This window comes from Mytilus galloprovincialis, chromosome 2, assembly GCF_965363235.1.
Source record: "Mytilus galloprovincialis chromosome 2, xbMytGall1.hap1.1, whole genome shotgun sequence".
Taxonomy (NCBI): Eukaryota; Metazoa; Mollusca; class Bivalvia; order Mytilida; family Mytilidae; genus Mytilus; species Mytilus galloprovincialis.
This window is the reverse complement of record NC_134839.1, coordinates 82,754,281-82,881,295: the sequence shown is the minus strand read 5'-3', so window position 1 is coordinate 82,881,295 and position 127,015 is coordinate 82,754,281. Positions and strand designations below refer to the sequence as shown.

The 127,015-nt window shown below is 32.0% G+C and overlaps 1 protein-coding gene and 2 long non-coding RNA genes across 5 annotated transcripts; 1 reads left to right on the top strand and 2 right to left on the bottom strand.

Annotated features, from left to right (window-relative positions):
• Window positions 1–5,906: 5,906 nt before the first annotated feature.
• On the bottom strand, window positions 5,907–20,937 carry LOC143064609 (uncharacterized). The gene is made up of 5 exons (XR_012975285.1): window positions 18,910–20,937; window positions 12,884–13,055; window positions 10,209–10,307; window positions 8,244–8,816; window positions 5,907–6,043 (listed from the first exon to the last, which is right to left on the bottom strand). It is a non-coding gene; the product is annotated as an uncharacterized LOC143064609 (long non-coding RNA).
• A 90-nt stretch (window positions 20,938–21,027) lies between these two features.
• Window positions 21,028–35,716, bottom strand: LOC143064608 (uncharacterized). The gene is made up of 13 exons (XR_012975284.1): window positions 35,669–35,716; window positions 33,949–34,088; window positions 33,099–33,204; window positions 31,339–31,436; window positions 28,915–29,151; window positions 27,894–28,368; window positions 26,678–27,205; window positions 26,187–26,287; window positions 25,451–25,684; window positions 24,964–25,134; window positions 24,248–24,390; window positions 22,931–23,558; window positions 21,028–22,075 (listed from the first exon to the last, which is right to left on the bottom strand). It is a non-coding gene; the product is annotated as an uncharacterized LOC143064608 (long non-coding RNA).
• Window positions 35,717–49,014: 13,298 nt separating this feature from the next.
• Window positions 49,015–93,646, top strand: LOC143064607 (integrin beta-3-like). Of its 3 annotated transcripts, none has more exons than XM_076237542.1 (22): window positions 49,015–49,138; window positions 58,808–58,893; window positions 60,188–60,292; window positions 61,272–61,353; window positions 62,420–62,551; window positions 63,793–63,889; window positions 67,351–67,450; window positions 71,043–71,129; window positions 72,188–72,271; window positions 72,936–73,022; window positions 74,423–74,614; window positions 76,365–76,441; window positions 81,203–81,260; window positions 82,502–82,663; window positions 83,338–83,468; window positions 83,962–84,110; window positions 85,705–85,808; window positions 86,181–86,270; window positions 87,117–87,243; window positions 87,993–88,103; window positions 90,461–90,630; window positions 92,712–93,646. In XM_076237542.1, the coding sequence occupies exons 1-22, from the start codon at window positions 49,090–49,092 to the stop codon at window positions 92,832–92,834; spliced, it is 2,403 nt and encodes an 800-aa protein (XP_076093657.1). In that variant the 5' UTR covers window positions 49,015–49,089; the 3' UTR covers window positions 92,835–93,646. The 3 variants fall into 3 exon arrangements, with proteins under 3 accessions (XP_076093657.1, XP_076093655.1, XP_076093656.1); XM_076237540.1 differs by lacking the exon at window positions 49,015–49,138 and adding an exon at window positions 50,415–50,596; XM_076237541.1 differs by lacking the exon at window positions 49,015–49,138 and adding an exon at window positions 50,415–50,596 and having other exon boundaries at window positions 81,203–81,264; window positions 82,506–82,663.
• The last annotated feature ends 33,369 nt before the right edge of the window (window positions 93,647–127,015 follow it).

Here is a 127,015-nt window from a genome sequence, read left to right as displayed (position 1 = left end):
CAACAATATAGTGCAACAAATGCACATTCTAAAAATAGGAATTAATATTGCTAAGAGCAGTGTAATGGAAATAATGAGCGAGAAGATCGTGAACCCTATTCAGAAAAAAAGCGATATCTGGACATTACAAAATTTCGGGTGTTCAGACAGGACTTTTGAGTCATTCATATTTTGCAGATTTTTTTAAAAACTGTTATTATGCACATTTGGAATATCTAGTTTTTTTGAAATAAAAAAATAGCAATTACATATTTTTCGTATCGATTCTTCCATTTTCGCATATTAATCCCTCCAAATTACTACTTCTTACACAAAACTAACTACATTCAAAACTCATCCATCAAGGCCGTTTTTTTTTTTGCGATGAATTTTGTATATATAATCATAGCCAGAATCCGAAACATTGTAATTTACGAAAATGCAGGAAAATATGTTGAATTTATATATGATTTAGGTCAAAAACTCTATTTTATGCTTATTTGTTGTTACAAGTTTCACATGCCATGATGATCTTTTGCCTATTCCTTTAGGTTCGTTTAATACTTTTAGATTTAATTTTGATAACCTTACTAGTAATGCGACTACTGTATTGCTTCTATATTTAAAAAACAAAAAAAAACTAAAAACCTCTATGAAAAGTCTTGTTTTCAAATAAAACCAGCTACTATATTTGACAGTAAGTCAGGATACAAATTGTTTATCAAAAGCAACAAGAGATTAATAGTAAAAAAAGATATTTAATGCATCTAGTATTTCTATACATTAAAACAAATTTGCATTAAAAAAAATCGTCAATTTGATTTGTCATGCTTCACCTTCAGTAGAATGTTATTTACTTTACTAATCTCTTTTTCTAAATTTAATAACACTTGTGTTCTCTACAAAATGTTCATATAAAATAAAACATCTAAAATAGTATAAACAAGAATGTATCCTAAGTAAACGGATGATCATTTTTTTGTTCAGTGGACCATGAAAATGGGATAAAATCTCTAATTTGGCTTTAAAATTAGAAAGATCATATCATAGGGAACATCTTTACTAAGTTTCAAGTTGATTGGTCTTCAACTTCATCAAAAACTACCTCGAGCAAAAACCTTAACCTGAAGCAGGACAGACGAACGGACGAACGAATGGACTCACGGACACACGGACGGTACGACGGAACAGAAAACATAATGCCCATAAATGGGACATAAAAAATCACGTTGAACATAATACTTCAGATTTAGTTTGAATAGTTCAAAGGTACCAGGCTTATAATTAGATAGTTCGGACGCGCGGTTCGTCTACATAAGAATCATCAGAGTAAAAACAGTCATTGTCATTCTACAGATTATATATATATATATATATATATATATATATATATATATACTTCCAAACCAAGATATCGCTATGTCGACATTATAGAAGTGACTCGACTAGAAAGTCCAAATCACTAAACATCCCGTTGTGATAGTAGTAGAATGTCCACCAAAGCGGCTGTAAGTTTCATCTCATCAACGCCTACAAGACAAATCTTAAAGTATTCAATTCTACACATATTTCATAACTTGAATAAAATATCGTTTTCAAGGAAACTACGATTTTTTTTTATATCTATCATTTTTTAATTCGTCATTGAAATCAGGTAAATGAAGTATTTGTTAGGTTACGTATAAGTTTAGGTTTAGCGGAGAGAGAAAAAAGATCAAAAACAAAACAAAACTATGTGTAGAGCAAACCTTACTTTTGCCACTGATACCATAAGAAAAAAACTGTGTGTCAGTAAAAAAAGGAATATTTTCTTGTTGCACATAATTACGAATTTTATATACATGGCGGGCTGCTACCATAAAACGAATCTCTCTTTCATTTTGTTTCGATTAGTTCAGTAGTTTCAAGAATATTAGTTTCAACATAAAATTGAGAATGGAAATTGGCAATGTGTCAAATAGTAAACAACCAGACCTAATTCAAGAAAACAGCGCAAGGCTACCAATGGGTATTTAACACAACGATAAAAATCTCGTACCCGAAGGCTGGCTTCATTTGGCCCCTAAACAAACTAGTGTACTTGTGCAGTGTAAATGGACGTCACACTAAACTCCTAAACGTCACTTTCATAAAAGCGAATATCATACAAACCCACAAAAAAGAACTACACAATAAAGATATGAAGATCTTATATTTAAATATTGAAAATATCATCACAGATAAAGAATATGTACACCTCCCATTTGTCGGAATAGTTAAATGGAAAACTTATGATTAATTGATAGAGTTTGATTACGTAATTTTTTATGGACTCCTTATATAATTTGTCTTGGAGAGAATACGGTATATTTGTTATACATACATTTTTATGGAACAATAATACATAAGCACACTGTCACATTGTTTGTTTCATATCCACTCAGAATATGTTTTTATTTTTTTTAAAGTCATTTAATGACAATTAACACAATAAGGAGTAATTTGATGAGTTACATCACTTTATTTTCTGTATATAACTTATCTACAATGTAGTCATTCGTTTCTGTTTGTGTCTTTCCCTCTAATATAGTTTTCAAGAGTAAAGCCGATAAGAATACTCGTCCAGTGAACAACACGCCCACCTTGCACTATCATCTTGAACTTTTGGTCAAAAACCTAACTTTGCCTATGTATTAAAAAGTTCCTATTTTAATAAAATAAGGTTTTTCTCGTTTCTCGTCTTTTATAAAGATTATAACGTTGGTTTTCCTGTTTGAATTGTTTACACTAGTCATTTAGGGCCATTTATAGCTTGCTTTTCCGTGTGAGCTAAGGATCCTTGTCGAAGACCTTACTTTGATTTACAATTTTTTACTTTTTACACATTGGGAATTAGAAGGAGAGTTGTCTCATTAGCACTCATTCCACAACTTCTTATTGAAAGAAGCATAAAATAGAAAGACGGACAGACAGTGGCGGATGACAGACAGATATAAATATTGCGTCATTAATATTGTCGTAGTTGGAAGGTCAAATATTAATTTACTGACAATATCTTTTGTAAAGAATCGAACGAAAATATCAATTTTTTGACCTATTTGTAGATCTATTTTGCTGTTCAACTTTATCGCGAGAGTCACGTTTCTTAGTTTTCTTGTGGACTAGACATAAGTTTTACTTACACAACATCTAAGATAACTTTATGTAAACTTACAGATAAAGTGACTTTATCAAAATTTCTTTCTTCTTCTTGTGCTCGTATTACAGTTTCACATATTACATATGCCTAAAACATTAGAAATCAACATTGTAACAACGTTATAGTAATAATAATATAGTTGATAAAGAATTAAATGGGCCGAAATCTTAAAAATGCCACTTGTATTTTATGGATTTTTTTGTAGTTCTTTATGCATGTTGATAATAGTTTTTGCTCAACTTGTTTGTAACTGTTTGTACCTGGGACATGTAAAATTTTCGTGCATGATTTCAGTTGCCACATCATATGATTTGAATAGTCGGGGTGGTACAGTAAACCAATTTTATCAATTTTATCATATAGTTAGTACTGTCTTCATAAAAAAAAAGTTGTCTGTGACATTAACTACTCATTCCCGTTGAATTTGTTTTCCATTACTTTGAAAATATGAAATGTTTGGCAATGTGCTTGATATAAAAATAAATGCAGGATATTGACTCGAAATATCATCTTCTTCTGAGTATGCTAACTCTTCAGATACCTGAAGGGATGCTGAACTTGGATGGTTTTTAATCATGAATCAGATACCTCAAGTGCTGCTGAACCTGGATTGTTCTAATAATTCAACATAAACACTAAAATCAATGATGGTTCTAAAATTTCTAAGCTTCGAATCATTCCGTTATAGATGAAAAATGCTGGTCTTGTGACAGTGGGTACAAGTTTTAGGGGTATAGTAATGTATGTATGTCTATTTCCCTTTATTATATTACCTGATTGTCCAGCTTCATAGAATTTATTGTAACGTCATTTTCATCTATAATAAATAAAGACATTTGCATTTCTCTTGTATCTTCGAATTGCACCTGTTACAATTAACTTCTTTCAATAAACACAACATATTGTTTTGTCTTGAGTATCTATGAATATGAGTTAGAAAAAATTAAAGATATCAAGGAAGCAATCATATAGATCCCCAAGAAAGAATTGAGTGCACAATACTCTGACAAAAGAAAAAGCGCGAAACTGGACATAGTAAACCACAGACTAAATAACATGATTCCGATGGGATACACTCATTGTTCAAATATTGCTGTATTTGTTAAGATAAACAAACACTGTAAATAAAAGCGTTGTACTTTTAATTGTTAATTAATTAGATTGTTCGTATCAAACCGATTATAATACTTTTCAAAATATTTAGTATATCCTACTTCTGGTGTGGTTATAATTATGTTTATTTTTTGGGTAAAAATCAAGGAATATTACAGACGAGGAAACAAGCCTTATGTGATATATAAGTTTTGCCAAAGATGAAACGTTATATCGTATGATCTTAGGTAGTCATTTATGATTCAGCACAAAATGAAGTTTTTAGATTATTATTTTTTGTCACTGTCAGATGAAAAAAAAACATGTTAGTATGAAAAAGATTAGTTTTATACAATTATTCGTGTTATATAATTCATTTATTGGTTAGGATATAAATTACATTTTGGGACAATCAGCTATTGTCTTGAATCCGTTATTAAACAAATATAAGACAAGAACAATGCAGATAAACTTTCCGTATAGTTATTCCTGTTGAGTTTAAATAATAGTTTGTAAACGTGACGCTGTTTTGTCGACTGACAAAGATAGACGAAATAAATGGAGCAAATACAAAACTGCATTTATACAACCAAAATACATCCAATTTGACACAAAAGAAAAAGTAAATATAAACTTGTGGTTGAACATTTTGAGGTATAAAAGGATCAGTAGGGAAACCCTAAACACAAGTATTTTTTTTTATTTTGCCTTTGTTAAATTCGTGAAATTGTCGCAACTTTTTTCCTTCATTTTTAAAATACAGATTATTTTTTGCTATAAAAACAATACAAGTTGCTTATTGCAAAACATTTTTTTTAATTTGTTTAGGGGCATCGGTCGCCGAGTGTACGAAATATTGCAACTTCTGTATCACTAGCCTCCCAGGACTAATGTTGTGATTTCAATCCTGCATGTGGAAGTTCGACTCCAATCTTAATAGACTCGAGTCAGTTTTCTTGCCGTAGGTTGGAGGTTCTAACCAGTTATCCGGCTTCCTTCATCATTACACTTCGACAGATACTAAATAACAAATTATGCTAAAAATTGCATAAAACATTAATCAATAAATCTATTGATCAATCAATAAATCTATTGATCAATCAATAAATCTATTGATCAATCAATAAATCTATTGATCAATCAATCAAGACATTTGTTATCCTATATCTGTTGTCACCGATCTGAAATAACACTAAATTTATAACGTATCAACCTTACCTGTAATGTATTTTCTTTTCCTCTCTGTTTTAGTTTCATTCATGGAGCTGAAAATTTTCTGAAAATTCTCCATCTTCCACCAAAAGTGCTCATTAAGTTCTTTATCGAATTTTGTTACACCATTTGTGTGGTTGGAATGTTTAACTGTCTTAAATCCGTCATTTAGCATCGAGATGAACATGTTTATGATAAGGACCGACGAACAAAACAAGAAAAATGTAAACATACTTTCAAGGACCAAATCAGTTGTATGGAAAGCTTCTTTAAATCGGACCATAGACAGAAACGCCTGTAGTAATGTCAAGTAGGAAGCTAAAACGCTTCTGAATTTGTATAATGTCCAATCCCCGTAAAGGTACATAAAAGCAGCAAATGATGTCATGAGAATACAAACCATAATACCAAATGATAGTATTTCATTCTTATGCGAACTGATGGCGTTCTGCATTACAAACAGGTGGAAATTTAAATTAAGTGGCTGTAAAAGTCTTACTATTGCTATAAACATTTCCGTTGACATGATAATTCGGTACAATGTATCAAACTTATTGACATCCTCGAAGGAAACAAATACTTCTACAAAAGAAAAAAATGATGTACAAGTTATACATTTTTTTTGATAATGTTATATCGGAATGATATATGCACAGTAACAAAATACATTTCACTCAAACATTTTTAAAGGAAGTTATATCAAGAGAAATAAATAAAATTCTACAGAAAACTTTGAGGGCATAAGATACAGATACAGGGAAGGTTATGACGTTGCTAACGTAAATTGTCATTTTCCCGACGTCAAACAGTGACTTTCGAAAAAGATGCAGTTTTCGACTGACTTTTATCATTCAAACTGAATTAACTTTAAAACGAGTTCAAGGAATTCTCTTTTTAAAAATGGCATTTGGTTTGATTACGTATGAAGATTATGTGTACCAATTTTCATAAAAAGTCAAAAGTGCATTTTTTTTTAAAATTTGATAAATATACAGCAAAAAATGACGGTTTTTTTTTCTACATTTACGAACATTTGATAAATATGAGTTATTTGTAGAAATAAAATGTACAAATTTATAGGAAATTTCGTGTTGCTTTTTCTTTAGTTTTTCTATGTTGTGTCGTGTTGGGGTTCGTGTTGCGTATTTTTTAGTTTTTTATGTTGTGTCGTGTGTACTATTGTTTGTCTGTTTGTCTTTTTGATTTTTAGCCATAATGTTGTCAGTTTATTTTCGATTTTTGAGTTTGACTGTCCCTCTGGTATCTTTCGTCCCTCTTTTATATAAAACAAAAAATACAAATTATTTAATAAAATACAGCTTGTGTTTATCTTTTAAAACAAAAAAAAAAGTTATGTATTTCTGTCGAAAGAAAAATACGTCTAAAAATCCGAATTTTGAGGAAATGTTTGAAATTTGAACCTCACTTTACTCAAAAAGAAGTACATGATGGTATATTTTGCATTACATATTTGATTTAATCAGGTAAAAAATAACCTATATGCAAGTTTTGATCAACATTTTATTGCAGGATATAAACTGTATCGTATGCCCTTAATGTTTGTTACTACACCTATCAGGTTTTTTTTAAATATCTGACACACACAACAAATAGCTTTCGAAAAAAACAAAAAAGGAATTTGATGAATGTATGAAGTTTTGCCATTTCAAAATTGTTCTAAGGTATGGTTATTTAAACTGTATCAATATTACTAAAATTTTCCTTAAATAATTAAAAAAATACCATATCTTCTTATATATAATAGAATCAAGTCTGTTAAAAATTTTTTTTCATAATCAGAAAAAAATCATCTATTGAGACATAAAGCTTCAATTTAGTTTTATATTATAAAGATTTATTTTGGTAGGAGTGTCTTTTTCCCTAAGATGTATACTGTACATTCATGATTGTATGTTCTACAGTGTTTAAAATCTGAACTCGTGTAAAACATAAAAGCAGTATGTGCCAGTGAAGTGTAAAATGTAGGTCAAAATGTTATATGTTGTTGTTCAACTGTAGTTCACTTAGTATCTCAGATATGAATAATGATCAATATTTTATAAATTACATTTTAATGTAGTTGACAAGCTTAAAGAAAAACTTTTAAAAACGTAGAATATGGCCCATCCGAATTTCTAAGCATTTGGCTAGTCGATCTGAGTTGTAAATAAACTCATCATAGATACCAGGACTAAATTTAGTATATACGCTAGACGCGCGTTTCGTCTACAGAAGACTCATCAGTGACGCTCGAATCCAAAAAAGTTAAAAAGGCCAAATAAAGTACCAAGTTGAAGAGCATTGAGGACCAAAATTCCTAAAAGTTTTGCCAAATACAGCTAAGGTTATCTATGACTGAGGTAGAAAAGCCCTAGTATATCAAAAAATTCAAAAATTTGTAAACAGTATATTTATAAATATAACCATATCAATGAAAATTCATGTCAGCACAAAAAAGTGCTGACTACTGGGTTTGTGATACCCTCGGGGAAATAAATCTCCATCAAAAGTGGTTGTAAATAAACTCATCATAGATACCAGGACTAAATTTAGTATATACGCCAGACGCGCGTTTCGTCTACAAAAGACTCATTAGTGACGCGCGAATCCCAAAAAGTTAAAAAGGCCAAATAAAGTACGAGGTTGAAGAGCATTGAGGACCAAAATTCCTAAAAGTTTTTCCAAATACAGCTAAGGTAAACTATAGTGTTTATTGGCTGTATTTGTTTTGCTGTGGACATACAGACGGAAACTTCGATCGATGAGGTAAACTACAAATTACCTTTAGTGTTGTAAATCGCCTCGATAGATGATATCGTGTTGTCTATTCTTATTATATAGCACACTATTGCAGTTATACACAAACCAACACTCATTAGTTCTACCAAGTGTCCAGTCATGTGTCTTGAACGATTATTGTCTTTAAATATGGCAAATATCAGAAAAAGAATACGAAAAAATGTCATTAAAATAAATAAAATCTGCAAGCCTAAAACAAGAAAGTCAGATGTGCTTATGTATGGATATAACTGAGTTGTCTTAACTTCCAACGAAGCTTCTACATTTCCCCATGGAGGTAGTTCGAACATAATTCGAAAGCTTGTGAAAAGTTTGGTGTTGATGTTTAAAACCACTCCCTCAGCAACGACTAAACGGGTTTTCTCATTTATCCAATTGTTTGTTTTTAATTTCAGAATATCATTCTGTATTTCTGATTTGGTAGGATCTAGGACTTTTAAATAGCCACCGCCGTCATAGGTTGCAAATCGGCCAACAAAACAGGCTGATCCAGTAGCAAAATCATCATAAAATTTAAATCCATCCGAATAACATGCTTCTGTATATGGCTTCCATTCTTAAAGAAAAATTAGCACTATAAGATTTTACAACAGTTTGTATAATAAATTAAAATCTTTAAGTTATATCTTCAAAACAATATTTTGTATTACGCTGTTGTCATGAAAAATCACTATTACTACAGAGACTGTTCAATCTAATTACCATTAGTTCCCACGCGCGACATATAAACAACCAGGAGCAAGTGCGGAGAACTAATGTAAATTAGATTGGCGACTTTTTTTGTACTTAAAGCAAAATGTTTGAAACCATATACAAGACAAAAGGAGTAGGTCCGGTAAGGGCCGATTTTGGCCTCAAATTTCAGGTTCATCGAACGAAAGATTTTGGACATTTTTTAAACACTTAAGTGTCTATTTAAATTGTTTCAACTAGTTTATGTAAAAGATTTTAACTGATTTAGTCATTAAAAACGCCCCAATTCAAGCTTAAATATAAAAAATCTATCAAATATACCAAAAACGTCACTTTTCAGATGATTTTTGTCAAAAATAAAAGTGGCCGCATCCGTGTTCATCCTCAACCTTTACATATGTTATGTATTATCATCAAACACAACTTACATTTCAATATTATGAATATACACAAATGCGGCCACTTTCATTTTAGACAAAAACCATCTGAAAAGTGACGTTTTTTGGTATATTTAACTAAAATGCTCAAATTGTGAAGATTTCAGTAATTTAGCATGACTTAATGATGCTAGTACCCGATATATGTGCATTGTATTGTCAAAAACAGCCCATATTTATGTAGCAAAAGCATTCTGCTTTCCAGTAAATAGCTTAAAGATTACATTTTCATATTTTTGTAAAACTGCTATATTTTGGGGCCAAAAATGGGTCTTACTGAACCTACTCCTTAAAAAATATCATTTTTATTTTAAAAATACACCCATAAGGGTTAAAGCAATGCAAACAAACAATACAATTAAATACAATATCATGGAATACAATAGAACATATTTTAAGAAACAGTTCAATTAACAAATTTAGCATGTCTGAGATACTATTGTCCGTTGACCATCTGAAGGCTGTTATTTAGTTGTTTATTTTGGAATTGAAACAATGAAAATAATTGCCTATAACATACCATTTCCTGTACTGTTTAAACGGTTTTACATTTTTTTGAAACTCTTAACGTTTTCAACTAAAGACATGTATTGCATTAACCTTATTAAGCATATCTTTTCGGTGTTTTTTTAAATGTTCAACTTCCGATTTGATTTGACATTCCTACTGCTTATATTCGAGAGCCACTGATGCTTCTTATGCAGACAATTCTTGTGTCTGGCATATCAAAAAAAGATTTATTTAAATACTCTCGATATATCAAGATATAGATTGATAGCATATATAGTTACAACTGATTTTAAAGACACAATATTTACCTGGACAAAAATGCATTGTTTCCCGTGCATCTTTGGTATCATAGCTCATATAACAGAAGTCCACTGTTTTTGACATGATTTTTGGAACTGTACACTTTCCTTTTACAAATTGATATAGAACAGATAAAAAAAAATCGTTTGCTTTCATTACTTAATTCATGATAAACAAGACCGTATAACAACTTATACATTTATATGCTGCAATTTCAGAACCTATAATAACTGCTACAAAGATTTTCATAGAAACCGTGGTATGTCATTTATCATAATTGTTTATATTTCACTACGCGTTGATTATAGGTTGCAAAACACGCCTCTTTTGGGGAGATCTTGAATATTCATAGAAAATTAATTTTGTTTACATACTGGTTACCAGTTATGCTCTCTGTGTTCCATCTCACAGAGACATAAATTGGGAGTGTTACCAGTAAATATACATGTGCATATTGTTTACATTGACATCTGTGGTAACCTTTCATTCGAGGTAGGGGTAATTAAGAAAATTAGTGTTAGTTTAAACTATGAGAAGTTCAGGGTATATAAACGATGAAAATATGCCGCACAGCCCTATATTTTGACCTTTGAAAAAAATTGTAGTGCATACGAACTTTCAATTCTAGGATAAGATTTTTTTCAAAACTTCATAGCTCTACCCCTACCCTGGTTCATAAAACATATAATTTAACTTGTAAATGCTATGATTTTATTATTTTAAAGCTCTTGATATAGAAAACAATAACTATGCTTGGAAGTTATGCAAAAATCAGATGTAAGTAGTCATCTCTATAACATTTTAAGTGAATTTATATCTCCGACTGGTATCTGCATACATACAACTATTGCAAATATGGATTTGTTTGAACGCTTCTAGTACATATATTAGCTAAATTGTGTCAGATATATTGTTACAGATGATGCTGTTGTAACAAGAATTCTAAATTGACAATTTGAGGCAGAAAATGTGTACTTTCTTTTATTGACAAATAGGCATACAGTAAGATGTGGACTGCAGACAGAGGCTGGATCTTGAATGTTGTAATGATTGACTGCTAAACATTACATTTATGTATTCTGATATCCTTTCAATATGTTGTCAAAACAGTTTTAAACAGGTTCTAGGCATATTATATCAGAAAATATGCAAATAGGGTTAGCTGGCAATAATTCAAGTCTTGTTTTCAAATTCTTGAAAAAATTGAAACAGGGGAGGGGGTATAAAATATACAGTAAAGAAAAACTTAGAGTATTCGCAGTGATTTCTTTAAGGCTATAATTCTGATAAATGAGTATTAATGTGAGAAAAAGTGATTTTATAGAGTTTTCTATTTGAATAAATGTTTGTATAGTGCAAGAAAACGTTTTCATTTTGGACAAAGTGCAGAAACAACCAAGTTATCCTATACCAAAGTATAATAACTGCTCATGAAACACTTGTACACTTTTATTTAAATTCATTTGTATGGAATTTTATGCGAGTGTCATACAAGTGAGAGTTAGCTAGCTATAAAACCAGGTTTAACTCACCATTTTCTACATAAGAAAATGTCTGTACCAAGTCAGGAATATGACAGTTGTTATCCATTCTTTTGATGTGTTAGAGCTTTTGATTTTGCCATTTGATTAAGAACTTTCCTTTTTGAATTTTCCTCGGCTTGTTGTATTTTTGTGATTTTACTTTCTATTATGGCTGTTTGTTTTGTTCACACATCGTTGTCAATATAATAGAAATTTTATTCGACTGTTATACAAGGAAGTGGTTTATCTAGCTAATAAACCATGTAATATCCACATAAAAATTGTCCTTATCAAGTCAGGAGTATGACCGATGTTATCCATTCGTTTGACGTGATTAAGGTTTTGATTTTGCCATTTGATAAGGGACTTTCCGTTTTGAATTTTTTTAAATGTCCAGTCATCAATAAATTGTTGAAACATTTAAATTAAATGAAATGTTGCTTCCCCCTTTCCCCCTTTTAATCTATGAGCGTATCTTCGACCCATGAGTATATTCATACAGGGCATTTCTTGAATATGAATGTTAATTCATTTATAATATCTGAGTGGGCATAGTTAAAAATTAAAAAAAGTAAACAAAAAGTCGTCGGAGATTTCATTGAATCAGCAAAATATTTAAACTGCTAACCGTAGATGATTTCGCATATTCACTGGATCTGATGACAAACTTTTATTCGTGCTAAAAAGTCTAGTTTCTTTATGACTTTAATTTAATTTGTACGAAAAAGAAAAACACGATACTCTTGTATTTATAATTGTATGAATTTAAAGTGAGATTTTAGCAGACCTTCGAATTTTGAAAAGAAATCAAAAGGAATTGTGACAAACTTCCCAGGAATTCTGGGAATATAAACGAAATCGAAGTCGGTTTTTACTCAGTTCTACTCTTTGAATTGTTGACTCTTTAATATCTTCCCTATTTCCATTCTCTATTTTATTAGTTGACTTAATTTCAATATTTAAAACACTATAACATAGACGTTACATTAAGTACCATCGTTAATAGGTAAGCTTCCTTTACCGGAACACAATAAAATCATTGCCTTTTCAAGTTTCTTTACTGAGACCATAAACGATATCCAAATAAACTTATTAAGAGAAGAGTAACATAACTGCCATTATCGTACATTGTCCTTTCATTCGAATTGAATCTAGCTTACCATTTACTCTCATCTGACGTAGTTGAATAAGTCCTATCTTATAACTGCAGTCATCGTCCATAAATCCCCTGTCATACACCAATCGTACGTCAGCACCAGACAATCGTTTGGGGAATATCTTATGAATGAATTGGTGACTCAAATAATTCCATATATCAAGTGTGTTGTTGACCTGTTAACGATAGTGTAAACACGGTATATTTTGTTTATGTTCTTGAAAAAAAACGTAATTTTGAATTTAACAATCACAAGGGAAATTTTACTTTTTTTTAATATGAATTTAGTTTTTCTATTTGAATATACTTCCCAAATAAACATTTATATCTAAAATTATACTAGAACACATCCGTGATATCGCAGGTCCGTGACTGAATTAAAGTACATTGTATATAACTATGCGTAAGCCTTATTTTAGTATTGGTATTGTCATCTGATAAAGTCATGGTTTTCTCTGCTTTCAAAATCTTTCTGTTTGAACCCGTCGACCTGGAACTTATCAATTATTGGTAATGTAGCGTTGTCGTTTTTTGTATGGATTCGTGTTTGTCGATGTGTTATTTTGGTAGCGTAAATTACGTACAATCCATATTAAAATGGCACAAAGAAAACAAACCACAACACAAAGTTTCAATTCAAATCACTATGTAATCTGTTAAATGCCTATCAGTTTGACATAACAAAACAGTTGAACAATAATCCTAATTCACTAAAACAATATTACTCTCAACACTTCTTACTAACAATCTCAATTCTATCTCTTCCTATATTATCACACTCTCTGATCTCTCTCGCATCCCCTTATATACATAAATACAGGCGGTACCCCGACGGTTCCAAAGATAGGGTACTGGGCGGTTCTGTAAATACAGGGCGGTATCTCAACGGTTCTAAAGATTGGCTACCGGGCGGTACCTTGATAGTTTCAAAGATGGGGTTACCGGACGGTACCCCGGCGGTTCCAAAGATGGGGTACCCGGCAGTTCTTCAGATACCGGGCGGTGAATTTAAATAATATAGATACCGTTCAAATAGATAAAAATACCGGGCATTGCCCTATAGAAATGTTATTTAACCCTTATGTATTTAAAAGAAAGACATCTTACATAATAATAAATTATACAGTCAAACTAAAATCGCTACAATCCCCCCAACTAGCTATTGAAATTCCTATTTCAATGTAGTTAACAAAACTAGGCTTCTCACTGTACAGCTACATATATATCCAAAACACAATCAATATAGTTCAACTCAATGTTATATGTTTACTTCAACATGCATAATAACCTAGTTATGATAGCAGTTCCTAACTTCACTTTCAAATCACCAACATTAGCTGTGACGAACCTTGTATTCAATGTTTTATTAAAATTATTTCCAAGAGGTTCCAATGTTTTATTTTGAAGAATTGTCTGGTGGTTCCAATATTTTTTTCTCAGAATTGTCAGGCGGTTTCAATTTTTCATTCATGAAAAAAAATGTTCAGCGGTCCCAATGATTAATCCAAAGAATGGTCCTACAGTTCCTTGATTGGTATCTGTTTCTCCGGTATGATTTCATGCATTCCCAACAATATATGTCCAGTTTTTCCATCAGGGTCAACAAACACACAACAAATTTGCAGCAATACCCTTTTAAATTCATCGGCTTCTTAAATTGAAAGATTCTGTATACCGCTTTGGTACATCTTTTCCATATATCGAGGTAACAAACTATTAGACGAATTACGATGCTCAACAAAACCACAAACATCTTCATTTTCATCTTCTACCTCAACAGAATTGCCGATATTCAAAACTGGTACAAAAACAGCAATATGTGTTCCTTTGAACAACATAATATCTTTACTGGTTGGGTAAAACAAACTTGCATGTACCATACCTTGAGAAGAATTAAGATACTAGTAGTCCATATTTTGTCATGAAATGGAATATTTCTGCCTCATATTTCTAAAAATAAAGAATTCCAGTCCCTTTGACATCGAATGGATTGGATAATACTTTCACCAAGTAAATGATTTATTACTCCTGAAACAATAATTGAAAATTGAACACAAAATTCATCACATGATAACGTCATAACAGCAGTTCTTAATACTTTTAAATCATCACCAATAGTTGTGATGAACCTGGTATCTAATGGTCCTAGCATAGGTCTACTATCAGGCAAAATGTTTCGGTAGCTGTCTTTTGTAATGAAAGTATATCTTGCAACTGTATCGATCTTGCAAGTAATTGCTGGTCCTTCTATTTACTATCTACCATCATAACGACCTTTCTTTATATTTTCGTTAACACAGCTACGTACGTCATTTTGTCCAATATTATCTTATGTGTTCCTCTAGCAGATAAACAAACGCACCATCACTCAACCGCTTAGGTGTTATGTGATACTTTGGAGTTAAATCTTGGTCTAATAAGTGATCCAAGCCAATCTCCATATCACCCCTTTCAGTTTGAGTGGAACGTGTCGTCCTATGTTTATCCAAGGTACACTCCTTTAAACTTCTGCTAGGCCACCAGGTACCGTCGGTCGGAGCAGGGCCTATTGCTCCGACCGGTTGTTGTTTAACTGCTGGACGGTACCACCACTATTCTGGACGGTGTCTTCCTCTGGTACCGTCTGATTTGAAATATTCTGATTGTTTGAACGTGTCTTACTCAAACTGTAATCTCTTGTGTGTCCTCTTTTTCCACAATTCGTACACTTTCTACTTCTCTTATTTTGATATCCTCGGTTGTTCATAGGACTTTCTGAATAATTGTTCTTCTTTGAACTCGGTTCATGAACATCACTATCTTTTTCCACTGTATATACATTATTTCTCCTGTTAACCTTATTCACATTTCTTTTATTCATTCGTAAACATTCTTCTTGCATAGCACTTGAAACAGCTTCTTGGAGTGTCTTAGGCTTGGTTCGCCTTATTAACATGCGGAACTCTTCCGACTCACCGCAAGCGTCAAGAAACGATCTGATACTATTTTCTTGGAGAAGTTCTGGATGAGATGGGTATGAACGCCTGTACAAATCTTCAACAGATTGCCCCAAATCTCTAAACGATTCACCAGGTTTCCTTCTCCTTAGTTTTGCCTCTGCAAGATAGATTTCTTCCATGTTTGAATGTCCAAACCGTAGCTTCATCTTATCTATCAAACTCTCCCATCTCATTTGGATATCTGAAGACAGTCCGTGCACGTATGTTTCTTCCTGTCCCCTTAAGGTAGTAAAGAACACTAACATGTATTCAAATAGTTTAAGTCTCACTGATATTCCAACCATTCTCTTCATTATGAATTTAAAACTTCGTGTATGGCTATCCCACCGCTGCCGCCATTTGTAGCGTTGTCGTTTTTTGTATGGATTCGTGTTTGTCGATGTGTTATTTTGGTAGCGTAAATTACGTACAATCCATATTAAAATGGCACAAAGAAAACAAACCACAACACAAAGTTTCAATTCAAATCACTATGTAATCTGTTAAATGTATATCAGTTTGACATAACAAAACAGTTGAACAATAATCCTAATTCACTAAAACAATATTACTCTCAACACTTCTTACTAACAATCTCAATTCTATCTCTTCCTATATTATCACACTCTCTGGTCCCTCTCGCATTATATACATAAATACAGGCGGTACCCCGACGGTTCCAAAGATGGGGTACCGGGCGGTTCTGTAAATACAGGGCGGTATCTCAACGGTTCTAAAGATTGGCTACCGGGCGGTACCTTGATAGTTTCACAGATGGGGTTACCGGACGGTACCCCGGCGGTTCCAAAGATGGGGTACCGGGCAGTTCTTCAGATACCGGGCGGTGAATTTAAATAATATAGATACCGTTCAAATAGATAAAAATACCGGGCATTGCCCTATAGAAATGTAATTTAACCCTTATGTATTTAAAAGAAAGACATCTTACATAATAATAAATTATACAGTCAAACTAAAATCGCTACAGTAATATTAATCAATTGGAAACAAAAGATCGTGGAATGGAGTATTTTTTAATCAACAGCATTGTCCTATATTAGTTCTAAGTAAAGTTGAATTCTTTTATTCGCTGTTTTACGTCATACCCGCTAACAAATTAAAAACTGTACCTTTACGCTTTATTTTAAGTCCAGAGTTTTAGTATTCGTATTGTTATCTTAGAAAGTCTTACTGATTGAAATACTGTAATAGGGAACAATTTGACAATGATTGAATTTAGTAGTGTCAACTCTGTGATTATGACCCGTGTATATAGCAAAATCCTAAATACACCGTTTGGTGGTACGCCTGTCAGATATGGAACGTACAGATAAGGTAATAGGTAACCGGTGAATATATTATTGGTATCGGTATCGTATTCGACCCGGAACTTGTTAAATACTGGCAGTATTAATTATGTTGAAAACAAAAGGGTCTGGAGTGGTGTAACTTTTAATCTACACCACTGTCCTATATTAGCTGTATATAAAGTTGAATTCTTTGATTTGTCGTTTTTACCCCATGACGGCTGACAAATTGGACTTCGTTATTTTAGTATTATAGATTAAACATTTTGTTGATAACCTTACAGAATAGGTTGATTGTAATATATCTTCTGTCCAACAGAATCATTTTCTTTAATATAGATTTAGTTTTTCTATTTAGAATATAGTCCCAAATACACACCGCTATCTTAAATTATATTTTAACATACACAAACATTTTGCTGATACATTTTGTAGAATAGCTCGATTTTAATATATCTTCCGTCCACATAATCTTTTTCTGCAAGAAATTTTTATAGTTAAAAAAATTATAATTTTGTAAAAATTCCGTTCAAATTATTCCGTTATGGTTACCAAATAATTTCATGCATTTAACCATTAATAATCTCTGCATAAGTATTACTTTTAACACCAACCTAACAGAAGACACCATAAGAGTTTCATCAACCGACATGAAAAACTATACTGACACATACATTCTGCATTTTAGAAGTGTCACTCAGGGATTTAGGATGAACATTGTATGACGAGTTTATGGAACAAAGTATATAACATTATTTTACTAAAAGTTATACAATGCGTTTAGTTCCCAACTTTTAAAAAGGAGTAAATTTCGCGACCACTTCAATCTATTTTTGCAGGTGCACATTTAATTCGGTGGAGTTAGTGATTGAAAATTGTGGAAAGAGTTTTAAAATTTCAAACGATATTTCCTCATTTCTGCTCTCTCAAATCATCAATTTCCTATAAGTTCAAATGAACTTTGTGTGCAATCCCTAAAAAAATATGATAAATATGATGCGTCTTCTTGTGATAATAAGGATGCAAAATGAATAACTGATTTATTTATCACCGTATTTAGGGCATTTCAAAGTAATCATATGCAAAGGAATCAATTTTATTCATAAGTACCACTAAAATATTCTAAATCGTTGTATACTTTGTAATAATTTGTCAATAGTAAAGAGTTATCAAAGGTAAGAAGATTATAATTTAATACGCAAGACGCGCATTTCGTCTACATAAGACTCATCAGCGACGCTCAGATCAAAATAGTTATAAAGCCAAACAAGTAAAAAGTTGAGAAGCATTGAGGACCCACAATTCCAAAAAGTTGTCCCAAATACGGCTAAGGTAATCTATTCCTGGGATAAGAAAATCCTTAGTTTTTCGAAAAATTCAAAGTTTTGTAACAGGAAATTTATAAAAATGACCATATAATTGATATTACCGAAGTGCTGACTACTAGGCTGGTGATACCCTTAATGATTTATTCTAGAGATAGAGATATTTTTCATCTTTCTTTTTCTTCCTGTTAGACTGTATGTATACAAAGACAATAAGTATTAATTTTTTTCAAAATATCCATACACACAACAACAAAAAGCATGATATTTACAAGGTCAGACTATGTGGTCAATGTTTAATACCAATAGCAACATGCTTTTTGTAAAAGTACACATTTTGTTGTATTTATAAACCATTCTGAAACATTTTCTAAATTATATGAAAAAATAAAAAACTACGATGAGATATCAAATGCATACCTTGGATATCGGCGACAACTGGTTTTTAATGTTCTCGTTTTGTAAATATGATTTTTCTACATCATTATGTGTACATATGATTAGTACAAGAATAACGTAACACAACTGGCGAGCAATTTTATAGAATATTTCCAGTAGACGTCGATTTAAGAGACCTCTATTCATAGGCGTCTTTCCATTTCTGTTGCTGTGATTTCCAGGCCATTCTGATAAAGGAAGATCTGAAAATGAATGAAAAATCGTATCTAATATAATATAAGTTTATATTTTCTCCTTATTGTTAAATACAAAGCAATACTGCATGTCAATAATTAAGTTACAGTTAGCAGCTTTACGACTGCCATATTACAAAGAATCACGAGTTGAAGTGTCTTGCAGTGGACGAACTGATTGGATACATCTACGATCGAGAACAATCCGTGAAAATCGTCTTTTCTAACATATTTATTCGATTGATAAGCCCTATAACGTAAGGGTACCCAAATTGCACCGAGTACCCAAATTGCACCTATTTAGAAAAAATAGCAACAGAAATCCTACAAGATTTCCTAGAGACTAATCACTTTGTATTTTTATGATTTGATACTGTGCACGTCTTTTAACATAGGTAAACATATTTAGATATACACAAAACGTTCACAGTGTTTATCAACAGATGGACTGTTTACTGAAAAAGCAAAACGTACGAAAACGTCATAATGCGACGTCATCAAAGCGTCATCTTCTTAAAATTAGCAAATACAATATATTATAAGTATCCATTTCGTAAAATATGAAGAGTAAGCATGGACTAATATCAACTTGTTCAAAATATTTGAAGAAATTAAACAAAAGCTCGGTTATTAGACTTTTGACGATGTGAATTTAAGCATGGATGCAATTTGGGTACTCCTCATTACAGAATCATGGATAGTTTGGAGGTTGATTCAAACCCATTTTTTATGACTCAATATGGATTGAAAATTAAATTGGTGTACCTATACAATAAAGAAGGATAGGGCTACAAAATAATTATGGACATTTTTTTCTTGATCATAAAAAAACGTAGGTGAAAAAAACTGTCAAAATAGGTGCAATTTGGGTACCGTCACGTTACGCAAGAAAGATGTGCGAAAAAATCATCTTTTCTGTCTAATAAAACATTCTTTTGAGTGCACTTTCGTAAGATGAGTAGGACGCACTTGTCCACACATTTATTCACACAATTTCATAGTAGCAGGAAAATGACTTCAACATGTACTAAATCTTTCTGTAAAGTCTTATGGATTTAGATGAAAACTACAGAAGAACTTGAAATATATACCCACTTCCATATTTTCCCTAAAAATGACAAATTCTTGAAAATTAAGGAACTAATTCCTCAAATAATTCCATAATAACAATTACACACATCTTAACATATGTGCAATCTTCCTGTGAAATATCATGGATCTGGGTTGAAAACTTTTAAATAACGCAAAACTTGAACCTTCTTTTATAAACTTTGCTTAAAGATTACTTAGTTCTCTAATCTAAATAAAGGAGAACAATATCTCAAACCAAATCATTATCAAAGAGGGACGAAAGATACCAGAGGGACAGTCAAACTCATAAATTGAAAATAAACTGACAAAGCCATGGCTAAGAATGAAAAAGACAAAGAGACAAACAATAAAATTGAGAAAGAAATAGGGAATGTGTCAAAGCGGCAACAACCCGAACATAGAGCAGACAACAGCCGAAGTCCACCAATGGGTATTCAATGTAGCGAGAAACTCCCGCACCCGGAGGCGTCCTTCAGTTGGCCCCTTAAAAAAATATGTATACAGGTACAGTGATAATGAACGCCATACTAAACTCCGAATTATACACAAGAAACTAAAATTAAAAATCAAGAATCTAAGAATTTCAAAGTTTAAACACGATGTATGCTATATCAACTCGTCATACAAATGATTTAAATGAGTAAACATTTTAATACAATGTTTTGAAGTCAACGCCAACATCGTCGAAAATGATATTTTTCTTAATTTAGATATTTGACTCCTGAAAAACTAAAATGTTTAACCCAAAAAAAAAAAAAAAAAAAAAAAACAAATATGTCGGTAAATTGAAAAAAAAAAAACCAATGGTATCCCCTTTGACCTGAAACCTACGAAAATAACTTTTATTTTCCGTTTCTACGTCGACTTCTCGTTTAATAGTGAATTTCTAATTCACATATATCAGACTTTATTTTTTAATTTTTTGCTTGAAATCTGAATGGTCGCCAAATAAGGGAATATTTATTTGTCAACTTGCCAAATATTTTGCTTCATATTTTTACCAATTTATAGCAAACACAAGAAATTACAATATCATGATTTCCTTGATAGAAGGTTGCTGCTCACAAGGAAGCTGTTAAATCAAGAGCTCCAAATGGTACAGTTGAAATTATCCCTTTGTAAATTTTAATGAGACCACCACGAGTTATTTGATCGTTATGGAATATTCGTTTCACAGATGATAGAGGATATGTTCCTTGTCGTAACTACAATCCCGTCCCCTTTTAAAAAAAGTAAGATCACAAAAATACTGAACTTGAAAATCAATTCGGAAAGTCCATAATCACATGGCAAAATCAAATAACAAAACGCATTAAAAGCGAATGGACAAGAACTGTCATATTCCTGACTTGGTACAGGCATTTTCAAATGTATCCTACCGAATTAGACTTGATAGCGGGTTTGTACTAACATGAGAAACTCGACGAGGAGTGCCACATGTGGAGTAGGATCTGCGTTTGCTTCCGGAGTACCTGAGATCACTCCCAGTTTTTTGTGGTGTTATCATTACTAAGTCTTTACTCTGTTTATGTTGTGTTTGGAGTACTATTGTTTGTGTGTGTGTCTTTTTCTTTTTTAGTAGTGGCGTTGTCAGTTATTTTTCGATGTGTGAGTATGTATGAGACTCTGGGAACTTTCGTCCCTCCCTTAATATCTTCAAATGAAAGACTGATAAGGAATTGATTTTAGGCTAACACGTACTCGAATATTAATTATGTAAATTCATACTTAACTTTTATATAAATCCTATGCCTTACATCCTTGGTATTATGTATGAGAGCAGAGGTCAATGCCATTTCTTTGACGTGTTTCTCTGCATAGGAATTACAAAAGCATACTAATAGGATTGAACCTACAACGACCTAAAATGCAAATTTAAAACATATTGTTGGATCGTAATTATGTTATAAGGTTTTTTTCCGAAATGATGCAACTTTATAAACATAAATCATCATGTACTTACATGTCAGTAGTATCAGTTGTAGATACCTCTTCTAGTGAAATGTGTATCACCAAGAAACATGTCTTTTGGTACTAGCATGAACATAAGGATATAGTTTGATGAAATTTGCTTTCGTTAAATGATAAAGGTAAGGTGCAAACGTAAAATAAACCAGCAACTGGAATCTATATTTCAAGACCATCCTGTATTATGTATACAAGGACATAGAATATTTATCTATGAGGTCATGGTACCTTTAGATGGTATTTTAGAGAAAATAAGAAGACACGCTATTCGACAAAAACCCTGGCTGTTTTAACTCAGGCACCGATGACGTTTTACTAAGTTTGAGAAGCAAAACTGCAATTCGCCTCAGGTTGGCCAAAATGGTAATTGGTAATTGGACGATATATGCAAATTTTTATAGGAATGATTGCTTCTTTAAAAGCAGAGACCTTTTCGCAAACGTGGTTTAGTTTAGGTTACAATTTTGGACATACGCCATAAATAAAGTAGAGATTTTAAGTGACAAATGAAACTGACACCCTGTGAAGTTTTCGTAAAGATAGGAATACTTTTGATTATTTTTTCATTTTGATTCGATTTATGACATTTCGACATCGGTTAATGATTGCTGCCTTAATTCATCATTAATTTTATGTTTTGCATAAGACACTTGTATTATAGATGCTTAACACAATTTTACTGTTGGTGTATTCAATTAAATCTTGATATTGTTTTTGTTATAGTGTACTAACAGAACAGTTTTGCTTACTTTAGAAGGGTTCAAAAAGACGATCTCTTCGACTGTTCCAAATAAAAACGACATTAGCCAATTAATAGATATATCATTTTCCCATTCTAAACTATAGAAAAAGGTCATCGTAAATCCTGACAGTATTATAAAGCAAGATATGACGTATCCAATGATTATTGTCCACCATGGTAAATATCCTTTGTTGAATTTTCTCAGTACTGCATCTTCTTGTTCACCTTTGAATTTTCTTTTTCGGAATAAGTGACTTAACAAGCAACTTAAAGGAAACGTTAAAACTGCAGACATCAATCCAACATAAAACTGTTTGTAATTGATCACTATTGGTCCAATTGATATTCCGAGAACTTTTGTTCCTTTATCAGTCTGAAACCACATCGCACTACAAAGCATTGACATGCTTAAAATTGAAAGAATACAAATCAATCTTTGCACTCGCGAGAATCGACTAAATGATGGTCGACTGAACAGTGACAACAGCAGATGATCGTCAAAAAGTTTTGATTCTGAGATAACATGGATCAAACTATCGTTTTCGTGTAGATCTTTCATCGATGCATATAGTTTTCTGTAAAATTTACCATCACCTTTACTTGCTGAAAGCCAATCTCCGCATAAGAATACATATCTATGAAATGATAAAAAGACATTTAATTTATCTATTTAGTGTATAAAGAAAGGAAACATCAATTTTATTTGTCGTGAAATTCACGATTCATCAACCTATGGTGCTTTCAATAGATTAGAGACAAAACTTGTATGCAGATATCTCATGTATTTCCTATTGTTTTTTTTTTGTACTGAATGACTAAAACCATCAATTAAAGATATAAATTTGAATACTTTTTTTTTAAAGAGAAGAGGTTTTCTGTTTTTTTGGGGTTTTTTTTTTAGGAAAAGAAATCCACACAATATTTTTTATTTAAAATGCAGTTTATATTGTCTAATGGGCCAATATTAATTGTATTTATACAGAAAATTCCAAATAAGTTTAGTCAAATTACTTTGGTAAAGACAAATTCTGGAATACATTTGTGATTTAAATTTTAAAACGATTTAATGAATATAGATAGGTAGATATTCTATTTGATGCTTTGATATTAAAATATATGATTGTAAAGAACATTGTAATTAATGCCGGTTTAGTTAGTTGTTATTGTTTTCTGTCTTTTGTATTCTTTCAACTCCGACGAGTTTACATTTACCCAAAGATCGCGTATGTCATGCCATACAACATCGTAGCAGTGACATGCTAAAATCATACTTACGCGATGGGCGTGTTGAATTGTATTTAAAAGAAAAAAAAATGAGACTTACATTCTCTGTCCATCAAATACAAGGATTTTCTCAACATGCCAAGATGCATTACTTCCACTCAGCCAAAGTTTAATTTCTTTCAAATCTCCCAGTGATGTATTCGTTTTCAGTAAAAAGTTGCTGTATGTTAACCGATTAAAATTCTGAAATTTCAGAAAATAACAAAGTTTTGAAAATTAACTTATTTGCAACTTTTCTATTTTTTAAGCAATATATGATTGTATTTGGACTATTTTTGAACTTCAAAAGTTTGATCATTACGGAAACGTTGAATATGTTTCATTGAGGCTTGGTTTAGTGTAAAAAAATAATTACATAACGACTGTGCGAGTTTAACAAATTCTGCAAGAATTTGACGTTAAATCTTACAAACAAATGCACTAATTATACCATTGATGACATCTTAGGAGATTCCAGTATTAGCATTTTCCTCGACTTCACCAAGTCAAGAATATGACAGCTATTTTTCATTCGTATCGTTGGATAATCTAGACTACTGTTTGGTTTTGTCGGGCTTCATGGATTTATTCATCTTGAATTTTGTTATTTTAACATTACTTTCTTAATGAAAAAGTAGAAATATATCTTTGAAATTTACCCATGGCCTGCGTAGCTGAATCATTGTCGTATATATTTGAATCTCATTTTATCCAAATCAATAATTACTACTATATAGCCTTGTAAGAATTGCCACGGTAATATATTAATAAATTTACTTCTCTATTTCCATCGAATAAAGCACGAGTTCCGGTGGTTCCGTTTATGCCCTTTAATATGAAGAAAGGAATAGACGATAATTTTCTGTCGGACCAAATACCAGTGTGGATGCTGATGAAATACGAATATGAAGCATTCTTTGGATTGTCATACAGTGGAAAATAGGTCCACTGAAAAATAAGATAGTATTACAAAAAGTCATAATAAAAAAAATAGCTCCTTTGCAAAGCAGGAAAATAACTATAAAATACGTTCATCTCTAGATATTCTTTTGGTTTCATTCGTATTTTACATTTTATTGTTTACTCATTGATAAGTCATAGTATAGTTGATAAATAGACTTCATGTCAGTTCTATTAAATCAAAATTTGTAATCTTTTTTCTTTCCATTTCCACTGGTTTCAAATACTAACAAACGTATATACCAATAAAGAGGTTGCAAGTAGAAGAGAATAGTAATCAAATAAAAAATACGTCAATACCAACCCTTTTCTTATCTATAATATCAAATCTTCTCAAAACAAGAACGGATATAACAGCAATAGTCAACAAGGTAATATTCGTCACCAGTACGTATGGAGATTCAGCTAACTTTTCGTTAAAATTCATCATTATCTTTTCAAAATTTATAGTTTGTGGAGGAATGTAGAAAACATTGGACGAAAATGTTCCAAGGTAATTACACTTGAAAGTAATTTTATTGTCGGCGATTGTCTTGAGCTGAAATGAACGTAATAAAAAGTTAACAAGAATAAAAAGCATTGGAACTGAATACAATAACATTGTTAGAATCAGTATTAAAAGTTGTGAAAATATCCTAGTTTAATACTAACTGAACCACAGTGATGAGTATGTTTGGTCATGTTGGGGTATACATATGCAATGACGCGATAAAGGAACGTAACGCGTATATTACAGGTACTTTTTCCAGTGCACGAGCTTGAAAAAGGATATCCCAAATACTAGTAGAATTTTTTCAATTTCTTATGAATGTTAAAACATAGTATGTATGATTTCAATTACAACCAATGGGTTGATGCCATCTTCGTACTATATTTGGCCTATTAACATTTTCTCATTCTAGCGTCACTGACCAGTCTTTTGTAGACGGAACGCTGGGCTGCCGTACCCAATTTGAATTAAGGTATATGTGCTGAGTTTATCAAGAGCGATTCAAATAATTATTTAAAAAAAACAACCACAGCATTGGACAAATCTTCACCTGTATGTTTGTTGATTGATCCCATGCTTTTTCATTCAGAGAGTACGGTATAATATGTCCAAAACGGTAGCTGTTGAAGATCTTGTCCTTATTTCTAGTGCCTGAAATGTTGAGAAAAAAAGAGAAAAGAGTACAATTCTAAGTAAATGTTCGTTTCAAAATGATATAATGGCTCGTGAAATAAATTTTCAATGGTATTGAAAAAGCAGGTTTTAGCCTTGAAAATATATATCTAAAGACAAATATAACATAGTAAATATGATTTTATTTAAGCTCAAACATAAAATAGTCTGGATACGAAAAGGAGACGCTACCATGTTTTATTAAAAAAAGCAGAATAATATGTACAAGTAGTCATGGATAAAACAGGAATTCTATATATAGCTGCCAAAACCTGTTTAATAGTATGCAAAAACAGTTTCAGAATATTTGCCAGTTATCAATTTGCAGAAATGTTTCGTATATCAAACTATTCCATTTTATGAAATTACCTTTACACATCTTATCAAATATATATTGTGGTACATCGGAAGCAGGCCATATAAAGTTACGTCTAGGATAATCAGACCATCTTTTCATTTCGTCAGTATCATGTGTCTTTTCATTTGATATTAAGATCAGCGTTTTGAGATTTATACTTCTCATTCTTCTGATTGTGGAATTATATTGAGCATTAGACATGGAGGAATATAGACCATCTGTATAAATAATGTTTATACGTCGGCTGTTGTTATGTCCATAAGTTTCGAAATAGTCTACCATGTCGTTCAGTGCTAAATCAATGTTAGATTCAGACCAATATGGAGGTTTGAACGACATTGAATCTATTTTTGAAACTTGAGCTGAATATGTAAAATGAGATATGATAGTTGTATTAACGCCAAATGTCATCATTGCAATCCTCGCAGCTGTATAGCGTCGATGAATATACACGAGTAGCTTCTTGGCATCTTTTTTTAGGGAGTCATAGTCTTTTGAAATCTGGAAAAGTATTACAATGTCTGCAACTCCAATGCATTCTGAAAGAAAATAACTTTTCAAAAAATACTTAGACTGTCATATAATATTGTGTATTAGTTTGTTACCCCGATTTTGTTTTTTGTCCCTGGATTTATGAGTTTTGAACAGCGGTATACTACTGTTGCCTTTATTTATACATACGTATTTACAACAGAAGCCTGTTGTCGAAAGTCGATATAATGTTATGAACAAAGATTTGATTAAAGGAACGTGAAGAAAGAACCTACGAATTGCAATTGAAATTCTAAATTCATAAGAACATGAAGTCTTTCGGTTTGTTAACTCCGACACCTGCATTAGTTTTGGTAGACGACTTACAAAATGTATCTGACTTACATTATTTAGTCAAATCCTCCCTCAACACACTTCAAAATAAATTGTGTCTATTATAGAAATGACAAAAAGAATTAGATGCAGTGTTGTTTTATTAATTCAAACGAGTTTGGTACTACTATAGCATTATTACATAATTCCCTACTATCATCCCACTTCACGAATTAGAGAAATGTGTAAAAGAGTTTTATCATAAGTTTCCGTGCTCAAAGTATTGTGTTGTTGTGTTTGTTAAATTTATCTGCGTTGTTTTGTATAATTCGGATATGATTACTTTTCATAAACATTCTGTGTAAGTATTAAGACATTTATTTCTATTGAACATTGGTTATTTTAAATGTATTTTAAACGTACCCTCACACTGTATAGAAACTGTATAATTATCCGTTGAATTCCTTTGAGGTTTCCCCACAAATGTAATTTCTAACTGTTGGTTTTGAAAGCGTATAGTTGTATTTGTCATATTCTTTACCACTGAAAGTGACATATTCTGTCTTGTAGATAAAACACTCAGCAAGACATCCGTTTGGCGCATTAAATGTGTTACACAAGGCGCAAGGAACATAAAATCTATTGTCAGTAGAGCATTAGATCCCAATGAAATATTAAAAACGTTTAGCTCATTTTCTTTAAAACCAGTCAGATTCTGCCAGTAGTTGGGATCTGATAGGGGTACTGAAGCGTCAACCACAAAGCTCAGGTCATCATTATTGCTAAACAAATTCACCATTCGACTATTTCCGTCATGAATAAATGCTTTGGTAACACCGGAGTTTGAAAATGCAGAATTCTTTGCAAAAACATAGAAATTTGTTTTGAAGCTATATGTCTGAAATATGATACAAATTAATCAGCATCAAATTTTAATATTTTGTTTTACATTTTTTAATCTAAAAACTAAAATCGTCTAAACTAAAATCATGCTAAAACTAAAAGTCCGAAATATAAAACACATATAAAAATGACCGCACTTTGATTTCAAGATTCAAAGTTTTATAAAGTATTTTGTTAAAGAGTTTTCTGGAACAAGAACCTCATTGTGGGATTCAGTTTAACAATCACATTCAGAACAAAAAACTAACGAATCAGCCATTACTACATATTGTTTATACATAATGTCACAATAAGGTCTGCATGCAACCATCTAAAGATTTTTTCTTATTGTTTATTTTATACTGGAATGAAGCGCACAGGTATACTATCGTTATATCTTATTTCTAGTATTCGGGTTGTTCTGCTATATACTATATACTAAATTTTGTCCTGGTATCTATGATGAGTTTATCTGCATGAAACAAATGTATAAAAAAAATTTGTAAACAAGTTTTAAGCAAGAAAAATTGAATATCGTTTTATGATATTGAATTATACATACATATAATTTCAGTAGTTGTCCATCGTACATCGTTAGATTGGTTTGAACGTCATCGAGTTTAAATGTATCACTAATTTCATTTAATAATATCTGTAATTCTCTTGCTTCACCAGTTACTGCGGTGGCTATAATATCTGCCAGTTCAAATGACACAGAGGCGATCTCAATATTCCAACCTAAAGCAAGATCAAGTATCCTTAAAAGTCTTTCTTCTGTTTCGTTTATCATAACTGCAGACTGAAATGTTGAATAGTGGTTATAAAATATACATATAATATTATGAGTTATATATTTAAAAAAAACAAGATCTAGCGCTATAACTTTATACTAGAACACACCCGCGAAATCGCGGGCATTCAGAGCGTAGTTGAAAGTATAGAACACACCCGCGAAATCGCGGGCATTAAGAGCGTAGTTTAAAGTATGTAAAGTGTTGTTGGAAGAATTTTGTGAAATATTGAATGACTGGAGAATTTCAGCAAAATTATCATAAATCATAGGCCATTGGGGACAGGAAAATGTTTTTTTTAATCCCTCCTCCTTTATTTCCAAAATTCCCAATGTGTGGTTTTCTATCAATTTCAATATGAATATACATTTAGTATGTTATGAACATTTAAGTAAGGAGCCTGTACTTCAGTGGTTGTCGTTTGTTTATGCGTTACATATTTGTTTTTCGTTCATTTTTTGTACATAAATAAGGCCGCTAGTTTTCTCGTTTGAATTGTTTTACATTTTCATTTCGGTGCCTTTTAAAGCTGAGTATTGAACATTCACTATATAAATTAAAAACCAACTGTTCAGAGAACAATTGAAGGTCTTTCCATCAAAACAATGTATTTTGATATGAAAAGTTGTGAAACTAAGTTTAAAATGTCATTTCAATCGTCAAATGATAGCTCCTAGTAAGCTGATTCCAAAAATATATTGTTTCCATACATTTTTTTTAAATAAAGGAGATAATTTGTTACTTCCGGTTTGAAAAATGTTACTTCCGATTATATTTGAATATTTACTTGACACTAATTCCAAAAATATCTGGTTCTATATACTTTTATATTAATAAAGTACAAAAAAATAGCTACTTCCGGTTTACAAAAGGTCACTTCCGGTTGTTTTTTTCAAGGTTAAATGGTTTGATACCTTTTTCTAAAAGTTGTATATCTTTATCATGTATACATATAGAATAAAAGCAAAGGTCAAAATCTAGAACGCCAAATTAAGCTATGACCTTGAGATCAATTTCAAGGTCATAAACCAAGGACCTCAAATCAAAAGACCATAGGTCTTAATTATATTTAGTTAATGAGTTATATCACCAAACGCGTATTTTTAAATACAAGAGGGGAGAAAACTCCCTTTTACATTCAACGTACGCTTGCAATCAAAATTTACATCTTACGACATGTCGCAACTAACAATTTAGTAAAAATAATTTGTTGATATCTTACACAGTCTTTGGATATAAGTGAAAATAAGCCAAATTCAAATATTAGAATATGACCTTGACCTTTGACCTTGACCTAATTTTTATTTTTTGGGACCAAGGACCTCAAATCAAAAGATCCTAGGTCTCTATCACTTATGATTTATAAGATAGAAATTCATATCACTTATATCAGATGCATAAGGGGAAATAACTCTCATATGGAGCGGTCATATCGCTTCGGTCAAAACAGGACAAATCATGCCAAGGATATAACGAGCAATTTTGTAAAATAAATTTGTCATAATCTTTAACGGTTGCGAAGGAGATGCGCTAACAAGGAAAACAGTGTTTGGGGAGATAACTCCTACAAAGAAAAGTATTCGTTTACGCAGGGTAAATTTCAAAAGCGCATAAACTGTTCGATATCATATACAAAATATCTAAGCGACATTTGCGAAACAAATGTTTATCGCAAGAACAAAATTAGGCGGAAGAAAAAAAAAAAAATAATCAGAAGAAAAACAATAGGTCTTTCCACAGAAAAGTGGAAAGACCTAATAAAGTGTATTTACTTTCAATTCTAAGTTTTCTAATCGATCCATGGTGGTCATTGATATAGTATACAGACCCTCTCTATTTAATAAACTCTGTGACCACCGTGGATAGTAAACTTGAAAATGATAGCAGATAGAATTCTGAAAATACACTTTATTCGTAGTATATGTATGTTCAAAGTATACAGAAAAACGCAAACCGGAAGTATAATCTGACTTAAAATTTTGTCCAATGACGGGACAATATCCGGATGCCCTTTTTCTCGATTTTCTCCCAAAATAACTCAATCTGAATAATCATATGAATGGATGACAAATGCGACTATGCACTGTACCTATAGGACACAGAGGCGTGTTGATTAATTTATTGTGGAAAGAAGAGAAGCGACACCCAAAATGAGGTCTTCTCGTTTAATAGTATAGATAAACAAAACAACTTACCGAATCAATATCTATTGAACAATCATTCTGATTTGAACTGGAGATACATGTTTCTTCTTTTATTCCTTTTAACATCAATACCACTAGGTTTGTCAGAGCTTTGTAACAAATATAAAAACAAAACTTATTAAATAAACCTTTTTTCATAGTAAATACATAGCTAATGCGTCAATTGTTCATAGATATTAGAAGATTTGGTATGAGTGCCAATGAGACAACTCTCCATCCAAGTCATAATTTGTAAATGTAACCATTATAGGTCAAAGTATGGTCTTCATCACGGAGCCTTGGCTCACACCGAACAGCAAGATATAAAGGGCCCAAAAAAATGACTTGTGAAAAACCATTCAATTGGAAAAACCAACTGTTTAATCTTTATCAAAAACGAGAAACGAGAAACATTTATGAACAACATCAACAATCGACAATCACTGAACATAATATTCCTATACATGTACAAACATATGCAGTGGGTTTAAACGTTTTAAAAGGTATCAAGCTTCGTCATTACCTTAAAAAATAGTGTTACATCACAACATAGAAAGACACACTATAAAACATCAATTGAAATGGCTTAACTCAATGAAAAGACATGTAAAAACAAACAAGTGCATAATTACTGAACGAATAATTTTTTCTATGACACAATGCTAATACAAAATCAATAAAAACAAATGGGGTTAGATAATAAACAATTTCAGAAAGTCAACCATATCCTTCAACAAGATGCAGGTATGTACATGATATAACGATGTAAACCTTGGACAAAATGCCGCCCAATAGAAAAATTTACACAGGTAAATGAAAATAATTTTGTAGAGTTTCGGAGAACGGTAATAAATAATTTTGTTGTTTATTGTACGAGTGCAAAAGAGAAAATTTATAGTCTTACCAAACAAAGCTGGTATAATTGAATTACAAGAAAAGAGACGAGATATAGCTTTAAATAAGTAAATAGTTATCAAAGGCACCAGGTTTATGATTCAGTACGCCAGACGCGCGTTTCGTCTACATAAGACTCATCACTGACGCTCATATCAAACATTAAATGACAAAAAAGCATTACAAATTGTGTCAAGATGTCGAGATGTGAAAATATATATAACACGTTTTTTTCATTCTCTAGAATATATTGAACTCTTTGCCTTTCATTATATACAGATTTTTAATGGCATCGTGTGTGATACGATATTTATCCACTAAAGACAGTTAAATTTTCGAACTTTTTAAATATATAAAATTTACTACCGAGAGTGGATATATATATATTGTATTGCACGAGATTTGGTGGAGAAATCTGTTTCTCTAATGATTTTTAGACGATATATAAATAATATTAAGCCAACTTTTCAAACTACATGCAAAAAATATGTGTTCAATTTTTTTTTTAAACGTCACAATAGGAATTTCATAGGAAAGCGAGAACATTTGACGTCATAATCGAATTTTAACCAATGAAGAACTAAGATCAAACGAACCACTAGTTGATTAAATGAAAATAATCAGCAGGTCAGGAAAGGGATAAATCGAGTAAGAATTAGAGAAAAAAAAAATATATCTATCAAATGAAAGTCAATAACACCAAGGATGCAACAAGGTTTTAATCATGTGTATACATAATACTAAAAACATTTTATAATTCTTGTTTTAGTGTTATTTTGTGAGTTTTTATAAAGTACACAAAATTATTTATAAATTGCTGATTTATTAATATAACAATGACCAATGGAGATTTTCAACTAGTAAATAACATATTTTACCTCTCCCGTAAACACCAAAATCGCGTACTCTCCTTCTATTTTCTTTTCTGAGTCCTTCATGTTCTATTCGAAAAATAAAATTCTCAAGAATTCCCGAAACCTCAACCTTTAAAACATAGCAAAGTATTAACATGAATATATATTGAAAACATAAGCCATGTCTGGAAATGGAATAATGGTCACACAAGATTAATTATTGTATTTGCAGAAGTGTTTTACTTTGTTCTAGACGAAAGCTGATATTTTATGAATTTAATATGTATACTTAACATAGATTTAACTATGTGGTCGCATTAACCATTAAAGTGTTGTCTGTTATCATCCGTTGTCTTGTATGTCTATATATTTTCCTGATTGCTTCCTCTCGTTTATAGCTTTAAGCCTTACTGCCACATGTCGATCCGGATCTGCTTACCCTTACGGAGCACCTGAAATCACCCCAAGTTTGCTTAGTCTTTAGTGTTCTATGTATTGTGTCTTGTGTAGTATTGTTTTCTATTTGTCTTCCTCTTTTTAATCATGGCGTTGTCAGTTCATTTACGATCTATGAGTTTAAATGTCCCTCTGGTATCTTTCGGCCCTGAACTCTCAACAGACAAATCAGCAGAATTTAAAGTAAGATACTCATCAACGGTTTACTGTTCTAGTATTTTTGTCGAGATTATTTTACATTTCCTTGTTACAATAAGACAACAAGTATATTTATATCGTAATTTATAACTGCACGCACCTTTGGCGTGTTATATGACAAATTTAGTATTATTGTGCTTTACCAACATGTTTTTTTATAAATTTGCATAGCACCTTCCTTTTAGGTTTGATATGCATTGCTGTTCATTATTCCACTTACCAACGATAGTCTGAGGTGTTCATCCCTTTTGTCTATATCCCTTTCTAAAGTCTTAACGATCCCATTGACTGTATTGTTAAGAAACTCTGATGAAATAGTTTCTTGTTCGTAAACTGTTTCACTCCAACTTACTATGTCCTCTATAGAAAATATCATTTACTTATTAAATTGGATAATTTCAGAGAAATGTTCTTTGATTTAGTTGTGCTATTTGATTTAAAACGATACGATTTACGGGGTCAATAAATAAGGTCAAAGACGAATTAAACATATATTGGCGAACAGGAGCTATGCTGCTTATGAAAGCAGCTATATGGTTATCTATTCATTTATTATATCTTACATGTTTGTACATTTCTAGTATGTGTGTTATACTTGTCGGTTAGACGCAATTTATTCCGCCAAAGTTTACACAAGATTATTTTCTTCTTTTCTTAAAGATGGCCGGAACTTATGCTGGTTTTCTGCTTAAATCGGATTGTTGTTTCTTTTACACATAGTGATCCCAAAGTGTCCTTTGACTTTACATTCTTTACTAAAGTTCAGATGTTTTAATATATAGCTGACTATTGATTACCCCTTAGTATCCTTTGCCCATTTTTCTCTTAACACAAGTTTAGTCTGTTCCAATTTCTGACAGGTTGATTATTAATATGCATAAGAATAATTCTTTAAACCTTTTACTAGTATGTTTTGTGTAAATAAATTTTATTAATAAAAGTTATTACATAGTTAAATGATATACAGAATTTGGCATTAACATGTCAATACAATTGAATAATTAACAGGATGCGAAAACAATCTTTTTAATAACTTATATTAAGGTTCATGTGGACCCTTTGGCAAAAATGGCCGTATTTTCACCTCAAAATTTACTCTGAGTACAGACAAACCTGTGCATCTGGAAAAGTTTTAAGGCATAACATGCCCTAGAGAAATATAATTCAAATGCATTGTATGATTTAGACAATTCATAACTAAACTGGATTTTGCTGTGCACTTTTTTCGTCCCTGCAGGAACATTGTCAGGTATCTATTGTCCATCTATTGTCCATGTCAATCAATACAGCCGACTCCAATTATTACCTGTGGGGAAGTTCTCAAACCTGTTTCACAACTTAGTTTATTTTGGCACCTTCTGGAGGAATGAAAAAAAATGCACTGCAAAATCCTGGTAAGTGTTTATCTTTATAAATCATAAAACATATTTGAGATTTATTTATTTAGGGCATGTTATGCCTTGAAAATTTTACAGATGCGCAGGTTTGTCTGTACTCTGTAATCGCAAAACGAGGATATGTTGCCAAATTTTAAATTAAATGTGTTTACCCTTTAGCTAATACAACAACAAAAAAGTATCAATGATATCTGACTATCCTATGTGTTGTGAATATCCAAAACGGGGTTATATCTGATAAATTTTATGGCATTTTCAAATTTTAGTACTCAAGGACAATTATGCCTATCGTTTTATAACTCAAATAATTCAATCCCTCTCCGTGTCCGATTTTCTTCCTTCCATGGGAGGAATGTAGCCATCATAGATCAGCGGAATATAACGACTGAATTATTCGGGTTAATCGTTTCAAAAAGTAAAGAAACATAATATGTCTCTGATAGTATTAATGGCCTTGAATTATAGGTCTTAATTCATTTGCTAATTATTATTTTGTTCATTTTGTGTCTTTACCATTTTTCTTACAAACTAATTTATACTCACCGAATGTCGAATTTACAATTTGCAGAGAAAAAAACAGGTATATAATCTACAATAGATAAAATTTGGAAATTCACGAGACTCACCTCAATTTACTTTTTCGGACAAATACAAGTTATTCAAACATGATTCGGCCAGACTGGAATTGGTATCAACCACTTAGTAATTGCCCATACCTGCCTTAGTGTCAAGTTGTAAAAAGTAAAATAACAAAAATACCGAATTCTGCGGAAAATTCAAAATGGAAAGTCTTCTATCACATTGCAAAGTCGAGAGTTTAAACACATTAAACGAATGAATAACGACTGTCATATTCCTGACTTGGTACAGACATTTTCTGTATAGAAAATAGTGGATAAAATCTGGTTTTATATCTAGCTGAACCTCTCACTTGTATGACAGTCGCATCAAATTCCATTATTTTGACAACAACGTATGAACAAAACAAACAGACATATTAGGTAAAAATAAAAAAAAAGGTGAGGGAACAGCAGTGAACATTCTGACTCACCAATATGTTAAACAACGAAAACCACAAAGGCATCAAGACAAAGCGCATAAGCAAAAACGAAAGACAAAAATACAAAAATTTACCATAACACAATAACACTATGACGGGATGTATCAGTACTGTGCAACATCAAATACATATTACAAAAGTGGACTAACGGTAAAGGGAATGATTTACAAAAACAAATAAAAGAACACTATAACACATTATTAAGATGATTAACAACGTCAGTATCTAAAATCTTTATTTCAAGGCCATTAATATAACCAATACCAACGAACATTGTACGTCACATTAGGTTTCATACGAAAAAGGGTCAAAATGAAATATTCTCTTGAATTGACAGTTAGAGAAAATTATTTTCATTGTAGAAACAAAATGCGTCATTTTAGATACATCGTGAGTGTTTCAAATCTCTGTTTTAAATTGGTGTTTTTTTCTAAAACGAAAATTGGGAAACTTGAAATGAAATGGTAACTAAAGCCTGTCAAATGGTAACAAAGGGTGAAAATTTGATTGGCTTACTTCCGGTGGTGGTTATTCTCTTGTACTATTGAGCACGATAACACCTGACTTGTGCGAACACACAGTAAAGTTATTATTTATTTGTAACCAAGTGTTCATACTCCTTTTAAAAAAGGCATTTAGATACATTTATATATTTTTCTGAAGAATCAATCATCACGTATTTTCGAAAACAAAGAAATACAAAGAAATAAAACCAAAGAAAATAGCACATTAAATGTTTATATCAATAGATGAAGAAAAATCCCTTTAAAAAAGTGTGCGTCTGAAGCGTTTTTCTGGATTAAACTTTAGCGGGAACGCTCATCACCAAAAGTTTGAAATTATGAATTCTTAGAAACGTTACGACCCATATGACCAAAAGGGACATACACATCATAGATAATTTCATCTAACTTAAATGTCATTCTAATATGACGTGCTTCTTTCGCTTTGTAAACAACACCGTGATAAAATTCTCGATATATCTATACTTAGCGCAGACTCCAAGATGTACATAAATGGCTGTTTAAATATGCCTCCCACGTAAATCCACATGTATCGTAACCTATGTGTAAACGGTTGTGGATTTCGCTGTGTCAACAATTACAATTGAATAAAAACCCTACAGAACATTTATTCTGATTCTGACGCATAACAAAAAGAATTTACACATTTAGAGAACGGAAAAATGGACAAAAACAAAATAAATTAAAATTCCGCGAAATTCCAGTAATGATTTTGACGCATTAACGTCATTTCAAAACATGACGTCATTCGAATGAAAACGTCAAAGCTGAAGGTTTTTCTATTGTGTTTACCTTCTAAACTCGGATACAATTGCATTAAAATAAAGTATTGAGGTAGGTGTTGCTTGTTTTCTGTTCTATTAAATTATTCGCACATTTACTAATTTCAGCAAGTCAACATGGCGGCTCCTTGGTTACAACATGTCAACAGTGAATTTAACGGTAGCTTACGATAAAAAAAGGTAAATTTAAAATTGCAAATGTTGGGTTTACTGAGAAGTAAAAAAAGTAATCACATTTTTTTTCTAGCGGTTAGTTAAGAAATCATTCATGCAGGTTTATTAGATTTGTTTTACATTTAAACATTTTAACAGTGGGTAAAATAGAACAGCCACACACACGTACCCATCATCGCTTCAGTTTTTTAATGATCATATTTGTCCTATTAGAATCGAAATAATTCATGGAAGCCATAGATTTGTTGTAAATTTACACATGGCCTTTGCCGTGTGTAAATTTCCAACAAATCTATGGCTTCCATGAATTATTTCTTAAATAAAGCATTGAATTGTAACCGTATTTCTTAAAAATTTCTAAGCTTATCAGTGGGGAATTTTATTATAATATGTTATAAATCAGGGCAGTACCTGAGCACGGACTATGAGATTGATACTCTCGGGTCTAACAGTCCAACAGCAACGAAATCGTATCAATTAGAATTCAAAACAAACATTATCAAAGACAAGAAACAATCTATTGTTTTCCCCCATAGAATAATCACGTCTTCATTTGTATCTCAATGAACTTAAAATATGTTATACTTTTTTCTGTTCTGAAGTTATGACGTACCGTTTACTACCTTTCTATGTTATCTCACTGAAATTCCAAAGAATTAAGGATTCAAAATTCCAAAAGGGGAAATCTAAAACTAAGTAAACGATATATCACTAAGTTCAATATAAATAATAGGTTATGTACGGATATGTATCAAGGAAACAACAGTCAATCGATGCAATTAAACAGCATATTTTGTGTTACTTAGTTTTTTTTAAAAATTTTTAGCAATACTTAGAAGATGCATATTTAAATAAAGAAACTTAAAAGTTCTGTTATGGTCTCAAATGAGTTGTTACTTGTAAAGCCAATTTTTCTCGAAGTTTAAAATGTCCAAATGCCCGCGCTACCGAAATAATATGATACGAGCTCTTCAAAATGCCAAATTTAAAATATGTAGCTATACTTCTATGAACTATTTAAAAATACATCAGCATTCATCATACTCACCGATTTCCACCGCATCCTGGCATTGTATTAGAAAATTTTCAAGAAAACAACGCGGTTTTATACCTCGAAACATAAGGATTCATTAAATATTTTTCTAATAAATTTTAATTACATCTTAAAGATATTTAGAAGTGGATCATCAAGTAGATATTGGTGCTTTTGAATTGACATGTAATGATAAATGGTAATTAGAAATTTATTTATTTAAAAGAGGTGTATGATATGTTAAATATTTATGCGATTTACTTTCATTTTTTATATTAATATGTATTTTGGTCTTCTATTTCTAACGATCATAATATACCATTAATTTCTATTAAATGAGGGGGTCAAATAGTAAGCGCCAAGTGTTGGATAATTCCCTTTTATGGTAGTTGAAGACAATTTGATTAGAAAGTATCATTAGGAGCCGGAAAATTAAGGAAATGGATCTTAAAACGAAACAAAAACAAAACAAAACAAACAAAATTAAAGTAAAGAAAAGTAAAACCTATTTAAAACAAAACTTTTTTACTTTCAAATACCTTCTTGGCGGTTTGTTTTATTACACTATTGGAAAATAATTTGATGGTAACATTGGTACTACATTACATCACCATAACAAAGATGACCTTACGGTTAACCTCTTTATTCGGACCATTCATTTTATAAAATGTTTAATTCCCCTATCAATATAACATTAAACGGTTTTGATGGCAGGTCATCTGAATAGAGTTTGTTGTCTTCTGATTATCAAACATAACTTTCAATTTAAGATGTCAAAATAGGCAACAAAACTCATTGGAATATAACTTAAATAAAGTGCAACAAGAATTTATTGCAATATATACACCATGTGTTCAAGTTCTCATGTCGTCGAATACAATATAATAGTCAATATAAGATCCTCAGACAAAAAACTCACTCTGCACCGAATTATTTTATAATTTTGTAAAAAAAGAGAAAACAAAAACATACCACACATTTAAGAAAGATGAATCATTCAAATCAATAAGCAATTACATTGAAATTACAATATATTTATAAAACATGATAATGTGGTTCATTGAGTTGGTCTTGTAAAATAAGAGCATAGTAAACACTTATGAAAACGACACTTTTCCAATATTTGTTAGTCTCCTGATTCCACGATGACGATGGAGACAATTTAGAAATCAAGGGATATATATTTAACCTATAAAACAATAGAACGCATTTGGAAATTTAAACAACAAACAGAATTTCAAAAATTATTACATCGAAAAGACGATCGGATATGATCACATTTATTTATATCTTATCATCAGTTTTATTCTACCAGTTGTCAAATATCACGATATTTTCCAACAAAAACATTATTTTTACAATTGAAAAGCTTAAATGTGATGTTGAATAGTTTGGGAGGTTTTCATGAGGCCTCTAATTATGTACTTGTATCATTGTTCACTCCCCTCGCCCAAAAATGTAAAAACTTGGGCAAATTTCCTTATAACTGATGATTACACTTGTCTCTTATTACTTCTAAACATGAAACAAAGACAAGTTACGTTTAAATAACCATGTTACAAACTCTGAGGTTACAAACCGAAATTGAAATCACGAAATCAATGACAAGAATGTGTATAGAAAAAATGATTTCTAAAACCTTTCACAAAATACAAAGATTTCTTTTATTTCCTTTATAATCAAAAGTTTGTTTCCTTTAAATTACGTCATACAATTTATCACTCATTTCCTTCTTATTTTGTTAAACCAGTCCTTGCTCATGCACCGTATTTACCGTTATATTAGATATTATGACAACCATGATTTTCGACTGGTGAATCGTATAAGAGAGATTTGTGCATATATTTTACGTCCTTTATTCTGGACAGGATATTATAAATATTTCGTCGCAACTTCTCAAACAAACGTGCTTGTGTTTGCCAAATGTCCTACAAAGCCTCTTTCCAAATTGTAAAAAAACAACAAATTAACAAAAAAATAGTTACTACACCTATATCAACATAAGGAGTTGTTGGATGATTGCCAATGAACCAACTTTTCACCAACGTTCAATTGAAGTCTATGTAAGCTACTCTGTCGAACTGCAATGTGAAGGGGAAAAAAATTGACTGCTATACCCTTTACATTATTATTCTTCTTTCTTAACTTAATGCATATTGAAAGAATATGTCCAACTTTGTTTTATAAAATTGATAATGGCCAGAGCGGAAACAAATACCTTGTTATAAAAAGAGACAAGTGAAACTTAGAATAAAACCACCATTCAGATCCAGATTGAATGCTGTTTTCAACTAACATCATCAAATGTTTGATTTTGTAATTGACAGTGTATTCGTTATGTTTGGAGGACGTACTTTTCAACAGGAAACACGCATTCATGTTGGAACTATCTGTACTCCTCTTCTTGCCAACTTGATCATTTATTCTAATGAGCGATATTTCATAAAGGAGACTCTCAAGAAAATGCTGTTTCTTATTTTGACTCATATAAATCTGTCATCCGTCGTCTTCGCTTGTGCATATATTTTCATAGCATCAATTCAAATTGATGCATGACAATTAGTGACGTTATACAATCAAAGAGAACGTTACAAACGATTTTGCATTAAAGATAATTTTTCTCATTGTGAATTTTCCAGTTATGTAAAGCATCATTCCAGAAGCACCGCCAAATAGAATTATATTTCACTGTTGATACGACAGTGATAAACATCACCGGATGCGACTTGTCACATAATTTTTAATAGCAAAAACATGCATTGTGCCACTACTGGAGCATGAACTGTTTGTATTTCTGACAACCCGACAACAGTTGGTTTTACTGTTATTTGGGAAATATATTTCAGTTCAAACTGGATAAAACTATTGCATAAGAATATTCCTTATACTGTTCCATATGAATTATTTTTACCTATGAATAATTGTGATGCTTACGTATTGCTTGCCAAATAACTGGCAGGAAATATTTAATACACGTTCTAAAGAAAAAATTTCACTGCAATACAAAACTTACTTTCCTAAGGGAAAAGATTAGATAAGATTGTTTACTAGACCCAATAATCTGTCTTTGGTGTGTTAATATTTGTCATTTCATATTTCCTTTTTATCATTTCGATTGTTGTCCCCTGCACAACGTGTACCCGGGTGTACAGAAATACTGAGCGTCCGTAAATTACCAAAAATAACTCTTTTATATATTAAACTTGCATGGGTGTGCTTCTTGCCACTTTAACACAACTAAAATAAATAGGTTTACCTTTGTTTTTATCTTTGTTAATAAATACAGTTACATTTTGTAAATACGGAAGAAAATATGCAAAATAGATTATACAATTTTCTTATCACTTTCTTTAAACAAATAAAAACAACTAGATTACGGAAAAGGCCTCCACCTAAACATCGACACAGTGATCAATGTTTTTACAACTAATTTTTAGTTTTTCATTTATTGCATGTTTTGCACGTCAGTTTTATTTTTTCACATAAAGTACATAAGCTTAAGGAACTAAATACACTGTTGAAACACAGTTAATTAACAATACTCATACAACTTCCCCTTTCAACTCAAGGTAGTACAATGTAAACATTAATCATGAATTGTTTCATTATTTTCATATTGCCAATACATATATTAATTATGTATTGGTCTGATTGTTGCATGTCAAAACTTTTTCTTGTGTAATTAAAGTCATTGATTTTATTTTTGAAGTTTGAGTTATCCGATTTCAAATTTTAGATCTGAATGACCTTCCTTCTTCCTGATTTTTATCATTCTTCATTTTTCTTTACGTACCGTCAAAATTTGAAATATCTTTTAATTGTAAATGCTGATCCGAATATATCTATATTTGTCTTTAGAACACTTAGTTACAAAAGTTTCAGCAACAATAGGGTTTTCTTATTACATTAATGAATGCAAAGTATCTAGTGATTGAAATATGTGACCTCTTATACTTTCATCAACTGGACTTCAAAGATGAAAGCACTCCATGCTTTTTGAAAAAAAAAATATGACAGTTTTTTAAGATGTAATGTAGAAGGTTGAGGCTAGGAAATAAACTCATCATAGATACCAGGACTTAATTTTGTATATACGCCGACGCGCGTTTCGTCTACAAAAGACTCATCAGTGACAGAATTGTGTGTACCTTAGTCCAACAGAAAGTCTTTGCATTGTAGAACTTAATTGGCTTGTAACGATTTTTTCAGGTTCCAAAAGCCCTAAAGATATAACCAATTCTCCCATTTACAAGGGTCCTACTAAAATGCGCCCGGGATATATTTTAATGGCATGAGACAACTTTGTTAAGTTATGGACATTGATTTTTTTTTTAGACAAGTAATTTGCAAATTCAGATAATAGACATTTGTAATAAAGCACAAAAACAAGTATGAATATTTCAATTTTAACAATAATATATGAATACTATTTAGAAAGCCGACTGATAATAATGGATCACAGTTTATGCGGAAGATTTAGAACATGTAAGACATCAACAGACATGTTTTTCAAAAACGATATCAAAATTAAAAATGTATAAGACAACTCAAATTTCACAGATAAATATTAATTTAATCAAAATTAAAAGAGGTACACATAATAAATCAGCAAAAAAGCAGTACTATACATGTACCGTAGTTAAAAAAATGGGGTAAAAAGCAGGTGTTTGGTTTAAATTTAAGTCTAAGCATTAAAACCCTGATTACCATAGCCATTGAAACAGTTTTAGTTTTATAAAAAAGATATAATAAATCTATCTTAGCATCTGTATAAAAAAGTGTTCACCGTGCAGTTGCGAAAATATTAGACCTCAGGCACTGATTATTTTTAGTAACAAAATATACATTTTGATCGAGGACAATGTCTTTCATGATTCTTCTATATACTCTTATTTATATTTATTTACTTACTTATATACAATTTATAAAAATGTAAAAGTACATCAACACTTTAGATGTAGCATCGTACATATCCCCATTTATATTAAGGACAAAACAAGCAATGATTAGTTATTTTTTAAGGAAAATAAATATTGTTATTAAATATTATTATTTTCTTTACCAGGGCGCTAATTTTCTTCTCCGGGCGCTAATTTTCCTTCTCCGGGTGCTTTTTCTTTTCTCGGGGCGCTTTTTCTTTTCCCGGGCGCTTTTTAGTAGGACCGATTTACAAGGCAGAATATATTAATAATAGTGTATTCCGGTAGTTCAGACCCTATGTAATATTTTACTGCTTATTGGTGTTTTAATACAAATGCGAAGAATTCAAAATCCATACTTATTATATTTCTTTACGAATGATATTCGATAAACTGGTGTCTTTTTTTTTTTTATCGTTAACCATTCATTTAAAGTGCAATACATTGTTTCTTGGACGATATTTGAACACAAAATAGTTGAATTGAAGGTAACAATCAAGAACAGACAGGATTGCGAAAAAGAAGCGAAAGATTTTTTTAATGATTTTAAGTGTCTGGTGCCTTCTAAATGACGTCTAACATAAATGATCAATTAAGCCATGATATAAAAAAGATGTTTATTAGAAGTTTAAAATGATATTTGTCTATATCATCGAAATGTGTTTTAAACGAGGTGTAGCCGTTAGACAATACAACAACTATATCGCCTTGTCTAGTTGTTCACAGTTACTATATCTCGACTAATGTCAGAAAGTTTACTATATTAAAATGTTCATCATTTGATATTGTTCATTTACAGAAGTAACCGAACTACCAACAACAGAACCAAAACCAACAACATCAAGTATGTAATAAGTTGTATTTAAAGAATATATATATTGTGGATAATTTGTTCTTGTGTACTTGTATTAAAAATTATACATCAGAACAAAAACGATAAGAATGTTATTAGATATACAGAAACAAGAGAATTATTTTTTTTTGAATAAAAAACGTCGCAGTCAAATAGTTGATTTGCTTCTTCTTGAGCTATTTCTACACGTAAGCTGTTTTAACGTTTTGAAAAAGTGACATTGTTTGGAATTGAAACAATTTCCAATGTGAAAACCCCTTTGAATAGATATTCAAAAGTACGGAAAGGTTAAACTATATATTGTACTAATTAGCTTGTGGTTTGAAATCTAAAAAAACTCTAAGGTTATCTCCACTCCCTTTTGTAATAATTATATGAAGTTTAAAATAAAAATTACCTAAACAAAATTACTCACGGTCCAGTTTACCTTAGAACGTTTCTATTTTTATTGTGCTAATATCCCATTTTCTTATATATCGTAATTTTTGCAATTTGATTCAGGATGTGATGAGCAGCCTTTCAATACAACTTCTACTGACAACTTTTCAATAGTACCATCGTCGATTGAACATGGAAAAGATATTTTAGACATTCTGCAAAAACCAGGCGTACCACTAACTTCATGGTCACCTTTATCAACAAATGAATCATACATTGTTTTCACTAGTTATGTTCCTGTAACATTTATTTCTGTGGAAGTTAACGTCAAAAATGTAGAATATGTGACGCTTGAAGTTGAAAGATATATAAAGGTAAACTGTGTTTCTGCTCAGCTTAAATATGTCATTTGAACATATATTTCTTTATCAACAAATGAATCATTCATTGTTTTCACTAGTTATGTTCCTGTAACATTTATTTCTGTGGAAGTTAACGTCATAAATGTAAAATATGTGACGCTTGAAGTTGAAAAATATATAAAGGTAAACTGTGTTTCTGCTCAGCTTAAATAGGTCATTTGAACATATATTTTTTCATTACAAGGAAAAGAAAAAAGGTAGAATATGATATTTAAATCTGTAGCACAATATGTGGTATTGTACCCATAAAAATCATCGAGAACAAGATAAAGAACTAGCAATGCTATCGTATAGACAAATATATTTCAAATATACTCACAAATCTGACATAACACTACTAGCCATCTTTATGTCTTTTCCCTTCATTTCATAAGACTTTTCATAGATATCACATGAAATTTGTTTTCAGCCACAAGAAGCCACAGAATCATTGGTATCATTCAAATTGCCTGAAAAAGTAGACAGCAGTATATTCAAATTAATATTCGTCCCAAGTGATGATCTGATTCCAGTTATAAGCAATCTTCAAATCGAAGTTTGTTATGGAGGTAATTTCATTCAGACATTTCTTTTTAACTGGAATAAAAAGTTTTAAATAGATATAAGAAGATGTGGTATGAGTGTCATTGAAACAATTCTCCATCCAAGTCACAATTTGTAAAAGATAACCCATTGTAAGTCAAAAGTATGGTATTTAACATGGAGGCTCGGCTCATACCGAACAGCAAGCTGTAAAGGACCCCTCAAAAATACTAGTGTAAAACCATTCAAACGGGAAAACCAACTGTCTAATATCTATAAAAACGAGAAACACTTATGAACCACATCAACAAACGACAACTACTGAACATCTGAACATCAGGTTCCTGACTTAGGACAAGTGCAAACAAATGCAGCGGGTTTAAACGTTTTGTAGGTACCAAACTTCATCCTTACCTGAAACAATAGTATAACATCACAGCATAGAAAGACACACTACAAAATATCAATTGAAATGGCATATTAACACAAATGAACATACACTGAACGTATAAATTTGACATATGACATAATGTAAATTCAAAATCAATAAAATAAGGAATAAATAAATAAAGGCAACAGCAATATACCGTTATGATAATTTAAATAATTTCAGAAAGTCAACCAAAATCTTGAACAAATAACCTTACCGCCAAATAGAATAATGTACACAGGTAAATGAAAATAATTTTGTTATAGGATATACAGTATAATTGGAGAACGGAAATATTTTTTTACAAAATAAATGATTTTGTTGCTCATAGTACTTTGAATATTTTGTGGTTTGCTTTAGTCGCGTATTTTTATCCGTCTACATTCTATCAAAGTCACTATACCAAAATCAAAACAGATATAACTTATCAGCGGGTTATTAAGAAAAATGTGTTGTTAATCAGAGTATTCTGTAAGCTTTGGCTATTGAGTTAATTCTCTCAGGGATTAACAGTCCACCAACAGTTGTATTGATACAGTGCACAGTAACGCAGAACTGTAGTACTGACTATCGACTTGATACTCTCGAGAACTTATAGTCCACCAATCGTAACAAAGGTCAGTGCACAGTTACGCAAAACTAAAGCCCTGACTATGGAGTTGATCAGTACTCTCGACAACTACTCAGTAGTCCCCCAACCGTAACAATGTGCACAGTAACGCAGTACTAAATCCCTGACTATGGAGTTGATACTCTCGAAAACTACTAGTCCCCCAACCGTAACAATGTGCACAGTAACGCAGTATGTATGTACTGGTAAATGCCTCCGATATCCGAAGTGTCACTAACGTATGTTTATACGACAATTATTTTTACAAGGACAATCAATCCCCACCCAACACAAAGGGAGTGCTAGGACACCGGGCAGTCTGTTATTATGGTGGAGGAAGCCGAAGTCCTCGGAGAGAACCACCGGGCCCATCGGTGGAAACAGACAAACCAGAGAGATATCAGAAGATTGATCTCCAGGTCAAAGTAAGGGACAACTTTGACCAACCGAGGCCCCCAAAGTACCCATTCTAGTTTAAACTCCGGTCTGGGTACCAGAGATGTGTGTGAGAGGGTGAAAATTACCCTTCTGATGTGCTGATATTTTTAGCAGCCCGAGTGAGAATCGAACTCGGGACCTTCAGCACTGTAGCCATCGGTCTTAAGCACTTGACCACGAACTCACACACGCAGTACTAAATCCCTGACTATGGAGTTGATACTCTCGACAACTACTAGTCCCCCAACCGTAACAATGTGCACAGTAACGCAGTACTAAATCCCTGACTATGGAGTTGATACTCTCGACAACTACTAGTCCCCCAACCGTAACGAAGGCCAGTCAGTGCAAAGAAACGCAGCACTAAATCCATGAATATGGAGTTGATACTCTACGGGAACTTACAGTCCACCAACGGTAACAATGTGCACAGTAACGCAGTACTAAAGCCCTAACTATGGGGTTGATACTGTCGACAACTACTAGTCCCCCAACCGTAACAAAGGTCAGTGCAAAGTAACGCAGCACTAAATCCCTGAATATGGAGTTGATACTCTACGGGAAGTTACAGTCCACCAACCGTAACAAAGTGCACAGTAACGCAGTACTAAAGCTCTGACTATGGAGTTGATACTCTCGGGAATTTACAGTACACCAACAGGGCATCGATCAAGTGAATAGCAACGCAGTACCTCAGCTCTGACTACGGAGTTGATACATTCGGAGACTTATAGTCCATAAATATTGGCATTAATAAAGTGAAGAGTAACACAGTACTTATACCCTGACTATGGAGTTGATTTCAGTCCACCAACATTGGTATCGATCAAGTGAATAGTAATGCAGTACTAAAGCCCTGAATATCGATATTACCTTTTCCCACGTTGCACGTGATATATGTTCATAATTACGTTTTAAACCGCATAAAGTCATAATAGTGTTCAAAATTAAAAGTACCAAGATGAAGTTGGAAGGAATGCGTATGGTTGGCTGCTTATATATAAAGGAACGTCCTGTCGGTCCAAATTCATTAATTAAATTCAATATACGTTGTGTTCAAACACCGGTGGTTCAGAGAGTGCCAAATACGTTGCATATAAAAAAAAAAGAGACCTGCAAGTTGTTTGGAGACATCCGAGGGTTTGTGCAGGCATAGGCGGATCAAGGGGGCCTCGGTGGCCCACCCCCACCTTTTCGTGGGAAAAAAATTGGTTGATTATATAGGCAATCACTGAAGCATGACTGGAGCACCCCTTCCCTTAGGTCAGTCAGTGGGCCCCTGCCTTATGAAAAGTTCTGGATCCGCCACTGGCAGGATGTATAGATACACCACCACGTCCAGGAGTCGACAGTCTGAATGTCACCAAGCAGTTTTTTTGAAATAAACTATCCATAGACGCGCATTACCAAAAATTCCTCTTTATAAATTACACTTTCATGGGTGTGCTACTTGGCACTAAAACACACAAGAAATAATATACATTTTTTTTAATCTCTGTAAATAAATACAGATACATTTTCTAAAAACAGAAGACAAATGGCAAAATAAATAACACAATCTGTTTATAAACGTTTGTTTGAGCAAATAAAAATATCAGATTTTAATTAAGTTTGTTCAGATTTCTCAGCTCCATTCTAAATCGCTAGATTATGGAAAAGACCTCCATCCGAACAACGACACAGTGATCAATAGACTTAGTGTGTTTGTGCAAAAGAATATATTATAATTTATTTCCTAAATGTAGGTATATATATAAATAGAATCTGACAATTTATGTATTTTTAACACGCTTGTTTGGCTGCAGTAGAGCGATTAGCAATGTTTCTACACCTATTTTTTTGTTTTTCCGTTATTATATGTTTTGCAGGTAAGTTTTAATGTTTTATTTACATAAAATGAATAAGCTTTTATTAATAATAAATCATGACAAACTATATACACTGTTAAAACACAGTTAATTATTAATACATACATACAACTTCCCCTCTCTACTTAAGGTAGTACAATGTATACTTATTCATGAAGTGTTTCATTATTATCATATCGAAAATACACATATATATATATATTGTTATGTACTGGTATGATTGTTACATGTCATGAGTTTTTTGTTTGTGATGAAAGTCACTGATTTTAACTTTGAAGTTCGAATGAACATATTTGAAATTGTAGATCTTCATGGCCTTCCTTCTTCCGGATTTTTATCATTCTTCATTTTTGTTCAGCTTATTGTCGTCAACATTTTATGTACCTTAATTTTAAAATGTTAATTCGAATGTGTATTTATTTGTGTATGGACTACATACTGGTTGCAAAATGTTTTCATTAAAAAATATTTTTCTGAATTAATGCCAGTGAGATATGGGACCTCCAATACTATCAATGTTATTAACAACGTCACTTCAAAGATAGAGCACACTAGGCTTTTATGAACCAAAAAATGACAATGTGACATGCAGCATGTATAAACATGATAAAGTTGTAATTACTTTTTACTTCCTGTTAGTATATGTGTTTTACATACCTTAAATTGCTTAATGTTGAATTACTTGAAGCGGTAACTTTCTGTATATTACTGTTCATATATTTGTAAACATTCTAGCCCTTAGTGTGTTTCTATAATTGGACATAAATAACCCTAGCAAGATTTGACAAAACATTTTGGAGTTTTATATTCATAATGCTTTTAACTTTGTGATATATTTGGCCTTCTAAATGTGTGATTCGGACGCTACTGAATCGTATATATGTAGAACAAACGCGCATCTTGCGTAATAACCTATGAGTTTCGTTGTATAGCGTTTCAACAAGTTCGATCATACAATTCCTAACAAATCATACCTTAACCCTTTATGTGAGGAATCTTTTTAATTTCTTTTTGAAAAAGAAAAATACATGTTAGCATAAAATCTTCCAATTTACACCATGGGGTATAGACAAAACTTTATAAGTGTAGTATGTAATGGCACAAGGAAGTCCAATAGACATTATTGAGAGTGCAGAGTCTTTTTTTTTAAGTACAAGGAAATAAGCCTAGTTCTATTTCCTTTCTTAACGAATAATTCAATTAATCCTTATTTGTACAATTTAAAGAAGAAGATAGTATAAAATGTATTTTACATATGAGAAGATTGCACTGTGTATAAAATGATGATAATGTGTGGTCATCGTGACTAAAAGTATTTGTGACACCCGGAACTTGACTTTGTTGCGGATGTTAAACAGGAAATTTGATACAGTAAAACATTTATATAATACAAAATGGAGTTAACTAGGACTGTGTTAAAAATTGAATGGATTTTATTGTTAATATTTCTTGTAAATTGTAAGTATTTTTGTGAAGTGAGATCTCAGTTTACTCTAAAGTTACAAGCAAATTAAAACATAATTGAGTATTATATTGCATGAGTAAAACCAATTGAATAATACGTATCCTTCCTAAGAATTTTAAAATTCGATCAAATTATTTAGGAGTGTAAATTAAATTATTTATAATATAAGTGTGTTTAAAGTGTCTTGTTAACCATTTTGAAATTTCAATTAACGCTTTATTAATAGTCTAGAATATGTTAAATAAATGAAGAAAAAAATCAAGGTTTAGTTGATAAAAGGATTTGTATAGTAAGTTTTACTATACAAATTCTAGGTTGATAAGTTTAAAAACATTATTTATAGACGACATAGGTATACAGAAAAAAGCTCCATTGTGCTTTAATATCGTCTGATTCAGACAAAACATTTAAACGTGCACGTTTTAAACAAAGCATTCATACTTATCACACAATAACTACACCATCAAAGCAAATCAGGACTTTAAGCATACACATACAATATAAATGAAAAATGCAGGTATGTACCTGACTATGCGGTATGGGCTTTGCTCATTGTTGAAGGTACGGTGACCTTAAGTTGTTAATTTCTGTGTCATTTTGGTCTCTTGTAGAGAGTTGTCTCATTGGCAATGCCACATCTTCTTTTAAATATGTTCTATGCACTATGCAAAATATCAAAAGAACAGTTTAGCTTGCATTGAACATTATCAAAAGCATACAAAACAGATAAAAACAAATAAGCAGTTACATCACATTACGCTGAAAAATAGATAGTCAATAGGCGATTATTGTTTTGCAGGCATTGCACTGGCATGACGTTTAGCATGTTTAGAGGTCATGAAAGTATATTTGTGATTTGTTAGGTTACTTTCTTTTTATCATGATGATAGATTTATGGATACAAGAGTTTTTTTAGTTTTTTATTTATAAAATTGAAATCTTTTCTACACGATTTCCTTTCCGGAAATTAACAAATAACTTGAACTCATTGAAAACAAACAAATTTTCACTATTAAAACCTATCATGTAGTAACACGAAACAGAGACAATACAGTGTATTTTATGTCTCTGCACGTATGGTATGAATTGACATGCAGTTAACTTGAGCCATATTTGAATTGCATTTATTTTCAAAACACTAATACATCAATCAGAGACATATATACATGTATATATATATGTGTGTATATATGTCTCTGGTATAATAGTCCGTCATGTGAAATTAACACTCATAAATATATATTTAACATTTCAAGATAGGGAACAATTCCCTCGGCAAAGCTATGTATCATGGCTTTCATATCTGTTTCATACGGCACTAAGCCTGAGACACTCCTCCTAAACACGTGCGAGCTGCTCAGTGGAATATGTTGCTTTTGATATGTTATATATCAAGGATTTGTATAGTACAAATCCTTGGTTATATATTAAACGTCGAGAAAATGTTATTTAATCATAAGTACTTGAAATCAGAGACATATATAATATTGTATTATATGATTCTGTTATAATGAATCAGAACTTTTTTTGAAAGAGTTCCCGTGATCGCCGGGAAAACTATTCAAAATCTTATGTATGTATTTGACAAATCTTCTTATCTTTCAGTAAAATCTAAAACTAACGTTAGAATGCTAGTAATGATCAGTAATAGTTCCAGATAAAATAGCATCAATGATCAATGCTAAAGATCAAAGTCCATCAAAGTCATATAAAACATGTTTCGGCAGAAACAAACTATATACAGGCAGAAACAAATACGTTTTTTTTTATATGTCTTTATGTGTTTCAGCGATGATCCTTTTGTACTGGATTTTATACTGAATAAAATGAGTTAGTTACTGTCAGTTAGTTAGTTAGTTAGTTTACGTATACACAGGTATTATTTTTTGTCAAAAAATATACAGTAGGGCCCACGTTTATATGATTTTGTTTTGTAACTCAAAATGTAAAAGAGATGGGTAGGAATTCGATGCACAGCTGCTAACCCCTACCCGGGCCCCTACCACAAAGGTAGTCGAATTGAAGCGAAACTGTTCGTTACCGTCCCCTAAAGCTTTAGATACTACGTTTGTCTTTTTTACAGACCACACAGTACAGAAGCATAGCCGGCACTTGTCTTATCATAGGAACAGTATATATATGTTCCTGTCTTATGTATATAGTAAAAAGTTTTATATAAAAAGATCTGAAGTGCTGGCCTGAAATCACGCCCGAATCACGGCCCGATATAAGTGCAAATATAGTTCCAGTATTTAAGAAGGTGGACGTCCACGCAGCTGAAAATTACAGACCAGTTCTAGTGAACTGCGTATCGTGTAAGCTTTTGGACCACATCATCTATAAACACATCCTTAAACAGAGCTCTTAGTCACAACAGACATACCCAACTTTATCGGTCGTCCAACTGTCTATATCAATCTGCTCAGCTCTTAATAAAACTCCATATCACGGCTTTGTGACGTCAAATACGTTGACCTGGCCTTAATAACTTTGACCCGGACATATCAGCGACGTCATAATGTTTGAACCGACGTTGATAAGTTTGACCCGAACTTATCAAGTCAACTTCCGGTTGCTGGTGAAACTAAGACAATACTTCCAAAAGACGCAAATACAGCCCGATAAATCGATTATCAGGTTATCGGCATATTAATATTGTAAAATATCAGCTGCTCGACATAATATGAAGGCTTTTTGATCTCGTTCGCTGCGCTTACTCGACAAAAAGCTTCATATTATGTCTCGCAGCTGATATTTTACGATATCAACATGCAGACAACCTGATAATCGGTCTCTGTTGATAGATTTTATAGGGTATACAATATTGTTGAAATCAGAGCAATCATATTATACGACGTCTCTGTTTAAATGTATACAATAACATTTTTTTACAGAGTTTAAACTTTATACCGATTCACTGAATGTAGGGATTTAGCTTAAAATATTGAATTTAAAAAAAGAATAATAAAATCTTGTTGAATTTCCTATAAAATAATTAAAAAAAAATCCATTTAAATTAAATTAAAATTTGAATCATAATATTTCTTAAAAATAATTATGGAAACATAAATATTTGAATATCTTTTATATGTTCTTAAAGTGTATTATGATACATACGTCTTCTGATTTGACACGGGAAATTAAAAGAAGGTATTTATTTGTACATTTATTAAAACTTTTGTATATCACAAAATTTAAACTCTGCTAATACATGTGTACACGCTGACAGGATGTTTAATGTCACCTGGTTGCTTTTGGTTTGCATGTCTACCTGACATATATTGTTACATAACATTATAACCCAAGTCAGAGTTCACCTGTTCTGTAAAGGGATGAAATTTTAAAGGTATAGAATATTTATCTATAATAATTGTTGGGCATTGGGTTTTTTTCTCATCGGATGAAAACATTTTTTTGTTGTATAAGGAATGTATAAATATATTTCTACAGAAAGATAAAATATACAGAAAACAGGAAAAACACCTTTAAAAAAAGAAGAGAAAAAAATGTATTATGAATTTTATTGTAAAATATTTTCCAGTAACAGTAAATACTGGATATATCTGTCAAAATAAATTTTCCCGTGTCACACTTAAAATAATATTTTCTTTATCAAGACATTTTGAAATCAACCATATCGAAATGTCACCAAAGAAAACAACAGAAATATCAGAGATTCTGAATGAAATTTAAATATAATCTATTTAAGTCTTACTATACAAATTCTTGATTTGATGCAACATTTCCATATACATCATCCGCCATTTTGAAAAATCCCGAAAATTTCCCTTTTTTAAATCGATGTTTGACCGAATTTGCCCTAAAATTAAACTGTTTTAAGTAGTATTACCCGCCAGATATGTGTTTCATGATAACAATGACCACTGCCCTTTCCTCGATCTTGATATCTATATCATAAACGGGAAGCTTAATACAAAAATTTATGATAAAAGAGATGATTTTTCATTTCCTATTGTTAATTATCCATTTTTAGATGGTGACGTTCCCTTGTCACCATCTTATGGTGTTTATATATCTCAACTTGTACGATTCGCTCGTGTATGTAACAATGTATTAGATTTTAGCGAGAGAAATTTATGTATTACTGAAAAATTATTACACCAGGGTTTTCGATATCACAAACTGGTCAAAACATTTACTAAATTTTATCACCGGTATAAGGAAATAATTCGTAAATATAACTCAACATGCAGACATCTTATACGTTCAGGTATTTCACATCCAAAATTTTATGGAAATATTCTTTATAAAGCACAAAAATGTCAGTATTCTCCTCAGAAACTAACAAAACCTTTAAATAGACTTATTAAAAGGGGATATAGTTACGATACTGTTGTCAGGTCATTAAAGATTGCATATTTTGGCTTTAACATTGATTCACTGATAGGGTCTTTGCATCGAAACTAAACACATTTATTTCTAAAAAAACAGTTGTTGGCATGACACGGGTTATGTTCTTCTCATATATTTTATGATAGTATGATACTAAACCCCTAACGGGAGGGATTGTACCTGATATTCATATGATGAAGACATAATCTTTCAATCAGTTTAATTGAGGTCTGGAGCTGGCTTGTCAGTTAACTGCTAGTAGTCTGTTGTTATTTAAGTATTATTGTCATTTTATTTATTTTCTTTTGTTACATCTTTTGACATCAGACTCGGACTTCTCTTGAACTGAATTTTAATGTGCGTATTGTTATTCTTTTACTTTTCTACATTGGCTAGAGGTATAGGGGGAGGGTTGAGATCTCATAAACATGTTTAACCCCGCCGCAATTTTGCGCCTGTCCCAAGTCAGGAGCCTCTGGCCTTTGTTAGTCTTGTATGATTTTAAATTTTAGTTTCTTGTGTATAATTCGGAGTTTAGTATGACGTCCATTATCACTGTACTATTATGCATATTTTAGGGGCCAGCTGAAGGACACCTACGGGTGCGGGAATCCTCGCTACATTGAAGACCCATTGGTTGCCTTCGGCTGTTGTTTGCTCTATGGTCGGGTGGTTGTCGCTTTGACATATTCACCATTTCCTTTCTCAATTTTATTCAATATACTTAATCGACTTGCAAAGTTTGTTTGGGGAAATATACATTGTAATACAAAATGGCGGCTAGTATACGTCACAGAAGTTACGTGATGTCTAACTTAGTTGGATATGAGACCTACTTAATAGTTTTGACAGCAGCATTCAGCTTGATATGGTCATACTTGACTTCTCAAAGGCATTTGATACTGTGCCACATGACAAACTACTGACTAAATTAAACAGTTACAGAATAGATGGAAATCTGAATAAATGGTTAGCAGCATTCCTACAAAAACGTTCAATGCGGGTTGTCGCAGAAGGTGAGCACTCAGAATATGCCCACATAGACTCTGGCGTACCTAGGCCTCAAGGCACAGTATTAGGACCACTGCTTTTCCTATGCCACATCAACGACCTCCCAGAAAGCGTAAAATCTCAAGTCCGTTTATTTGCAGATGACTGCCTACTCATAAAAGACCACCAAACTCTCCAAGAAGATCTAAAAGCCTGGAAGTTTGGGCACTAAATTGGGGAATGAAATTTAATGCAAAAAAATGCTACATAATGAGCTTCAAACAAAAATCAACACACTTCTACCAACTAGACAACCACATACTTGAACAAGTACATACAAATCCTTACCTAGGCCTTAATATATATGATGACCTAAAATGGACCAGCTACATAGGGAAAACAACAAGCAAGGCAAGTTGTACACTAGGGTTCCTGAGAAGAAACTTACGGCAGTGCCCCCAAGAGTGCAAAAAAACTAGCCTACTTAGTAATGGTAAGATCCATACTATAATATGGTGCTGTCATCTGGGACCCATTCACCATCAGGGAAATAGAAAAAATAGAAAGCACGTTTCATCTTACATGATTATAAATCCAGAGAAACCAGGGGCGTCACAAATATGCTTTCTAAGCTGAAACTACCACCTCTCCAAGAACGAAGGAAACATCAGAGGCTGACTATATTCTACAAAGTGGTTGAGGGATTGGTGCCGGCTATCGTTCCAACTGATTATTTACAAGGGATCAGAAATAAACGCCAAGTCAAGGCAAAAAACTGTAGTGACTTTCAATACACCAACATCGTAGAAAGACAAGAAAACAGAAATAGCAGATCATATAAATTGATTGACTGCAAAACAGACATCAGAAAGAACTCTTTTTTTTCGATCTGGACGAGCATAGGCGGATCCAGGGAGGGGGGCCCCTTTCCTGGGAAAAATTTGGTTGATTATATAGGGAGTCATTGAAGCATGACTTGAGCGGGCCCCCCTTAGGAAAAGTTCTGGATCTGCCACTGACGAGGATATTGCATGCCAAAAGACAGTTGAGGGTTTCATGGCTGCCCTCCAACGGTTGGACTAACCAACCAGCTATCCTACCAGTGCGCATATATCTATGATCGGATCCTGCACTGTGTAACATACAGATACAGATTGAGTTGAGTCAGGCCAGAGACATATAATGCTGTATTATATGTCTCTGGTCAGGCTAAGTCAAGTGTATGCGAGCTGAACTGGGTTAATCGGATTCTCAGCTTATACCTCAATGTTATTTTACAATTAACTTTTTTGATTGTCGTGTGCATTTCTGTTTTAATTCTTTTCGTCTATGTCCTTCAGGTACTTTAAAATCAGAAAAACAATTTAGCATAAGGGGAAGACCATTTAAATGATCTTTTATAATCATGGGACCAGAAACATATAATACAATTTGTATTATATCTCTCTGATGGAACTAATAGATTTTTATGGAATATAATATTCACATTCACTGCTTGCAAATCTAGATGCTATGATAAGATCATGATGATCCTTCTCTAGTCGATCTATCCTGAGACTAATAGTTGTGTTTAAGAACTGACCCACATTCATAAGGGCGGGGGGGGGGGGGGGGGGGGTGGGTGTTAATACATGTACCTTATGTTAACCTGTTTTGGCCTTTTTCAAGGTCATGAAGGTGTTGTTAACTGTTATCTGAGATAAATTTAAACTGTTTACTGTTTTCAACCCACTGTGTTAACTATTATCAGCATTTTCAGCATAACCACTGTAAATAATAATTTTTACATTTGTCATGCATGTTTGTTGTTAACTGTTTTTGCCCAATTCGAGATTTTGTTTACATGTTAACGGACTCCCTATTGTCCCCCTCTTTATAGTCAGCAGGGGCCTCAGTGGCCAAGTGGAATACATTGTAAGTAGTTAATTTCTTTTATGTAAATACTAGCCAGTCAGCACTGAGGTTGTGAGTCCGAACACTGCTTGTGTGTGCACATTACTCCAATCTTAATAGACTAGAATAGTCAGTTTTCCTATCGAAGGTCAGTGGTTTTCTCTAAGCACTCCAGCTTCCTCCACCCATACAAACTGACCACCAGGAAATAGCCCAAAAGTGGTGCTTAAAAGTTGCATGAAAACACCAACAATCTATAACTGAGGGTTTTTTACATTGTGTATTTTCTGTGTCAACTTTTTACCCCTGTCTGTATGAAAAGTAGGTATTGAAATCCAGAGTCTCTGATCCTTCATATATGGCTTTGTAGAACTTAACACAAGCACCTTTGGGTGCCAATGTAACTGAAGAGCATGATTCTTCTTGCAAAATCTCATGTCTCCATCAGAACTTCATTTTTTTGTAAGCGCATGATGATTCAGTGAATTCTTGCCTTAGTACTGGTGCAGCTACTTGCAGCCTGTTAGAACTTAACATTGTTATTGCTTTGAAATGTTGGGCAACCTTACTTAGTTTTTTTTTGCCAGCATTTCAAATCAATTTGAGATTTGTGATATTCTGTTAAAAAGAAGCACCAAATTTTCTTGAGTTTATAAACACATTTTATATGTTTTTGGCTGCATTTTGGTATTAAAATAACCATGTAGCCTGAATAGTGCTTCAATATTAAAATAAATGATAAGGTAGAGTAGTCTCAGGCATTTTGATTGGTTTGATTATCTTTATTGCCATTTAAAAGTTTATCAGCTTGTAAGTACTCACAAAAAATCATAAAAACTGAAAATTAAAAAAACTTTCAAAGAGTCAAGACCGTTTAAAACCTTTATTTGTTTTTAGTTTAATATTCAATTAATTTATGGAATAAGAACAAATTTTAATTACTAAGAAAAATGATTGTGATATTGCAGGTATACATGTGGACGGTCAGTGTTCAGGGAAAAGATGTGGGGAATGTATTGTAAGTGGTCCAAACTGCCTATGGTGTAAACAAAAAGTAAGTAACTCTTGTTTCTAGGTTATAAGTTTGCAGTGTAAAATATAATAATCAAATATACATGTGATAGGTAAAATATAATAAGATGCAGGTCTGCAGAAATTATAAACATGGGAGAAGTTTAGAAAAATGAATTTTCACCATGTTTTCTATTTTAATCCCACTATATATTAAGTGGACAAGGCATACTGTTTACCAACTTAATTTCACGGATACTTTACTTTGCGTTTAACCTTTTCAAGTCCACTTTGCGACTATTTAATTTTACGTGATTGTCTAATTTACTTGATGTAGTTTAATAAGGACAGATTTGTTTACAGTGTTGTGTATATCTTGTTATCTATAAATCTCATCAAAGGTTTGACAAAGTTATTGATGTTTAAAAAACTTTGACGTCTGACTGAACCCTGAGTGATAATAACTGCAGCCTTCACGCTTAACCACAAGTCCTATGTGATTGGCTTGTAAAATTGTTCACAGGCTTATACAATTCTGCTCTACAGGCCAACAGAATCCTACTGAAATTTTCAAAAAAATGAGCATGTATTCAAATAGTTAAGCTTGAAGACTTTAACGCTGTTGACAAGAACTACACAACCAAAGATAATGGACTATAAACACAAGGGTGGACAAAAGTTACATAATTGATATAAATACACTTCCGATAAAACACAACTCATTTGCGCTACATTTTAATGCCTCATGGTAGAAGAGGCATAAAAAGTGTCATCCTTGTCTGTCCATCCACCTGTCCATACACACATTCCAAAATTAATTTCCATTCTCTAACATTAGTTTGCCTTTTATATCCAAATGTTATGTTACTTATGCACAATGCCTACAACCACATAGCACAGATCAAAGTTTGAATTTTGGTGGCATCAATGTAACTGTTCTAGAGCTATGCGCTTTTATCAATGGAAAAAAATCAGTAATTTTCGTTTCCATTCTCTAACTTTCATGACTTTAGTTTGTCTCAACCAATTATTATAAAGACAATACCGGTACCTTTAACCACAAACTGTAGATAAAGTTTGAATTTGGATGGCATCACTTTGACAGTTCTCTAGTTATGTCCCTTAATAATGTTACATGCAAGCAGTGGGCATTTTTCTTCATTTATTTGTACTTGTTTCACTCTACAATCTATTTCATGAAACCTTTTAATGAAAATTATACTCGTCTTTTTTTATATATAAAAAGTGGGTACGATTTAACTTATTTTTATATAATATGATCTTTATAAGGAATGTTGTCTAACATATTTGGTTTTATAACTTTTTATCATTTTCAGAATTACAATGAAACAAGGTGTGCTGTTGAAGCAACTCTGACATCAAATGGTTGCTCCTCAGGTGATATTGTTCGCCATCCTGTAGCAAGTATAACAAAAATAAAGGTATGTAATGTACAATACCATTTTAAAATAAGTATCTCACAATTTGAGAAAGCTAATTGTAGAGGGGGAGGGGTACTGAACTCAAAATTCCAGGCTTGAAAACATGAAATCCTGAGGTCCAGAATTTAAAGAAATTTAAATCCTGACATCTTGAAATTTGAAAAAATGAATTCCTGGAATCCGAAAGGATCAACCTGAAATCCGGAGCTTAAAAACACCTGATCGGGACATCCCGAAAAGGTCCTGCCCCCCCCTAATTGTACATCAATCCCAATATGTATTGATTTGGTAGTTCTTACAATTTCCAAAAAATCAAAAACTATCAGATTGCAATGAAGCATTTTTTTTTTTTATGCCCCACCTACGATAGTAGAGAGGCATTATGTTTTCTGGTCTGTGCGTCCGTTCGTCTGTTCGTCCGTCCGTCTGTTCGTTCATCCGTTCGTTCGTCCGTCTGTCCCACTTCAGGTTAAAGTTTTTGGTCAAGGTAGATTTTGATGAAGTTGAAGTCCAGAAACTTAGTATACATATGCCCTATGATATGATCTTTCTAATTTAAATGCCAAATTAGAGTTTTGACACCAATTTTACGGTTCACTGAACATAGAAAATTATAGTGCAAATTTCAGGTTAAAGTTTTTGGTCAAGGTAGTTTTTGATAAAGTAGAAGTCCAATCAACTTGAAACTTAGTATACATGTTCCCTTTGATAAGATCATTCTAATTTTAATGCTAAATTAGAGAATTTATTCCAATTTCACGGTCCACTAAACATAGAAAATAATAGTGTGAGTGGGGCATCCGTGTACTGTGGACACATTCTTGTTTAACAAACACTAATTAGAGAGCTCCGAAACAGTAAAATAGTATACTACAAGATTATTTCATTTTGTTTATCTGTAGGTATTATAATATACATGTACATTTCAAAATTTTGTTTTTTTGATGTACATAGTCCATTGTATATTTTTATTTTTCAGGATGCCCCTTTACAAGATGGTGGAGTGGGAGTGGAACCTATACAGCTACAACCACAGGAAGTTAAAATTAGATTAGTTCCCAGTAAGTACCTGTATTACCGATATGTATTGAATTTTATTAAAATTAGATTAGTTCCCAGTAAGTACCTGTATTACCGATATGTATTGAATTTTATTAAAATTAGATTAGTTCCCAGTAAGTACCTGTATTACCGATATGTATTGATTTTTATTAAAATTAGATAAATTCCCAGTAAGTACCTGTATTACCGATATGTATTGAATTTTATTAAAATTAGATAAATTCCCAGTAAGTACCTGTATTACCGATATGTATTGAATTTTATTAAAATTAGATTAGTTCCCAGTAAGTACCTGTATTACCGATATGTATTGAATTTTATTAAAATTAGATTAGTTCCCAGTAAGTACCTGTATTACCGATATGTATTGAATTTTATACTTTAATATTTTACTAATATGACTTTAATGACTTAGCTAACAACTGTGTCATTTATGATTTCAGTTGTAATTTCAGAATTCATTAAGTAAATATGCCAGGGTTGTCTAATTTCAAAAAGATATTTTAGGCATTTTTTACAATAATAACACATGTCACAATGATTTTAATAAGAATTCTAATAGTAAAGAAGGATTGGAATCTCATTGACAGCTACCATACAATGTTAGGGAAATGTGTTGAATGACCTAATGACCTCAAGTGTCTTTTAAGTGTAAGAATATAAACAACAGTTCACATTGTTTTAAACAAGTTGGCGTCTAAAATGTCTGTGCATTTTCTACTATATCATCTACATAATTTGGTTCATGTAGGCTGTACATACTACAATATTGATTTTAATCTTTTCTCCAAAATTAAATTTTTAAACTTATATTTTATGTGTAAAAATACTATAATGTGAGCTATAAAGAAAATGATATAACAAGAAGTATTTTTGTTGTACAAATGTTTGTTTTAGATACAACTTTAAACATTGTGCCATGTCAGTGTTAACAGAGAAAGCTCAACTTAACTGACTAAAGTGTCATGTTTGGTCAATTTTATGACTTATTTTAGATAAAGAGTTTACCTGATATTTCCAGTTTAATGTTGAACTAGGGGTCTGATAATTATTATTTTATTTTAGATAAATTGTTTAGGTGGAATTTCAAGTACAGAGTAGCACAGAACTTTCCTGTTGATATATACTTTCTAGTAGATCCATCATATACAATGAGAAATCTTAGAACACAGTTAGCAGATTTAGCTGATGACATAGGTTTGTAAAACCGTTTGTTAGTAATAAAGAAAATTGTAAAAAACTCATCCAACAACATCAAAAGACATGGAGTAGATGTACATTGTATGTATATACAATATGTTTCTGGTCTCCTATGATTGAAGACAAGAGGACTATAGGAATAATTATCATAGTTTTTTGGATTAAAAAAGAAATACATTTTGTACTTTATCTATACTGTTATGCTGTGCACATTCTTGGGATATTTGTATCATATAGAAAGCATACATATTGTATTTCAGAAATTATAGCGTGCTTTTATTATTATTTCGATTTTGTCATTTTAGACTCAAATGCGATTTTAATTATTACGATTTTGAGAAAAATCCTGTTTAATTCATATAAAACATTTCAAAATACGAGTTTAAATTATTGTGTTAACCCGTTTACAACTCTGTCGCATTTTTCGCAATAATAAAAACCTGGCAATAATTTCTGAATTAACAGTGTTCTAATTTGTTTGAATGTCTACGTTGATTCTGTGGATTCAGTTCCTGGATACCAATTTTCTTGGATTAAGGAAAACTTACACGTTCGTAGGTTTTGATGAATTCTGCATTTACATGCCTATAGAAAATTTGTCATTCCTTGATATTAATTTTGTGGTTCACCTGTACCCACGAAATTAGCGAAAAATTGGTATCCAACAAATAGTTATAAATCTACAGTATTAATAAAGCTTGATATTATTGTCACCCACAAAAAAAAAAAAGAGTGTTGTGATCAAAGTGTATGTTTGAAAGGTCAAGGTCAATACTAAATATATATTTAAGAGCTGATCTCAGAGAAAACCATGCAAAATTGCAAAAAATGTCCACAAGCAACTATTGAGATTTGTGTTTTTGTGTTGTTTGTTGGAAGGTCCAATGACTTGGCATCACTTTGAAAGTGTTTCAAATTATATCTGTTTGTGCTATTTTAGTAACCTGTGTTTCTATTTTTAGTATTTGGGAAATCCGAAAATCTTTGATCTTTCATTAAAATTGCACAATTTTTGAACTCAGATTTTTTATTTTTATTCTGTCACTATATTAAAAATGAGAAGAGTTTGATTTTGTCAGCTTTGCCATTAGTACCTGTATGTGTAAAAGAATTGATGATTTTCTTGTTGTAAGTCATGATATCCAAGTGGATGATGATCTCTATATCTGTATCTTGCAGAAGTTTCAATAAAGACTCAAAACATTATTGCTATCTTTGAAGTATGAATTTAATTTTAGGTACTTCTATTCGAAATTTGACAACTGATTTTAGATTCGGATATGGAACATCAATGGACAAAGTAACTTTACCTTACACTCATACAACACCAGAATAGTAAGTCAGTAAAGTTCATTAAGTCATCCAAACCTTTTTAGACATTTGATTTATATATTATGTACTTAAGTATTCTGTTTAAATATTGACATATGTACTTATGAGGGATTCTAATATGACGTGCTTCTTTTGCTTTGTGAATAAACCCATGCTTTAAATCCAATAAAATTTCGTTTGCATATGCGTATATTGACTACTGCAGAATAATGAATTTTAGAAAATTGGCATGCATTTTAAATATATTTCCAAAGTCTTAAATGATGCACATGTTGTTACTAATTCATTCATTGTGACTGCAATGTGTTGCAATTAGAAATTGACATATTTGACCTAGATAGGACAACCGTTCATGCTGGCTGTTCAAAACTCCCCTCTCTGAAAAATCACATTGCCTGTCGTTTGCCTGTTTACAAACAAAAAAGGGAGAATCATGGAAGAGCTTATACAAACACCTTTGATAACTAATTATACACATCGGACATAAAAATTACCTTAAATGTCCTATTCAGAATAAAAATAATTGATGCAAGCTATACTATATTGTTGTTTTAACATGGGCAGGCATTATATTCATGTTATCTTAGCCCTCATTATCGCTCGGGCAAAATAATCACGAATATAATGCCTACCAATGTTAAACTACCATGAAGTATAGCTTGCATAAATTATTTCTTAAGTACAAATGGTAGACACGTTACATATAGCACTTCAAAACTTCTTATCAAATGTGTTTACAATATTTGTCTGATAATTTTCATTGAATGTCAATTTTTAAATGACATAGTATAATTTTTTTGAGATTTTTATGTCCTACTGTGATGGAGCCATCATGGAGGGGATGGAGTTAAGTTTTGTCCTTGTCAATCCGTGAGTTTCCATTCTCTAACTTTAGTTTGCCTTTGGGTGGTTTCACTTTCGCTCTTGAGTTTTGTCTCTTTGATCAATGAAAGTTGCTAATTTGCCATATCCACACTCTATTTTAATTTGCTTCAACCAAATATTATAAACTTTTACACAATGCTAATTACCACCAAACACAGATGAAGTGGAATTTGGATGGCATCACTTTCACTGTTCCTGATGAGTTATGTCCATTTGTCAATTGAAAAATTAGAGAATTTGTCTTATATATATTTACAAGCAAAGCATCTTTGTCCCATGGACATATTTAAGGTCTTTCCCCTTCGTGAGGAAAGACCTTATTGTTTTTCTAATGTTTTTTTTTCTTCCAACATTTTTTTTACATGCCCTCCCCCCGTTACTATTGAAGTCATCAAGACCAAATATTGACCATCGATAGACCTTATTATGACGTATTACCAGATGAGGCTGTGTAGGATTTCATCATCCCCTTTGAGAGTTATATCCCTTTGAAGCAATTTTTCTTCTTGCATTTTTCTTCAAAAGTAGTAGAGATAGAATAGAATTTAAAATGGCAGCATGTACAGGAACAGGTGGCAATGTTAATAAACCAAAAAAAATCGTAGGTTATTTACCCTGATAAGGAGTTATTCCCCTTGAAAAATTATAAATTTTTAGGAAAATTATACTTAGAGAACCAGAAGTCGTAGTGACTTGGGATCTTCACTAATATTCTTTAATTCATGTGACGTTTAATTTGCACCCACGGTCAAAGGTCACTGAGTGCAAAAATAATTACGCTGCAATTTCAAACGTACATATTAAGAAAACGATAAGAGTTTGCTGCATACATACTGTGTATTAAATGTTCCTCTCGACGAGCTCTACATTTTATACAATAAGCCAAAATATGTCCAACCGTCTGTTTAAAAGTTACAACGGTATGATTCTTAAAAGTATAGTATTGTATATCTTTTTAAAGGTAACAGATATCAACCTACTATAAACTGCAAAGATGATCAGTAGTTCAAGACCTTCAATTTGGGGTCAATGTCAGGTCATGATGAAATTTCACCTTGACCTTCACAGTATACTATGACCTTGACCTTGTGATAGTTGAAAGATTAAGTGGTCCTAAGTTGAATGGTGCTAGTCCCATGTCTCTACGACTTCCGGTTCTTAAGTTTGGTATTGCATCATATATTTGATGATAAATTGTGACCTTGGTGAACTTTGAAATTGTCCCAATTCTTTTTCTATAATGTTGTCCTTCAACTGTAGATCATTCATCATTTAACAGATTTGAGATATCTATTGTCGTTTTTGAGATAATGCAGTTTGAAATTTTGCGAGCGGCGGCATGTATTTCTGAATCTACAACAGCTTACCACTTTAAATGTTGATGAAATTGAAGAGGTTAACATAGTTATATGTTTGACCAAATACCAAAAACATTCCATTTAAAAAAAACACCAAAAAATCATTTTGAAATTGTCATGTTTTGCATTGACTCCGTAAGTTTCATAACTTCTATATATATCGTTGATATTGCATCATTTTTTGCACTTTGTCAAATGGGGTCATCTGATATATCAAATTGAAGGTCTCAATAAGCTCTACTTAAAAATGAAAATTTTAAACCTCTTTTTCATTCCAGGAGGGAGAGTGGGGTCATTTAGTGCAAAAACTCAAATTTCTCAGATGGTAAGGTTGTCGCATATCAAATGAAAGAACATAAAGCGTACATTTCAAATTTCAAATTGACGTCCCCCAAAAATGGGTTGGATGGGGTCATTGAGTGCAAAAAATAAATTTTCTTTTACTATAGGCTTGTTGTATATCAAATGAAAGGTCGTGATGTGTACATTTGAAATATCAAATTCCTTACCTCCGAACATTGGTTGGATGGGGTTATTAAGTGCAAAAATCAAACCTTTTAGAACATGACGTTGTCGCATATCAAATGAAAGCTCATCTACCCTGTTTTACATATATCATACTTCCGATCTCAAAAATGTAGGCGGATGAGGTCATTAAGTGTAAAAAGCGAAAAGTTTCAGAAGGTATGCTTGTCTTCTATCAAACAACAGGTCGTACAAAAAACATTACGAAAACATCATTTTTACAGGAAAGACCTTTCAATTGTTTTACAAACAATTGAGATACTAGTGTTTATTTATTTTTAGAATTAATGTACTAAAAAAGACACCATATGAAAAATCATAAGACATTGCCTATTGCTCATCACATGTTTTATTGACATATGGTATATACACATTAAATTACATTGGTACATCTTGAGAACTTACATGTTTGGTTTAAAGTGTTGCTTAGTTTTTGGTTTTATTTATTTTCATTTCTAATGGAGACCATACATTTCTTTTGGTGTGCAACAATTACATGCACTATGATACATACTTTATATAGAAAGCTCTGACAGGCCCATCAAGAATAAATGCCAAAAATTCAACAAAAGATTGTATGTGTAAGAAATTTGTATAGATTTGATTGATTTGAAATTACAGTCATATAATTAAAAATGTGGCCAGAAAAAAAAATATGTCTTGCCTTGAGCCTTTAAGTTCTTACTTTTTTTTCAGTTTACAAAATCCTTGTCCTGGTGATTCTAGCCTTACCTGTGCTCCACCACATTCCTTCCTACACAGGCTGAATCTTACCAATAATGTACAAGCATTTAGAGTAAGTATAAACAAGGCTTAAAACATCTTAAGTAGTTATAGACTGGCTTTGATTTTTAAAATGAAGTCAGAATATAGGAATAAAAATCTTACCTTTTGTCATTTATGTTGAAGTATTAACAGAAAGAGTAATTCGTTCAAATCTAAACCAGATCTTAGGAAAAAGATTTCAAATATGATTTCTGATTCTTTTTAATACGACAGCAAAATTTTTTTGGGGATCGTACAATGGTATGATGTTGTCGTTGTCTGCCTCATTGTCGTCGTCTGCATCATCTGAAGACACATTTGGTTTCCGGGCAATAACTTTAGTTCAAGTCAATAGATCTCTATGAAATTTAAGAAGAAGGTTCAATACCACAAAAGGAAGGTTGGGATTGATTTTGGGGGTGATTGTCCAAACCATTAAGGCATAAGGAGCTCAAAAGGGGCCAAAACAAGCATTTTTCTACTTTCAGATTAATAACTTGTGTATAAGTATTTCAATTGCTCTGAAATTGTACCACAATGTTTAATACCACAAGTAGAAAGTTTGGATTCATTTTGGGGGAATGGTGCCAACAGTTTAGGAATTAAGGACCAAAAAGGGGCCAATTACAAGCATTTTTGTAGTTTCTTGACAATAACTTGTGTGTAAGTTTATGGATCTCCCTGGCATTGTATCACAAGGTTCCATATCACAAAAGGAAGGCTGGGATAGAGTTTGGGGGTAATTGCCCAATTCGTGCAGGAATTAGGGGTCAAAAAAGGGCCAAAAACAAGCATTTTTCTAGTTTTGAGACAGTAACTTATGTTTAAGAGTATGGATCTCTCTGAAATTGTACTTCAAGGTTCAATACTACAAAGGAAAGGCTGGGATTCAGTGTGGAAATAATTGCTCCAAGGGGGGATTCAAAAGTTTGGGGGTTCTAATTTTTTTAAGGGGGGTCAAATTTTTTTATCAATAGTTTTTCAAATTTCAAATTTTTGAAAATTTTCAAGAAGAATCTTTAATTGCACAGTATTGCATAATAGATTTGTAAGATCTTGACATTTGTTTTGTGTCAGAAACCTATACTATGTCAAAAATTTGATCACAATCCAAATTCAGACTGTATCAAGCTTGAATATTGTGTCTAAATTTGCCCCAACTGTTTAGGGTTTAATATCTGCGGTGGTATCAGGCTGCGCACAGCGAAGCAATTTATTCCTACTTCAAGGAATAAAACTCATCCATTGGTAAATTTTTTAAATAAGTGGATTACAGATCACTTATTATTGTCCGTTCTGCAAACAAAGTTATGACATTATATTTTTTAGTCTGTGTGTCCAATTGTCTGTTTGTTTGACAGTCTGCTGTGCTTCAGGTTTAAATTTTTGGTAACTGTATTTTTTAGGTAAAGATTACATGTAATGCAATCAAAGCCTTATGGTATTGATTTGATATCTAAATCTTCCAATGTTTTTATGTGTAAAAAAATTACACAATTTTTGCAAGGTGTAGGAAACTTAATATCTGTTCTAAAACGATAAGTGATGTCATTGTTAAAGACATCTTTAAAAATGGGAGGTATCTTTCTTTGTCCACAATTATAGTACAAGTTGAATCTAAAAAGATGCTGCTTTATACAATGCAGTATAAAATTTTCATTCCCATTGATAAATTAAAACAATCTTTACCCTTCAGTGCTTCCAAGCACTTTAATTGATAAATGAAGTTGAAGTCCAATCAACTTGAAAACTAGTACACATGTTCCCTATGATAAGATCTTTCTAACTTTAATTTTTAATAAGAGTTTTGACCAAAATTGCACAGTCCACTGAATTTGAAAATGAAAGTGTGAGTGGGGCATCAGTGTACTATGGACACATTCTAGTTTTAAGAAGTTATGAATAATGTGAAGTGATGATCATATTTTCTGGAAGTGTTATCTAATGGGTAAATTTGTTAAGAAGTTTGTTGAAAATGTGATCATGAACAGACGATCATATTATCCTTACATTTAGATACATCAGTTTTTATATCTCCTGCAACAAAATTTTCTTGAAAATATAGGGCCATCCTGACCATTGTGGACCTTGTATTGTCTTGTTAGCTTAACTGAAAAACAATGTATGAGTACATACCTGTGTACTTTCACGATTTAGGCGTGTACTACATGATTTTGATTCTTTGTCACGATTGCATGATCGTGATCGTGAAAAAACCTCTAAAACATGATTTTGTCAAAATCTACATGAAAAATATGATTGTTCCCGATTTTGAACTGTGTCCAAGGGAAGACAATCGTGTTCAGCCAATTAAATTCTGTGTTTCTCATGATGAGATTAATGAGCCAATCAAAAACGTTTTCTCTCAAGATTATTCTAACATTAATCCCTAGGGGTGTACATGGATCCGCTGTACCCTTGCAGTCAATCAAGGAGTGCGTCTCAACTGGCGGAATCTCGAAGTACATACATACATGCTAGATTTTGAACTTGTATTCTTCTGTGTGTTAGTCAGAATTGCAAAATCGTGAACATGACAGGTGATTTTTCACCTGCAAGGAGGTTATTACACAGAATAAGAATAAAAGCATGGCTGATTGACAAAATTCAATGATGCAGTACTACCATAAAGATAATAAATAGTAGTTTATTCAATAATTTATTGACATTACACTTGCTGTAAAATGTTTTTTATGTATTCAATTAAATTACCATATCATTTAAAGTACAAGGTACTATTCTTTATTTCACAAGAACCAAACAAACAGGTTTGGAACAACCCCCACATGAGGGGTATTTCTTAAATGAGGGACTGTCCCTATGGCAAGGGGTTATTTTACTATTGTAAAAAATAAAATAGAAAAATTTTGATTTTTTAATTTAAAAATGGGAAAATTCTGGCATTATATTTGGAACAACTTTTCTAAATGAAGGGTCCAATTATTTTGAATAATAAAGAAGATATAAGTTCAAGAACATATCAAAATTCTTGGACATTTGTTGACATATACACTGATATAATACCAGATTGACCATAAGAAGTATGGTTCTTTGAGAAAAATTTCTTCAAATAATATGAATATGTGCTCATTTGGACTTAAAAAAGTGGGTTTTAATGTCCTTAAATTGAGGGGTTACCCCTAGGTGTTGTTCCCAACCTGATAAAGGTCCTTCTTTGTTCATAATTTAAAATTAAAAGTCAACAAAAATGCAATCATTTAATATCCTTACACATGAAAATAAATCCTGGTCTTATAACTACATGTTCATCTTCTCTACTGATATAATAACTAGAATCATGCAAATAAACTTAAGAAAAAGGCTTGTAAACTATTCAACAAAAATGACACTTTTTCTAGACCACAAAACAGCATGCGCAATATACATCGCAAAGATTTGTAACCTTTGAAATTGTTGTCGCACACTAAAACCTCCATGGACACTTTCAAAAGTTGGCAGGTATGTGAGTATATGCATACAGGATTTATTTCCTGCCCTAACATGATAATCTAATGTACTTTCTTTTATCTTGCAATATTTGGTTAAAGCCTCTTGTAGGATGAACTCATCCAAACCAGCTAGAAGTTTTGTAATGGTTCTTATAAAAGTATTATTTTTTACAGGATGCTGTAAGAGCTACCCAAACAACTGCAAACAGAGATAAAACAGAAGGGTTGTTAGATGGAGTGATGCAGGTTGCAGTTTGTGGGGTTTGTACTTGTATAGTTATATTCACACTGTGTATGATCATCAAACTTTCGAGTCAGTTTTTAGTACTCATACTCCATAATTGACCAATCAAAATGTTGGATTTCATGTTTCCAGCATGATTTTTGTGCTCCAAGCACTGAGCAAAGTTTGATGACTTCAACCCCAGATATAGGTACCCTTGACCTGGTTCTCTGTTCATTGTCTAAGGAAAATCTGTGAACCTTTATGTTGGTACTGTATAACTCACAAACTCGACTTTAACAGTCACAATTCGAACAGACCATTGACTTTAACAGTGCTTATTTGTTTTCAAAGGGGATTCTTCCGAACCCCCAGAACCCCACCCCCCTGGCTACGGGTATGATGTTCAGTAATGTTGTTATTCTTAGACACTGAACAGAGAACAGGGCTAAAGGTACCTGTATAAGTGATGATGATACACAGTGGTTAAGGTATTTCAATATATAGTGTCTTGTCCTGCATGATATTATTGCCACTGGATGTTAAGCAAGCCCACAATCAACCAATCAACAACTTCTTTGAAAGTAGTGAGTAAGTATAATTTTAAATAAAATAGAATGTACTACTGTAATAGGATTTTAAAGAGATCAAGATTTTACAAGAAAAAAGTTTATATTTTTCTTTCATTGACAAATTTTTGTATTTTTACAGGTGAGAAAACATGTGAGAATATTTGTCATGTGATGTTTTAAAATTAAGTGTCCTTAACCTCAGGAATAACGTCCAATAAAATCTAAGTATGATGTATACAAGCTGAAGCCCCGCCTATCTTAATTACCTTGCTTGAGCAAACACTGATACAAACAAAGCAAGCAAGCCAAACAAAGATTTGTCTTGCTAGCATTAATGTAAAAGCTGTAATGAGGAGAAGTTTTATGAACACTAACTAAAAAATATATATATGTGATGTTTATCCTACCATGAAAGTGAATAATTCCATAAAACAAAATTGATGACTTTACTTAAAAAGTTTACAGGTTTATTGTACATAATTCCATGTATTAACTGACAACCTTTTTGTATTTTATATATACAGGATAAAATAGGATGGAGAAATAAAGCCAGAAGAATGTTGATATATGCCTCTGATGTTGATTATCATTTCGCAGGGGACGGAAAGGTAAAACATAATCCTTTAAATAACAAGAAATTGGATAAGGTTGGGCAAGATCTTGACACCCAATTCATTTATTGTTCCTCAGGACTAAAGTCAACAGATTAACAATATTCAGTGTTGGAATTGCTTGTGGGGTGTGTTCCTTTGCAATGATTGCCAACAGATTATATTGAACAAATGGAATTCAATCAATTTTGAATAGCATATATAACCTTTACATTAATTTTCGTTCAAATTCTAGCACCAAAATGATTTTAAAAAAATGGTTTAAGTTTATACATACTGCAAAATGAATTATCAACTAAATTATTTCTATTTTGAAAGCCTTTCAGGGGACAAATAAATACCTTCTCATATTAAAAGTTTAGGTCCCGGATTACTTTGAAAATGTTGAATGTGTTGAATATATATGCTTACTTGAAAACGTTAGATCCAATCCTTTTAAAATTCTAGGATGATTTTAACATGAGAAAATGGAACTAACAAGTCTTGGTTTTGACTAGTTTATCTTTGGCTATTTATGAGGAAGTATGGCCCTTTGTTGCCTATACAATGACACTAGTAACTGTGTGTAAACCTAGTTTGCTGTTGTTTTAACAGCCTCTTGCTCAGTTTTTTAACTGTTAGATAGTATTTTTTAAAAGTTCTAATGTCTTGTATGTTTCAGTTAGCTGGTATTGTAAGACCTCACGACCTGCAGTGTCATCTGGCTCCAGAAGGACAAAACATGAAATACACACATGATACCATATTGGTGAGTCATTTATAGTGATTTTAATTTTTTTTAGTTAGAACGTCAGCTTGAACTGAAAGTAAATACATTAGGATAGTCAAATTAGGAGATAACTGTATTGTATTTTAAGCTCCGACGGCATCAATTGGGGATTTGATGGTCGCAAATTAAGTTTACTGGCGACGCGTTAGCGGAGACAGTAAACAGGTATTTGCGACCATCAAATCCCCAATTGATGCCGTCGGAGCTTAAAATACAATATTGTTATCTCCATTCTAATGAAACTGACAGAAAACAACGTTAAAACATGTATTTAAAATCTGTCATATGCCGTCTGCGCTTGCGCGTACGTCCCATAGCATCAATTGTCAATTGATGCCATGTAAGAAAGTGACGTTATCCAATCAAAATGAACGTTACAAACGTTGTTGCATTAGAATAACAGTTAACTGAATCTAGAAAATAGGGAATGTATTATAAACTAACGCACCTGTGTTGTTGTAAATACACACAGTAACTTGTTTTTATGTCAACTGCATAGTTTTATATTATGCACTTATTGACATGTTCTACCATGTAGTGACCACCTTCAACAAATTGAACATATTATGTCATAGGCGGAAAACTTACAACAAGACACAGATTAATGTATAGATATAAAGGAAAAATAAAGGAAAAATGAGAAATACAAATGTTCTATTAGTTTGATGTGAATAGTTGAGTAAAAAAATAACATTACACTTAGGGACCACATCAAAAGATCAATGTAAGATAAAAAACTGAATTCAAATAGTTTGTTTTTTTTTGGGGGGGGGGAGGGGGGTTGAACTAATGCAAGATTTGGTTATCCGACATTGATTTTTACTTTTATCCATATGGGTCAATCAATTTTCCCAAATTAAGTTAAGAGGGGGTGGGTGGGTCAGTGAAAAAACTATGTGAATTAAGTTTTTTATCCTTCATTGAACTTTTGATGTTGTCCCTTATTTGGATTAAACTCCATTTTGGCATTGTTTCCTATGATTGCGATTTGTCAAGGTATTTTTGTAATTAAGATGTATCAGAATTAGATTTTATTGCCAAATAAATTATTGTATCATCTGCAAATAAATTCACTGTCATGATACCACTTCTTTTTATTTGTAAGTGAAACATTGTCAACTATATTGCTCTAGGCAATTCGAGTGCAATAGTTTATATCGAAGGGACAACAAACTTACTATTCTCCTCATATGTATTGAAGGGACAACAAACTTACTATTCCCCCCATAACCAGTTATTAAAAGTTTTATTATACCTATCAAAAAATAATTTCAAATAGTTACAGTATTCTACATAAATAATATCTGTTTTAGGATTACCCATGACAGATGTGTAAAGTATTTACTGAATTCTCTATATAAATACATTATCTGTTTTAGGATTACCCATCAATTGGACAGATAAGAAAAGCTATAACAGATAACAATATAAATGTTATATTTGTAATCGATGATCGTGAAGGCTACAAGAATTATTATGTCAAGCTAAATCCAGATATCCCAGGATCCTTTACTGAAGAATTATCTCAAGATGCTACCAATATCCTATCCATTATAAGAACTACCTATGAGGTTTGTATTGTAGAATCAAGACAATTCTAAAACAAAAAAACAGGTTTTAGTTTGATTGTACACTGAATATTACAACATATATGTTGTGTACATTTTATTATTTTGTATAGGTTATTACTTGTACAAAAACTTTGTCGAGTAATTATGCCATCATACAAGTTATTACTTGTACAAATATAATTGTACCAGTAATTACTTGTACAATTTTTGTTGAGAAAAAGATAATAACTTGTACAACACAATACCTTTGAGTTATATTTGTCTCTTCTTTTGCCTTAGATGTTTTATTGAAAAACTCCTTTCTTTGGGTTTGTAAGTCAAGAATTTTTTTGTCGATTGTCAGGTATACTCTTTGCACTGGTATAGTAACATTGTCTCCAATTTCTAAATCTTTTAATCAACTTTTGGAAACTGCTGTTCTACACTCTAAAAATTGTGTTTAGCCCCTGAACACTTTGTGTTACATGTTTTACCTAAATATGTTTAGGATAATGTTGAAATCCGATACACATAAATGAGCACATGTTCTTTAGCTATGTTTGTTTATCGTCAGAACATGATAGAGGATTAATGTATAGGATTAAAATAAATTTAAATCCCAAAATCCCGAAATTCGAAAAAAAGAATTCCCGGATCCTGTAAGGATCAATCCCGAAATCCCGAGCTTAAAAACACCTTATCCTGGAGTCCCGATAAAGGTCCAATCCCCCTCATTTATGTTAACTTAATAATCAGATAAATTTACAGATCATTGGGTTATTCTATTTCAGTATTTATTCTGCTACTCTTTAACGAAACCTTCTCCTGATTTTGGAAATGAATATTTACTGTCATGCCACAAGTTAATTATTTAATCATATTATATTTTTACTGTTTTGCATCATTACACCTTAGTTTTGACTTTTTTTAATTTTGCTCATATATTTGTTGTACAAAACGTACACATATGTTGAAAGTTTATACCTTTAGGTCTTAGTCATAAATTATTGGTATTATTTGTTTAAAGGGAAACGATTTGTTGAGAACATCAAATAGGCCAAGGTAGAATATTGATTTGTACAAGTTATTGTCTTTTTCTCTGTAAAAATTGTACAAGTAATTACTTGTACAATTGTATTTGTACAGGTAATAACTTGTATGATGGCCTCATACAAGTAATTACATGTACTTGTATAAAATGTTTGTACAAGTAATAACCTGTACAGAATAATAACATGTACACGAGATATATACTTTTTTTGTTGTTTTGAAGTTATGAGATTTTAATTGTGTTTTTTTATGAGTTACAAAACTGAAGTTTTTCTGAATGGATCTTTATGATATACTGGTACAATGTATATGGTTAAGACCTTTGAATACTAGATTAATACAGGATTGACTTGACCTAGTTTTATTTGTCTTTTGGGGACTGTCACAGTTGTACCTCAACATAAGAATGCCTTTAGTAATTTATGCTTAAATTAGGCTGTTAGTTTCTTGTTTAAAGGGGTTTTCCATTTGTCATGTTGGGGCCTTTTATAGCTGACTATGCAGTATGGGTTTTAATCATTGTTGAAGGCAGTACAATGACCGATAATTGTAAGTTTTCTGTGTCATTTGGTCTGATGTGGAGAGTTGTCTCATTGGCAATCTTCTTATTTTTATATATAATTTAAGGTTGATTATGAGAGCATATGAAATAATTTGATATGTGTTACATTATTTAGAATTTCAATTGGTTATCTTGAATTATTCATTTTCTCTTTTACAGAAACTGAGAGGTACAGTTAATTTTGTTAATGAAGCTTTCCAAAATATTGACACCCAGTACTGGTCAGCTTGTGGAGGGTAAGTTATACACATGACATGTTTACTTCAGGGCAATTTCATCAGTGGCCTTGCACCAACTGATTACTGTTCTTACAAATGGTAAAAATGATAGTACAGACATTTATTTGTTTAAATTGTCAAGAAAAACAGATTATTACATCAATAGATATAAGAAGTTGTGGTAAAAGTGCCAATGAGACATAAACTCTTCATTCAAGTCCAATTTGTAAAAGTAAACCATTATAGGTCAAAGTACAGCCTTCAACATGGAGCCTTGGCTCACCGACCAGCAAGCTATATGGGGCTCCAAAAATGACTATTGTAAAACTACTTAAACAGGGAATCCAATGGTCTAATCTATTTAAAAAATGAGAAACACTTATGAACCACATTAACAAACAACAACCATTGATCATCAGGTTCCTGACTGAGGACAGGTGTAAACAAATGCAGCCGGTTTAAACATTTTAACAATATTTGCATGAAGTTAAATTAGCAGGGCTAATACTGTGACAGAATCAAGGTATATATAAACTAATATGTAAATTAAATACATGTGAAACCAACGCTTATACTTTAGTATGAATTGAAGTTTCTCCAATTCATGTAGGCTTCTGATCACTTCCTTATTGTCTTTTGTTGAGTAAAATGTAAAATATAATAATAAAAAATGAGTTAAACATGTGATCTTCTGAAAAGAGTATGTTCAGAAAAGAGTTAAACATGTGATGTTCAGAAAAGAGTAAAACATGTGATGGTCAGAAAAGAGTAAAACATGTGATCTTCAGAAAAGAGTAAAACAAGTGATCTTTAGAGTAGATTTTTAGGCAGTTAAGCTGCCTTATGCGAGCACCCTGGATTTGTGTGCTACCTAATAAATGCTGAAATACGTGCCATTGTTATCATCTAGCTGGCCACTATGTTATTTATAACTTATTGAACAGTTTTTTCTTACTTTTCATTCTGGATTACAAAAAATATGACCAGAAAAAACTTAAATGATCGTCGATTTTCCCAAAAGTTTTGAAGTTGCACATAGGAAGTAGAGCACATTAGGAATCCTTATGTAGTTTATTATCCCCTGAGCTTTTGGCTAAGAAGTCAAAGAACAAATGTATGAAATATTTAATCGCCGAAAATCTCTAAAGACAAGTAGTTAAGATTGTTTTTCGTCAATACGTAGTCAACTACGTCAGTAGTCTATTAATATAAGTTCAACTGATCACGCTGTTGGCGGCAATTTTGAATTAGAAGACGAAATTTTCGTATCTTTTCAATTTGGATGCAGGGGTTCAAATTAGCGGTGGTCCGAGGTCTGCGACCTTCCACTTTTGCAGTCGGACTTTCTACTTGGTTACTAGCAACGCCCGACATGCCCGACGGACCTTGAAAGAAAATAAAAAAATAACTTTTTTACCAAAGTTTCCTAATAAACGATCTCAAACTTATTTTCATCATTACTGTTCATGACAGCAATTTTCAATTTGTTAAACCGCAAGCTTTATACAGAAAATCGCCGACAAATAACGTGTAAATCCGAGTAAAATCGTATCTCACTATCTGTCAAAAACAACATTGAAAAAAAAAAATGGCTGCCGCGAGAAGACAATTACAATATCGGATCCGATTCCGGAACCGGATAAGGGTAATCCGGGTTTTGGCTATCAGCTAAAAAAATCCAGACAGGTGACAAAATACATCTATGCATGGTAAATAAATATAAACACTAGAATAGAAAACCAAAAGATATATGTAAAAAAAAGAAAAAGCAGAAAATATTTTGTTCACCAATTTTAATGTCAAAATCCGTTGTATTGGACCAATACAATGTGACAACTGGGAACAGTTTATCTACCAATATATATGTTCCTGGTAACAGTATAAATTTTTTTTTATCAGTGATAAATGTTGGTAATGCATGTTAGATGCTTTAAAAGTTAAACATATTACTGCAATTTCAAGGGGTATTTTTTCTTCTCAATTTTGAAAGGTCAGTTAAAATAGCTGGAAGTTTCTCATATATAAAAAAATGATGTGAGATGATTGCCAATGAGACAACTGTCCACAAGAGACCAAAATGACACAGATATAAACAACGCATTTTTGCGCCTGTCCCAAGTCGGGAGCCTCTGGCCTTTGTTAGTCTTGTATTATTTTAATTTTAGTTTCTTGTGTACAATTTGGAAATTAGTATGGCGTTCATTATCACTGAACTAGTATATATTTGTTTAGGGGCCAGCTGAAGGACGCCTCCGGGTGCGGGAATTTCTCGCTACATTGAAGACCTGTTGGTGACCTTCTGCTGTTGTTTTTTCTATGGTCGGGTTGTTGTCTCTTTGACACATTCCCCATTTCCATTCTCAATTTTATAGGTCATCGTACGGCCTTCAACAATGAGCAAAGCCGATGCCACATAGTCAGCTATAAAAGGTCCCGATAAGACAATGCAAAACAATTCAAACGAGTAAAACTAATGACCCTATTTATATAAAAAAAAATATATAAAAAAAACAAATATGTAACACATAAACAAACGACAACCACTGAATTACAGGCTCCTGACTTGGAACAGGCACAAATAGTGCAACTATATTATATGATGCCTGAATGTAAGCAAATAATATGATATATAGGTGGAGTCCATTGGGCCACTCGACCTCCTCCTGTTTGATAACTTTGAAACGGATGAGATCCCCACCCCTCAACCATATACATTTATGTATGAGACTAAATAACTAATCAAATGAAATATAGGGGAAGTCCAGGTAGGGTCACCCCACCCCCTCATGTTTAAGAACTTGGAAACAGTCGAAATCCCCACACCTAAACCATATTTATTCATGTATGGGACAATATATATATAATCAAATGAAATATAGGGGAAGTCCCTGGGGGTCACCCCACCCCACCTCTTTGAGAACTTGGTAACGTTCGAGATCCCCACCCCTAAACCATATATCTTCATGTAGGGGACAATATAACAAATCAAATGAAATATGTAGGGGGAGTCCCTGGGGATCACCCCACCCCTCCTATTTGGGAATTTGGAAACGGTCGAGATCCCCACCCCTAAACCATATATATTCATGTATGGGACAATATAACAAATCATATGAAATATAGGTGGAGTTCGTGGGGCTTGTCTTCCCCTACCGGTTTGAGAATTATAAATCGGTTGAGATCCCCAATCTTGAACCATATATAGTCATGTATGGGACAATATTTCAAATCAAAGGAATAATAAGGGGGTTCCTATGGCCACTGTACACCCTCCTGTTTGAGAACTTGGAAAAATTTGAGATCCTCACCCGTTAACCATATATACTAATGTATGGGACTATATAACAAATCAAATGAAATATAGGAGAAGTCCCTGTGTTCACCCTACCCCTCATGTGTAAGAACTTGGAAACAGTTGGGATCCCCACCTCTAAATTAAATGAAATATAGGGGAGTCCCTTCAGTCACCCCACCCCTCCTGATTGAGAAATTGGAAACAGTCGAGATCCCCACCTTTAAATTAAACCATATATATTCATGTTTGAGAACTAATCAAATGAAATATAGGGAGAGTCCTTAGGGTCACCCTACCCACTCCTGTTTGATAACTTAGAAACAGATGAGATCCCCACCCCTCAACCATATATATTTATGTATTGGACAATATAACAAATCAAATGAAATATAGGGGAAGTCACTAGGATCACCCCACCCCCTCCTGTTTGAAAACTTGATAATGGTTGAGATCCCCACCCAAACCATATATATTCATGTATGGGACAAGATAAAACATTAAATGAATGTGTGTGTTTTGAGAACTTGTAAACGATTGAAATACCAACTCCTAAACTAAACCATATTCATTCCTGTTTGTCATTTCAAAAAGATTGAATGACATACAATGTCAATCTCATAGGCTTCACATATGCATGTCACTTTGCTAGACCTAACCAATGTGTACTAGACCTTGCCCAATTTCAGGCGACCATGAGAATGAATAATTATGAGAGCTTTGTTTGGAAGACTTCGTAACAGCATTATGTTACAATCATTTTTTTGATAATTATAAAATTTTATTGATGGAAAATAATTAATTGGTTTAAAGAATTTACCTTTATTATAATTTGAATTATTTCTGGTCCTATAAAGATTTTCATTTTCACATGGCTCATTTTAAAGAAAACATATCTTTCAAGCCCAAGACTGTTTTTATAATTACCTGTCATTTTATTCCAAACTCAGACATCATAGATGAAGGTGGGGGACATTTACATTTACTATGGACAGGTTAATCAGACCTCACCTTTGATCTCTGTAGTAGTAAACATTTGTCTGGTTTGTGTCTCATAACTTTTGTACTGTTGAACACAAACTCAGTTTTCTTTCTAGGGAAGCAAGTCCATTCATACTTTTACAAGCTTGTACTAAAGTCAACTTAAACTACTAACAGTCAACTAATACTTACGTTAACTATCAACTAGAAGAACTGCAATCATTGCAAACTTGTACCACTGCAGACTCATGACCATGAAAAAAAATATACTTGATATATGCGTTGCTTTTAAAAACTTTGACAAAATATGAATTATTTGCCTTAATGATTAATATTTATTCATTAAATGAACATAAATGTACATTATATGAATGTTTAATGTTTGTTCTCTTTAAAGATCTTTAAAAAAAAATTGAAGCAACATTGCCACAGTTTTTATAATTATGCTTGGCTTGGTTTTTGGTTAACTGCCTACAGCGCTTACAGTGCTTTGATTTTTATTTCAGGAGAGTATCACAAACTGATCAGAGATCAACGTGTTCCAATATATCAGTAGGCGTTCCTGTAAGTTTATATTAAGCCAACTTAAGGTAGAACAAGGTTTTTTAGGTAAACCATGTTGCATAAGAATCTATCAAACCTTTTGGGATGTTATGAAATTCAAATAAAGTAATTTCATTTAAATATCACGATGAAGCATATAATCAAAGTATAACCAATTCTAATATGACATGCTTCTTTTGCTTTGTAAACAACACAGTGATAAAATTATTGATATATATCTATACTTAGGCTCCCAGATGTACATAATAATGGTTGTTAAAATATTACCTCCCATGTAAATCCACATGTATTGTTACCTATTCACAAACGCTATGACAATGTAGCTGTGTTGAAATTACAATTAAAAAAAAAATGTACAGAACCTATATTCTTATTTATGAGGCATAACAAAAAGAACCAATGAATTAGAGCTTGGAAATTGTACAAAATCAGTAAAATAAAATTCCACAAAATTTCATTATTTTTTTTTTTGCACATTAATGTCATTTCAAATCATGATGTCATACAAGTGAAAACACAAACGGATAATATTGCATTAAAATAAAGTTTTGAGGCAGGTGTTGCTTTTTCCCCTTTTCTATTGAATTATTCGATCGTTTACTGATTTCAGCAGGTCAACATGGTGGCTCCATAGTTACAAACTGTCAACAGCAAATTTGACATTAGCTTACAAGAAAAAAATGACAAATGTTGGTTTTGAGGATTAAAAGAATTAAACAAATTTTTTTCTAGTGGTTATCTAAAAAATAATCCATGCAAGCTACAGATTTATTAGATTTTTTTTAGATTTATTAGATTTAATAGATTTTTTAGGATTGATCTAACAGTGGTAAAATAGAACAGCTACACACATGACACACCAACCCTTGCTTTAGTTTTTTAATGACCATATTTGTCCTGTCAGAATCAAAATATTTCATAGAGGCCATTGATTTGTTGCATAGGCTGTGTTAATTTTATCCCTCACTAATGCTCAGGATAGAATTGGTATATCATGGCCATGTGTTTTTTATTTCTAACAAATCTATGGCTTCCATGAATTATTTCTTTAATATATCATAGTTATGTAATGAACAATTAACAGATCTAATAATAAATTTGCCTATGTTTTCTTCTTGACAGTGTAAAGGGTAATACTTAGATACTTCTGATTTTATGGAGCAGACAGTAGACTTTATTTGTGTGGAAAAAAATGAAGAAATAAACAATTGCTTGAACATCAGCTTTACATTCTTTTTCAGATAGAATTTGAGTTTCGTATGACCCTTAATATCAACAAATGTCCTGACAATATTAATGAAAGGACTGTGAGATCCTCAATCCATCCTGAGGGTCTAGAAGATAGACTAGATGTTAACGTGGAGTATATATGTGATTGTGATTGTCAGGCTCCAGGACAAGCAGTAAGTCTAGTGTTTTATTTTATATTCATAATTTATTTCTTTATTTTACAAATATTTGATATTTTATAACTAAAAGGAGATGTTGGGTATACACCAAAGAGACAGCAAACTAAGGTCACCCCAAAAAGTAACAAAAGTCATCTAGAGAAAAAAAAATAATCATTTTAAACACTTTTCTATCAAACAACATTGATGATTTCAACAATATCAACTTAAGACAGCTCCATTTTAATTTAGTATGGATGTAAAGATTATGCAGTTGAAATTAGCATGTTATTTTTACACAGAAACATCATATTTCACATTAAAACAATTGGGTATAATAAAAAAGAAAGGTTACGGGGTACCCATCAATGACGCAAAATCAATACATGCGTAGCAAAAAACCACAGCAAAAGTATAATAAATATATATAGGAGGGGTTTGATTCCAATTCAAGGCATGAAGGCATATAAGGTTAAGTTTACTGCAAGTTTTAAAATCAATGCCATTGTTGATCATAAATCAGTAAATTGGCCAATCCAAACTTCAGGAAATAAAGCATTTTTTTTTTAAAACAAACAAAGCAAGCTCTTACAATAACTTATATTTTGTTTATTGCTTTTATTACTATTGATGTCCTTCGCAATTTTCAAAAACAAGTTTCTTTTAATTATTTTGACGATGATTTGTAGGTAGAGAATTCAACAGACTGTAACAAACAGGGACGATTGGAGTGTGGCGTATGTCACTGTAATGACGGTTGGTCAGGTGATAAGTGTGACTGTGACATTAGTAAGACACAAGAAGAAACATGTGGTCAGACGTAGGTTATTTTTCTTATACTAAATAATTTTGTCTGAATGAAAACCTTGAACACATACCATAGCACTCAAGAGAATAATTTCTTTTAACTAGGTTGTTATCTTATCCCCTCAAATTGATTGAAATGATGGATATACGTCAATGAGACAGAATCCTGACAACACAAAACAACAAAACATTCTAAAACCTAAAGCTATTACATCGAGAGGTCAACATCTAATGTTTACCAGCAGACCAGTTGCTTTTAATCATCAAGAGTATTGTAAAGTAGTGATTAAATAAAAAGAGCCAATCAAAGATCTGCCTTAAAAACAAAATATCCTTCATGACAAACATTAAGATGTTGATACAGACAGCTATGACACATTTTTAGCACTCAACCCTCCCACTTATATTATTTGAGATATTGTCATAATAATAAAAGTGTAAATCTGGGGCAAGAGGTTCACATTTTAAGTAAACAAATATAGACCACATTCTACTGATTTTTTCAGAACTGATGGTGTGAATTATATCATATGCAGTAATGTAGGGGAGTGTCAATGTGGTAAATGTGTATGTCCTGCTGACTACACCGGGGATTACTGTGAATGCTACAACAAAGGGTGTGGTGGATATATTGGAACAGGAGAACTTTGTAATGGTAGGTACTCTGCCCTAAAGACCAACAAATGAAGGTGGAAATGGATATGTAGATCATAATCCAAATCAATATACAGTTAATATCAAACATAAACCCATTTTGATACCCATCCACATTTTTGTGCCTGTCCAAAGTCAGGAGTCTCTGGCCTTTGTAATAAAGTCTTGTATGTTTTTATGTCCCATTTATGGGCATTAGGTTTTCTGGTCTGTGCCTCCTTTCGTTTGTCCATCCTTTCGTCCCACTTTAGGTTAAAGTTTTTGGTCAAAGTAGTTTTTGATGCAGTTGAAGTCCAATCAACTTGAAACTTAGTACAAATGTTCCTTATGATATGATCTTTCTAATTTTAATGCCAAATTAGAGATTTTACCCCTTTTTCACAGTCCACTGAACATAGATATGATAGTGCGGATGGGGCATCCATTTCATTTAAGGGCCAGCTTAGGCCTATCTCCGGATGTGGGATTTTTCTTGCTGCATTGAAGGCCAATTAGTGATCTTCAACTGTTGTCTGCTCTATGGTCGGGTTTTTGTCTCTTTCACATACTCCCCATTTCCATTCTCAATTTTATATGTTATGAAAAGGGTGGTCATTTTTATAAGAAATTTTGCAAAATTGTTACCCATATTTTTGGCACATCCCTGTACACCCAATAATAGGAAGTGCCCCCAGTGGAGAATTGGATATTGCTCAATATCATCTTAAGTTTGTATTTTTATGCCCCACCTACAATAGTAGAGGGGCATAATGTTTTCTGGTCTGTGCATCTGTTTGATCGTTCGTCTGTTCGTCCGTTCGTTCGTTCGTTCGTTCGTCCGTTCGTTCGTTCGTCCATTTGTTCATCCGTCTGTCTTGCTTCAGGTTAGAGTTTTTGGTCAAGGTAGTTTTTGGTGAAATTGAAGTCCAATGAACTTGAAACTCAGTACACATGTTCCCTATCATATGATTGTTCTAATTTTAATGCCAAATTAAGAGTTTTCATCCCAGTTTCACAGTCCACTGAATATAGAAAATGATTGTGCGAATGGGGCATCCATGTACTGGGACATTTTCTTGTTCAATACAATTATAACTCAGCTTTTAGCAAGTTCAATTTTATGATTGAAATAAAAAAACAGTGTCCATGCTTTTAATTTTTGTAGAGCCTTTAACTTTTGTTGCAAAAGCAAGTCATAGGGATTCTACATTCTGTCCGAGCTGCCGTGGCTGTGGTGGTTGCGGCGGCAGCAGAAGCCACAAATATTCACTCTATGTTAAAAATTTTTGAATTTTTATACCTTTCTTAAACAATCCTGTATTTGTACCAAGCTTGGACAGAAACTTGTATAAAAAGCTAGTATCTAGAAGGAAATTTTGTAAAAACTTAATTCCTGTTTTTCCATATATTATTTTTAAATGGACGTTTTCTTCCAGTTAACATTACATACAGACTGCAGTAAAGTTTTTGAAACATTTATTAGGTTCATAAACCATCCTGGATTTTTACCAAACTGTAATAGTATAATGTTTTACAATATATTTATAGGGAATGGTATGTGTCAGTGCTCTATCTGTGTTTGTAATTATATATAATGTTTTACAATATATTTACAGGGAATGGTTTGTGTCAGTGCTCTAACTGTGTTTGTAATGAAGGTTACAATGGTACAACTTGTGACTGCCCTACATCAACAGATACTTGTACTGATAATAATGGGGTAAGCATATGTACACTCAAAAAGAGATATTTTTATCTGGTTTCAAAACTAAAAATTGATAGAGTGGGCTGGTCAGTTTGAAATGGCATTGCTGACCATGTGCACACAGTTTTGAGTATGGATTGAGACACTTATGAAGGGTAAAAATCATCTCTTTTGCAACATATTAAAGGGACAGATTGGATATTTAACTTTCTAAATTTATTTTTATCTTAAAATTGTGCTCAATGTCATCATTCCCAGTTTTTAAATAGATGAACTCTGAAATAGAGGTATACAATAAAGATTATTTGTTAATTTAATTGCAGAATTGCAGAAGAACAGCATTATTATCTACCAACACTTTTTCACAAATTTTAATGTTTTTTTCAGACAATATGTTCTGATCGTGGTCAGTGTGTCTGTGGAAAATGTGTCTGTGATGACAATAACTATCGAGGAGAACAGTGTCAGGAATGTCCAGTAAGTATCAACAAAATTACTATATACAAATAAAGAAATCAACAGAAATATGGTTTTGAACACTTCAATCTCATCAAAGGGAGGTAATCCTGAGTTGACTGGTAGGGAAGAAACTTCCTCAAGTTTGAAGACCAAAGGTTATCTGTTAATCACTATTTTCTTAGGCTAATTGGTCAATGACATTGGCCTATGTCTATGGCGTTATCCTGTTAAAAAAAGGATAAAGCATTCTGAGTTAAGTTGCTAGAGATGGAAAACTGTCACACAAATAGATCAAAGCAAAATTTAAAGAAAAAAGCGATGAATAGAAGTATTAAAACCCCTTTCACACTTGGACATTTACGTCAATTTAAGCTAGATCTGTTCACGTCTAATGTGAACCCTTTGAATTAATTTTGAATCTGTCTAAACCTAAACACTTATAGGTAGTTAAGTTTGAATAGATATGAAGTGAACTGATCTAACTTTATATGTGAATATAGAGATTGATTTAAACTAGAACGATTGTATCCAAAATAATTTGTGGGCATGTATTTGTTGGCAAAATTACATATGATATACTTTACAAAATGGATGACCAACATAAAAGGGCTGAAAATTAATGAAAACTGTACCAACAACAATATTAACATTTGAAATTGCAATTCAAGTGAAACAAAACATCCATTATATTTTGGCAAGCATGTGTATCAAAACTTAGGATTAAAGATGATGGAAACTCTAACTGGTTTTATTTAGACTGATTAAAAAAATGTTAGTGTGTACAGGGTCTATATTGAGGAAGTTTAAATTAACTATGTGTCAATGAGTTCTACATTTAAATTTATAATACTTTTGTGATTGTAGACTTGTCCTGGTCAGTGTAAAGCAAACCAAGACTGTGCAGAATGTGTTGGTTTCAAACAGGGTAAACTCAGTGAATTTGATTGTGCTGCACAATGTTCCCATGTATCTACTGATGCTGTTTTACCAGGTAGGTCTAAGGTGACAACGGTTACTGCTTGTGATGTCTTGACAAAGGAGGTGGGTTATTGTCAAAATGTATCATGCTTGATAGATATGTAATCTGTTTTATTTATCTTTAGTAAAGATTTTAGAAAAAATAAAAGATTATTGTTTTTCAACAATACAATATTGTTATTTTATTCAATGTAACACTAGACATTTAGGTATGATTAAAGATTATCTATGTTATTTCAAACAAAAGAGTGCTTTTCAACTACAATATCATCAAAGGGCGACAGTTATGAGATGGAATGTAGCTAAGAAACATTATTGAATGTGAAAGACCATATAAACTTGATAAAAATCGTGTTTTCATGATCCTAGCTAAAAATGTAATTATAAGTATTGAATGCTTCTTTTTGTAACTTCATAGGGTTCTAAAAGCATTGACTGTGCACACATTTTTAGAATGAAGCGCCAACGAGCTTCATACAAAATGTACTTCGGTCAACGCTTTTACTCTCCAATGAAGTTACAAAAAGAAGTATTCAATTTTTAAATAACAAAGGAACTGTGTTTATTGATGTTCTTTTCTCTGGCTTCCTCCAGCAATAATAACTGGCCACAACGAAATACCTAAAAAATCAGGTTAAAATCAAATGGATGTTCTTTGTCATAGGATAGAAACTGTAAGGTAGTCACCAAACACAATTTCATATAAACTTTTAAAAAATGTTTTTGAAGATGTAATAATCTAATAATATAATGTATTTTCAGTTGAGAATGTTACCAAGTGTCAGTTCTTTGATGAGGAAGGATGCCAGATTGAGTTTACTTATGAATATGATGAACAGTTTAAACTTAAAGTTGTAGTAAAAGATACAAAAAGTAAGTACTAACTAATGAACAGCAATATCTTGCTTATTCAAGGAGACTTTCTTTAAATTTCAAGCTTGCAATTTAAATGAGTTTATATTTTGACTATTTTGCAATAAATATAAATTTATTGTAAAAAATATTCCTGTAACATTTTGTCTTTATGGAATATTATTATCGGAATTCAAAAACATAAAAATAAAACCTCACAGGCCTAGGCAGAATTAGCAAGGATTAAACTGCACAGAAATTAACTGCCATAGATACATAATTTTATTATAGAATAACTCATCCTACAATTAAAGTATACAAATATTTTCAAGGAGTGATCCAAGACAACCCATATTAATTCATGAATGTGTATAGGGCATGAGTTTATTATCATTGTTGTTGGGTCAAGTGTTGAACTTTTTTTTGATATTGAATTCTTGGAAAAGTCATTCTTTTTATAACATTGACAATGGATTTTTTGATGGAAATAAAGCAAAATGAAAAGAACTTTATCATTTTCTACAAATTCTTAAAGGGGCACTAGTTACTAGATATATAAAAAATCTAAAGTAAGATTTTTTTTGTTCAATCAATAATGAAGGTGAAAGAGTGAAATAAATGATTCGCTTTTAGCAGCCAAAATGGTTCAATTTTGTCAAATTAAGCTAAGAAACATTGATAATTGATTATTGACTTGCAAGTGAATAATTTGACCTCATTAAATCCGTATTCATGTGAACTTCAATTTAACCCCCTAGCTAGAGATTGACAACACATGCATTGTATGTTTACTGGTTATTTAAAGAAAAAGAATGTCAACAATGAAAGTGGAACTACGGTAAATCATTTGATTACTGATTTGATCCACATAAAATCATTTGATTACTGATTGGATCCACATAAAATCATTTGATTACTGATTTGATCCACATAAAATCATTTGATTACTGATTTGATCCACATAAAATCATTTGATTACTGATTCGATCCACATAAAATCATTCTTATACAGTTTAAAACAATGAGAAACATATTTTTAATCTATAAAATGAAATCAAATAGACCTATAAAAATCTAATCTATTCATATCTTTATTTATGTTTACATCGCTTATATGGTCATCTGAGGTCAAATCGATAGTTAGTAAGATGGCGTTTGGACTAAAATACACACGAAACTAACCTACACATTATCTACCCCATGCTCTGTAAACTGTTTATTTTAGACTTTTGATAGTTTGGATAAATGTTTTACATTGTTATAAATGTTATAAATCAAATATACGAATTTGAGTCAAATCAGTGACCATGAATTTGACAGCTAGTGTCCTTTTAATTGTATTGATGCAATGTGATCAACAATGTCTTGATAATATCAGATTATTACATGGCATTTTTCATATCGCATGTATTATCAGCCCTAGGTTCAATATCAGCCCAAGAGTCGCAACAATTCAAAAAATATGGAATTTACGTTAACTTAAATGCTATTATCATACAGTAAAAATCATATGTTATTTAATCTAAGTATATGATAACATGCATTATTTGACGTGAGAGGAGTGAAATAATGGGATTTATTTCACATTTGAAATGATGGCTTTTTATTTCTCTGGGAAATCACTTTAATTCATTGCAAACAATACAGAAATGTAAATGACCTGGTTTCCTGTGTTATCAGTTGAATGTGTCTGATTGAGTAAAGTATATGATAATATAAAAATGTTTGGATGTTTGACACAAAAATATGTGACTTCTTTAATGAAGCAGAACACTTTTTTTGTATATTGATAATTATAAGTAGGAGGGTAGAGTGATTTAGTTTTTGTCCATTTGTCCATCCCATAAGTAAAACCTTGGTTCCATTTTTATCAGAAACGACATGTCAGAGCTTCTTGAAACTTTATATCAAGCTTCATGTGAGCATGCTATCCTTATTGATGAATTTCAGATTTAGTTGTCATCCACTTCCTGTTTACTGAATACTTGAATATCAAAACACTCAATTGCCATGTACAAAATTTTGGTCTCTCTCAGGAACTTCACATCATGGCTTCCTCAAATTAAAAATCAACCTACATTTGACCACACCTCAATGTGTTGTCTACAGTCTACCAAATATTTCTATAGGTATCATAAGTGATAGTAGCTCACAGTTTAACTTATTAATATATGTATGCATAATAAGTGAATGATATAGGTAGAATTTCCAGGGAGCTACTTTGTAACACAAATGAAGAATTTTAACAAAAGGGAGTGGCACAGTAAGCAAAAGAAACACTTACATTATGATTTTAAGATATTGTACTGGATGTTTTTTAATAGAACACTAAAACATATTGTAGATGGAGATTTCAATAATTGTCTTTTTTTTGGTAGCTTGTCCACCAGGGCCACCTGATGCCACAACTTTAGCTCTAGGTGTAAGTGGTGCCATCTTTTTGGTTGGATTACTGCTACTGTTGATATGGAAACTGTTGACCTCATGTTTAGATGGCATGGAGTATAAGAAATTTGCAACAGAAATAAATGATCCTAAATGGGGTTTTGTAAGTTAATAAGTATTTATTTTTCATGTGTTATTTGTTGTGATGTTGACGTTTTTGTAATAATTGTTTAATGCATGAATCACTGTTGATAAAACCTGACTTATATGATGAAGTTAATTTATATGATACCCATTATGCAGCACCAGAAGTGCAGTTCATCAATACATTCTTTTCAATGATGCTGTGGAGAATAATAATATTTGAAAAAAAATAATTTCCAAGTACCCTATGAAGCTTGATCTGTCAATGATCTGTTTACTATCTATGCATATCCTTTAAGGACTGGGCCAAATGAGCATACATGTGATTCTTCCGGCGGGAGTTGTAATCTCCCGCTTTTCAGACCCTCTTCCGTCCCTCCCGTTAAAATTTGAAATCTTCCGCTTTTTGAAAATGTCAATCTCGAAAAAATTTCAGTAGACATTTCTGTTTACAAAATAGATACGGACAGGGAAAAAGTCCGAGAAACTTTAAATTGATATGGGAAAAGTCCGAGAAAAACGGAAGTTTCCTGTAATGGAATTTGTGTCAAAATGGTAAATAGGAAAATAGCCTCAAGTAATCAATGAAGGTGTTAAGGATTATAGACTGTATATACAACAATAAAAGATGATTGGCATTTACCTGGTAATCAACTAGCTAGTTAAATATACATGTCTGGATGATTAAAAGTGATACTGACAATGGAACAGTTGTATAAACATCGACTTTAATAAATTTTGATGCTGTTGAAAACATGGAACAGACTTAGTTTATATTGAACCTCAAAGACAATAAAATCAACTCAAATATGATATTTATGTCTTGTCTTCTATCTAGGCCAATGGAATACCTATATAAGTGTGTTTGTCTTATAATTTGACAAAATACAAACTGTATCATGTTATCACCAAATACAATGTACATGTACCCCAACATAATATTAAAGAAGACACAGTATCTAGACAAATTTAAAAATGGTGCAAGTCCAGTGCCAAGGGTCAAGACAATGCTTACTGCACTTCATGCAAAGCTGACTATGGGGCCTTAATTACATGAATTACTTGACCAAAAATATGGAGACAGCTACCCACCAGAAAGCCAACAACTCTATCAATTCAACACCTTCTTTTACAAACATGTTCAGTAGTGGTACTAAAATTGACAATGTGGCTAAAGCAGAGCTACTTTTTGCCAACTATGTATGATGGCTGATCACTTTATCTTTGAACTATATATGATGAATAAATATTTAACCCCCCTCCCCTCCTCCTTTATCTTCTATTTTACTAAGTAAAAATGGCTATGCAGGTGCTTGAAGGTATGAAATCATTGGGTTTTTTTTAACAAAAAAGGAAGATATGCAGTTTAAACACACACGAAAAAACCATTCCGTACGTCGACAAAAAATCTCCAGTTATGAGGCCCAAACTCCAGCTGAAAATTTCCAAATCTCCAGTTGTGGCTTGACAACTCTGTCACATGTATGAATGAGTCATCTCTAAATTGTTAAGGTTAGACATTTTATTATTTTTATACTGCTAAACAACAAAATTTGAAACCTTATTATAAATGGATCATTAAAGTAAAACTGTTTTGGTGTCTTTATCAGTTTGGGGTTTGCATCCTTTAAAATTAGGGAGAATGTACCAAAACATGTTCATCAATCTTCAGTGTTGTTGTATCCAACCTAACCTTCTGTTTTAGTGTGTCAATCTTCAGTGTTGTTGTATCCAACCTAACCTTCTGTTTTAGTGTGTCAATCTTCAGCCTTTGTTTTATACTTCAATTAATGAAATGTGTTCTCAATAACCTGGTCTTATATCAGTCTACATGGAGATATTTTAAAAGTGTTCAAAAATGCATAAGGGAAGTCATGTTTATAAAAAAAATCCATGTTGAAACATAATGCAAAAAGGTTTGGAAATGTTTTAGTTATTTATATGTTAGGTATCTTGGACTGCTTGACATATACCCCTCCCCAAAAAAAATATACAAAGAAATTTAAAACTGCATTATAGATCTGTGATGTATTCAATTGATGAGAAGGTAAAAACTGATAATGATTTCACTTATTATTAGATATTTTTTTTCTATTACAGGAGAAGAATCCAATATATAAGGACTGTATAACAGAAGTCCAGAATCCAATGTGTGATATACCTAAGGGACCGGATGGACCAGGTGCAGAAGGAATGGACAGTGTAGTTTTTAGGAAGAAATAATGTTCTGTTGTTCATAAATTTCTTCAAACATTCCAAGTGCAATAGTGTTTCTGTTGAGAAAACATAACTTTGTATGAAAATAATAACTATAATTTATACACAACTTCTTTCAAAAAAAGGGGGACATTTTTTTATGAATCATAAATATAAGGGATAAATAATTCATGATTAATGATGTTCTAGAAAAAAAAATACATGTTGATTTCAGGGCATCAGTGTCACTATCATTACTCAGTGATTTTGAAAAGAAATCTGTTTGTTTTCTAAAAGATAATTTCAAACGTGCCGTTCATTCTAATTTGCTTTAATCCCTGCCAATAACCATTACAATTTTACCTGGAATTTATGTAAAAAAGCTACATATCAAAGAAAGCCATATAGAAGTAGTTTAATGGTGCTTTATATACTTTGAAAAAAATTAAAATGATTGATGCAGTGGACATTAGAAACATGAAGCCATTCCTAGTAAACTAATAATGAATGTTGTTGTCTAATACAATGTGTAAATAACACCTTTTGTGTATTTGATAGCTCTTGATCTGTTGACTCTTTATGTGGAAAGATCTGAATGACTGAGAAAATTGCAATACAAACTTTAAACCTCGCTGATATCTAACAGACAAATATGCTTTTTTTATATATATTTGGAAATGTAACAGTGACTGCCATATATAGAATTAATGTTATAATACAAAATCAGAAGACTGTTCCTGTTGAATGGATATATATAATTGTGTATCATTGATTTTGCTGGAAATCATATTAAGAATGTGCTTTGTTATTTCTTTCATTAAAATTTGTATTTTTATGTATGTCATTCTTATTGTTACATGTATTTGTAGTTTATGTTTAAAGTTAAGTTGGATTGGTTTATATTACCTTACCTGTATTTGTAGTTCATGTTTAAAGTTAAGTTGGATTGGTTTATATTACCTTAGCTGTATTTGTAGTTCATGTTTAAAGTTAAGTTGGATTGGTTTATATTACCTTAGCTGTATTTGTAGTTCATGTTTAAAGTTAAGTTGGATTGGTTTATATTACCTTAGCTGTATTTGTAGTTCATGTTTAAAGTTAAGTTGGATTGGTTTATATTACCTTACCTGTATTTGTAGTTCATGTTTAAAGTTAAGTTGGATTGGTTTATATTACCTTAGCTGTATTTGGCAAAACTTTTCATGAAATTTTGGGTCTCAATGCTCTTCAACTTCGTACTTTATTTGGTATTTTCAAGATTTTTTGATTCAAGCTTCACTGAGAAGTCTTTTTTATACGAAACGCGTGTCTAGTGTAAATATTAAATTTGAATCCTGGTATCTATGATGAGTTTATTTACAACTGAGCTTGGAATAAACAGCAAAACTGGTTTACATATTCTTCAACATCAATTAAAAAGGATGAAATTTTACAAAATCACAAATCTGTTCTTTTTTCTCTTGGTATTAACATTGAAGAAAACGAAGAAATTCTACTGCATTATACTTGATACCAAAACTTCACAAAACTCCTTATAAAGAACGATAGATAGCCCAATCATCAAGATGTTCAACTAAACATCGTCCACCAGTGGTGTCTATCAGATGTGGATTCTTAAAAATTCTAAAGATTTACTGGTTCATCTTCAATCCCAATCTCTGCAATTTTGTAGCAACATTAAAACTTTTGATTTTTCTACCCTTTACACTGCTTCCCAATGCTCAGTTAAAAGATCAACTTCACAATCTCATTAAACAGAGCTTTTTTTTTATTAAATGGGAATCATAGATCTAAATTTCTTGTTTTGGATTATGATAATTCTTATTTTGTGAAGAACCACTCTGATTCTACCATAAAATATACTGAAGATGATATTATCAAAATGCTGGACTTTTTGATGGGCAACACATTTGTTGAGTTTCGAGGATTGGTATTTTCAACAGACAGTCAGTATTCCAATGTGTACTAATTGAGCACCCATACTGGACGATTTGAATTTTTACTCATAAGGAGCAGAATTCATTCAGAATCACATAAAAGACAAAAAGTAAAAGCACCTTACAAAATTCTTTAATTTAACTTTCAGATATATTCATGATGTCTTATCACTGACTAACCAATAATAATAATAAGTGGAGAAATCAGCCTTATAAAATATCCCTCTATTTGTGTCCGTCATATTGGGATGGTCGTAATTGCAGTTACGATCATCACGTTGACGCCAGTGAACAAAAGGAACGATGTCAACTTCACAATTATTAATTTCCCATTTCTCAGCAGTAACATACCCAGCCCAATCGTTTGTTGTTTACTAAAGACATGTTTTCCACGTCTAACATTTTGGTTTCTAATCAACATCGTCTAGTGCTCTAAGTTTCGAACATGACCTATTCCCGTATATGACTATCATGCTTAGTGTAAATTTACATTGCTAATAGCCCAGTCTCGGTATTAGTACATCCAAAACTCATGTATTTAATTATGATTTTTCATTTGAAATTCTGGTTGGATTTTGTTCGATGTCTTATTGTTAGTGGATTTAATTCTATTTTTATTAGCCCACCTGATCTAATAGGCCAAGTGAGCTTTTCTCATCACTTGGGGTCCGTCATGGTCGTCTTCCGTTAATTATTACAAAAGTCTTCTCCTCTGAAACTACTGGGCCAAATTAAAACAAACTTTGCCGCAATCATCATTAGGGTAACTTTTAAAAAAATGTGTCAGATGACTTTGCTTACTAAACAACATGGCTGAAATGGCTAAACAAAGAACATTAGGGGGGGATACAAATTGTATCTTGTATTTTTGTATGCCCCTCCTACGATAGTAGAGGGGCATTATTTTTCCTGGTCTGTACGTCCGTCCGTCTGTCCGCTTCAGGTTAAAGTTTTTGGTCAAGGTAGTTTTTAATGAAGTTGAAGTCCAATCAATTTGAAACTTAGTACACATGTTCCCTATGGTATGATCTTTCTATTTTAATGCCAAATTAGATTTTCTACCCATTTTCACGGTCCATTGAACATGGAAAATGATAGTGCGAGTGGGGCATCCGTGTACTTTGGACACATTCTTGTTAACCTTTATTAATAGAGAAAATCTGAAGTAGCAAAAATGTTCAGAATAATGAGCTCTTTCAATTGTCCATATACATGTATGACAAAACTGTTAGACAAATTCTTATAGGAGATATTGCCCATCATTGATAAATATCAATTTTTGACTTTTATCATGAACACTATGATATTTAGAGAGATTATTTTTTACCGTTATGCTTATATGATTTAAATTATAATAGATAAGTAAACACTTTAAATCTCAAAACAGAACAAAAGATCTGTAATACAAGATAAACAAGAGGCTCTCAAGAGCCTGAATCGCTCACCTGGTAAACAATGCCTTCGGCCATGTTTTTTTGACGAAATAGAAAATAAAACACAAACTTTATTTTATACACCCTACTGATCATTCAAATGAAGTTTGGTTGAATTTGGTTGAGTAGTTTTAGAGGAGAAGATTTTTTAAAGTTAGCAAATATGATGAACAAATTGTGAAAAATTGTCATTAAAGGACATTTACCCCTTAAGGGGTCAATTGACAATTTTGGTCATATTAACCTATTTGTAGATCTTACTTTGCTGATCATTTTTGCTGTTTACAGTTTATCTTTATCTATAATGATATTCAAGATAATGACCAAAAACTGCAAAATTTCCTTAAAATTACCAATTAAGTGGCAGCAACCCAACAACGGTTTGTTTGATTCGTCTGAAAATTTCAGGGCTGATAGATCTTGACCTAATGAACATTTTTACCCCCATGTCAGATTTGCTCTAAATGCTTTCGTTTTTGAGATATAAGCCAAAAACTGCATTTGACCCCTATGTTCTATTTAAAGTAAGGGCGGCCATGTTTTTTGACGGATCAAAAATCGAAGCACACACTTTGTGCAGGATAATCTAAGGAACTATCATGCTAAGTTTCATCCAAATCCATTCAGTAGTTTCAGAGGAGAAGATTTTTTAAAGTTAGCAAATATGATGAACAAATTGTGAAAAATTGTCATTAAAGGACATTTACCCCTTAAGGGGTCAATTGACAATTTTGGTCATATTAACATATTTGTAGATCTTACTTTGCTGATCATTTTTGCTGTTTACAGTTTATCTTCATCTATAATAATATTCAAGATAATGACCAAAAACTGCAAAATTTCCTTAAAATTACCAATTAAGTGGCAGCAACCCAACAATGGTTTGTTTGATTCATCTGAAAATTTCTGGGCTGATAGATCTTGACCTAATGAACATTTTTACTCCATGTCAGATTTGCTCTAAATGCTTCCGTTTTTGAGATATAAGCCAAAAACTGCATTTGACCCCTATGTTCTATTTTAAGTAACGGCGGCCATGTTTTTTGACGGATCAAAAATCGAAGCACACACTTTGTGCAGGATAATCTAAGGAACAATCATTTTAAGTTTCATTCAAATCCATTCAGTAGTTTCAGAGGAGAAGATGTTTGAAAAATTGTTAACGACGACGACGACGTCGACGACGACGACGACGACGACGACGGACGCCAAGTGATGAGAAAAGCTCACATGGCCTTTTAGGCCAGGTGAGCTAAAAAAAAAAGAGATTGATGCCATTAAGTCTTTTCTCGTCTACAATGTTGGAGAGAGTACTTTGTTTTGATATGCACATAGACCGAAGTTTGTGACACAGGCTCTTAAGAGCCTCTAGTTTTCTACATGTATGTAAAAGTAAACATAATTAATCAACTAGTTCGTTTATAAGAAATTTAGACAACTATATGTACATGATTTATTTGTTTTTAAACAATTTGATTTAAAAAGAAAAACCGACATGGTAATAAAATACAAATAATTTTGTCACTACTAACCAAATTCGATAATAATATTCTTGTAATGGTTAGAAAAAACATCAAACAACCTGTGACGTCACTTTTTGTGGCATTCAAATGTTCAAATGACACACAGTTGATAATCCTATTGTGCTGTATTTGTGTCCTGTAGAAAATTAATTTCCGGTATTCGTTGTTATTCTATGGTTTACACACAGGCACTTGTTTCAGATTTTCCCCCTATCTACCTCAATACTTACGACATAACAAGTTTTATTGGAGTCGACAACCGAGAAATCGGCATAAAATGGAATTTCGCGACCAACTGACATTTTTCAAAAATGTGAGTTAAGTACCTTGTGTTAATGTTATATTAAGGTATATAGGAAAACAAATTCTGAGACAAGTGCCTGTGGGTTTACATGTTGAAATGTTCTATTATAGTATGTATTTATGAATTTCTCTGTCCTAAATGTTCTTGCCTTTATTTGGACTGTATTCCTTTTACGCAATGTTGTCATTTTAGTGGTACGTTTAACATTGCAATACAAACAGGAGGTTCGGCTATCCATCAAACCATGTTCAGATTTTTTTCTAAAATGTCCTGTACCAATTCAGGAATATGGCAGTTGTTGTCACACAGTATGTTTATAGGTATGTTGATGTTTATTTTGCATTTCAGTGTATCTGTTGATGCAGTTTGTTCCCCTCTATAGTTGATGTGTTTTCCTCAGTTTTGGTTTGTGACCCGGATTTGTTTTGGTTAAATCGATTTATGACTACTGAACAGCGGTATACTACTATTGCCTTTATTAAACTTGGTATTCTAATTGTACTGTTCAATATCAATGACAACGTTTTCCAGTTTTATTTATAGTAACATATTAAATTTAACAGGAACGGTCAATTGACTTGAATAGTTTAATTAAAATATCTTTTATCCAATAAATTCATCAGACATCAGCTGGATGTCTTTAGAAACTGTATTTCACCTCTAAATCAAGGAATTGTATATATAAATATACAATTCCTTGTCTAAATGTATTCTTGGAATGCTGGTTGTTGTCTCAATACCTTTTAATGCAGTTGTATTGCCAATCAGTACTGTCTTAGTGTGGGGCAACTATTCGTTCTTTAGCAACCAACAAGTGCTTGAATTGGAGAGAAAAAATATCAATAGCTTTTGGTAAAAGAATATTGAATAAATTGTATTTCATATTTTACTATGAATGTTAATTTTTGCAAATAGAAATATTCAGAAAAAAACCTATTTACATAGATATAGGAAGATGTGGTATAAGTGCCAGTGAGACAACTCTCCACCCAAGTCACAATTTATAAAAGTAAACCATTATAGGTCAAGGTACGGTCTTCAACACACTTATATTTGATGGTCTGTCTATGTATTGTATATGTATTGTCTATTCATAAATTATTTTTGGAAACGAAAGGGAGTTTCTTGGCTATAATCACATCAAAAGGTGGGAGTCCTGAGAGGATATGTAAACGAATCTTCATTAAGTTTAAAGACCAAAAGTTATGTGTGTATCACTATTTTCGACGGCAGTGTCAATGACGCTTCAAATACATCTTGAATTGGTTTAAACCAAAACTTCCAAAGAGGTAGTTTTATGCGTGAAAAGATCTAAAGTGAACCGATTCAACTTTAGATGTGAATGCAGAGATCGATCTAAACTAGTATAATGGAATGGAAAATAATAAGAGCGCATGTATGGCGGAGAATTTACACTTGCAATTTATTATAAAATGAATATTAAACATTAAAGGGCTGAGAATTAACGAAAACTTTGCAAACAGCAATATCAAAATTTGAACTTCTAATCGTGAACCAGTGAAACAAGAATTAACTCAACCATTTTTTTTGGCAAGCGTGTATCAATTTATATCACACATTAATTTGATTAAATATTTCTATTTGTACAAATTATTTACAGTTTCACCCGTAATTTTGTCAGATCGATTGCAATTTTTTTGTAGTGTTAATGCAGTGGTTCAGATTAGAACGATATAGATTGTTAGGATAAGAGATGATGTGTTATTTAGATTGATTAACAAAATGCTAGTGTGAACGGGGTCTTACTCTGTAATTGTTGTCTGAGGTAAATATAATTAAGCATGTGTCAATGTGTCAATGTTAAATTGAAATACTTCTGGTATTGTAGACTTGTCCTGGTCAGTGCAAAACAAATTAAAACTGTGCAGAATGTGTTGGCTTCAAACAGGGTAAACTCAGTGAATGTGATTGTGCAGCACAATGTTCCCATGTAACTACTGATGCTGTTTTACCAGGTATGTCTAGTGGGAAATTATAACTGTTTGTTATATATTTTCATGCCAAAATGTATAATCAAATTTATAAAACTAAATAACATATGTAATCCTTAATATTTAGGTATCTTTAGTAAAGATTATTACTTTTCAAAAGCACAGTATTGTTATTTTATTCGATATTACACTAAAACGTGGGTATAATTATGGATTAGTAATGGTATTTCAAACAAAAGTGTGTTTCTTAGCTACAATCACGCCGAAATGAGACAGTCTTGTAATGAGATATAGCAGTCATATTTCAGTTTCAAAGACCATTATGATCTGAAAATATCACTGTTTTGTTTGGCAATGTCAATAACTTATTATGTAGACGAAACGCGCGTCTGGCGTACTAAATTATAATCCTGGTACCTTTGATAATCAATTAAGCCTCATGATTTCATACATTCTATTTCTACTGCACTGAGAAAAATTAGAAAAACCCAAATTACTTTAATTTGGGATTAAGTCGTTTAAAAAAGAGGGGTGAAACATACCAGAGGGACATTCAAACTGATATATATGGAAAATAAACTGGCAACTTCATGGCTAAAAAAGAATAACACTAAACTAAACTAAAACAGTACAGAAGAGACAACATAGAAGACAGAGCAGCATGAACTGTCAATGATCTCAGGAATTCGAGAATAACCAACTCTCATAGGAATTCAGTACCTAGTCTTTCTTCAGGAATTCCGGGATTACCTGCTACCTCCTCCATTCCCCTCTAAATATTAAAGGAAAATTAAAAAAAAAACATCAATAATTTACAATTGTTTTCGTATGTAATTTTGTTATTACAACACATTGCAATATGTCATCAGGTGATCATGCTCATCATCACATAGGTGTTTCCGTTTTAAAATATTAAAGTTCCGAGTGTATAAAAAATATACAAATAGATAACGCAGAAAATATTTCTTCATTCTTCATATTATAGAAAAAAGGATATTTGAATTTAGACATAAAAATATCTAAAAGAGGCATTAGGTGTTTTGCTGTACTTTGTCTTGATAGTAACTCTAAGGTTGTCAACAAACAGAAAGATAAAGACAGTGTTTAACATCTTTTTTGTTGTTGATATTCATATAAATGTTACAAATTTTTAAGAAGAATTATTCCAAGGAGATATTGCTGAGACCTACTAAGTATAGATTTTTTTCCAATTTAAATATTCAACGAGTGACCGAAACACATTAAAGCAGGAAAGTTGCTAGAGTTATTAAGTTGATCATGTACTGTTTAAATAGAAAACGAAAGGAACTATATCTTTTTCTACATATTTTCAATTGTTTTTTGATGCAACGTCACAAATAACGTCTTGAAACACCCATTGTTTTATAACATTACAGGGGGTGAAATTATCAGATTGAAATACTAGAGTTTTTTTATAATTAGATGAAGGAGGGGTAGTTGTTCATGTCTGTCCATCTGTACGTCCCCAGAAAAATCATTGAACTTTTCTCAGAAACAACATATCAGTAAAAAAAAGTGAAATAAAAAATACCGAACTCTGAGGAAAATTCAAAACGGAAAATTCTTAAGCAAATGTCAAAATCAAAACCTCGAACACATGAAACGAATGGATTACAACTGTCATATTCTTGACTTGGTACAGGTACTTTCTTATGGTTATAAAAAATGTTGGATTAAAACTTGTTTTATAACTAGAAAAACCTCTAGCTTTAAGGGATTCTAACCATTTTGTTTCACACTTCATGCGAGCAACCTGTACTGTGATGCATTTTCAAATTCATTACTCATCGACAACATGTAAATCGAATACCTATATTTTTTCATGTTGCCTTTGCATGGTTGCGACGGTATTAAATCGGATTGATAAATCTTACTGTGTAAAAGCATATAAACACATAGTTGCATGTATACATTTTTTGTCGGGAACTTCACATCTTGACTTCCTGAAATTTTGAATTAGAACTTCCTTTGAACATATCTTGATAAGAGATGTATTTTTACTGACACAACTTAACAACCAGTTTTCTTCTAAAATATTTAAAGAGAATGATAAAGGTTTCATACGTGATGAATCGCTCACATCTCAATTTGTTCATTCTTTTTTGCTATATAGCTAAACATAAAGATATAACTTATGGGGATATGGGATTGTTTCCTTATATATTTTCCTACACAATGTATTGCGATACCCCTTTGGTGTGGCCTCATGAAATACAAGACTATAGCTAAAGACTCTGTGGTAACGGTTCTGTTTGGACGTTGACACCTCTAGACACTACAAAAATACCTTGTTTAATATTATCATGACAATTTTAAACTCTTAAATACTTTTAAATTCACGCATTCGATTTACTATAGTGGCTACAACATTTCTGCAAACTATAGAATAGAAACAAGCAAAAGTAAATGCTTTTTAAACGCTTACAGTGCGAATTCATAACGGAACCATATGTTAAAAGACATTTATCAAGGGTACATATTTTAGTTATTACAAGGATTCGCTCTGGATACTTTTCGATTAGAAATTGCACAAGGTCGTTACAGAAACATCCGATATGTAAATGATTTGATGCAGGTTCGGTAGAAAACAAAATATATGTCCTCACCTATTCTGACTGCTTTACTGATGCAAAAAACCTTGATAAACTATCTCCAAACGAAGACATTGCAGTACATTTGAATGCTAATAGCAAATGGGTAGCCAACTTGCTTTATGAATGCTCCAACACAAGGAGGGACCATTTTAAGGTTGCTCTGGTGTCTTCCTCCATCTTAGATTGTGAAGTAGCAGATATCAATTGGTGTAGATCTTTGATGATATGTGTAAATTATGAGACTAGTATGTAATTCATGTTCAAGACTTTTAATGGTAATACACAAAATTATGTGCTTTATCACATGTATGACTGTATTTTCTATAAAACAAAAAAAACCAAACTACTTGTGTCTAATCCATTTTGCTTAAATTCAACAAATAAAATATGTTTAAACTAACTGACTAATCTATGCAATATTTCCTTTAAAAACACTAGCTCAAATGGGTCATTTCAAAACTGTTAAGATTTTACATTTTATGCTTTGATACGCACTGCTTAACAACAATATTTGCAACCTTCAATTGAACAGAGTGAACTACTATAAGTGTTTTTTTGTATCCTTTAAAATTAGTTGAAATGTACGTACCAAAACTTCATCAAACTTTAGTGTTGTTTTATGGAACACATCCTTCTGTTTTTGTGGGTCAAACTGCAACCTGTTGTTATATACTTCAACTACTGAAATGTTTCTCAATAATATGGTCCTATATTGGCTTTATAGATATATTAAGTGTTTAAATATACTTGGAAACTCTTGTTTTATACAAAAAATTGATTGTTGAAGTATTCTCATTTTCTTGATATTTTAAATTTTTAAATGGTTTGTAAATGACCAACTTTTGTATATTGTGTTGCTTACTCAGCAATTTCAAAAAGAAATCTATTTGATATCAAAAAGATAATTTCATACATTATTTGCCTTCGCCCCTGTCAACTACCATTACAATTTTCCTGAAATATTTTTAAAAATGCTACGTATCAAAGGTAGCCCTATAGGTGTATTACTTGATGTGGGTAATGTATGAAGTCATATTCCCCTATAAAACAGATGATTCTAGAACTTTGTTAATTCTAGAAAAAGCTTTTTATTATATAATTTTAATCATTTTAACTGAAAAACTTATAATTATTGATATTCATCAACAACATGTTTTTGTTATTAACAAATAATCACAAATGAAATTAATAAAAAAGAATATTTAAGACATCCAAAATGACAACATTTAATTATATGTTTGTTACATGGTGACTTTATGTTCACCATATTTAATGATTTAATGTAGCTTGTGATTATTTTTGAGATATAAGCTTTTGAAAAAATCTTTTTTTAGGGGAAAGTATTTTCTCTGTATTTCCATGGACATGCATGTAGAGAATTCAGGAGAAAATACAATGCAAAGATAACACAATGTGGGAACAGCACTAGCACTAGGAATGAAGAATTGGTGTGTTTTCAATTTGAAAAATAAAAATAAAATGATTGAGGCAATGGACATTAGAAACGTTAAGCCATTCCTAGGAAAGTAATGATAAATGTCTTTGCCTAATACAATGTATAATTAATACATTTGGTGCATTTGATAAATGTTAATCTTGTGTATCTATTGATAGATGTTAATCTTGTGTATCTGTTGATAAATGTTAATCTTATGTATCTATTGATAGATATTAATCTTATGAACCTGTTGATTGATGTTAATCTTGTGTATCTGTTGATAGATGTTAATCTTGTGTATCTGTTGATAGATGTTAATCTTGTGTATCTGTTGCTTCTGTGTATGAACAGATTCTGAATACATGTCAACAAATTCAAATAACCAATTGCTGATAATTGACAGACAAGTAGGCCTTTTTCTTTTGTTATAGTGGAGAAACTGCCAACAGAAACTGCCATATATGAAATAAATGTTATAACACAAAATCGGATGACTGCTTCTGTTGAATGGATATATTATTGTGTTTCATTAATTATGCTGGAAATCATTTGTTATTTCTTTCATTAAATTTTGTATTTTTTAAATATCTTTCTTATTTTTAGTTTATGTTTTGAATTGAGTTGGGATAGTTTAAACTCAAATATACTATTCAGTATCAATGAATATATTCCTCCTGCTCTGTGTTTAGCATTATATTGAATCAATCGGAATGGTCAATTGGAATATTTGCATTTTAGATTTTATTCAGAATATGAAATGTATGCTGAAAAACACAAGGCGTCCATGGATGTCATACATTTAATTGCTGGTTCTCAGATTGAATATTTACTAACATCCAGGTACACACAAAAAACATAGAAGGAAAACAATTAAAATTGTATTAACTAACTTAAAATAAGGACCAGGTCTTTCCTGTAAATGCTATTCTTGATTATTATTCGGTTGAACAACGACCAGGAGCATGACAAAACCGCTAACAAATTGCGTTTGAGTGTTGTCATCTTGGATCCTAAATTTGTAATTACCGTTTTACCGTTCTTTACCATGGTATTTATGCAGCAACCGTTTATGTTTTGTCATTGATTTATTTCAACTTTCTTATATTTTGAAAATGAGCGATTAAGTGAGTTTTTTGCGTTATTTTATTGTATTTATTGTAGTTTTTAGTAGGTTTATTTTCTTGTTATAGACCCGCCACAGCCACCCACCAGTGTTGGTAAGCAAAAAGTAAAATAACAAAAATGCCGAACTTCAAGGAAAATTCTAAATAGAAACAGTTCCAAATTGCAAAATCAAAAGCTGAAGCACATCAAACGAAGGGATAACAACTGTCATATTCCTGACTTGGTTGATGAAACATGGTTTTATAGCTAGCTAAACCTCTCACTTTGATATAGTCGCATTAAGTTCCATTATATATATCGACAAAGATGTGTCAACAAAACATTGAACGCACAGCAGTTAAAATTGTGTTATAATCTTAATCACTATAAAAAAAACAAATATGTCAACAGAGATAAATAAAAGGTGTCTAGACAAAGCACATAAGCAAACACGAAAGACAAGATTACAAAACGTTACCGTATAAGTACTGAGCCATGAGCCATGGGTGTTACAAAAAAAAGTCTAAATAGTATAAAAATAATTTACACTATGAATAAAAGAATACTATTACATGTTATTAAGATGATAAACAATGTCAACACCTAGAATCTATACTTCAAGACCATTGTGCATTTATGAAGTTGATATGGAATATATATGCAAATGCTCACGTTAACATGCTTAGGTTCAGTTTGTTAAATGCTCCTTTACGTATCTAATTGGGGGTTCTAAAAAGAAGGAGATTTATATGAAACACGTATGAATTCATTTAGAACCAACACATGTACCATTGTATATTAAAACAAGCGTGTATGCAGACCGACAAACTAGGCACAGGGAATGTACCAAGCAGAGAAACTGTGCAAAGTTCTTATTACTATCACAACTAAACAAGGAACGCTCTATTTCGGCTTAAAGAATACTAGCAATGGCTTTAAGAATTACAATAATTAGACGAAATGTTACAAGGTTTTTGACCGGAGTCATTATTTGAAATGACCTTTTTAATCAGTAGCTTATTCCAAAAGGAAAACCTGGTACGGCATCACCCTGAAAGAAAGAGAAAAAGAATGAAGAAGTTGTAACAGTTAAAATATAAGACAGCACCAGTACAAATACCGACATTCAACAAATTATGTACACTCTATTGGTGATAGAATCTTGCCGAAATCTATGTCGCCTTCTAATTTCTATATGTCTGGCAGCCAGCATTTTTGTCTTGAGTACACGATTCGAGGCAGGTGCTTAAATACTATTCTCAATGAGCAAAGACTGCAAGGCCCGGAATTCCTTGAGATCTTTGATATCAAGAGCAATTCCACGCAGGATAATGTTATTTCGAAATTTAATCCTGATACCTTTGATAACAGTTTAAACGAGTCCTCAATATCAATTAAACACAACAAGCATGTCGATAGCCTTGCCATTTTTACTACTGCAAACACGGTTGGAAACAACACAAGCTATCATGAATAAGCCAATATCATTGTTTGCAGGCAAAAAAAAAAACACATCTTAAATTCTATGTCATACTGATATTTTATAAGCAAACTCTATAAACAGTCAAGACTGAGTCGATTTCACCACGTATGTATCAAAAAGCAAGTACAGTGTATTTAGAAATAATCAACTGTGATACAGTAGTACCAATACTGTAGTAGATTAAGATCAAAACAGCAGTGTCCTCAAGAATCGTTACATTTTATAGACAAAATAAAAGAATTGACTGAGGAACAAAGAGAGACAACAAGATTATGATGGATAACTGTTGAACGTCGATTCCCAATGTGAAACTATGCCTTTCAATATAAAAATGAAATTATATTAATTCACTACTTTGGGATATCATATGGCATAATCTTTTTAAGTGAACAAAAAGGTAAAACATGCTGCAAAGGGGGACACGTGATCAGTATGCTAGAATTTCTTTTTGACAACATATTTGTTGAATTTGAAGTAAGCATTCTTATTGGAATAAAAGATGCACTACTCGGTATTGACGACAAACGATTAAAGACTCCAGACAATTAAATTTAGCTTTCAGATATATAAACAAACGACATTTTTCTGATTGGTTACCATTAATTTATCACCCAGAACTAGAAATTAAAGAAAGAACAGACACAACTTCCACAGTCTCATTCATACAACGATTGTGACATAGGCGGTCATTTCAGAACCAGAATCTATGACAAACAAGACCATTTTAATTTAAAAGTATCAATTTCATCCACGTTCATAAACCAATTTCACCTGCTTATTGGATATGCATCTCCCAACTCAACTGGTTTTCAAAAGCTTGCAGACTTTATTAAACGTCAGCAGAATCAGAGCTGAAAGTTGATGAACCAGAGTAATTTAGAAGAACGAGACGTTCTTAAATATAGCTCTGGTTCTTTTTCATAAAAAGTTCATTGAAAGAGACCAAGACTTTGTTAATAAATCGATTCTGTATACTGACATTGTTTATCATCTATATTAGTTATGTGTTATGGCGTTCTTTTATTTGACCTTGATTTGAGTCTTTCCGTTTTGAATTTTCCTCGGAGTTCAGTATTTTGTAATTTTACTTTTTATTACCCTTTAATGTAAAGTTCATTTTTTGGTAATATTCTTTTGACCTAGCTTGGTACTTATATATTCCGCCATTCTGGTATTATGCTATGGTCATTTAACTGTATGTTTGTCTTCCGTTTATTCTTATACGCTTTTTCTATGCGCCATTTTATTTTTCCTTGTTGACAGATTGTTTTGTTATTATAGTGATTAAGATTATAGAACAACGTTGTTTGATGTACCCTATTTTATACTACTTTACTAATGATGTCCGTTTGTTTTCTTTACTCATTTTTGTCAGTGTATGGAATTTTATGAGACTGTCATACAAGTGGGAGGTTATGCTAGCTATAAAACCAGGTTTAAGCCGCCATGTTCTACATAAGAAAAGGATTATGACAGTTGTTTTTCATTCGTTTGATATGTTTCAGGTTTAGATTTTGCCGTTTGATAAGGAACTTTCCGTTTTTTATTTTCCTTTAAGTACGGTCCTTTTTTTTTACTTTTTGAATTAATAAATACATTTTCAGGTCGAAACCATGTTATTACACCGACACGCTGAAATAAAATTCTTGCGTACAAGGTAACAATCAACAGAAAGACACGTGAATCTACATTGCTACTCACGGCTCTTACCAAATGATTACACGTGCCGATCGGAGAAGCAGCGAAAACGCATTTGAAAGTCTTTGTTTAGACCAGACCAGGATCAAACCTACAACCTCTTTCATCCGATTTGCAAAAGTTACCCCGAAATAAAAGAGGCGGCTGGAAGAGCAAAAGACATATGGCAAAATTTTGGGTGATTTGCTAATTTGCATAGCGGCCATTTTGCTTTATCATGACGGAAGCCATTACAATAGAATTATATAAGCCCCTTAAATAAAAATGCCAATATGCCAATATCTATGTCGAATGAACAATTTGTTTTAGACTTCTGTCCTTGTACAAATGGACATTGTCTACTCTGAAATCTTTCGGCCATTTTAGTTTAAAAATCGGAAGCGTAAACATATTATAATTGTTATATTAGATCTTATAAAATGACGACAAATCGTAAAATAGCAAGATTCAAAACAGAAATACATATGACAGAAGATATTGTTCATGATTTGTTCGCATATAGGGAAACACCTTGTAGGTTGAATTTTAAAGTTAAATAGCTTTACCTGCTTTCTTAAGTTTTCGGCCTAGTTGTTTTAAAAACATGATGATTTTAACCTTTCCATTTTGTTATTTAGAAAATAGAAGACACTCATCCAGTATGGGTTACTGTTTCTGAATTAGTATAAAATGACAAAAAAAGTTGAATGTTGAAGCGAAGATCAGTGAAAGATACCGGAGGCACATTCAAACTCATAAATCGAAAATAAACTGACACCACCATGGCTAAAAGAGAGAAAGACAAACAGGCAAACAATAGTAAAAAGTAAAATAAAAAAAAAAAACAAAACACTGAACTCCAAGGAAAATTAAAAAGGAAAGTCCCCAATCAAATGGCAAAATCAAAAGTTCAAACACATCAAACGAATGGATAACAACTGTCATATTCCTGACTTTGTACAGGCATTTTCTATGTAGAAAATGGTGGATTGAACCTGGTTTTATAGCTATCTAAACCTCTCACTTGTATGACAGTCGCATCAATTCCATTAAATAGTCACCGATGCGTGAACAAAACAAACAGACACCATAGGTAAAAATGTCAAAAATAGGGATACAGCAGTCAACATTGTGTTATCATCTTAATCACTATAAAAACAACCAATGTAACGAAGAAGCACAAAAAGGCATGCATCATAATTAACATCCCCATTTTGCTTATATTACACAATTTTATATATTTATGTAAAATGCACCCATACAGGGTGGAAGGTTTTAAGTACTGGTGTAAAATTGCTTGTTTGAAATTCGCACAGGTAGAGATAAAATAATTTTGTCGTTCAAAGTATGACGGGATACATAAATACAGTCACGTAAAATAGATATAACAAAAAACAGACTAAACAGTAAATTAAATTAATAGTAAATAAAATAATAGTGTGGTTCAAAGTATGAAATCAAATGTTTATCACAAAAAAAAACAGACTTAACAGTAAAAGTAATATAATAAAATAATTTTGTCATTCAAAGTATGACAAGATACATTGGTACAGAGTCACATCATAAAATAATTTTGCCGTTCAAAGTATGATGGGATACATAAGCACAGAGTTACGTCAAATGGATATCTAAAAAACAGACTTAACAGTAAAAGTAATATTAATAAAGACAAATAAAAGAATAATATAACACGTTCTTAAGATGATAAACAAAGTCAGTACGCAAAATCTATACCATCGTGTATTATTTGTGAAGTTGATACGGAATATTTATCAACAAGTTCTTGGTACCTTCCGATGAACTTTTTTAGAAAAAGGACGAGACGTTCTTTGACATACCCCTGGTTCATCAACTTTCTGATCATACACTGGTGACGTTTTACAAAGTCTGAGTAGGTGCTGCAAGCTCTTGAATACCGAAAAACACAACATATAAAAATAAAGACTACGCAACATGAACCCCACTAAACACTGGGTTGATCTCAGGTGCTCCGGACAGGTAAGCAGATCTTGGTCGACATGTAGCATCCGTTGTGTAATTCATGCTTGTACAAACCAGGTAATAAGTTCGTTAGGGCACGGGATTGTTGTAACGACATAAGGAATAAAGGCACCAGTAGTATACCGCTGTTCATGGACAAAAAAACAAAATCGGGGTAACAAACTAAAACTGAGGGGAACGCATTAAATATTAGAGGAGAACAATGACACAACATTAGAATGTAACACACACAGCAACGGACTAAGCATTAAACAACATCCGATGAAAATAACCAATATAACATCAAAACCAAATACATGAATTTAGGATAGAAAAGTACCGAGACACGTCTTATAGTAATGTGAATTCACACTCAAAAATAGGAGAAAACAAACGACACAACGGAAACACAACGTAAAAATGTTACACACAGAAACGAACTATGATATAACAATGGCCATTTTCCTGACTTGGTACAGGACATTTTTAAAGAAAAAAATGGTGGGTTGAACCTGGTTTTGTGGCATGCCAAACCTCGCACTTTGATGGCATTGTTAAATATAACATTAAAATGACAACATAATAATACAGGACTACAATACAAATAAATAGCAGAACGTATTAGGCAAAGAAACACACGAATAATAGATATCAAAAGGCATCAGGTTTAAAATTCATTACGTCAAAAACGCGCCTCGTCCTAACAAGACTTACCAGTGACGCCCAGATATAAAAGTTCGAAAGTCAAAAAAAAGGGGGGACAAAGTTGTACAGCTCTTAACATATCTGATATCATCTGTGAAATGGATATTCTATAAAGGTCAACCAACTCGAGATGGCGTTCGTAAAATTTACGAAGGAATGACTTCAACTTCACCATTTGAAACTCTTGGTTTAATAGCTTCCTTGTGAGCATCAACCCTCTGTCAAGGTATTCATGATAGAAAATACAAGTCCGGTAATATCATAAACAAGCTGACATGTATAGATTTATTGAGAATGAATCATTTCCAATCTGTCAAAATTGTAGAATTGAAAACAGTATATATAATCCCAATAAAGTGTGTATTGTTAGTTCGTTACCAATATGTAAGCAGGTCGTAAAAACATTGCAATTATTCCAGTCATTTAGATATTCTTGAAAAAAAAATATTTAAACTATCTAAACGGCAGTATACTACTGTTACCTTTATCTACTATATGTCTATAGCAAACAGTTATGAAGTAAAGTTTTTGTATTTGAATATACGTATAGTTGAATTTACGATATGGGTATGCTTTACATTTTACGGATAGACGTAGACACAGTTAAGGCCATTGTCATAAGATATCACCTACTGTACATGATGTCTCTATTTTATTACCTTTATCCAGTTGTACAGCCCGTATGTATTTATCCCATCCGCAAAAAGCTTTTTTTTTTCTAGCTCTTTCAAAACGTATTTCTCTGTACAACTTATTTTTGGAAATTAATGTTATAAAATCTCAAAAAAATACAAAGTAAAAAGTAAAATCACAAAAATACTGAACGCATAGGAAAATCAATTCGGAAAGTCCATAATCACATGGCAAAATCAAATAACAAAACGCATCAAAAACGAATGGACAAGAACTAGAACAAGTAATAGCTTATATTTCGAATATTGACAGTCACCATAGACTTGTAAGACCTATTCGCATTGAAAAAAATGAAACAGAGGAAAGATGTTTCTTAAACTTCCCTTTGCCATGAACTAAGGTGATGTCCTTTGTATCATAAATCAGTTCAATCAAAAATACCTCCATACTTTAAAGATCAGTCTGTACTTATAAACTCATATCAAACCAATAGCGAGTAAAGTTTTTTTAATTACAAAAAACCGGTTTGTAGGATCTCAACATTGACGGCTTCAAGTCTAAACCTCCTGACGGCACTTTTGCTACTTCCAAATTCATAAATAATCCGTCATACAGGTACCACGTTATTCATTACTGGTGACATAAAAAATGCAAATAACACTTCTCCACGAAATGTGTTATACAAAGGCCCAAGATCTCGTGAACCTGAATTCGTCGACTTGAAACACTACTCCGAAATACTATTGGATTAAGTCGATGATGTGACAGGCATTGGCAAAACGAGAAACCAAAGACGCAGATACTCTTTCCCGAAGGTTAAGGCAGTTAGGTTGTTGATACAAATATGAGAAAAATCATGAATTGGTCTATTTTAAAATACACATGCTATATTGATCTTTGAAGACCCAAATGTTGCTATGCACATTTCCTACCCAGCAACATAGTTTTTGGTATGTAAATTACATCAAATCAAGTGTTTGATAAATAAACGAGGTATTGAAACTCATACATACCCCCACGACATTTTTCAAAGGGAGAAATACAGAATAATCATAGGTCTGTGCTATGTTCGATTGGATTTTCAATCTAAACATAATTATTTGATCTATCTTCACAGTATTGAATACTTTTATAAAATAAGCGTCCTTACGAACAACGTTTTATGCTGGGTCTCCGATGAAACATCTTTCAAAACTGTTAATATTAATTGAATTAGGGATTCAAGCCGGAGTTCACAGTTATTGTGAAACTACCCACTCTAGGGTGGTTTGAATCAGATGTGGATACTTGAAAATTGCGAAGACTTGTTAAATTACATACAAACGAATTATATGTCATCTTACAATAGGATGAACACTTCTGACTTTTTTACCCTGTAATCCACATTCCAAACTTAAAGACAGATTGAAATGATCGGTCTTACTTTTTTTCATAAAAAATAATGACCAACATATGACAGGTGTCTTTGTCTGGATGGACAAATCATAATTTGTAAAATAAACAATCTGATTTAAACAAAAATTCTCTGCAGCATACCTAACGTTATAAAGACGATATCTTCTCACTCAATACACTTGGTGGTTATGTTGACTGCATCCATCCCATCAAATTTGAAATCAACTATTAACAGATACTATTAAGTCTCCCTCTAATCTTGATTGACAGCTTTTCGACAAAAGAGAGGATATCAGCTTTTTAATTGTGAACTTTCCATTTCTAAGTAGAAACATTCCAGCAGCGCCTGATAATGATGTACCAGATTCTACGATTTTCAAACATTTGCATTTCCTCTCATGATTTTCTTCACAATTGTTACTAACAAAAAAGATATTAAACCAAAAGTTTCACGGTGTTAAGTTTAGGTCATCTCAATTGTTGTTACCATGTTCCCGTCGTCCTTTCCGAGTATGTGTTCTCAGCAAATAAGTACTTGCATGAGCAAAACGACGAGTTTCAATTGTGTTGAAGAGTCTTGTTGTCCTTTATGAGCCCCTGATATCATCTCTGGTTTTGTTGTTCTTCCTTTTTAGTTTTATCAACTGTATTGTGTTTCGTATCTGTTATATATCTTTTTTTCGCTATTTGAATGTTGTTGTCAGATTGTCATATTTTGCCTCTTTTTTAAAACCACTGGGTCAATGTGTCTACTTATGAACATATCATCTTCGGGAACTGCATATGCCCAGAAGCATACAACTTATGTAACTATCAATATTCAAGATAATACTTTCTCGGAATTTGTCCAGTATAAAATAAAAAATGAATGCCATTTTTGACTTGAGAAAAAATTAATTCAATACTCCCCATTATGGTCTTTCTCATCACTATGCACAGTCGCTCTTTTATCAAGGCATCGAGATGTGAGTATTCATTATCAACTACGTCACAATGTGTGAAAAGACGTTATCAAGCTTACTTTATACAAACTGAAACTGTGTAAGGAAGGGAGAAAGAGGGGGAAGCTCGACAAGCAGAGTTCAGTTGATCCCTGAATATATCATCCCATGCTGCAAGTCGTAACATTGTAAATCCAATAACAATTTTGGTAAAATCAACCCCTTTTTTGTGAATTCAGAAGAGGGTACCGTGAATTTACTGATACGATTGTAACCTTTAACTCCAATATACTAGTGATGCATTAACATTTTTACCATAAAATATCTTTTCGAGGTTGTCCATTGAAGACGCGTGGTATGTTTTCCTTGATGCATCATACTATTTTTAATATTTTTAATATAAAGCGGGACCAACGTATTTTTAATTCTACTGTGCTGTTGACATTGCTGTGCAGACATCAGGCCTGAGAATTTCCTTGGTTTCGATTAAGTTAGATCTTGACCTTATATCAATGAGACTGAACTCTTTGTAATAAAGTCATTGGCTTATTTTCACTTGATTACACATATTAAATATCAGCATAGTTATGCAAATTAATGACAATACGTTTCAGTATATTAAAATAACTGTGTGGAGCCTAGTCGTTGATCCGTTAATCTGATATGTATATGATTGACAGAAGATACCTATCTAACCTTCAAGCATTCAACAATGACATGTATGACCCTAAAGTATTGTCCGCCTAATAGTTAAGTTTAAGGTCAAATATATGGATTGAAGTTGAACTAATGTCACATTAATTTATAATACCAAAATCCGCCTAAACTGTGATCCTTCCCCTATCACATAGATTAATTGAAAAATGATTCAAGAATAAAACAATATTATCAATTTTAATTTGAAATTTTTTTGGATGACATACAAAATCTTTAAACCTCGTCTCCCTTAGATAAAAAGAAAATACAGAAAATACATCACATTTACTTATAACTTGCGAAGCAATGGCCAGCCCACCTTTATTTGACTCAGATGAGCATATAGTCAATTAAATAAGTTATTTCAAACGTAATTTAAAAATTAATGAAAGAGGGCAATTATTTAACTAGTGTGTTGTTTCTCCTTGTTGAAGGTCGTACAGTGACTTATAATTTCTTATGTTTACGTCATTTGAACTCAATGGATAGTTGTCTCATTAGCAATGATATCCATCTTTATATAAAAATGAGAAAAAGTATAGAAAAAGGTGATGTTTTACAACAAATGACTGTATTGCAAGCGCATGTACAAATGAAGTGCATTAATTGCTGCTTTTAACAAATCAATGTCATATTTACCATTAAAAACGAACAAAGATATAAGAGCCAATTATCTAGTTCGTATGACACGTAAAATAAATGCAACAGCAAGAAAAATTCGAAAGAAGGTACAAGATTATTTGCTTGTTGATTGTTGTTGTTGAAAAAGCAGCATGAAAGGAATGTTTCAAAATCACATATAATGTACAGACAAAGAAGAAAAACTTATAAAATATTTCAATAAGTTGTAGTATCGATTAATAAAGTAGACGACTTCGTTTTATTAAATGATGTTGAAAGTATAATTGCAATAAATAATTGATTAAAAAGCTTACTTGACACTTTTATATTTGCACAATCGTAAATTGCATGTTTGGTCCAAATAATATTAGGTATTTATAAATGAGTGCCACAAACTATTTACTAGCGAAATGAGTTGTGGGTCCAAACGGATTGCTCATGTAAACCACTGTGTAATGTAAATATAATGTAAAACTATATCGAAACAAGGGCATATTGTTTTTTACCTTGTTAGTTCTTTTGCCGTTTTTTTTTTATTTGAATAAAAAAAACGTCCTGTAAAATTAATAAAGACTGTTTTACTCAGTAAGCATTGATAATTTCGTTTCTTATCACGTCATCACAGTACACAGGCTATAACAGTTTTCTCTTTATATGAAATACTATTTTAATTGGCTCAGATATAAATCTATTTGTTGAACAATTTTATATTAACATAGTTTTTGTATTACAAACAGTTTGAAACGTGGTTAAGCTGTACGAAAACATTTTAATTTAATTTTGAAGTTCATTCAGTACTAGCTGTGTCTTAAATGTGCGTGCCAATACTACTTATGTTGGCACACGTCACTTTTCACAGTAGGTTTCAATTTAGACAGATGGCAGGACATGACATAAGGTCGGGGCACCAGGTACCTGTCTTACAGTCTGCAATAAGTACCTACGACTTATTAACAGTTCCTTACATGTGCAACATACTGATGCAGATTAAAATGAAATTAGTCAGAATGTCAAGGGAGGAATGTGTCAAGCTATTCTGATCTGTATTATTTTTACTTACAAAATTAAGAATTTCAGATTTACCTCGAATTTAAGGAAACCTTTTTTAATCATTTGCGTCAGTCGACGAGTAAAACCATGCTGTCGCAACTTTGTTGTTATTGTTTTGCAGCTTTTATTTCATTGCCCTGTAGAATATAATCTGAGCATAATAGTACGGTTTAGAGAAAGAAATCATTATTACCCAGTACGAAAACTTGTTAAGAACTAAGAACAATAAAACAGAAAACTCTTTTGCAATTAAATTATTAGGTTAAAACTTAGTTTACCCCGATGAACCTTCTTGTGAACGATTTGTGTTTATCGGGAAAAAAACGTAATCAGGTTCCTTCGAGATAGTGGAAAAGCCAAAGTGTAAACCATTAAATAACTCAAAAACTCAAAAGGCTTCATTCCGAGAGTAGCCAAAACAGTGGTTGGCCAGTTTCAGTTAAATTACATAATACTTAAAATTTTAAAACAAAATGTACCACATGATTCGTTTCAGCAGGAAATTAAACAAACCTTACTGAGCCAGGACTCCTTCTGAGATATTCAGGCTTATCAGCAGTGATCAGCAGTTGCGAGTGAACTGACGGTATGAAATATGAAAGTCCATTATCGGTGGTTTCATAACTGATAGCAAAATAAAACCGCGCGTACGACATGTGTTTTTAAAGAAATCTCCATCGCGTTCGCTTTCGCACAAAACTATGAAAAGACAGATATGATATTTCTCAGATCCTAAAGGTAATTGAATAAAGACCTTAACCTTAGCAGTCAAAATCGAGCACGGTCAACTTGGCCTTGAGAAGTTGCAACATAGTTTTAAAACTACAGTCATCAATATAGTTATTTTGAATTAGCTGTTCAGCTGTATGACTTGAAATGAACGCGCAAATACTTGTGATACTTTCATTACATGAAAAAAGAAATAAACTGCCTAAAAGGTTTGTGCCATACAGGGAAATATAAGTTATAACAACGCGTTGTATATTGCATACGTCCGAAGCGTTTTTCTGGATTTACCTTCATCAGGAAAGCTGAAAGCCGAATATTTGAATGCCAATGATGTTTGAAAACTACCACAGATGGAGTACTAAATGATCAAAAAAAAGGACCTCTAAGAAAACAAATTCATCTAAGGTCAACTTTGTCTGAGGAAGTTGAACCTTGTTTTCTTTATAAATATTTTTTTATAGATTGACAATTTTAGACAAAAATGTTTGTCATGAATCATGTCTGCACTAAATGAACTCAGTCTGACTACTTCTGAGCTAATGATACTTTCAACAACTGATAGTCTACCAGCAAAGGTATCGACCAATGTTTTGTAGAAATGGAAGACAACACGTTATAAAATGTCATGCATCCGAAGCGCTGGATTTACCTTCATCAGAAATTATTGAACGTTAAAAGCCTATTTGCAAACTAGTACCGATCTGAACGTCTAACCGAGTTATATGGAAGAAAGACGGAAATCGACAGTCATCGTAATCAGCATTATACATCGCCTACTCTGTATTATATTTGTCATATAATAACCTTCTGTCGTTGATACAAAAACCGAGATGCATTACATTTGCACGAAGCTTTATTGACTACCCCTTTAAAAACTTTCTTTCTTTCTCTATTCGAATTATGTTTAAAATGAAGGCCCAACGTTGATGCAAGCATCTTGTCCTAGAGAGAGATAAATTGTACCATTCACAAAATCAATATGATTTATATAAAAATCTCTGTAACCGACACTGTCAAGGTGTTTGATTTTTATTTGTTGACCACATGTTAGTTAAGTTTGGAGAACGTGTATATATATCAAACGATTGGAACCAACTATGTCTCTTCTTGACAACATGTTCCTTAAGTCATATGCGACTGACTTCATATTGGAGCCGAAGATTTAAAGAAGCTAGAATTATCATTTAACTTCACGTTCTGCATAATAGATGATGTTTAACTAAATAATTAAAAGTTGGGTGACTAGGTAGAAGGCAACTACCACATCGGACACAACAGATGAAATTTAGTCCGCTTCGCATGTTGTCTTAGATTTAGAAACAATGGCAGTCGGTTTGAGAACAAAACTTAACAACAAAAGAGATTATGTTTTTCAGATTACCAATTGTGATCTTTCAATTTCTATATAGCAACATTCCTGGAGCGATTGTATATTAAGTTGAATTCCAGATCTTGCATTTCTTTGAAAGTGTGTTGCTGCTTACAAAAAAGTTATTGGACCAAGAGTTCGAAGTAGTGAAGTTTAAATCATCTCTTTGAAAATTGGAGGATTCAATAACGAGTTGGTTGACAGTTATGAAAAAATCTGTTTCACTAAAGACGGATATGTTCTTATTGTAATAAACAAAATCCATCCCTTGTGACCTACCGAATTATCACCGGGTTTGTACTTTCATGTACATTCCACCAGGTGCCACATGAGGAGCAGGACTCGCTTACACTGACAGAGCACCTACAATCACACTCAAATTTTGGTAGGGTTCTTGTAGCCTAGTCATTAATTGTCCTTGTGTTTTGTGTACTAGTGTTTGTTTTTCGTCGTTTTTCGTTTTTTGCCATTGCATTGTCTTTTATTGTTTTCGTTTTTTGCCATTGCATTGTCTTTTATTGTTTTCGTTTTTTGCCATTGCATTGTCTTTTATTGTTTTCGTTTTTTGCCATTGCATTGTCTTTTATTGTTTTCGTTTTTTGCCATTGCATTGTCTTTTATTGTTTTCGTTTTTTGCCATTGCATTGTCTTTTATTGTTTTCGTTTTTTGCCATTGCATTGTCTTTTATTGTTTTCGTTTTTTTGGCATTGCATTGTCTTTTATTGTTTTCGTTTTTTGCCATTGCATTGTCTTTTATTGTTTTCGTTTTTTTGGCATTGCATGTCTTTTATTGTTTTTCGTTTTTTGGCATTGCATTGTCTTTTATTGTTTTCGTTTTTTGCCATTGCATTGTCTTTTATTGTTTTTCGACTTATAAGTTTAATTATACCTTTAGTATCTTTCGCCTATCTGTTTTTACTTTTAACTTCTCTGATCTAGCTTTGTTAATATACCCGCATTGTCGTCTATGTTTGTAGGAACAATATAAACTACAATTGTATGTACCATTAACCTGCTGTCCTTTCGTTTTGTCAAACCAAAAAGAAAATGAAAAGCACACTTTATTAATCCTTATAGGTTTGCATTAGTATCTTAATTAAAAAGTGTTAGTCATTTCAGAATATTATCTGATTTTGTTTGTATTTTTTTTTTATCGGCTGCGAGTATTGATATGTTTCTGTGAAAAATTGGCAGAAAGGATGATTGGTTTGTATAAATCGTTCTCAACTAAGTTTCAACAAACTCTTATATGTAGACTGTTCTCTTTATTTTTTATGTTTAAGGAAAAAGTATTGCATCACATGTTAACTCATTTATCAATTTTTTTTTCAATTTAAGTATTATCCACACTGTAAAAATGGTGTTTAGCTTCTGAAAATATTTGTGTGCACTCTTTTTTTCAAACGTTGAAATCTAATAAAGGTAACAGCAGTATACCGCTTTCCAAAAGTCATTAATCGATTAAGAGAAAGTAAAATATGGTTTACAAACTAAAACCGAGGGAAACACATCAGACGTCAGATGAAAACAACGACACAACAGAAACACTTAACTGCTACAAAAACAAACGTCAATATAAGCAGAAAAAGACTTTTGGATAACAACTTAAACATGTCTGAATACTAAACATGTTCAGGATTGTATTTAGGGTCGTGTTGACTTTAAAATTAGAGTTTTATTCTTGAACACCTAAAAGTAACATGGAAAATCTTTCACATTTTTCTGAAATTGTGCTAGCAACTTGAGCATGTGGAACTGTATATGAATATCAAAAATGATATATAAGTAAGTCTTATACTTTCTGATACATGTATATAGGAAATTCTGTAGAAAGAAGTACAAACGTAAAGGATACACATAAATTACAAAACAAATTTTTCTTCCGAGTGTTTTTTAAATTTGATATGTTAATGCCACTTAACCTTTTATTTATATATGTTTTACTCTTGTTAAAGACAATATGTTGTTTCTAAATGTCCTTGGTTTTATATCGTTTGTTCGAGTTTAGTCAACCTAAATTCAATGATACAATATTTAAAGCCCGACACCAGCGGACAGAAAGACAGACAGATTTCTATATACCCCGGATTTTTGGCCGAGGGGTTAAAAGTAGCGTTTTTTTTTAGGGTCGTTGATGATAAAAAAAAAAAGCTATAATGACTAGCACGACTTTCACCACAAGCGGTAAAAAGGATTACTTCAGCTGAGTTTATCAGAATATCGAGTACATTTAATCTATACACCTGAAAAAGAGTATTGCAACACTTACATTGAAAACAATGTAAAATGACATGATTGTAGAATGGGTATAATTTTGGGTTTTACCAAATACTTTTGATCCGTTTATGGTTTAAAATTGAAATTGTGTTATTAACTTACATTCAAAAAATTCTGAATGAGTTTAATGCATAAAAATCTGTATTTGTTGCAGAACCAACTTTTTGGAAAAATGAGTCCTGTAAAATTTGTATTTTTTGTGAAAAGCGCGAAAAACTATTTCAGTGCAGCTGTTATGTCATAACCATGTATCATTAATATTAGAAGAAAAGTAAGTTAATATGATGAATTCAATTTGAACCATAAACAGATCAAAAGTATTTAGCAGAACCCAAATTTTACTCATTCTACAATCATGCCATTTTACATTGTTTTCAATGGAAGTGTTGCAATACTTTTTTCCAGGTGCATATATGTAAAAATATTTTTAAAGAGGCCAATGTTCTTCTTTTAATTTCAACTTCGGTTTATAGGTTTGATTTGAAATATGTTTTATCGAACTTACAAATATCAAGTCAAGTCATCTTGACGAATATAGTCAATGAAAAACCGATTTCAATATCATCGTGTTAAAACAAATCAGTTTGTATCTAGCTTTACTGGTGATATCGTTTTATTTCTTTATAGTTAAAAAGGAACAGTCAATCATTGTATTTCTTAAGTTAAGTTCAAAGCATTTTAAGTAAATACACAAAGAAGTCTTGAATAAGAAAGACGTGCAGCATACCAATCTAACGTCTATTTGATCTTATTTATTTTATGGTGTATTGTTTTATATTCAATACATAAGATGTAAATAAATTTCTCAAGCAACATCTTTCTTTTCCGTTTGACTTCCTATGTTTTGTATCCTTAATATTCTCTGTAGTATCGATACGTTCAGTGCAGATTCCGACAAACCTATGGAATGATCATCAATAGATGAAAGCACAAATCCGATAAACACAGATTTAACCATTAAAAAAGGAAACTAAATCAGTATGTGAAGTATTACAAATACTAAGTATGGTTACCATTCCTTACGCTCTTGCTAAGTTCCTTTCATAGCCATTAAAGCATTGCTTAGTTCTGATAACAAAAGTCTTTTGACTTGCATAGAGCGCAACGGTGAAACCAGTACGTGAACGAGAATCTTGTTTCAACTGACTAATAATTTGGATTTTAATTGAAAGTAAATAAATGTAAGAAAAGTCGATATTCGGGTAGACTCAGCTGAAGTAATCCTTTTTACCACTTGTGGTGAAAGTCATGCTAGTAATTATGTCTGCTGGGCTTAACAAAGGAGCAAATCAGTTTTACTGGACATCGAACAAGATTTCTACTTTAATTAATTTGCTTTTATAAACGAATAGATATTATAATCGATGAGATGTTTATTGTTTGAAGGCGACTAAAGAAGTATTTTTAGTTTTAGCTAATGTTTTTCTCCTCTAAACCCCTCTTTAGACACACGATGCTGAGAAATGTCATTTCCTCGTTACTAAACAAATCTAACGACAAATTGATTTTAAATTATCCTATCTTGGTTGTGAAATAGAATTTCATTTTCTTTTAAATGGAAAATATGATCCCTCCTTTCAAGGATCAGAAATGACATCCTACGCTTTTATATACAAAAACAGAAAATTAATTTCATAAACGGTAAAAATGAAGACGAACAACCGTGGACTTTATCAGAGGAAATTTAATTACATTCACATGAAAATCAAATTCTTTCAAGTGTTATACTGAACACATGCTATGTATAATGATGAAGATGGATTAGTAAAAGTCCACTTATGAAATTTAGGAATATTGAAAATATTCTTTATCATTCATATCAGTTTTGTTTGACGGATTTATTTCTAACTATAGCAACTGTTATGTTATGAGTAAATAGGCCCCAAATTTATAAATATTTTAAGATTTGTTTGGTTATATCATATCATCTGCGGAAGCTTTGTTTTTTTTATTAGTTGATATGCTTTGTTTGTTTAATTTGTTGCCGTCCAATAAAATGCTACTGATGCACACGTCACAAATGTGGCATTTTTTCTCCCTCAACGTTTCTAATCGTTACCATAGTCAATTTGCGTTGCCAACAGTTTATTCTTCCATTTCTCCACCAACGTTTCTAATCGTTACCGTAGTCGTCAATTTGTCGTGGCCAACAGTTTATTTTTCCATTATTTACTATTAGGTTAAGTTCACTAGTGACAAACATGCCAAACAAGTATTTTTATATAGTAATAGAATGTAAGTTCTGGTATCGATACGATTTTTCTCGATTTCTTTTGATGTTATCCTTCTTTTAATACTACCATACCTACATAGGATGATAAAAAAATCTTAAACATTCAACTACTTTTACATACAATTTTTTTAAACATTATATGACTTTAAATAAGTTGTGTAAAAAACCTATGACAACTTTCCATCAAAGATCAAAGAACAAGGATGTGAACAACTACAGTTCTTCAACAATGACCAAATCTCATACAGTGTTAAAACATAAATAGATATAAAAAAAAATAGCTAAATGAGCATAATGCCGGAATGTCGCAACGAATCTGTATTGGATTCATACGCTTCATGAAATTCCGTACAAGCAACCTTACATATAAGGATTCTAAAAAAACTGTAGAGAACTTCTGGATTAATTTAAATCTCTATCGTTCTCTGAAATTAATTTCATCAAAACTTTTTATTTCTCAACCCAGTGTACCACCATGTATGTGTCTGATGGAGTTTCTTATTGACAACATATTTATTGAATTTGGTAGTAGGCTTTTTCAACAAGAAGTCGGCATTCTTATAGAAAAGAGCTGGAGCCTCTTCTTATCGACCTCTTCGTCTTTCCATATGAACCGGAGTTATATCAGACACTTGTCAAGAACAAAATGATCAAAGAAGCCAGATTATTTGATTTTACATTCAGATATATATTGATAATGTTTTTTCCATTTACAATCCAAACTTTTCTGACAAGGTTCCATTAATATATCCTAGAAATAACTAGAAATTAAAGAACCAGACACAAGTTGTTTCCTTTTTCCTTTTTCCTTTTTCGATATTCAAATTTAGTCCAAACTGAATTTTTTTTTTTCCCTCAAAATTTTTTCACAAATTTTTTTTTCCTAAAATTTTTTTTTCCTAAAATTTTTTTTTCCTTAAAAATTTTTTTTTTCAAATTTTTTTTCACAAAATTTTTTTTCCTCAAAATTTTTTTTTCCTCAAAAATTTTTTCCTCTAATTTTTTTTCCTCATTTTTTTCGTTTCCTTATTCGTTTTCTATTTCCTTTTTCGATTTTCATTTCCTTATTCGGTTTCTATTTCCTTTTTCGATTTCATTTCCTTATTCGTTTTCTATTTCCTTTTTCGATTTTCATTTCCTTATTCGGTTTCTATTTCCTTTTTTTGATTTTCATTTCCTTATTCGGTTTCTTTTCCTTATTCGGTTTCTATTTCCTTATTCGATTTTCATTTCCTTATTCGGTTTCTATTTCCTTTTTCAATTTTCATTTCCTTATTCGTTTTCTATTTCCTTTTTCGATTTTCATTTCCTTATTCGGTTTCTTTTTCCTTATTCCGTTTCTATTTCCTTTTTCGATTTTCATTTCCTTATTCGGTTTCTTTTTCCTTATTCAGTTTCTATTTCCTTTTTCAATTTTCATTTCCTTATTCGTTTTCTATTTCCTTTTTCGATTTTCATTTCCTTATTTGTTTTCTATTTCCTTTTTTGATTTTCATTTCCTTATTCAGTTTCTTTTTCCTTATTCGGTTTCTATTTCCTTATTCGATTTTCATTTCCTTATTCGGTTTCTTTTTCCTTATTCGGTTTCTATTTCCTTATTCTGTTTCTTTTTCCTTTTTCAATTTTCATTTCCTTATTCAGTTTCTATTTCCTTATTCGATTTTCATTTCCTTATTCGGTTTCCTTTTTCCTTTTTCGATATTCAAATTTTGAAAATATTACAAGTCCAAACTGAATTTTTTTTTTTCCCTCAAAATTTTTTTCCCCAATTTTTTTTTCCTCAAATTTTTTTTCCTTAATAATTTTTTTTTTTCAAATTTTTTTTCACAAAATTTTTCCTCAAAATTTTTTTTTCCTCAAATTTTTTTCCTCAAATTTTTTTTCACAAAATTTTTTTCGTTTCCTTATTCGTTTTCTATTTCCTTTTTCGATTTTCATTTCCTTATTCGGTTTCTATTTCCTTTTTCGATTTCATTTCCTTATTCGTTTTCTATTTCCTTTTTCGATTTTCATTTCCTTATTCGGTTTCTATTTCCTTTTTCGATTTCATTTCCTTATTCGTTTTCTATTTCCTTTTTCGATTTCATTTTCTTATTCGTTTTCTATTTCCTTTTTCGATTTTCATATCCTTATTCCGTTTCTATTTCCTTTTTTGATTTTATTTCCTTATTCGGTTTCTTTTTCCTTATTCGGTTTCTATTTCCTTATTCGATTTTCATTTCCTTATCGGTTTCTATTTCCTTTTTCGATTTTCATTTCCTTATTCGTTTTCTATTTCCTTTTTCGATTTTCATTTCCTTATTCGGTTTCTTTTTTCCTTATTCGGTTTCTATTTCCTTATTCGATTTTCATTTCCTTATTTGATTTTCATTTCCTTATTCAGTTTCTTTTTCCTTATTCGGTTTCTATTTCCTTATTCGGTTTCTTTTTCCTTATTCGATTTTCATTTCCTTATTCAGTTAGTTTTTCCTTATTCGGTTTCTATTTTCTTATTTAAATTTCTATTTCCTCATTCGGTTTGCGGGAGAAAAACATTTTGATGAGTTTATTTTCTTTTCCCTTATTTGATTTTCATTTCCTTATTCGGTTACTTTTTCCTTATTCGATTTCATTTCCTTATTCGTTTTCTATTTCCTTTTTCGATTTTCATTTCCTTATTCGGTTTCTATTTCCTTTTTCGATTTCATTTCCTTATTCGTTTTCTATTTCCTTTTTCGATTTTCATTTCCTTATTCGGTTTCTATTTCCTTTTTCGATTTCATTTCCTTATTCGTTTTCTATTTCCTTTTTCGATTTTCATTTCCTTATTCGGTTTCTATTTCCTTTTTTGATTTTATTTCCTTATTCGGTTTCTATTTCCTTTTTTGATTTTCATTTCCTTATTTGGTTTCTTTTTCCTTATTCGGTTTCTATTTCCTTATTCGATTTTCATTTCCTTATCGGTTTCTATTTCCTTTTTCGATTTTCATTTCCTTATTCGTTTTCTATTTCCTTTTTCGATTTTCATTTCCTTATTCGGTTTCTTTTTTCCTTATTCGGTTTCTATTTCCTTATTCGATTTTCATTTCCTTATTTGATTTTCATTTCCTTATTCAGTTTCTTTTTCCTTATTCGGTTTCTATTTCCTTATTCGGTTTCTTTTTCCTTATTCGATTTTCATTTCCTTATTCAGTTAGTTTTTCCTTATTCGGTTTCTATTTTCTTATTTAAATTTCTATTTCCTCATTCGGTTTGCGGGAGAAAAACATTTTGATGAGTTTATTTTCTTTTCCCTTATTTGATTTTCATTTCCTTATTCGGTTACTTTTTCCTTATTCGGTTTCTATTTCCTTATTTGGATTTCTATTTCCTTATTCGGTTTGCGGGAGAAAATCGTTTCGTAGTGCCAGGACACTACAACTACCATGGCATGCAATTGTTTTGTATACTCATTTTTCAATTATATTTGTACAAAACAATTAACAAGGGTTAGTACCATGTAATTTTCAGTATGTTTTTATCAATTTAATATTGAGTTGATATCAATTACGACACAATTTGTCCACTACGAAACGGTTTTGTAAACTACTAAACTCATCAAAATGTCCACTAAGTAGCATGAGACTAACTCATCAAAGTGTCCACTAAGTAGCATGAGACTAACTCATCAAAATGTCCACTAAGTAGCATGAGACTGATCTTTATCGTTTAAAAATGGTTCTCCAATTCAGAAAAAAATGAGGTCTTTCTAGTATACAATGAAAAACGACCTGGAAAGTCTATATGAGACATTAAAATGATATAAGATGTGCATTTAGAAGCTGTTTCGTAAGAACAAATTTCCCCTACGAAACAATACATGGTAGATTATGAAATACCAGCCGGTATTCCCGATTTCGGTATTAATACATGCCCCGTTTTTTTACTTCTTTTACAGAAGCGACAAATAACAACCTCAGTAGCCAGGTCAATAATTTCCTATATATATGTAACCGGAGGGGTTTTTACGTTGTGTATTTTCTGTGTCAACTTTAACATATTTTACCCCAGACCGTGTAAAGAGTAGGTATAGGAATCCTGAGTCTCTGATCCTTCATATTTGGCTTTGCAAAACTTAACACTAGCAAGTTTTC

Coding starts and splice junctions, on each gene's coding strand:
- LOC143064607 (XM_076237540.1), top strand. CDS start 50,533: ATGGAGTTAACTAGGACTGTGTTAAAAATTGAATGGATTTTATTGTTA. Junction 61,354..62,419: donor TAAAATTAGATTAGTTCCCA/GTAAGTACCTGT, acceptor ATTTTATTTTAG/ATAAATTGTTTAGGTGGAAT. Junction 90,631..92,711: donor ATGATCCTAAATGGGGTTTT/GTAAGTTAATAA, acceptor TTTCTATTACAG/GAGAAGAATCCAATATATAA.